This window comes from Halichoerus grypus, chromosome 12 (genome assembly GCF_964656455.1).
Source record: "Halichoerus grypus chromosome 12, mHalGry1.hap1.1, whole genome shotgun sequence".
Lineage (NCBI taxonomy): Eukaryota > Metazoa > Chordata > Mammalia > Carnivora > Phocidae > Halichoerus > Halichoerus grypus.
This window is the reverse complement of record NC_135723.1, coordinates 84,395,217-84,539,395: the sequence shown is the minus strand read 5'-3', so window position 1 is coordinate 84,539,395 and position 144,179 is coordinate 84,395,217. Positions and strand designations below refer to the sequence as shown.

The 144,179-nt window shown below is 42.2% G+C and overlaps 1 protein-coding gene across 6 annotated transcripts; it reads left to right on the top strand.

Moving 5' to 3' along the window:
- Positions 1-36,615: 36,615 nt before the first annotated feature.
- UBE2H (ubiquitin conjugating enzyme E2 H) lies at positions 36,616-142,399 on the top strand. Of its 6 annotated transcripts, none has more exons than XM_036101277.2 (7): positions 36,616-37,113; positions 98,571-98,647; positions 99,256-99,330; positions 115,974-116,013; positions 117,538-117,590; positions 132,588-132,716; positions 138,093-142,399. In XM_036101277.2, exons 1-7 carry the CDS (start codon positions 37,061-37,063, stop codon positions 138,215-138,217), a joined length of 552 nt encoding a protein of 183 aa, XP_035957170.1. In that variant the 5' UTR covers positions 36,616-37,060; the 3' UTR covers positions 138,218-142,399. The 6 variants fall into 6 exon arrangements, with proteins under 6 accessions (XP_035957170.1, XP_035957173.1, XP_035957171.1 ...); XM_036101278.2 differs by lacking the exon at positions 36,616-37,113 and adding an exon at positions 37,130-37,587; XM_078059559.1 differs by lacking the exons at positions 36,616-37,113; positions 98,571-98,647 and adding an exon at positions 37,133-37,587.
- Positions 142,400-144,179: the final 1,780 nt, after the last annotated feature.

Sequence of the window (144,179 nt, the reverse complement as noted above, 5' to 3'; positions counted from 1 at the left end):
GCTGTCCAGATTGGCTCTGCCCCCAGACCTTGCCCGATCTAACCCATCCTGCACACGCTCATGCCAGATGAATCACTCCAAAATGTGCGTTCACACAGCCCCCGCCATTCTAAGAATCTTTCAACGATTCCGCATTACCTATGGAACTGGAGCTTTCCCAGTCTGATTTCAACAACCTTTGTAAATTTACATTCCACAAGAAGAGTCTGCCTAGCCAGGCTAGTCTACATATAAACTTCCTGAACAAAGCCGCCTCCATGCCCTTCCTCTCTCCCTATCCAGACTGTATCCACCCTTTAAGATTCAGCTTTACTCCTTAGGCATGCCTGGCTGGCTCAGTTGGGAGAGCATGCAACCTTTGATCATGAGTTCAAGCCCCATGTTGGGTGTAAAGCCTTCTTAAAATTGGAGAAAAAATAAAAGGACGCAGCATTAATCCCAACTTCACATCAGCTCACATGATTCTTTGCTCTGAAATCCTATAGTATCTGCTGCTTATAACACCCACATTTATTTCTTGCTTACTTTTTTTTTTTTTTTTTTAAAGATTTTATTTATTTATTTATTTGACAGAGAGACACACAGCGAGAGAGGGAACACAAGCAGGGGGAAGGTCAGAGGGAGAAGCAGGCTTCCCGCTGAGCAGGGAGCCCGATGCGGGGCTCGATCCCAGGACCCTGGGACCATGACCTGAGCCGAAGGCAGACGCTTAACGACTGAGCCACCCAGGCGCCCCTCTTGCTTACTTATTAACTTGCAACGTCTTTGCTCTACCACGGTGATTAAGAATGTGAGCTCTGGGGGCGCCTGGGTGGCTCAGTCAGTTAAGTGTCTGCCTTCAGCTCAGGTCGTGATCTCAGCGTCCTGGGATCGAGCCCCGCATCAAGCTCCCTGGTCAGCAGGGAGCCTGCTTCTCCCTCTCCCTCTGCTGCCCACCCCTACCCCCCGCTTGTGCTCTCTCTCTCTCTGTCAAATAAATAAAATGTTAAAAAAAAAAAAAGGTTTGATGTGACTACTAAATGACTTATTACACAAAAATACTTATAAACATAGAACTACCATATGATCCAGAAATTCTACTGCTAAGTATACGCCCCCAAAGAATTAAAAGCAGGGATTCAAACATGCTTGCACATTGATGTGCATAGCACTAGCCACGACGATCAAAAGTTGGGAACAGGGGCGCCTAGGTGGCTCAGTCGTTAAGCGTCTGCCTTCGGCTCAGGTCATGATCTCAGGTTCCTGGGATCGAGCCCCGCATCGGGCTCCCTGCTCCGCGGGAAGCCTGCTTCTCCCTCTCCCACTCCCCCTGCTTGTGTTCCTTCTCTTGCTGTGTCTCTCTCTGTCAAATAAATAAATAAAATCTTAAAAAAAAAAAAAAGTTGGGAACAACCCCAAATATCCATCAACAGATGGACAGATAAACCAAATGTGGTGTTACACACACTGGAATACTATCCAGCCTTTAAAAGGCCTGGAATTCTCACACCTGCTGTTAACGAGGATGAACCTTGAAAATATTATGCTACATGAACGAAGCCAGGCCTAAAAGCACAAGTATCGTATGATTCGTCTTATATGAGGTACCTAGAATGGTCCAGATCGTAGAGACAGAGAGGAGAATAGAGATTACAAGGGGCTGGGGGCAGGAGAAATGGGCAGTTACTGGGTTAGAGGTTTTGTTTGGGATGATGAAAAAGACTTCGGGAAATGAAGGGTGGTGATAGCTGCACAGCATTGTGAATGTACTTCATGCCATTAATCGCACACTTAAAAATGGTTAAAATGGTACATTTTATGTTATGTGTATTTTACCACAATTTAAACCCTCCTTCCGGAAAAGTGCTTAGAACAATACTCGGCATACAGTAAGCGCTCAATAGTTGCTGCTACTGTTATCATCTCTCAAATTAGCATCTTCACTAAAGCTTTACAGATGTTGAAGGCAGAATGTGGCAGTAATTTGGGGATCATTGTGGCTCTAGGCTGGACCACACAGATCTGGAAGCATGATTTGTCAGTGCATCTGGAGTTCACCAGGCTCAAGAGAACCCACTCATATTGACCTGTGCGAGTTAAATTCCCTGGAATTTGATCAACCAGGTCTCCAAACGCCCATTCTCAGAAAGCCTCCTGGAAAACAGACTGTTGTTGAAAGATTCCTTAGAGTGTGGAATCAGGCCAGGGGCCAGGGGATTTCAGCCACTGTTGGCGCTGGGGACTGGCCACTCAGGTTTCCCTCGCCTCTGTGGGGATGGCTTTTGCTGCCTGGCATACTGCTCAGGGCACCCTCTCCCTGGGAACTGTCACCAGAGGTCACGCCAACTAGCGCTTGCTCTTCAACTTGCTGGTTTCCAAATTGCAGGTGGATTCCTCCATGCCCACACTCGAAGAGGACATCCTGTCCTTAGCCAAGTTACAAAACCGTTAATTCACTGATACGCCCTTTTAGTTCTAGATCTGACTGTACACCTTTGAATGGTTTGGAGGGGTTCCTCAGTCTCCGATGGTGGCATATGACAAACCTACTTCAAGGGGGAATACTTTTACCTCTAGCTGAATGGGTTGATTTTCATTTCTTTGGGAAGTTAACCGTCTCTAAGTTCCGAGGGTACACCACGGGCTGCCTACCACCTTCCTTTACTGGTCATAGCTCCTATTATTACTTGGTGTGTCATTTCATTCGTTCATTCATTCAACAAGCTTTACTGAGCAGCTGCTGTGGGTCAGGCATTATGCTAGGCGTTGGGGATACAACAGTGGACAAAATGAACGGCTGCCCTCCAGAGTGTACAACCTAGTGGACAGAAGATGACCATAAGGCAGTGAGATTATTTTTGTTTTGAGACTGGTATTTCTGACAAACATGCAGAACTGAGATTTCTAAAGGAGTCCTTTAAAACGGTCATCACCACAGGAGATGGCCCCCCTTCCCACCCTTCTAACAAGGCTGCCACTGATCGGAAGGTTTTGTTTGGAGGCGCCTGGGTGGCTCAGTCGGTTAAGTGGCTGACTCTTGGTTTTGGCTCAGGTCATGATTGCAGGGTCCTGGGATTGAGCCCCGTGTAGGACTCTGTGCTCAGCGGGGAGTCTGCTTGAGATTCTCTCTCTCTCTCCGTCTGCCCTACCCCTGCTCAAGCTCTCTCTCTCTCTCTCTCTCAAATAAATAAATAAGTCTTTTTTTTTTTTTTTTCTAAAGAGGCTTTGTGTGGTTCGGCTTGGTTTTTCAGCTTTTCATAAGGAATAGCTTTTAGAGCCTTTGGAACATTCTTTGAATAACCTCAGTGGTGGCAAAGCTGTGAGTGATGTGCAGCGGATCTGACTTTCAGAAATAGTTAGAAGACATTCAGTGTGAAGTCTGGCAGATAATTGGTACGATGAAGCTGGATAATAACACTGTGGGTAGAAAAATAAAAAAATAAATGTGACTCTCTGGAGACTGCTTCTTGTCATGCTCAAAAACGGTCTCTGGAAGCCACTCCAAAACTGGAAAGCCAAGAACGTTTGGAACCACAACAGCATCACTATGTGGCCTTCAAGGGTGAAAAGGGCAACACTCACTCGGATGTGAAGTTGCAGAGAACGGCTGGGTTGTTGGATTCCACAACCTTTTTATTCCTTGTGAACTGGAGAGCTTCTGGTTTTTATTTTTGTATAAAATGCAGTCTTATTCGTAGTTTTGAACTCCCAGGAGGAGGAGGGGGCCTGAGGCAACATCTTGCCAACCCCCAGTCTGCAGGTCATGATCTCAGGGTCGTGAGATCGAGCCCTGTGTTAGGCTCCGAGCTCAGCATGGAGTCTGCTTGAGATTCTCTCTCTCCTTCTCCCTCTGCCCCTCCCCCTGCTCTCTCTCTCTCTCTCACCAACCCCCAGTCTGTGCCAACCACCAAGGACAGTTTAGCCCCACGATGATGGTCCAGCCTCCGGTACCCGCGTCTGGATTCAAACCCCAGCTCTGTCCCTCACTGGCTGTGACCTAGGTCTCTCTCTGCCTCAGTGTCTTCATCTTTAGAATAGGAATAATAATTATGATTATCTTGTAACTGCTGCAAAGGATAGCTGTGAAAATCAAATGAGTTAGGGCATTGGAAGGTCTTGAGAACAGGGCCCGGCACACGGTCAAGCTCAGTAAGTGAGTAACTTTCCCGTGACATGCCAGTTCTTCAGGAGCAGAGACCAGAGCTGCTCTTTTGTGCCTCACGGTTCCTAGCATGGATCTATCAACATGGTACATCCTCGTTTAGAATATTTGTTTTAGTGGCGCCTGGGTGGCTCAGTCGTTAAGCATCTGCCTTCATCTCAGGTCATTATCCCAGGGTCCTGGGATCGAGCCCCGCATCCGGCTCCCTGCTCAGTGGGAAGCCTGCTTCTCCCTCTCCCACTCCCCCCTGCTTGTGTTCCCTCTCTAGCTGTGTCTCTGTCAAATAAATAAATAAAATCTTTAAAAAAATATATTTGTTTTATTTAAAAAGCATGTTAAAAATTGTTTTTCATCTGTATTGCTATATATCTAAGATTTTATTGATGTAAAAATCAAATTGTGTGTAATAAAAATCTCTCTGGATTTAAAAACCTTTTTTAAATTCTAGGATAAAGCACACCCACATATACCTCTAAGAGCTCCATGTCCCAACACACAGATCTGCTTCAACAGATACCAGCCCCTTGCCCACTCCCTTCCTCCGGGTACTTTCATTGTGGTAAAATGTCTCCCCTTGGTTCCCTCTGGTATGAACAAATGAAGACTCAGAGGCCGCTCTCTGCTCTCTGGGAAGCAGGGTGAGCCAAGGCTGGAGTGGGAGCAGGGAACAGAGGGCCCTCGATTTTAAGTACTTGCTTCGGCCCTTCCATGGGGACCATCCTGCCACAATTTAAAACAGAGCCCCTCCTTGGGTGGCTCTGTTGGTTAAGGGTCCGCCTCTTCAGCTCAGGTCTTGATCTCAGGGTCATGAGTTCAAGCCCCACGTTGGGCTCCATGCTGGGTGTGGAGCCTGCTTATAAATAAGTAAATAAATAAAGATTAAATATTAAATAAAACAAAACAGAGTCCTCCTGGTGGCCAGGGCAGGCTCAAAAGGCCCACTGGGACCCAGCTGACCCAACACGGCAGTGGAGCTCCAGAGAAGAGTGGATTTGTTTCGGGGTCAAGTGGTAGCTACCTGTCACAGTGGAAGCTGCCAGGGGCCGTGCTGAAAAGAAGGTCATGCCTTCCAGAGGGCTGCAATGCCTCAGAGGCCTCTCCATCACCCAAGAAGGCCTCAGGATCCCTAACCAGCTGGCTTCTTGCTGGCTTAGTTCTATTTTTAGACACCTGTGGCAGGTTGCATTCTCTCCAGTCCTCGAAAACTCCCAAGCTTACCAGCAGCATTTTCAGCACCTCAGGCCAGCTCTGTTCCCTCCTTAGAACTGACCAGAAAGCAGAAAATGTGAAGGTCAACGTAAAGGGTAGAAGGTCAAAGGTCCAGCTGCCTGTTGGAGGGGCTAGGTCCGGGCCTGAGGTGATCACCTGCTCTTCAGGCTCCATGTGGTCTGCACACCTCCAGGCCTGACTGCACCTAAACAGAAAGGTGGCCACCGTCTCAAAGCCGTCTGCCCCTCACAGGCCTGACTCGAGCTTCCCTCGTAGCCTGAGGCCTTAGAGCCCCTGAATCCCGTCCCTTCCTAGCCCTCCTCAGTTCAGACTCCTTCCTGGTCAGGCGGGTCTCAAAACATAGGTGGCTTGTTAAAATCACCTGCATGGCTTGTTAAAAATACAGATGCCTGGGCCCCACTTTAAACTCATTAAATCAGAGTCCATGTGGCAGAGCCAGGCGTCTGAATTATTTAAACAAGTGTCCAGGTGATTCTGATTCACGCCAACCTCAGAGTCAATGCCCTGACCAATCACATTCTCTTTGAAGCTCACTTCCTTGTTGGATTGAAACTGGAAATCCCCAAAGCTCAGATTGGAGCCAGACACCATTTCTGCCCCCTCTAAAAAGTAAGGTTTCTGTTGAAATTATGCAGACACCAGATCTCCAAAATAAAGAATTCCCTATTTGCCTAGGAAATCATGACCCGATCCGACATCGGACGCGTAACCAGCTGAGCCAGCCAGGCGCCCCTGTAAGTCGGCTCTTGAAGGTCCAGTCATCCCACTCAGGACAAAATTCTCTGGAAGGAAAGAGGGACTGTTTCATGCCACGTTTCTCCTTTTCGGAAAATAAAAGAGGATTTCCCGGGAGCCCCTCCCCCACCCATAGATTTCCCTCATATTTCATTGGTCAGGACGTCATCCCATACCCAATCCCAAACTGGGCACTGGCAAAGGGACTGGGAGCATCATAATTGGCTTAGACGGATTAGGATTCACTCCTGAGATGAGGCGGGGTGGGCACAGTCACCTGAACAAAGTCGGAGTTCTCTCAGCAAGGCAGAAGGGGAATGGCCTTCAAGGGGGCTGGAAACAGTGTCTGCTGTGAAGTGCTCTGCAGAAAATAAAAGCACGTGGTAAAGAGTGATGGAGGTGGGGGTGAAGGCAACCGTGTTAGACCAGGAGGTTGGGAAGGCCTCTCTGAGAAGGTGCCATGTCAGTCTGATGCCTGATTGACAGCAAGGAGACCAGGCACAAAGCCTTCTGGCAGTGGTACCGCCGGGGGCGGGAACAAGTCGGCCATATTCCAGCATCGGGAAGGTCTCGAGCTGCACTACGTCTAGCCAAACCTGCCCTTAGCTCCTCTCTTTTCTCCTTTCTTCCTCTCTGCCCTCTCTGCCTCAGTCTACCTACCTGGAAAATAAGGCTTAATGACAACCCAGTCACCTCCATGGGTGGACACCAGGCTGGCTAGTCACAAGAGCAGAAATCCCTAGAACAATCATATACCTGAGGCATATGCCTTCTTTGTAGCCTCCTCTTCTTCAGACTGTAAATTCTTCCCCAGCAGGAAAGTGTGAAGCTCCATGGTACCTGCTCACCAGGACACCTGGACGGGCTTCCATCTGGAGTTTTCCCAGCCCTCTGGGTACTTTGAGAAACGGGTGCCTGGTCCTCCGGGGAAGGTAGGTTTCACCTGTCAGCTGTCCACACCTCTTGCCATCTCATTCCCATCACTTCTGTCTGGGCAGGGAGGCAGGGGGAGTGTAGGGAGCAGACCCCGGTCTCTCAGGAGAACTCAGGAGTATGTGTCCGGCACCAAGGAAGAGGCATGGCCTCAATAAATGTCAGGCTGGAAAGTCGTCTGTCCCCCTGCTTCATCTATCATTTTTCTTTTTTCATTTAAAAATATTTCTTGAGGGGCACCTGGGTGGCTCAGTCATTAGGCGTCTGCCTTCAGCTCAGGTCATGATCCCAGGGTCCTGCTCCGCGGGAAGCCTGCTTCTCCCTCTCCCACTCCCCCTGCTTATGTTCCCTCTCTCGCTGTGTCTCTCTCTGTCAAATAAATAAATAAGATCTTTAAAAAAAAAATTTCTTGATAGTCTCCTTATTAATATGTGAGCAGAGAGCCATCATGAATAGAGCTGAAAAGGTGAAGTCCCATTGGTCACATTGGTACAGCCACTTTGGAAGGTAACCCTACCTCATCAAGGTGAACACGTCCGTAGCCCATGGCCGGGCAACCCCACTCTGAGGTGTGTACCCAGAGAAAGCTGTACGCACTTGCAGCAGAAGATGCACGCAAGAATACTCATGGCAGCATTGTTCCAGGAGCATGAAACTGGCGACCATGAGAACACCATCAAAGATAGAGCACCTATGTGAGTTGTCGTATATTCGTACAACGGATTCCTATACAGCAATGAAGAAATTAATGATAGCCGCACTCACCAGCATTGGTGAACTTTACAATACACTACTGAGTGAGGAAGGCTGGCCAGAGAATACAGCACGATCCCAGTGATATAAGGTTTAAAAAATAATCACATATCAGTTAAGCACACATGCACAGGTGGGCAACTCTAAAGAACGCGGAGGGAAGAGTTTCCCACTGGAACCCACCTGAGAAGGGGCAGCCAGAGACACTGATGTGCTCTTTCTTAGGCTAAGCGGAAGGTAATTGGTAGTCATTTTGTAAAATTGCTCTTTGAAGGACTCCTGCTTCTCAGAAGATGTAGTAGACAAATTTTTCCCTGTTCTTCCCACTGCTGTAACTAAAAGCCCAGGCCATTAAACATGAAATAAATATAAGAAGACTTTGAAAGGTGGGCAGAAGTCAAGCCAGGAAGGGCCTTCAGGTCCCAAAGAACGACACTCTGGTGAGTTCCCTGGATCTTCTTTTTCCTCATGTATCCCAGAGGCGGGGCTGAAGGAGCCAGAAACCAGAAAGGTGACTGGGCACAGATGAAAAATAAAAGTCCTCCCAAAAAGCCTGCTCTTTCTGACCAAAAGACCAGAAAAGGGACCACCTCGTAAGACAGAAAACTTTCAGACCATAAGCTCTAACTCCAGCACAACACTGCGGGGAAAAGCTGAAGTTCTCACACTCCGGGGGAGAGTATTTCAGGCTCTTTTGGTTACAAGCGACCAAGAGAAAGGAAGGAGGAGCGTTGCGGGAAGAGGAACCTAGGAGAAGCCCAACAGAGGACAGAAGAAAGCCAAAAACTGGCTTTCCCAGTTTGCCATCTCATTCCCATCATTTCTCATTTCAAATTCCCAACAAAGATATCTGATGGCCTTGGTTTATCTTCTTGAGGTGGCTGCAAGTCACAGGTTGATGGGCAGCCTATAGATTGCCGTACTTGGCTCGGGATCCGGCTCTGGCCCCGTTAACACTGTGGACACGGGCAGCAGAGTCTTGTCCGAAACATGGCTCCTTCAGTGCCACTAAGAGCCCATGTTGTTCCAAAAGGGGGCACAGAAGGGTGTGTCCTTAAAACATACCAACTTTAGAGGGAAACAAGCAAACACATAAATTATGGTAGATATGATTGGTGCCAAGGAGTCAAGGTCTAAGTGTGTCCAGCTCTGGGGGCTAGGGAAAGCTTCACAGAGGAGAAGGTCATTTGAAGGAGAAGCAGGTGTTTGCCCAGGAAATACAGAAAGGAGGGCATTCCAGGGGGAGGAACATATGGGTAAACGGAAGTTGTCATAGAAAGTCATGGGCTGTTCAGAGCACAGAGAGAAGTTCAGGGAGGCTGGGGTGAGACCGTTTGGGTGGCAGAGAGGAGGGCAAGCAGGGAAGAGAAAGTGAGATCAGATTGCAAATGACTGGTTTTTTTTCTGTTTGTTTGTTTTAAGATTTTTAAAAAATTTATTTATTTGAGAGAGAGAGAGATTGCAAATGACTTTGGTTTTGTTTTTTTTTTTAAGATTTTTAAAAAATTTCTTTATTTGGGAGAGAGCTAGAGAGCACAAGCAGGGTGAGGGGCAGAGGGAGAAGCAGACTCCCCACCGAGCAGGGAGCCCAATGCGGGACTCGATCCTGGGACTCCGGGATCATGACCTGAGCTAAAGGCAGATGCTCAGCTGACTGAGCCACCCAGGTGCCCCTGCAAATGACTTGGTATACTGAGCAAGGGAGTTGGGGTCTTACCCCATAGGCAGTGGAGGCCAGCCTATGTTTATTAAGCAAGGAGGTGACGTAATAGTTTTCTAGAACCAGCCTCCACACTGCACTTCCTGCCACAGCTGGGCTTTGCTACTATTATCACGGCTACCGCACTGGGCTTTTTATCCTATCAGGGAATGGTCTTTCTTTTGGGATGGGGCCCTCCCTCCTCCTCCCCCCAAGCCCATCAGAAATGCCCATCTATGTCTTCAATTGTGGACAAGGTTCTGGTAGATGCCCAGAAGGAGAGTTTCACAGGCCTTTAGACCCAAGGGCTAGGCACCCATCCTTAGGAAGCCAGGGAGCTTGGCAGCATGCAAAGGGTGAATCAGAAGGGAGTGTGGCAGAAGAGGGGTCAGGCAGCTGCTATAACGGGTGAGCTCGGGGCGGGAGGTAAAGACTTGACTCAGGCCAGCAGGAGAGAGAGCTAGAAGACCTTCTCCAGGTGGAATCCATGGCACTTGATAACGGATGGGGTGAGGGTGAAGCAGGGGGAGGAGGCCTCTAAGCCGGGTGAGTAGGAAGATAAGAGTGCTGTGAATACACATCCGGGGCACTAGAGAAGGAGCAGGATTGGGGCGCCTGGGTGGCTCAGTCGTTAAGCGTCTGCCTTTGGCTCGGGTCATGATCCCGGGGTCCTGGGATCGAGCCCCGCATCAGGCTCCCTGCTCGGGGGGAAGCCTGCTTCTCCCTCTCCCATTCCCCCTGCTTGTGTTCCCTCTCTCGCTGTGTCTCTCTGTCAAATAAATAAAAACATAAACAAACAAGGAGCAGGATTGAGAGAAAGACATTGGATAGGGTTTTGAGCATGTTGTTTGGAGATTTCCAACAGGCAGTTGAAAATGTGCAGCTGGGGCTCGTGAGACAAGCCTCCTCTTTCACCTCCATTTCAATCTACTCTACATGGTCAGCAAAGATGTTATCGTTCATGTGCTCTGTGTGGATAACCCGGGCTAGCCACCGCAATGCCTTCCAGGCTTTGACATTGCTTTAGATCATTCACTCAAGCTGATGTCTGGTCCTGGAACTGTGGTCTCTGCCCAGGCTGGTGGCAGTTCTGTATTTTTTTTTAAATTTGGGGTGCATGGGTGGTGCAGATGGTTAAGCATCTGCCTTCCACTCAGGTCATCATCTCTGGGTCCTGGGATCCATATATTGACTTGCTTTTGTTTTTTCATTACTAGATTGAAAAGTCTTTAAGCACAGGTAATATATCTAAATTAAATACATTTGAAGAGGCTGGCACATAGTCATCTCTCTATGGGAATCTCAACATCTAAGTGGATGGAGATCTGGGCCGTGACCTTGCTTGCCCTTGCAGCACCAGGTGTGGCCTAGAGAAGGTCAAGGCTCAGCCCCGAGCAGCATTGCCACCCACAGGATGTGGTGGGCAATCCAATGTCTCTCCTCATCTAAAAAATTAGGATAAATAACACCTGTACTGCCTTTTTCACAGGGTTCCTGTGAAAATTAAATATGGAAACATTTGTAAAAACCCTTTGTAAAGTGTGTAAAATTATATACAATGTGAGACACTGTGATCATTATCTGGGGCACCAGCCTTGGAAGGTAAGGGTTCTACGGTCTCTTATCTATTTAGGATTGTATGCCTGCTCTGTGTGACTTAGCTCCTGAATATGTCCAGAGTGTCCATTTTTTCAGCTTGCTAATGAGTCCAAAGCAGTACCAGCTGAAGCCTGAGAGAGTCAGAGACAGACAGAGAGACAGGGAGAATAAGAGACAGAAATAAAAATAAAAGGACAGATTCCACCTAACTTCAGGGCTGACATTTTGCAGGGTGGATATCAGCATGCTCTGGGACTTGCTTATTCTTTGTTCAACAAAGAACAACCATCATGGTTTGGGTCTGAGCTCATAGAGAGAGCACATAGTTAACTCTAAGATACTCATTAGAAATCCATGGCAAGGTATCACAAAAGCACTTAGGACCATGGGGTTCATCATTCTATTCTCTTGATTTTCTATAGATTTGAAAGAAAGAAAGGAAGAAAGAATTATGGTATATGAGCCTGGAACCCCAGGAAGAGGCTGGGTTTGAGGTGTAAACTTGGAGGCGGTCTGAGTACACTTGGGGTTAAAGTCATGGGCCTGGACGAAGGCCCCTGGGAGAATCAAGGAACCACGCTCTGGGAACCCTGATATTTAAAAGCCAAGAAGATGAGAGGTAGAGGGACATAGGACATGAAAGGATGTGTCCTGAAAGACAGGTGATGAAGCATTTTTAAGGAGGGGATGATCAATGGCATCCTTTGACTAAGATGAGGGCTGGGGATTGACAGTGACCTTGGTAAGCTGGAGGCTGTGGTTTCAGTGCAGTGGTGGGGGCAAAGTCTGGATTGGATGGGGGTAAAGAGACCAATGTGTGTGTGTGTGTGTGTGTGTGTGTGTGTGTGTGTGAAATGAAGAAGACAGACACAGATAACACCATTGATGGGCTTTTGCTCTGAAGAGAATGGGAGTGGTAGGTAGGAAAGCACTTTGCTTGTTTGTGTTCCAAGAGAAAAGATATTACTGAGTGTCTTTATGCTGATGGGAATGTTGGGGGGGGCAAACAGATGAACAGCACTGATAGGAGAAAGAGGGTTAACTGCAGGGACAACGTGTTTGAGTAGAAAGAGGGGGAATGATATCAAGGGCAAAGATGTTGGCGATGGTCCTAGGAACAAAGGTAATTCATCCGTCGTTCAGGAGGGAAGACAAAATACATGTATCAGTCAGGGTTTAGTTTCAGGAAACAGAAGTCACTAAAGCAGTTTTCAGCAGAATATGATTTAGCATGGAGACCTGAAGGCTTATAAACTCATTGACATGTTTCTGAACGGCTTCCAGGTAGATATCAAAGAAATGATCTGCCAGGGTGGCTTCGGCCTCTGCTATGATCAGGAGAAGTGGGAGACATGTGAGTTCAACAATATACCATGTAGTTAGGCAAAGATGTCTTACATATTAGATCAAAAGCACAATCCACAGAAGAAAAAATGAATAATCCCATCAAGAGGCCATGTGTAGGCACTCTGGTGGCAGTCCTCATTTCTGAGTCATTGTCCTCCTAGGCCTTGCTCAGACATGCAAGGCAAGGGAAGGATTCCAGCTCCTAATAAGTTGTCAATTCACTCCTAACCTCTGGGTCTTCCTAGCTCAGTCTCCAGACATCATGGAGCAGAGACAACCATCCTCACCTGGCCTGAACTCCCAACCCATCGAATCCATCCGCACAAGAAAATGTTGGAAGGAAGGAAGGAAGGAAATTAGTTCAGTATATGAGTCTGTACTTCCAGGGAGGAAGAGCTTGGGTCAGAGATACCAACCTGAAGTTTGTCTGAGTACATTGGATGGTTTTAAACCACTAAATTTTAGGTTAATTAGTTATGCAGCACTAGGGACCATGACAGAACATGATCAACGTTCTCAGACGGAGTGGGAGGGTAAACATACCGCCTGGGTAATACTGATGGCACACTGAAATTGTCAAAAATTTAAAATGAATCTGGGGCGCCTGGGTGGCTCAGTCGTTAAGCGTCTGCCTTCGGCTCAGGTCATGATCCCAGGGTCCTGGGATCGAGCCCCGCATCGGGCTCCCTGCTCTGTGGGAAGCCTGTTTCTCCCTCTCCCACTCTCCCTGCTTGTGTTCCCTCTCTCACTGTTTCTCTCTCTGTTAAAAAAAAAAAAAAAAAAAAAAATTTAAAATGAATCTAATGAGCATGATTTTGTGTTTTGCTTCAATGACACTAGACTGAGCATATGCAGAGTCACTGGACAGTCGGTGTGCTCATTTCCTAGAACTGCTCTAACGAGTTATCGCAAACCAACTGGCTTAAAATAACAGAAATGTATTCCCTCATAGTGCTAGAAGCTAGAGGTCTGAAAAGGTATCGGCAGGGCTCTGCTCTCTCAAAGGCTCCAGGGGAGAATACTTGCTTGCTTCTCCCTAGCTTCTGGCGGTTGCTGGCCATCCTTGGCATTGCTTGGCTGGGAAGCACATCACTCCAGTCTCTGTCACTGTGGTCACATGGCATTCTCCCCTCCTGTGTCTGTGTCCAAATTTCCCTGTTTTTATCAGGATATCGGTCATTGGATTAGGACCCATACTAATCTAGTATCACCTCTTAATTTGAATATACGTACAAAGACCCTATTTTCAAATAAGGTCACATCCATGAATTCACTTCAATATATCTTTTAGTGGGACACAGTTCAGCCCATGACAATTGGATTCGAACCAGAGATGGGTTTTGCCAGGTGAAGCCAAAAGAGAGGCCTCAGAAGAAGCCAACCATGCTGACACCTTGATCGTGGCCTTCTAGCCTCCAGAACCATGGTGGAAAAGACAGCAAGGGCGTGTGTTGTGTGGTGCATATAAGAGTCCGTACAGGGGCACCTGGGTGGCTCAGTCATTAAGCATCGGCTCAGGTCATGATCCCAGGGTCCTGGGATCGAGCCCCGCATCGGGCTCCCTGCTCAGCAAGAAGCCTGCTTCTCCCTCTCCCACTCCCCCTGCTTGTGTTCCCTCTCTCGCTGCGTCTCTGTCAAATAAATAAGTAAAATCTAAAAAAAAGAGTCCCTATAGTGATTGCTATGGGATGAATTATGTTCCCCAAATCCATATTTTAAAAAAACTATTTATTTATTTAAGTAATTTCTACACCCAGTATAGGGCTGGGACTCAGAACCCTGATACCTTTTCAGACCTCTAGCTTCTAGCACTATGAGGGAATACATTTCTGTTATTTTAAGCCAGTTGGTTTGCGATAACTCGTTATAGCAGTTCTAGGAAATGAGCACACCGACTGTCCAGTGACTCTGCATATGCTCAGTCTAGTGTCATTGAAGCAAAACACAAGGATCAAGGATCAAGTTACATGCTTTTCTGACTGAGCTAGCCAGGCACCATGCCCCCGAAATCCATATTTTGAAGTCCCAATCCCCAGTCCCTCAAAATGTAACTGTATTTGGGGCTAACATCTTTAAAGAGGTGATTAAGTTAACATGAGACCATTAGGATGGAGCCCTAATCCAATCCCACTGGTGTTTGTATAAGAGGAAAACACACAAAGGCCACAGAGAGATGACTATGAAGAAGTAGCAAGAGGGTGACCCTCTACAAGCCAAAAAGAGAGGCCTCAGAAGAAGCCAACCATGCTGACACCTTGATCGTGGCCTTCTAGCCTCCAGAACTATGAGAAAATAAATGTCTGTTGTTTACGCTACCCAGTCTATGATATTTTGTTATGGTGGCCCTAGCAAGCAAATACAGCGATGGACCATGGAATCTAAGTGGCTAAGAAGACAGAAAGACCCAAAGAGGGTGTGGACGGTGACACTGTAGTGTTGTTCTGATGAGGGTGAACAATCAGTGGAGTGGAAGGTCCCCGGGCGAGTGAGGTAGCAGAGTAAGAAGTGATGGTAAGAGTGACAGAATCTTGGATCCACAATGTGTCAAGCCACCTCAAAGGGTGCCTTGGCTGGCTTCTCAAAGGGCCCCGAAGATGGCTGACCCAGCTCCAGAGTCACATGCAGACCAGCCAACATTTCACAAAAGAGGAGGCACTATTTCTTCCACTGCGTTTTAGGAACCAAGAAATCTTTCCTAGAAGGCCTGTACTTGTCTCCCCTTCATGTCTCAGAGGCCAGAAATTGTATCACATTCCATTCTGAAATCTCTAGCATGGGAAGAAGATGATTATTGTTGGTTTGGTGAAGCACATATCTGTGTGAAGGAAGGTGGAGTTCCCAAAAAAATTGGAGTTACCCTAGCTAGAAGGAAAGGGAGACTGCATGCTCAGTACTTTCTGCTGCCAAGGGATAGCGGCTCTCATTGGCTGTTGTTGGCTTATGCTTTGAGGACACGGGGTTTCTGAGCAAGGAGAGAGAAGTGGTTTGGGAGCAATCCTGAGGTTACCTGGCCTACTTCTAGACCCTGTGGTATAGAGTATATGGAACCTCTTTCTCTTTCTCCTCTCTCCCTGCTCTCCAGCCACCCTGAATCACAGGAGCCCATCTCACACGTCTCTAAGAACACTATTGTGTCCCCTCGTGCCCTTTCATTGTGCTTCTTCTTCTTCCCTAAATATCTCTTTTTCCCCTACCCCAAATCCCTCCTTAGCCTAGCTCATTTAGATGTTCTGGCTCTCAGCTAAAGGATCACCTCCTCCAGGAAGCCCTCCCTGAATTCCTCACTTTGGGCTACATGTCCAGACTGAGCATCCCACACATGTAGCAGGTATGAACTGTTCAGTAACAGTGAGGGTGTCAGTTATGTTGTTTTTTTAAAAATGGTTTTGGCATTAATTAGAACCACCCCCAGCCCATCCACTTGGATTGAAGTCTGATATCACTTGTTCCAGAGATGGGTTCCACTCTTTTGGATCATCATTCAACCCTGGAATGCTTAGGAGTCCTCCAGACTTCTGGTCCTCCAGCAGAAAGAGGCCCTGGTGTTTCTGCTGAAGTGCTCTGCTGTTTCTGTTATGTTTGTCATTGATCTTCCATGGGATTCTGCTGCGTCCTGGTTCAGCTCCCTGCTCAGAGTTTGAGCATCTCCACCCCTCCTCCAGGCCCCACAGCCTTAATCAACCTAATTCTTCATCCCAGTCCTTAAGACTCTCCTGGAATCTAGCCTCAGCCCTTTTCCAACTCCCTGAATATCCCACCCCTTTCTTAGACAATAAATTCTAATCTCACTGATAGGAGATTACACCACCTCCCATTATTACTTCCTGAAGGTAAAGATTTCCCATGAATCGCAATAGAGGCCTGCTTTGCCATACTGGGAGGGGTAAATGCCTTTCATTCCCTCTAAGGCATCCAGAGCAGCAAAAGGAAACACAAGCCGACTTGTAGTAGATGAGTCTGCTCCATATATCATGCATTTACATCTCATCCTAACCAAAAAAGAGAAAAAAAAAAAAGAAAAAGATTTACCTGTACTCTAATTATGTATGTTCCAGTCTTCCTAATAGCCTTAGAAATATCTTTTTTTTTTTAAAGATTTTATTTATTTATTTGAGAGAGAATGAGATAGAGCATGAGAGGAGGAAGGGTCAGAGGGAGAAGCAGACTCCCTGCTGAGCAGGGAGCCCGATGCGGGACTCGATCCTGGGACTCCAGGATCATGACCTGAGCTGAAGGCAGTCGCCTAACCAACTGAGCCACCCAGGCGCCCCTAGCCTTAGAAATATCTTGAGGACAGATATCTCATATTACAAATCTTTGAACTCCCCAAACGAGTGCTTAATAAATTTTGGATGAATGAATACATTGTCTGTGGAATTCAGGACTCTCAGGACAATATTGTACTTACTGGCCGTGTTGCAAGGCATAATTACCAAGGTTTCTGTTTGGCATTCTCTTTTACCAACAGAGAGCTCCTGATTTTCACAGCGTGATAGCCGCTTATCTTCCTAGACTGGGGACGGGTTTGTATAAGGCTGCAAGTTTGTCCTGGAATTTTCTATCATATCTGGCCAAATCTTTGCCAGCTTATGAAGATCAGTTCCATGTTTAGTCGATAGACTTGATGTTCCTGATTCCAGGCAGTTAACAGTCAATGTGTTAATAATTTAGCAAATACAGTCTCATTTGAGGAAGTTTTCACCCAAGGAAAACACTGGAAGACCATTTACGTGATTGGACAGGTTTTTTTGTTTGTTTCCTTGTGTATATGGAGAATAATTGTTTTGTTTTTGTTTTGTCTGGGGCTTGTTCCATCAAAACCTTGGCTTCGAGGTATTAATAAAACTGACCAAATAATAAACAGCTGAATCAGCACTGCCCCAGAAACCAAGGTACCATGGGATGAAGTGTTTCCACCCGTGCTGAAAATGAATATTATTAGTACAACTGACCACTGCAAGTAGGGTTATTTCATTGCAGAAGGCAGCCAGCCAAAGGAGAGCTCCTTGGCATAATCTTCTGACTCAGTATCTCCTTCCTTTCCCCTAGAAACAGAGGAGGGCTTGGAAATGCACTCAGTTATCTCAAGAGCAGACACATTGTTATCCCTCAGTGAGAGAGATTTAATTCCAGGGATCTGTGTGTGGGAGCTCAAGGGACACTGATCAAAACCCAGCAGGGTTTGAGAGAAAAGTATCTAATAACCAACAAACACTTATTTCTCCAAAACAAGTCGTACCAAGCACATTTATAGATTCTTTTCTTTTCTGTCCCTGACTGAATTGCTGATCTGGTAGATAGCTGGAATGCAGTGGGAAGCAAACTCAAGCACTGGTATTCTCCTCCCCATGACAGCACGCTCACGCTCAGGTTAGATGTGAGGTCATCCTACTTGGGTGACGGGGGAGGGTGAGCTCCGGTGGGCCTGGCAGCAGAGGCCTCCTCATGGAAGGATGTGATGTGAGAAATTGGTGCCTGGTGGGGACACTGTGTGTCTGGCACAGAGAGAAGGCAGCGGTGAGGGAAGGGAGCAGAATAGGGAAAGGAGAGAGGCTGGGAACAATATTGTTGGATCGGATGCCTCTGTGCCACGGAAATTCTCAGGGCCTTCTTCCTTAGATGGCAAGGAAGTTCTGGCAGAGAAATTCTCCACAGAAATGGGCCATGGCCACCTGAGATAGAAATCTAGAAAGGGGCTTTAGTGGAATGAAAAGGGAGGTGAGGAACTCCATCTAAGTGTTTATGTAGTAAGTCCTTATTGAGCACTTGACTATATACACCAGTTGACTCTGCTGGGCACTGGGAATCTATCAGAGGAGAGACTGGTTTTCACCCTCGTGGAGCTTCTAGCATTGTGAGAGAAATGGAGATAATCAATCAGGTCCACAAAAACAATAACGACCATTGATATTCCACAAATATTCTGGCCATGGCCATGCCTCAGGCACAGAGTGTGGCCTCCAGCTGTGGCCAAAGACAAATTCAGCTCTGACACAACATTCTGAAGATTTCAGAGGACAGCTCCTTTTCCTCCCTCAGCATCCCAGAAAGGCTAACTTGTTAATGAACCAAGTTAAGTTCATTTTGAAGGGGAAGGGAGTGTCCATGATTTATAACTGACGGGGGCTGTACAACCTTCCGAAAAATCCAGTTCACGCCTTGCGCCCAGGAGTTCCACTTTATTTGCAATCTATCCTACAAATATATTTTTTAAAGATTTTATTTATTTATTTGAGAGGGAGAGCCGAGCAGGGGGGAGGGGCAGAGGCAGAGGGAGAAGGAGACTCCCCGATGAGTTGGGAGCCTGGATCGTGACCTGAGCTGAAGGCAGATGCTTAACCGACTGAGCCACCCAGGTGCCCTATCCTATGAAATTTTTAAAAATTAGAATGTGGGGGCGCCTGGGTGGCTCAGTCGTTAAGCGTCTGCCTTCGGCTCAGGTCATGGTCCTGGTGTCCTGGGATCGAGCCCCGCATCGGGCTCCCTGCTCAGCAGGGAGCCTGCTTCTCCCTCTCCAGCTCCCCCAGCTTGTGTTCCCTCTCTCAGTCTGTCTCTGTCAAATAAATAAATAAAAAATCTTTAAAAAAAAAATTAGAATGTGAAATACAAGCACACAGTATTAATTATAACAAGAAAAAAAGGGAGGCAGCAAGTATCCATAGATCAATCAACAGTTAAATACATGATGGTACATCCACATGATGGAATAATTTGCAACAGCTAAACACAATGATAGGAGCAGGCGCACATGATTTAGTAAGTGAGAAAAATTGATACAAACTCATATATACAGTATACTTCAATTATGTAAAATCATGTAAACATAAAAATGAAAATATGCCAAATATCGAGGCATTTTTCTCTGGGATGTGGAATCATGGATGACTGTTACTTTCTTTAAATGTTGTAAGTTTTCCCTGCTGGGAAGATATTACATTTATCTATCTATCATCTATCTATCTACTTTTATTTTTTAAAAGTTTTTTAAAGATTTTGTCAGAGAAAAAAAAAAAAGATTTTGTCAGAGAGAGAGAGAGAGAGAGCACAAGCAGGGGGAGCGGCAGACACAGGGAGAAGCAGGCTCCCTGCTGAGCAAGGAGCCCCATGTGGGACTCGATCCCAGGACCCTGGGATCATGACCTGAGCCGAAGGCAGACGCTTAACCAACTGAGCCGCCCAGGTGTCCCTCTATCTATTTTTATTTTTATTTTATTTTAAAAATTTTTAAAGATTTTATTTATTTGACAGAGAGACACAGCGAGAGAGGGAACACAAGCAGGGGGAGTGGGAGAGGGAGAAGCAGGCTTCTTGCTGAGCAGGGAGCCCGATGTACATCCAACATTGGGCTAGAACTCATGACCCCGAGATCAAGAGTCACATGCTCTCCCAACTGAGCCAACCAGGCACCCCAGAAGATATTACTTTTAAAATCAGAAAAGGGGGCGCCTGGGTGGCTCTGTCATTAAGCGTCTGCCTTCGGCTCAGGTCATGATCTCAGGGTCCTGGGATCGAGCCCCGCATCGGGCTCCCTGCTCAGCGGGAAGCCTGCTTCTCCCTCTCCCACTCCCCCTGCTTGTGTTCCCTCTCTAGCTGTGTCTCTCTCTGTCAAATAAATAAATAAATAAATAAATAAATAAATAAATAAATAAAAATCAGAAAAGGATAATTACAAATAAAAATAATAATTTCAGGTGTCTGAGTAGCTATGGCTGAGTTTTGAATTCTAAATTTTTCTTCCATTTTCCTGCCTGGCTCCTTTTCTCTTTGTTCCCATTTGAGGAACTGTGGGCCTGCAAGGTAGGGGTGGGTATTTGGTTAACTAAGCTTTGAGGGGCCTCCTGGCACCCGCTGAAAATTAACTGCTCCCCTAGCCTTGGTCTCCCTCGCCCTCCCTCTGAGGGTTAGGGCAGGCGCCAGGTGAACACACACCGCGCAGACCTAGCAGGAGGCCTTGTTTGGGGCCTCAGAAGGAAGCAAATAGCTCTGAGACGAGCTGGGAAGTGGGGGAGGGAGGCTGCGCTGGGCCAGAGCAAGCAGAGAGGCCTCTGGGGACTTTGTCTGGCAACTTCCCTGTGCTAAAGATGGGCATTCCCGGCAGCTGCTGCACACCTTTCCTCCTTGTCAAGGTGAGGGAGGAATATTTGAGATATATGGGATAACCTAGATGTCAGGAGTATAAAAAAGGAATGCGGATGGTAGACCGGTCCTGGCTAGGTCTGGACTGGGCGACGTGTTGTACCCAGCTGGTAACCCGTCTTGTTTGTAGGAAGAGGCCAGGCCAGTGGGTCTGAGCCTCTTAGTGGGTTTCAGAAGCTCGGGGGGGGGGGGGGGCGGGGGCGGGGGTATAGAGGATGTTAGAGGTTTATCCCCTCTTTGTGCACTGGTCAAAAATCCTGGGCAAGGAGGTAGTTTGGACAATGTGACAATGTATCACATACTGGGATGCTTGCTCCGCTGCAAGAGTGTTTCCTGCCTTTATTCAGTGACAATGAATACCCAAAAGAGTTTCCTTTTCAGGAGTTCAAAATTCAGACAGCCCAGAGGTGAACACAGCGGCAAACAAAGGCATAGGCCCCCGTGTGCCCTGTGCAGCCTCTATTTGAGGGGAGGAGGAGAGGGGTTCTGGGGGCCTCCTGGGGAAGCCAGGGTAATCTATTTAGAGGTGGGAGGAGAAGGAAAATGGCCTCACGGGACCAGAAAGTCTACCACGAACTTCAGAGGAGGCAAAGCCAGAGCCTATGTGTTACTTCTGGGGCAGGAAATACAAGTGATGAAGGAAAGGAGGAAAGATCTTTTAGGGACTGGAGTGGGAAGGTCTGAGGGAAAAACTCAGGATATTCGGTTGTCCTTCCTCTGGTGTGTCCTCTCATTCTCCCTTGTCACCCCGTTCCAAATGATCTCTCTACTCAGATAAATCAGATTTATTTCCCACCTATTTCTCCACTAAGAGAGCACAGGAAGACACAGGTTGTCTTCAGTTCCTTTCATTGATTCACTAATTCATTCAACAAATATTCCTCTGACCTGCTTCTTACATCAGTAAGTCCCAAACATTTTCGATTAGTGGGCCACTTCAGGGGGAGCAAAATATCCCTTATTAAAAGCATGATTTAGGGACACCTGGGTGGCTCAGTTGGTTAAGCGACTGCCTGCAGCTCAGGTCATGATCCCAGCATCCTGGGATCAAGTCCTGCATCGGGTTCCTTGCTCAGCAGGAGCCCTGCTTCTCCCTCTCTCACTCCCCCTGCTTGTGCTCTCTCTCCCTCTCCCTCTCTCTCTGACAAATAAATAAAATATACATATATTTTTTTAAGATTTTATTTATTTATTTGACAGAGAGAGACACAGTGAGAGAGGGACGCAGTCACCAGGATCCTGCTTCTCCAGGGCTGTGGGGGGCCAGCTTTCCTCCACACACCTATAACCCACATCTTGGCACACCATTGGGGATCTCCAATCTGACGCTCAGAGCCTAGCCACTAAAAAATTACAATAATAGGGCCGCCTGGGTGGCTCAGTCGTTAAGCGTCTGCCTTCAGCTCAGGTCATGATCCCAGGGTCCTGGGATCGAGCCCCGCATCGGGCTCCCTGCTCGGCAGGAAGCCTGCTTCTCCCTCTCCCACTCCCCCTGCTTGTATTCCCTCTCTCGCTGTGTCTCTCTCTCTGTGTCAAATAAATAAATAAATCTAAATAAATAAACAAACAAATAAATAATTACAATAATAATAATAAAAAAAATCCCTAGAACTAATCAATGGAAGGCATGCCTGTCAGTGACACAATGATGACTCAAACTATGTATCTTAAATACTGGGAACACATTTTAAATTTATGCCCCAGGGCGCCTGGGTGGCTCAGATGGTTGAGCGTCTGCCTTCGGCTCAGGTCATGATCCCGGGGTCTTGGGATCGAGCCCCGCATCGGGCTCCATGCTCCTTGGGAGCCTGCTTCTCCCTCTGCCTCTCTCTCTCTCATAATAAATAAAATCTTTAAAAAAAATAAAAAATAAATACATTTATGCCCCAAACAAAATATGGACATTTTATTTAGTTTTAAAGATTTTATTTATTTGAGAGAGAGAGTGTGCATGTGGGTGAGCACAAGCAGGGTGAGGGGCAGAGGGAGAAGCCGACTCCCCGCTGAGCAAGGAGCCCGATGTGGGGCTCCATTCCAGGACCCTGGGATCGTGACCTGAGCCTAAGGCAGACACTTAACCAACTGGGCCACCCAGGCGCCCCAAATGTGGACATTTTAATATGACACTATCGTCCCTATTACCAGTGTCATTCCTACGAAAGTCCCTGCCTGCCTGCTAAAATTGGACTACACTGGGAGAGCCATTGGCTAGAGGCAGCCTGCTTGGGGGCCATAGAAGACTTGGTGTTCTTTAGATACCGATTCTTGCCAGTGAGGGGTATGAGGGTTCTTTGTCATTATTGTAATACTCCTAACAATAGCCTCCCCAGCTACCACAGGTTCTGAACCAAATGAGAACAGGGCGTGGGAATCAGATAAATTGAGATGAAAATACAGCTTTAGGGGCAGATGGGTGGCTCCGTCTGTTGAGTGACTGACCCTTGATCTCAGCTCAGGTCTTGATCTCAGGGTCTTGAGTTCAAGCCCCATGTTGGGCTCCATGATGAGCATGGAGCCTACTAAAAGAGAGAGAGAGAGAGAGAGAGAGAGAGAGAAAGAAAGAAAGAAAGAAAGAAAGAAAGAAAGAAAGAAAGAAAGGTAGCTGGTATCTATATCCAAACAGGCTTCCTATTTTTAATTCCCTGAACTAAGCTGACACAGTCTTTAGCAAAGCAGCTGGATAACTACAGGGCACCCCCATCCTTCCTGCCAAGGACTGGTGGCTCATCCCATGGAGTGCCAGAGATCAAGAGAAGGATTAATGTTATTTTCCCAGTACCATTCCCTCCCAGAGAAGCAACCAAAAGTCTCCCTTTAATGGGGCAAGGTAGGATGCAGAGTGATGAAAATAGCCTTTATAAACCCTTTACTCTCAAGTAAATGCATAGTTTATCTGTTTTGGCTTTCCGGAAAACAGAGCTTGAGGCAAAGCTTAAGGGCTAATGTTTCACTAGGGAGATTGCAAGCCCAGGGCAGCAAGAGTGAGGAAGAGAGACGAAGTAAGGAAAGAAGGGAAGCAAATAATAAGGTCATGCGTTATCAAGTGGCTAGGGCCTCCCAAGAAAATACACGTGGTTGTCGCTTAGTCACTTGGGATATCTCCAAAGACTGGAAGAGTCCGCTGGGGAGAAAGAAGCAAGCAACCAATGGGCGGTGTCTCCCGGTCTCCCCTCCCTTTTTGGTCAAAGTTTTCTCCCTAGGGGTTAATTTGCTGTGTCTGGGTTGTGTGGGCCCTTCTGAGCAGCTGCTGGGAAACCAGAAGCTCCTTGAGTCCAGCTGGGTTAGCCTGGGGTGCTGGAACTGCTGTGCCCTCGCTCCCTCGGGGCGCGGGGGGGGGGACTGACACAACGCCCCGAGCCAAATAGAGCAATGGCAGTGGCTGGGACTCTAGAGCCACGGAGAGCAGTCTACAGTCTCTCCAGCTGGGAAGCGGAGCAAGATGTGGCAAGACGGCTTGGGAAGGGGTGGGGCTTGGCCCATCTAGGAAGATGTATAAACTGGGCCCAGAACATGAACTTACAAAAAAAACCCACCTTTGTTCTGAATTTGCTTAGGACCGTGATGCGCAGAGCGGTCAGATGTCTCGTAACTGCAACTTTGATAAGCCCTGGTTAAGGTAAAAAAAAAAAAAAAAAAAAAAAGGATGTGCATTGAGAGATTTCTTGTGCTCTCTCCTCATGATGAAATAATCCAACTGTCTGCAAGGGCCCGGAGGCCTTGCCAGTCCGAGCGGGGCCGGCAAAGGTACAGAAGGCCTGGGTCACTGGACCTACCACTAGCCAGGTAGCCCCAAAACATGGCAGTGGAAGGGCATCATTTTCATGTTTTTTTCAAGCTGTATATGATATTTTTATTTGTTGAGATCTATTTCACGTATCCCGAGATTCACTCTTCTAAAATGTACAACTCGGGCGCCTGGGTGGCTCAGTTGGTTAAGCGACTGCCTTCGGCTCAGGTCATGATCCTGGAGTCCCGGGATCGAGTCCCACATCGGGCTCCCTGCTCAGCAGGGAGTCTGCTTCTCCCTCTGACCCTCCTCCCTCTCATGCTCTCTGTCTCTCATTCTCTCCCTCGCAAATAAATAAAATCTTAAAAAAAAAAAAAAATAAAATAAAATGTACAACTCAGTGGTTTTAGAATATTCACAAGGTTATGCAACCAGCAGCACAATAAATTTTATTTATTTACTTATTTATTTATTTATTTTTAAGATTTTATCTATCCATTTGACACACAGAGAGGGAGAGAGTGCACAAACAGGGGGAGTGGCAGAGAGAGAGGGAGAAGTAGGCTCCCCGCTGAGCAGGGAGCCCCACGCGGGACTCGATCCCAGGACCCTGGGATCATGACCTGAGCCGAAGGCAGACACTTAACCGACTGAGCCACCCAGGTGCCTCAGCACAATAAATTTTAGAACATCATTACCCCCAAAAGAAATCCCATTACCCATTAGCAATCACTTCCCATTTCCCCCTCCCGCAGCCCAGGAAACAATGAATCCACTTTCTGTCTCTATAAATTTGCCTATTCTGGACCTTTCAGATAAGTAGAATCAGACAATATGTGGCACAGTGTGGCTGGCTTCTTTCACTTAGCCTGTGTTCAGGGCTCATCCAGGTTGTTGCACGTGTTAGAATTTCATTCCTTTTTATGGCTGATTAATATTCCATTGTATGGATATAGCACATTAATTTTTCCATTCATCAGTTAATGGACATTTGGGTTGTTTCAACTTTTTGGCTATTAGGAATAATGCTCCTATGAACATGTATGTACAAGTTTTATGTTTTCATTTCTCCTGGATACATATCTAGGAATAGAACTGCTGTGTCATACGTTAACTCTATGTTTAACATTTTGAGGAATTGCCCGACTGTTTTCCGAAGTGGCTGCACCATTTACTTTCCCACCAGCTATGAAAGAGGATTCTCATTTCTACATATCCTCACCAACCCTTATTGTCTGTCTTTTTGATTATAGCCAACTTAGTGGGTAAGAAGTGATAGGTACCTCAGCATGACTTTGATGCGCATTTCCCTTATGACAAATGATGTTGAGCATCTTTTCATGGGCTTATTGGTCATGGCGAAATTTCTCTTCAAATCCTCTGCCCATTTTTAAAATTGGGTTATTTCTCTCTTTATTACTGAATTTTAAGAATTCTTTACATATTCTGGGTAGTAGAACCATAATCAGATATATGTTTGCAAATATTTTCTGCGTTCTGCACCTTGTCTTTTCACTTTCTTGCTGTGTCCTTTCAAGTACAAAGCTTTTCAATTAAAAAAAATTTTTTTTAACTTTTCAACTTTTTAAAAAGATTTATTTATTTATTTCAGAGAGAGAGAGAGCACAAGTGGGAGGGGCAGGAGGGAGAGGGAGAGAGAGAATCTCAAGAAGACTGCGCTGAGTGCAGCGCCCTCCTCAGGCCTCGATCTCACCACCATGAGATCATGACCTGAGCCAAAACCAAGAGTTGGACGCTCAACCGACTGCGCCACCCAGGTGCCCCTAAACTTCTCAATTTTTAAAAAAATATGTATCTGATGCATATCTTTTTATCATTTTATGCATGCATGTATTGATGTGTACTTTTTTGAGATATAATTAATGTATATAACATTATATCAATTTCAGATGTACAACATAGTGATATATGTACAAACTGATTTTTAACCAAGTAGAAGGTGATTGAATCACACCTATCATGGTATAGCTTTTTTTTTACATATTTATTTATTTATTTTAGAGAGAGGGAGAGCACACATGGTGGGGGAGAAGGAGCAGGAGAGAATCTTGAGCAAATTCCCTGCTGAGTGTAGACCTACCACAGGGCCGACAGGGGGCCAACAAAGGACTAGATCCTACAACCCTGAGATCATGACCCAAAATCAAAAGTTGGACGCTTAACTGACTGAGCCACCCAGGCGCCCCAATCGTGGTATAGTTTGGTGACAATCCTCTCTCCTTCCCCTGCCTGCCATCACGGGCCAGTCAGCTGAGGGCACATTTCCTGGACCCTTTGCCCTGTGACCACTGGAGGAAGGCCAGGGTAGCCAATATGCCCTGAGGGAAACCTAACTGCCTCATAAAACATTGGGAGAAGTTAGAGAAGACAAATTCAGGGAGGAAAAGGGACCAGGAGTCCCAGTTTCTCATGTTAGCTTTCTTTTTCTTTGGGCAACTGAGCAAATTCATACATCTCACTTTCCCCCAGTGCAACTCCACTTCTCCTCCAGCAAAATTAGCAGAAGATACCTGGCCAGCATTGAGAGGACTAAGAAGAATTTGGTTAAGTGCCTTAACCAAAAATTTCTTTTAAGTTCCTGGTTCAATGTAAACTATTGTAAGTGTAACCTTCCTGGTATTAGCCAGTTCCCTCTGCCCTCCCCCCTCCCCAGTCTCTCAGGGGTAAGCAGATGAATTCCCCAGGTGCCTGTGACAGCTGGGATTGGAATTCAGAACCCCAGATTTGGAGGCCATTTCCTTCAGGGCCAGTGCCTCCCCATTCCTTCCCATAGAGGCAGATTGGAGCAGTGGGTGTGGAAACCCTGACTCCACACTTCTGCCTTTTAAATGCAAACGTCTGTTTTAGGCACAGAAAATACAAAGATGAACAAGACCGTTCCTGTGCACAGTGCAGTAGGGAACTGGACTGGAAATGAATAGCCACTCCAACCACATGACACCCACAAAATAGAAGTGCTATGTAACATGGAACCTGGCGAGGGTGACCTGGACTCCAGTACATGGTCTCAGGTGGGCAGCTATGTTTGCCCTTGACCTGCAATAGCCAAACAGGCTGGAGGAAGGGGCTAGTCCCACATCTGGTGGGACAAAAAGGGACTCTCTCTCTCTTTCTCATAGCACCTTTAGTGTAAAGAAAAGTTGAAGTTCTTCTCAGTCAACAGACTAGAAGATAAAGGACCCTTCCACCAAAGCAGGTGACGCTTCCATTTCTCCATTCCTCCACACTTCTGCCATGTTCAAAGGGAAGGAGAGTCCAGAGGAGCGGAGATGGGAGAGGAGGAAAGAGGATGTTTGGTCAACATCTGTTCCTGCGGTGATCTGGAGCAACATTGAAGAATAGGACTGATTTGTTTTGTTTTTATTTTTTAGATATACTTTTATTTTTAGATTTTATTTATTTATTTATTTTGAGAGAGAGGTGGGGAGCATGAGCAGGGGGTGGGGCAGAGGAAGAGGGAGAGAATCCAAGCAGACTCCGCGCCAAGGGCAGAGCCTGACACGGGGCTCAATCCCACAACCCTGAGATCGTGACCTGAGCTGAAATCAAAAGTAGGATGCTTAACTGACCAAACCCCCCAGGTGCCCCTAAATAATACCTTTACTGAGCTAATTCACTTACCATACAATTCACTCAAAGTGTATAATTTAATGGTTTTTAGTATAGTCACAGAGTTGTGCAATCATCACCACAATCAATTTTAGAACATTTTCATCGCCTCAAAAAGAAACGCTTGCAAAAAAAAAAAAAAAAAGAAACGCTTGCACCCCTTAGCTGTCACCCTCATTCTTCTATCCTCCCCAGCCCTAGGCAACTATCAATGTATTTTCTTTCTCTACAGATAGGCCTATTCTAGACATTTGGTGTAAAAGGAATCATACAACGTGGGATCCTTTGTGACTGGCTTCTCTTTGCAAAATATCTTCCAGGCTTATCCATGGCAGAGCGTGTAGCAGGTTTAATTTCGCTTTATGGCCAAATAATATTCCATATTCCATTGTATAGACAGATCCCATTTTGTTTATCCATTTATCAGCTGATGGACATTTGGGTTGTTTCCACTTCTTGGTATTATGAATAATGCTGCTTATACACATGCACACACAAGTTTTTGTATGGAGGAGTAGGACTCTTCAGCTAATCATTATCAATCATTTATTAACTGCCTGTTGTGTACATAACATGGAGATGGGAGTAGGAATGAGAGAGGGGATAGAGGAAGGCTGAGGCCCAAAAGAGCTAAAATGTAAAATATGATTCCCCAACTATCCTCTGACTAAAGAGATATAAAATCAAAATATATTATATGAATCTTCAAGGATTCCAGCTCAAAAAGAACTGGCATAGAGGGGGCAGTGAAGAACATCTGATTATCAGATGGTCATTACCTTAGTCATGGTGAGCATTTCATAATGTATGTAATTGTTGAATCACTATGTTGCATACTTTTTTTTAAAAAGATTTTATTTATTTATTTGACAGAGAGAGACACAGCAAGAGAGGGAACACAAGCAGGGGGAGTGGGAGAGGGAGAAGCAGGCTTCCCACTGAGCAGGGAGCCTGATGCAGGGCTCGATCCCAGGACCCTGGGATCATGACCTGAGCCGAAGGTCAGACGCTTAACAACTGAGCCACCCAGGCGCCCCCATGTTGCATACTTGAAACTAATATAATACTGTATGTCAACTATACTTCAATAAAAAAAGATTTATTTTTAAAAATCTGATTATGGACTGGAAACTAGATGATATTAGGGAATCACTGTTCATTTTCTTTTTTTTTTTTTAATTTTTATTTATTTATTTGAGAGAGAGAGAGAGAGAGAACAAGCAGGGGGAGCGGCAGGCAGAAGAAGCAGGCTCCCTGCTGAGCAAGAAGCCCAAGTGGGGCTCGATCCCTGGACCCCGAGATCATGACCCAAGCCGAAGGCAGCCACTTAACCAACTGAGCCACCCAGGCGCCCCTCACTGCTCATTTTCTTAATGTGTGATAATGATATGGTTATCAAGGAAAATGTCCTTATTTGTAGGGTATGCATGTTGAAGTATGTAGGGCTGAAGTGTCATAGTGTCTGAAGGTTATTTTCAGAAGGTTTAGCAAAAAAAAAAAGTAGACACATTTCACACACACATGCCTATAGGCAGATAAAGCAAATATAGCAAAATGTGAACAGTTGTTAAATCTGGATGGTGGGTATTTGGGTGATCATTGTATTATTCCCTCACATTTTCAGCATCTTTGAACATTTTGCAAACTGCAAACTGTAAAAAAAAAAAAAAAAAAAAAAAGATTACCAAAAAACTAAAGCAAGGTAAGGAGATAAAAGTAAGGGGTGTACCTTTTAACACAGGGTGGTCAGGGAAGGGCTTCTTTTGAAGACAGGGCTTCCGAATAAAGACCTCATGCAGAAAGGAGGGAGTTGGCCCTGAGGATGTAGGGGAGAGCATTCCAGGAAATGGGAATAGCAGGTCGGAGGCCCTGAAGTGGGAATGAGCTTGGTGTGTCCACGAATTCAAGCAACTGGAATGTCTGAGGGGATGTGGGGGAGGTAGGGAATGAGGTTGAGAACGTAGCCTAAGCCTAGATTATATAGCGTCACAGAGGCTACAGAATTGAGATTTTATTCTGAGTTTAAGGATGACCTACTGAAGGACTTCAGTGAGTGGGGAGCGATTTGGGCTGAATTATATATATATATATTTTTAATAAAGATTTTATTTATTTATTTGACAGAGAGACACAGCGAGAGAGGGAACACAAAGAGGGGGAGTGGGAGAAGCAGGCCTCCCACGGAGCAGGGAGCCGGATGCGGGGCTTGATCCCAGGACCCTGGGGTCATGACCTGAGCCGAAGGCAGACGCTTAACGACTGAGCCACCCAGGTGCCCTCTGAATTATATTTTAAAACCCCTGTCTGGCTCCTGGGTGGAGGATAGACTGTGATGTGAGGGTGGGGGTCCTGGGGGGGTAAGAGTGGCCAATAAATGGATTTATTGCAGGGAAGGTGGTACCTTCGATGAGGTGATGTACACAGGGAGAAGGGGTGGGGTTTGGCAGACATGTGGAAGTGAGCTCTCATGGAGTTTCCTCACGGACTGGGTGTGAGCATGAGGAAAAAAACAGTCAAGGGACACTCCAAGGACAGTCAGCAACTGGCCGAATGGTAGTACCATCTGCTGAAATGGGGGACACTGGAGACTTTTTCTTTTCAGAGGAACATTAATTTGGTTTAGAATGGCCTGGAGGTCTTCGCGGTCACAAAGGAGGTGGAATTTGGGTTGGGCCTTCAAAGGAATGAGTTCATCAATGTCAACAAATTACATTTTTCATTTGAATTAACTAACAGGGTGGCAGGGCCAATTGCAAATGTCATGGGCTTTGAAGTTGAGGAACTGGATTTGAATCCCAATGCTGTCATTTACTGGCTAGGTGACCGTAGGCAAAGTACTCAACTTCCTTGAGCCTGAGGTTCTTCTTTGGTAAAATAGGCAAATACCATCAGTCTTGCCAGGTTGTTAGGTTCTAAGTAACATACGTTGGCGCAGTGCCTGGCACACAGTAGGGCTTCTCCTTTCCCTCTGCACCCCCCACCTGGTCTTCTCTCTCTCTCAAATAAATAAAATCTTTTTTTTTTTTTTAAAGGAGAACTTTGTGAGCTTCCAAGGGACTGCGTTAAGCTGTTAATGTTCTGTTGCCTTCTCAGCCACAGCCTTCCTTTTTTCCTTTTATTCATTCCACATTTGAGCATTCACTGTGTACCACATGCTCTTGTCGGCATTGGCCGTAGAGCCGTACGCGCAACAGACGAAATCCTTGTCTTCACAGAGCTTACATTCCGGTGGGGAGAGAAGACACACCACGAGCTAAGTAAAATACAGTAGGTAGTATGTGAGATATCGGTAAGTCCTAGGGAGAAAAGCTAAACAGAGAGGGAGAAGAGGTGCTGGGATGGCGTTGGGACTGCAGTTTGAAATAGGGTGCTCAGGGAAGGCTCTACAGAGAAGGTGACATTTCTGCAGAGACCTAAAGGGGATGAGGGAGTAAGCCCCGTGTTTATCTAAGTGGAGACTTTTAGATTTAGATTAGAAGACTGGCAAGGGCAAAGGCCCTGGGGCAGGAGCATGCTTGATGTATTTGAGGAACAGCAAGAAAGCCATTGTGGCTAGACAGAAGTGAGGGAAAAAGGTAGGGGCAGCTTCTGTCAGGCCTGGGAAGCCTGTGATGGCTTTGTCTTTGACACAGAGTGAAATGGGAGTCTCTGAACAGTGAGGAGACAAGATTTGATTTATGGTTTAAAAGGATCACTGGCTTCTGTATAAATGAATTCGGGGGTTGAAGAGAGGAGGTCAGCTGGGAAACGATTATAGTAATGATGATGACTTGGTAGAGATGGTGGGAAAAAGATTCTGGATATACTTCATAGTAGAGCCAACAGGATTTCCTGATAGTTTGGATGTAGGGTGTTAGAGAAAGAGAGGGGTCGAGAATGGTAGCCCCAACTCTGACCTGAGCAACTGGCAGGATGTATTAGGTCGAACCAAAGTGGCCAATATTTGACTGTTCTTAACTTTAGAAATGGCAGTTTCTTATATTTCAACTTAATAGTTGCCATTTACTGACTGGGGAAAACTATATGAGGAAGAGGTGGGGATGGTGTCAGAAGTTTATTTTGGGACTTCGGGAGATGTCGAAGAGGTAACTGTATGTATGTGTCTGGAGTTAGGGGCAAGGCTCCAATCAGAAGTGTACATTGGGGAGTCAGAGTATGCATGGCAATTTAAGCTGAGACTGGATGAGGTCACCCAGGGATTAAAAGTAGATAAAGAAGAACAGACACTGAGGGCTGAGTCTGGGGCCTCCAGCATTTCCAGATCAGGGAGATTCGGAAGCAGCAAAGGAAGCACAGGAGGCTACGGGTGGCAAAACAAAGGCTCCCCACAGGACGGCTGGCCCAGGTGAGCGTTCCCTGGATGGAGCTGTCAATAGTTTGAATCTTGCTCCCTCCTTGAGCCTTGGCATTGGGGTGTGCGTGCGTGCGTGCGTGCGTGTATGGGGGGGCATGATAATATTTTATATACGACTGGCACTTTAGAGGATGCAACATCTCTTGCATTTGATCTAGGCAAGGGTAGTGCCAGTATTCTCGTCCCATTTTACAGATGAGTAAACTGAAGCGCAGAGGTTAGGTTACTTGCCCAAATGATATCAATAATAGGCAGCAGGCCTGGGACTGGAAGGGGTTGTCTGTCCCTAAGTTCCATGCTCTCTCTGAATCATGCCGCTTTTGGGGGATTGCTGTTTGTCCAAGGAGCCCGTTGCCACAGGTAGTAAGCACAACAACCTGTGCAGGAGATGAAATCTTTCTGTCCTTGCTGCCGTCTGAGCTGCATGTGCCTGAGCTCCCCCTGACTGCTTCTGTGGGGACAAACTGTAACAGGGTTACACGGAGATGGCTTGAAATGATTACATTTCTTTCTTTCTTTCTTTTTAAGTTATCTCTACACCCAGTGTGGGGCTCGAACTCACAATCCTGAGATCAAGAGGCTGAGCCAGCCAGGTGCCCCTTGAAGTGATTTCTAAGCTTTTATTTCCATAGCAGCAAAGAAACGGCTGTTATTTTGCTGTCTAGAGGGGTCTGGACCTGTGATCTCAGATGCCGAGAGTGCCCGCTCAAAATGAACCCATTTCCCAATAGAAATGGTCAAATGGAATCAGGAGGCTTTATTTGAGGGATCTTCACATTTGGTGGGGACAGTGATAAATTCATTTTGGCTTTAGAGCTCTTGTGTTAACAGGTGCCTTCAGCAAGAGAGAGAGAGAGAGAGAGAGCAGTTTTTGGGCTGTGTGGGCTGGGGTCCTCCACTCACTCCATCAAATGATGGCTTTCCTCTTGTTCCCTCTTAGTGTATTGCTCAAAGCATTATATTCTCTCCAAACTTGTTTGCTTGCCTTTGGGAAGCAGCTCCTGAGATCGGAGGCTCCATTGGTCAAGCTTGGCCCTGCCCTGGGGAGAGATAAACAGGCCCAAATACATTTCCCAGATTGCAACACTGGTGACTCAGGCAGGGTGGACAGCTGTTCCTTCACGGCACCCTGCTTGTACCTGATAAGGAAAAACATGGTTCATTCCAGCACATTGCCGTGTGCGTGCACACATACAAACAGACACTCCCGGGCCCCAGTGTTGTCTTAAATTATTGACATTCTGAATAGCTAAAACATTGGATAAAAAAGGTGAATGCAAAAAAAGAAAAAAAGTAAAGGAAAAGGTGAGCACATACTTACATTGTTCAAGAGGAACTCCAGGTTTTGTAAGCCAAAAAACTAAGTCAAACAAAGGCTGTCATTTGGCACCACTTTGGGGCCACCTTTTGAACCTACCTGGTCAAGGGCAGATTCAGGAGTCCCCTGAGGCTCTGGAGAGATGAGGGGAGGGGTTGCAATGGAGGAAAGGGGATGAAGTCAGAACAGAGGAAATGGATTTACGAAGGAGCAAATGGCAAAGCACCCAGAGAGAAAAGGCATGTCATAAAAATGTGAACATACTTTTACCACAAAGAGAAAGAATTGACACTATGACATCTTAAAACAAAAACAAAAACATAAAAACCCCACCGGAAGGCCTTTCTCCTTCAATGATAGAGAGTGCATAAGGAGTGGGGCAAATGGGGGTTTGAGATTAATAATATAATAATACCACGACCAATAATATATTTATTTCATCTTGTAATCAACACTTCATGTTACCTTTATGAAAAGCAATTTATAATTTACAAGGGGCTTTCACATTAATCCTTTCCATTTATTCCATCAACCCACTCAAGTGGGTAGGGCATTATGTGCCCCATTTTACAGATGAGAACACTGAGGCTCTGGGAGGCTATCTGCAATTAGCTGAGGCATAATTAAGGGCTGGGGAAGGGCAGGTTTGTCCTGAGTAACCCAGAGCTAAGATACGTACTAGACAATAACTCTTCTCTAGGTGATTGCTTTTCAGTGACTTCTCAGAGGGCTAAATCTCCATTGCGTTTCTAGGTAGAGCAGCCCCACCTTCTTGTCTGGAATAAGTGTCTCTAGACACGTCTCTGAAATTTTTGCTTAGTGCTTAGATCACAGCAGCATAGCATCTGTAAAAATTAAAGCCCACCAGGGATAATTTCTAGATCCACCCCATGCCCTTTTTTTCTCAAGAGTCCCATCCTTGACTTGTTCTTTCTGTTCTGGAAGAAAACACCTTTGGGTCCTCTGAGCTTGCCACCTTGCTCTCAGGTTGGGAGGAAACATCCTTATTTGCATAGGATATTATGGAAGCACAGGACTCACCTGGAGGGGTCAGGCAGATGTTTGGAAAGTGCTGATGTCTATTGGAATCTTCAAACAATGGTTCTCAAACTATGGCCTGCATCAGAATCATCTGGGGAACATGTTAAAGACATGGACGTCCAAGCCTCACCCCAGACCTTCTGAATCAAAATTCCCAGTGGCAGGGCCTGGACATTTGTGAGCTTAACAAGCTCCCCAGATGATTCTGAAGTACACCAAAGGTTGAGAATCACTGTCTTAGTACGTGAATGTGGGTTACTCAGGTGAAGGAGAGTGAGGAGCTGTGCTGGGAGAGGACAACAGGAGCCTGGAGAGCCTAGGGGAGACAGTCAGGAACGATTTTCTGCTCTATCCTTATCTCCCTTTAACAAAGTGGTCACATAAAAGGGGTTAGAAATCTCCTCAAGTCCTCCTTCTGACAGAATTGCTATGTGCAATAGGAAAGACCAATGTACCCCTTTTAGAAGCAGTTAAAATAGTCTGTCCTTCTCAGAAAGTGGAGTAGAGGTTATCAGGGACTTGGGGGGCGGGAGTGGAGAATGAATGAGGAATTATTGTCTAATGGGTATGGAGTTTCTGCTTGGGATGATGAAAAAGTTCTGGAAATGGAGGGTAGTGATGGTTGTACAACATTGTGAACGTATTTAATACAGTGAATTGTGCACTTAAAGTGGTTGAAATGGCAGATTTTATTTTATGTATATTAATCACACACACAATTAACTAGTCCTTTGGAGGGATGGAATGATAGGAGTAAAGAATGCTCAATTTTAGTCGATAGCTGCTGCCCCAGGTGTGTGTGTGTGTGTGTGTGTGTGTGTGTGTGTGTGTGTGTCTACGGGAGGTTATATAAGGGGACCCATCTCACAGCACATGGTCTGACAAAGTACAAGTGTATTCATAGGAAAGAGGGAATAGATAAAAATTTTGGCAGCAAAAGTGTGATATAAACATCAGGAGATGCCTAGATCACTCTTTCCTGCCCCCTTTGCCTGGTTGACTCCTGGGTCCTAAGCCACTTCTTATGGGGTGCTTTGTAGAGCAGTGACTCTCAAACTTCACATAAGAACCACCTGGGGACCTTGTTAAACTGCAAATTCTGATGCAATAGGGCTGTGGTGAAGCTCTAGCCTGCATTTCTAACAAGTTCTCAGGTGATGCTGACACTCTATATCTACAGACCACATTGGGAGGGCTGTGTAAATTTAAAGTCTTTCTTAGTTCACCATAGCCTCATGTCCAGCAGAGTGATTTGCACACAGTGGGCGCTCAATAATTATTTATGGAGTTAATGATGGAGTATATAGCATTGGTACAGGAGTGTGGAGGGCAGAACAATCTTTGTCCTTTGAACTACAGCATATTTTGGGTGTTTCTGCTTCTATCAGTCATTCCCTTTTTGAAATTACCTCATACTCTGTGGGATAAGGATGCTAGTACCAAATTATTTCTGGTCTTGCCAACTTGCTGCCTCAAGTCTAATCCTTGAAATCGTGGCCCTCTCTACATGGAGGGTAATGAACCCTGGTTTGCAAGCTCTGGGGAAGCCTTGCTGTAGTCTACAATCGCTGCAAACAGATTCTCTCCATCCAAGGAGGGGGCAGGATGCAGAGAACCTGCTGGTGTGGGAATTTCCAGATTTTGGTGCCTATCCTAGTAATTGCCACCTCAAATCAAATGAACAGCATTTTTAACAGTGTATATGAGAAGGAGGTTCATCACCCTAAAACACACAAATGTCATAATATTGCCATTATTTACTATTATCATTTATGATGATGATAACGACACTGGCAGTTGAGCGATTAAGTGTGTGGGGGAGTTGGGGGAGGGGGCACAGGGCTCTGAGGGCAAGAGAAAAAGGAACTACATCTCCCAGAACCACCCGGGAAAGTCCACGCCGCGGCGGCGGCGCCCCACCCCTTTCGCCTGCTGGGCCCGCCCGCCGATGACGTCACAGAGGTGACGTCACGGCGCCCAGAGCGAGGCTGGGGTAGAGAGGCCGACTGAGCAGGAGTCGTCCGCTTGTCGTGGAGGCTGCTAGGGAGCCGGCGAGAGGGTGAGCGGGCGAGCAGACGAGCGAGCCAGAGCAGGCAGGAGGGAGCGACGCGCGGCGCAGAGTAGCGCCGGGACCAGGCCGCGGAGGAACCCACAGCCGGAGAGGGGCAGCCCGAGCCGGGCGCCGCGGGGTCCCCACCCCCACTCGGCCGGACAGTGCCCGGTGTTCCCCCGTGCGGGGGGCGGCGGCGGCGGCGGCGGCTGACGGGACCGGACAGGACCGCGGGGGTGTTGCCACCTCCACCGAGAAGCCGGCGCGGCCGCGGGCTCCTCAGAGCCGGGGCCCGGGGCCCGTGATAGACGGGCCGAGGAAAGGAGAGAGGCGGCGGCGCAGGCGACGGGGAGGCAGCGGCGACACCATGTCATCCCCCAGTCCGGGCAAGAGGCGGATGGACACGGACGTGGTCAAGCTGTATCCTTCGTGGAGGGGGGATTCGGGCTGTCGAGTGGGGGCGGTGTGGGGATGCCCAGGGCACCCCTGAAACCCAAGCAGGGGCCCTGGGGCACTCCAGGCCACTGTCCGAGGCTCCCTTCCTCCACTCCCTCCCCCCAGTGCCTACGGCGGCTCCTTGGCACCTCCCAGGAGCCAAGAGCCTTTTCAGCTCCCCCCTTTATCTGCAGCACCCCGAAATGTGCGTTGTTCCTCGCTCTTCTGCACCCCCATTGCCCGTGACTTTCCTCCACGACGTTTTGGATTCCCAAGACGGCCTTTTTTTTTTTTTTGCAGGACCATCCACCTCTCTTGACCACCGTGCCCACCTCAGGGTCTCTCCTGTTTGCTCGCCCTGGATTTAGGGACTCGTGATAGAAATTCTCGAGAGTGAAGCCTTTCTTCCTTTCTTGAGATGCCTCCATTCCCTACATTCACTATGCTTCTTGAACTGGGGTAACTCAAGTGACCTCCTTTATCCCTAATTCCTTTCTATATTAGGAAGAGTAGTCTGCTCAGTGCCCCCTGTTGTAATAAAGAGCTCTGAGTGTTTTAAATCGGAGACCCTTGTTAAGCTTTCTGGTCCCTAGAAGAACCCCACCGTTTTTCTTTTCAGTGACAAAGCCTGTCCCACCCATAGTTGGATGTGGTGAGGACCCCCAGGCCCTCCAGTCAAGCCACCCTCCATATTGTGGATATGACAGCTGGGGGAGGGAGAGAAAGAGGATCTCTCCTTGACAAAATAGCCCCTGTACTAGCCACTTAAGCAAACTCCCTCTCTGAGGGTAAGGTTCTTGGGGGAATAACTGCCCTGATTTTACCAAGTGACACCCTTTATTTCCACCCCCCCCCAACTTTATGTACTCTGGAGGTAGCAGTGGGAAAGCTGTAACTGATAAGGGGCCTTCAGGCAGTGGTTTTGGTTGGAGTCCAGACTGATTATTTCATGACCAGCTAGAGAAATTCGCGAAGGTTCCTGTGACAAATCTAGAAAATTTTTGAGGGGTAATTTAGAGGGTTGGGCTGGGGGAGAGGAAATGAGCCCAGTGTTCTGAACAACTAATCCCTGGGGAGAAGGGGAACCGGGGATGGGGAGTGGTGGTGTGTGAAACGCAGTTAAAAAGTCCTGTCTCCTGCTTCTCTTTCTCCCTCACCCCCATCCCCCCACCATTTCCCCCTGTTGCAGGGTTTTGTTTATATAACTCAAGTTGTTTGGCTAGATTCTTCAGGTGAATTCCTTCTTTCTTCCTTTTATTTGTTACTCTTTTTGATTGGGCATTTTTCTCCTTTTTAGAGATTGATGATTATTGTTAAATACTCAGTTATGGAATTCTCCGAAGTTTTAAAAAAAGTAGTGTTTGTATTTGGTTTGGAAGTGGGGGATGGGATGGAAGTTGCCTGGGCAAGAGATTTTTTTTTTTTCCATAATCTTTTCAGGAATAAGGTGTTTTTCTCCTCACTCAGGAAAACTTAGCTAGAAATTAGGAACAGTAGATAGACTTCTAAGTTTTAGGGTTTGAAGTTTACAATTTTTGGGAGGTGGAAGGGGGGGATTACAGAGAGGAGCAAATAATGAAATACATGTTCCAAATATATGTCTAGGCACAAGCGAAATTGACTGAGCTGTTTGTGACTGTGATTGAGTTTTGTAAATGTGTGAATGATACCAGTAATGTTGGATTTTCATAAGGTTGCCGGAAAACTTGTGGCTATGGCTGTGTGTACATTTTACACAAAGCAGTTTCGGGTTTTATTTTTGTTTAGAAACTAGGAAATGACATGGTGGCAGAATCTGAGTTATTTTTATCCTGAATTAAGAGTTACTGTCACACCTAATGCAATTTTCTGCCTAATGTTTAATTGGGATGGAGGTGGAGAGAGAATTCCAGCTGTTTTTGATCAATGTCAGAGTCTTGAATTATATACATGCATATTTTTTAGAAGATTGAGGATAAAGGGTGAGGCCTAACTTGACCTGATGCCTGTTCCATATAGTGCCTTTTGTTCATTTAGTAGTTGTGGCATCTAGAATGATTACCGCATTTAGGAGTCGGGGTGTGGGGGGTGGAGAGGGAGAGGAAAACAGACAAAGAACAGCAGGGTGTCTTTCTCTTTTTTCTTCCCCTAAGTGGCTTATTTCATAGCTTATTTTTAGTAGAAGATGAAGAAAGGCAAAGATGCATTGGCCTTCTGTTCTTTCCCCACCTTCCTCCTTTCTGACAAAAGAAAGCAGAGGCGCTTTAAAATCATAGATCTCTGAGATAGGAGGACAACAGTCTCGGGACTTAAAAGCCAGAGGTTATCTTTGTTTCATATTTGTTATTTTCGGGTCTCACGTAGTTTGGAAGTTAAAATTTTTCTATTTCCTTTTGTGTGTGCATGTGTGTTGTGGGGATGAGAGATTTTGTGGCCTCTTTTCTCTGTTGAATTCGTATTAGTAGGCCCAGATGGAGCCACTAATTTTTGAGCAAGGTATATTTAGCAAAAAATTGAAGGAAAAATTTTCCAACCCACTATTAAAATTAGTACAATTGTGTGAAAGGGCCGGGGGTTGAAAATGAAAGATGGTGGAGAGGAAGTAGAGAAGGTCTGAAGGAATGTACTTGCTTTTTGCCCCTCAGTGCCCCTTGATGATTTCTTTGGTTTGGAGGCCGATAGCTGGTTTCATTGCAATCTCCTGTTTCAGCCCATTTTTGGTTGTCTCCTGAGTGTAATTATGCCACCACGATTTACAGCTTGGCAGGGAACCTATATAGTAGGAAAGTAGCGGTGTGGGGGTAGGGAGAGAAGGGGATGTGTAACTAATTGGCCACTGCTTTCCACCAGCTCGCGAGATTCTTTCGGAGACACTGTCTCTGGTTGTTGTTTGGAGTCGGTGATATTTCTTTTGTGACGGGTTGGTAGGAGGAGAGCTGACTCTCAAGTTATGCAGGGAGTGAGTGTTTTGCACCGATGCACTTAATAATCTGCTGGGCGATTATGTTCTGAAACTCTGACTCATTCATTGTTTCTGTTCTGATCCTTTCCTGAGGGTTGTGCAAACCTCTCCAGGAGCCTAGAGACTGATGTACTGACTTTTGGGCCCTGTAGGAATGTGTCCCAGTCAAAAAACTTACAGTCAGCCCAAATCCTGTGCAATGGTCGTGAATAGTGTGGCCATTTGTTTGCAAAGTCAGGTAGATTGGTTATACTGTGCTGTTCCCAGCCTGGCAAGCATTGAGGTTTCCATCTCTGATTATTTAGATCGTCTGAGAACTGGGACTCTGGTGACCTTAAAGCGTGATTTGCCCTAAAGGAATATCGGTTTAAATTCTCCCTGGTGGAGGAACAAACAGCTCAGATTACACGGGTTTCCTTGTTGGTGGGGGTTACTCGTCTCACCCTGTTGCACAGCCTGGTGATCCTTTTATCTGTGAACCAGTGGCCCCTGCTGAAGGCTGGAGCTGCTTGTTTTGGAAAAGCGTATGCAGGCAAAAGGCCTCAGGCACAGCTCCTCCCAGCTCATTGGCTGCTCTGTTACTACCCGGAAAAGGAGGAGGGGCGGAGCTACCAAACAGCTGATGGAGTGTGTGACCAGAGTGTGTTTATATACAAAAGAAGTAGGGGCTGGGGAGGCCTTGTGAGTAGTGTTACAGGATGAAGTGTATTTTCAAGGGATAAAAAGAGGAAAACCTGACCTTTTAGAGTACAAGAAATAAATGTTCAAGGTTAAATCAGAAACGTGAACCTGGTAATAATGGGGACTTGGCATACGCTGTATTTGTTATTGGTGAGATTTTGGAACTTTATAATAACTAAGTCTTCAGAGGGAGTTGCAGTAACTTAAAATAGGATATGCCACCACTTTAAATGTACTTATATGACTCACGCAGGGATTCAAAAGGATGGTAGAAATGTAAATTTTCCCTGCAAAAGCTTGAAGAGTGCTAGAAAGGGGCAGTGACTTTTACTAAATTCATTAACGGCATTAGTGAAGTCTTAGAGAATCCTGGGTGTCTGCTTTAGGGTTTCAGACGCTTTCAATAACAAGTTCATCCCCCTAAAACATTTGAGCACCGTCTTTATGCCAGGCTTGGTGCTAGGTGCTGGGGGTTTAGTAGTGAAAAATTTCAGTGTGGGTGGTCATGATGCTTATGTAACCAGTTAAAACAAAACAAAAAAAGTAGAAGCTGTTTATAGTAGGTCAACAGTCTATGTAGCAGCTTTTTGAATAACTTGTATTTACTTCAGAGTTGACTTTTCAAGGAGTAAAAAGGTTAAAAAGTGAATTTTATGCCATGGGATGTATGGGGGATATGTATTCCTAGTATTTTAAAGATAGATGTTAAAAAATGGAAACAAAAACGTTAAAACGCTTAGCTGTTTCTTTCACATCAACTTTGGTATTTTGTTGTTAATCAGTAGTTATTCTATCCCTAAATCAGTAGTCTTTGTTACTCTTTAATTTGTGCTCAAAGTGTAGATAATTCTGTAATCTTTTAACTAGCTCCAGTGTCAGAGAACCTGTGTTTTGCTTTTATTTCCTGTGGCCTCTGTTTTTGTGAGATGATGAGGTGGAAGGTGGAACAGTTTTATGGTCTTCAAGCTAAAAGTTAAAGCTTTGGCAGCTCCCAGTGTTCTGAATTTGTCTTCTCTGCATAGATTTTGGTGACAAATATAACGCACTGGTACTTATTTTTGTTAAGCAGGAACCTACATGAGTAAGCATTCACAGCTTCAGAACATCAGAGTCCTGCAGTGCAGTTCTAGTAAATTACACACACACAAGCCTAAAAATTCATCTTTTGGGGGAAAAAATCTTTTGCAAATGTGACCCTTAAAAGTCACTTAACACTGTTTGTGTGCATGTATTAGAAAAACCTGGATTTGTTGGTTTCCTAGTGTGCAATTTCCCTAGCACCTTGACCAGCATGTTTTATATGTGTGTGTACACATGGACTTATGTGCATGTATACACACACAAATATGTAATAGTATCTTGTTCACTTTTTTTTTTAAGATTTTATTTATTTGAGAGAGAACCAGAGAGCACAAGCAGGGGGAGTGGGAGCAGGAGAAGCAGGCTCCCCGCTGAGCAGGGAGCCCGACAGGAGGCCGGATAGGAGGCCGGATAGGAGGCCGGATAGGAGGCCATTCCCAGGGTCCTAGGATCATGAACTGAGCGGAAGGCAGATGCTTAACCGACTGAGCCATCCAGGTGCCCCTATCTTGTTCACTCTTAATAGATTTGATGATTCCAAGAATCGTTGCATTTTTAGGCATGCAGTTCAGACTGGTAAAAGTGCTTATGGTATAATAGCTTCTTGACTATAGACCCACAACATACGTTTTAGTAAAATACTTTAATGAAAAAACTTAATTGGATTATGCAAGTAGTAAGATAATTGAGGAAAGTATAGGTTACAAAAAGGGAAAGAAAAGAGTCACCCATAATCCTATCCTTTAAACAGTGGTTCTCAAACTTCAGTGTGATCTTAATTACCTGGAGGGTTTGTTAAAACAGGTTGCTGGGGTACCAGCTCTGGAGTTGTCTGATTCAGTGGGTCTAGAGAGCTTTTTTTTTTTTTAACAGGTTCCCAGATGATACTGGAAGGTTTGTCCAGGGACTACAGTTTAAGAACCACTGTCCTCAAATATTAACGTTACAGTGTTTTTTCTTATCAGTCTCCTACCCCCCATATATTATTTTCATACTATATGTTGATCATACTGTATGTGCCCTGTTTTTGCTGACTACTTCTTACAGCTTATTTTCCTGATTAAAAGTCTGAAACATAATGAAGAGGTCATGTAATATGTCATTCTATGCCCATGCCATTGATTTAATTCTTGGCCATTTTTCTGTGATAAGATTGAAATTAACATCTTGCGCATAAGGCTTTTTTTGTCTTTTTGGATTATTTCTGTTTTTTACTAGATCAAAGAAAATAACCATTTGAATTAAAATATTTAATTTCTTTTTTCTGTTTTCTTCTCGAGCAAAGAAAGTAACCATTTGAATTAAAATATTTAAAAATCGTGGGGCCCCATACTCTGTGCTCTCATTTTGTTCTGTTGTGTTTTAGTTGGTGTGATTTCAGCAGTGAAGCAATCAACCTGTCATAGTGATGACAAATGAGTTCTGATCTCTCTGTTTTAAACTGTGTGTGTGTGTGTGTGTGAGAGAGAGAGAGAGAGAGAGAGAGATAATGGTGATCCTTAAATTAAGGACACTTTTGTACTTCTCAAAGTGCCTACTGTGAGTTGGTAGGTTAAATATATTACATTTGTGATTAGATCTGACTGGCAAGAGCTATAGAATTAGTTTTGGTATCTGGAATTTTTTTTCCGTTTGTTTTTTTACTGAGGTATAATTGACATAACTATATATACTTAAAGTGATAAATTAGATAAGTTTTGACATAAATATCACCCATGAAGTCTATCAACATAACCATTGATCTGATTTCTGTCACTATAGATTATTTTGCATTTTCTAGAATTTTATATAAATGTAATTATACAGTATGTACTTTTAGGTGAATTCTTTCATCATATTTTGAGGTTCACCCTGTTCTTTTTACTGCTGAGTAATATGTCATTGTATAGCTATACCACAATTTGTTTATGCATTTACTTCTTTATGGGCGTTTGGGTTATTTCTAGTTTGGAGCTATTACAAATGAAGCTGCTTGGATGGATATTTTCTTTCTCTTGGGTAAATATATAGGGATGGAATAGCTGAATCATGGGGTTGGTATAAGTTTAACTTTTTAACAGGTGGCCTGAATTTAATTTTGACTGATGATTGTATTTCACACACAATTAAATTGTGACATTGAACTATTGTTTGTTTTGTATTTTAAGGGAATCCCATTAAATAATATTCTAAAGCACTGATTTCTAATCCACTCTGTCAAAGCTAGTTTTGTAACTGTTTTTCTCTCTCCTCCATTCAAAATTAGTGAACGAAATTTTCATTGTAAAATATTTTTGTTTTATGGCCCTTTGACATGATACTTTCAGGAATTATGGTCACAAAAAACTTTTATTTTTGCATTTGTTAGTAAGACTATCCTTTTCTGAAAAGATAAACACACCTTTTGTTGATGGTTCCCTTTCTTTTTGATATTGATAAGAATTTTTTTATGTTAGTTTTACTTAGCACCTCCAATTACATTTATAGCAGTTTATAAATATTGATGTAGAACTCTGTTGAGGTCTGAATAGTATCTTAATTTTCATATGGACTAAATTCAGGAACCAATGGCAACTCAGGCAGAACCGGAAACAGATCATATGTTTCCTTAATATGTTTCCTTAACGTGTTTCCTTGATAGTTTCCTTAATATGTTTCCCTGGAATTTTTTTAAAGTTAATTTTTAACAAAATAGGATTTTTTTTTTTTTTTTTTTGCTTTTTTACTTTTTGGCGTTACACGATGTAATTTATTTGATAGGTTGATAGACATTGCTGTAAGAAAAAAAAGACATTGCTTTGTAGTAGTTGCTATTGTCACATTCTTATAAATGACAAGCATTTGAATTTATATGCAGGTGTTTGCGTGCATGTTGCTTTAACAATTAACATACTACTGGCAGCTGGAGCTTTTAACTTGGCTAACAAGAAAGAAGACAGCTTCCTGGTTTATGCCTGTTTCAGGTTGCAATCAATGACTATTTGGTGGGGAGACTTTGGGTTCAGTCATCAGACGCAAGGATGGTGCTCTGAGCATGTTTATTAAGAGAGTGTTATTTTCAGATTGCCAAAATGTAATTAAAGTGCAGTATAGGAACCTCTTGAAAATACAGAAGAGTCTGTGTACTTTTGAGAGACTGTTGTTACATTAGTGATTCTCAGGTGGGGTGGGGGTATGGTGATTCAGTAGAACTGTCTTTCTGTGTAGGTACTATTGTAGTTTCTTCTCTGTACCTCACCAGATGCTTGCAGAGGGTGTCTGGCTGTTTGCAGGCTGGTGCTCGTGTTGGCTGCTACGCCTGGCGGAACCCAGATCCTCAAGAGCCAGGTGGTGGAAAGCCCCACAGGGCAGCTGTATGTGGGCGAAGGATCCTTTTGCCTTCCCCCACTTTTTAGGCATCCAGGGCATAAGATAGGAGGTGTATACAGGTGCTGCTGATCTTTTGACCTGGCCCTGCTGAGAAGTCAGGGAGGAGCAGGAAACCCATGTGAAGGGGAGAGGCTTGGCTGAACTTTGTCATGCTCTGGAAGACAGTCATGGCCGGTGGGTCTGCTTCTGGGCCCACAACAGGTACCACTTGGAGGGGCCATATTTAGGGTTATAGAGTATTACTTAATTGGGAATGGAATCTTATCTCTTCAACTTCTCAGTCTCTAACTTTTAGACATTTTTAGGGAGGCATTATGTATAAAAGAGATATTCCCTATGTGTGAAATTGTTACTAATATTGTAAGTTATGAGTTTTCTGTTTAACATTAAGCAAAATGTTTCTTTTTCCATGTATCATGTTTTTATCATGTACACTTCTCAAGGTTTCTTGGATTCTAAAATCTTAGCTGAGGTAATATAAATAGAGTGCGCCTGGTTCGTGTTACCTCAGAAGCAATTGGGTTACTGCTCAGCTTAGTGAAAATAAATTTAGTTGTTTTGTCCAAATGGTGCCATTATAACTCTGGTTACCTGGATATTGCTTTTCAATCAGTTGACTTTATGTTGCTTAGTTTCAGAAATGTTGATTAATTTAAAAATTAAAAAATGGGGGTAAACCTTTCCATTGTGGTTACCTATAGGAAGTTGATTCAGTTAGAATTGTGTTCGTAAGAGATCACTGGGTGTAATATAGTTGATTATATTGTTTTATGATCTTACAGACTACTGAATGTTTAGTACCCTTTTGCTAATCTATGTAAATCTGTATATAAATTAGTAAGTCTCCTTGGGAACACAGCCTGAAACTACATAACCCTTTTTGTTTCACTCCAGAGGAAAGAAACAATTTACTTTTTTTTCATTAACACTCACTTTTGTGTGGCCTTTATATATGGTCCCACAGCTGTGAATTAGTACTTGGTCAGACCGCTGATTTAAACTAAGGCTTTTATAATGAAATCATCCCATGATGTAGATCTTGGAGGTTTGGGGTTTTTACTGCACAGTATATTCACATTCACATATTCAAAGCACATTAAAATGTAGAACATGATACATGTTTGATAACAGAAATCACCGATCTTGGCAACAGCATTTGACATTATTAACATCTGTTAATTTTACGAACTAATTCAGTCAATTCGCTATAGCCACCATCTTCATAATGAATAAAGGGGGAAAAAACTGTTTCTTGCCCCTTTATTCATTTGTATCCTTAGAGATTAGAAACAAAAACAAAAACAAAATACTTTTAAGTCAGATTTGTTTTATGGGTGGAAGAAAGAGAGGAAGTAGACCTTTGAGTGTGTTCTTTAGTCTGATTGTCTGGATTGCTGCCCATTTCTCCTGGCAGTTAAGAAAAGCAGGTCTTGAGTGCTGTCATTGATGATCAAATGACATATATTTGAGTATACCTGTATTGAATCATTTATATACTTGAGAACACTTACTTTGCTTCTGTCTTGTCATTCTATAGGCTCCTGGGTTAGAATAGTTAGGTACCAGATTCTATCTTTGAGTAATCAGTGTGGCATTTCCTTTGAGATTTAGCTGAGTTTTATAACCTATGAACCATGATATATCAAGAAGACTATTGGTGGCTCATCAAGACTATCATTTCATTTCATATATTTCCATTTGTATGTCTTTTCTTTTTCTGTTGGTGTTCCTAACTTACACTTTGACTAATTTCTCAAAATCGAGCAAAAGTTAAATACACTGGCAGGAAAGTACACAAATAAACCTTTGAAGATAAGGTATTTCCAGATCTTTCACATTATCTTACATTCAAGCTTAACCAGAAGTAGTAGTGAAGCCAGATCCTTTTTTCTAGGAGTTTGGAAATCAGTATACTTGGCCTAGTTCACTTTGTGCGGTTTGGCAATTATTTATCAAACTAGAACTTATGCTAAAAATACATAGTAGTATACAACTTTGCTATGTGTCCTCTGAATGTAAAAACAGGCTATGCCTTAGGTTTGCCTTAACTCTGTTCAGTGAAGTCAGACATAATGGAATGTGACACCTGAATTTTGTGTTCTTATACTTTAAAGGTCCTGGTCTCTCCTTGCCTCTGAAGAATTTGGTGTTTCTAAGCTAGTTTTATATTATCTGGTCAGTGTTTCTGAGATTCAGAAACTGCTGATTCTGCTTTCTTTGAATAAGTCTCAGGGTAGGAAGTCTAGAGGTCTTTATCATCCAGCATCCATCTGCCTGTGTTCTTAAGGCAGGGTAAACGGGAACAGTCCCCTACTCATGTGGGAGCTTATTCCCAGGATTAAGTTCTAGCCCCTTTGCATCTTGTAATTCAAAGAATGACAAATGAAATTCCATGTTTACTTGTGCTTGTTTTCCATTTTTGGGGGTGATCTGGTATGTATGCACAAGCCTTTGAACTGGATTATCTTAATTGACACAGATACATGTCTTACCTTTCCATTTGCTTAATGGGTAATAGAATTAGAAATTCTGTCTTTTATAGAATCAGAAATTAGTGTATGATTTGTATGCTTTTAAATTGGGGCTTATTGAATTGGATAAAACATAAGGATTTTAGTCTGTCAGTTCTGGTTGTTTTATTTCTTAAATGTCATTCCTACAGTGTTTTGTCAGCTCTGATGAAGTTCTGATGACATTTTAGTAGATATTACACTTAATTTTAGCATGGTTTTCTACTTGGAGAAAACCTGGAATGCAAATAATAGTATTACAAAGCAATGGTTGCTTTCTGAACATAATGGCTCTTTGAGTTGAGATTAATAATTGTATTATTTCTGGGCAATATCCTTTGTGCCTTTAAAAAAAAGATTGTATTTATTTGAGAGAGAGAGAGTGCATGAGCAGGGGGAAGGGGGAGGGAGAGGGAGAAGCAGACTCCCTGCTGAGCAGGGAGCCCAATGGGGGACTCAGTCCCAGGACCCTGGGATCAGGACCTGAGCCGAAGGCAGATGAAGGCAGATGTTTACCCGACTGAGCCACCCAGGCACGCTGCCCCCCCCTTTATGGCTTTAAGTAATAGTTTGAGAAATACTAATTCTTGGTTGTATTGCTTCAGATTAGGAGAGTAAACTCTGGTAACTTTAATTATTGATACCAAAAATAGAAGCCAAAGTTGAAATAAGGAGTCTATTTTTCATTCCTGACTTACAGAATCAGTTTTACTATTTAGTAGTCACATTTGTTATATGAAAAATAGAATTAAAAATAGTAGAGCCTAATGCCTTTGTTAATCTTATTTATGAATGTAAGAGTCAGAGAATGAAGAATGACACTAAGTAGGTCTTAATATAAATGTTCTGGTGTCTCTTTGTAGATTAGATGGCATTGCGTTTGTATTTTTGAGGTGTCTGAATTGTATGTGACCTGTCAATAATTTAAAAAAATAATATAAGCCCTGTAATAGTGCCTGACTTGAAGTTTTTATCTGCATAGAATGACATCATGCTATTCCTTTCAAAAACTTTGTATTTAATTACCTAAATCATATTTTGGTTTTTAAAAGGTAAATTTAGGGAATGGGAATACAGGTGAGTAAAAGGTATGTCCAGAGCCCGAATAGGATCCCATCAGAGTTTAAAACAGTTCAGTACTTAATATTTTACATATTTTATAATATGTCTTTTAATACTCTCCAGGTATTTTGAAGATATCTTCTGTAGAAAATTTAATTGCTAACTTTTTTTTAAGTAATCTCTACATCCAACATGGGGCTCAAATTCATGACCCTGAGGTTCATGCTCTATGGACGGAGCCAGCCAGGCGCCCCAGTTGCCAACATTTTCATTGATATTTAAACTCTGGGTGTCTTTAATGGATCAGTTTTGCTCCATGTTACAGTAATTTCAGTTACTAGTCTTAAGACAGCTAAGCGTGTATAAAGACTTTGGATGCTTTTTTATTTTATTTTATTTATTTTTAAAATTTTTTATTTTTTTAAGTAGGCTTCACACCCAGTGTGGGGCCTGAAGTCATGACCTTGAGATCGAGTCGCATGCTCTACTATCTGAGCCAGCCAGGCACCCCTGGATGCTTAATTTTTTATAAAAGTTGAGATGAAGGCTTGGGAAGTAACCAGCCTTTCTCATTTTCTACTGTTTTTGCCTTAATGTTTGATAACTTTTTACTTTTTTTAGATAAGCTTTTAATTTTGGATTTACAGAAAAGTTGCAAAGATCGTACAGAGAGTTCCTGTACCTCACTCAGTTCTGGTTACCCCCATGTTACGTTACAGAGACACATTGGTCAAAACTAAGAACAACCAACAATGGTTGTTTGGTATGTTACCGTAAACTAAACTTCAGGCTTTATTCATATTTTGCCAGTTTTTCCATGAATGTTCTTTTTGGTTCCAGGATTAAATCCAGGATACCACATTGCAGGTAGTGGTCATGTCTCAGTATTCTCTAGTCTGTGACAGTTGCTCACTTCTTTCTTGTTTGACAGAACATTGACAGTTTTGAAGTACTGGTAGGGTGTTTTTTGGAGTATTCCTCAATTTTGGTTTATCTGATTTTTTTTTTTTACTACTCATGATTAGACCTCATAATAGTAAAGGTATTAAAATTGGCCAAACTCATTGTGGGGTTTTGGGAAGAATACCACAGAGGTGAAGTGCCCTTCTCATCACAAATGGACGGTATGAGGGGCATACCTGTGTCCTTAGGACATCACAGGTGATGTTAACCTTGATCCACTGGGCCTTAGTGGTGCTTGCCAGGTTTTTCCTGTGACGTTACTATTTTTCCTTCAGTATTCAATTCTTTGGAAGATAGTCACTAAGTGTAGCTGACACTCAAGAAGCCCGGGGGACTTTGGTTCTACTCCTGGAAGGAGTTACTGTTTTTTGACTTTTGGGTGTGTGTCTGTTTTGTTGTTGCTTCTGTTTTTGACTTTAAAAAATTTTTTTAATTTAAATTCCTTCTTTGATGTGGCCTCTTCTCTCCCTTTAGTTGTAGAGTTTGTTCGTCAGTCTTCAGGTTGATTTCTGGGGATATTTAGGATGATTTGAGAAGTTATCTAATTGTGTTCATGGGCTGAGGTGAACTTGTGGTCTTCTTACTATGCCACCATCTTCCTGCTCCTTGCTTTTGACTCTTAATTGTAATGTATTAGTGCATTAATCTAAGTTGTTAGCTTTTGTTCAGAAGTTACACTTGAATGAAGTATAGATTGGTATGGCCTTTTGAATGGAGTGTAGATGGTACGGCCTTATGGAAACAAAATGGGATGTAAATATATGAGGATGTGGTCTGGGAGCACACAGATTGTTGGATATGTTTATTTAGCAATTTGCAAATGGCAAATTTAACTTTCTACATTTGGCTGGTTTTAGATATGTAATAACATATGTGAAAATGAAGATAAACTTAGAATGAGCTGCAAAGGTATTAGTTAAAAGCTTCATAAGTCAAGGAATTCTATAATCTTAGAGTTTTAGGGTGGGGTACCGATAAAATACTATTACATTCTGCATGGCTTCTTGTTATTAACCAGTTACATAATTAACTCAGAGAAGAATATATTCTTATCCACTAATTCGAGCAGAGGATCATTATTTTGGCCCATAGAAACATTTTATTCTAAAAGGAATGCATTTTTCACCATTTTGGTATCTTTTTTTTTTTTTTTAAGATTTTATTTTTTTATTTGACAGAGACAACACGAGAGAAGGAACACAAGCAGGGGGAGAGGGAGAGGGAGAAGCAGGCTTCCCACCGAGCAGGGAGCCCGATGTGGGGCTCGATCCCAGGACCCTGGGATCATGACCTGAGCCGAAGGCAGACGCTTAACGACTGAGCCACCCAGGCGCCCCCTGAAGCTTACTTCTTTAAATGAGAAAATTCATTTTACTTTGACAGTTTTTGGTGTATTTTTATTTTAGCTGATGTTTTTGCCATTTTCTCCTTTCTTCCTTGGAATAACACTAACTGATGATGAAAGTCATAAAAGTATATACAATACATTGTTTTCTTTTTAAGGTTTTATTTATTTTTAATTTTTTTAAAGATTTATCTGTCAGAGAGAGGGGGAGAGAGAGCACAAGCAGGGGGAGTGGCAGGCAGAGGGAGAAGCAGGCTCCCTGCTGAGCAGGGAGCCCGATGCGGGACTCGATCCCAGGACCCTGTGATCATGACCTGAGCCAAAGACAGACGCTTAACTGACTGAGCCACCCAGGTGCCCCAATACATTGTTTTCTTGAACAGAGTATATTTATAGTTGAGGCTATTAGGTAAGCGACCTTTGGAAAAATAATAGATATTAAAATTTGGCCAAACCCATTTGGTTTCTAGGCTAAAATGTTAAGCTAAAGTATCTCTCCTAGGAGCTTCCTTGAAAATAGTGAGGAAGAAAGGTAGAAATTGAGTATTAATGGTAATTTATCTTGCTGGTTATAAACATAGTAATAAATAGTAATACATTCTTTGAGGTTGTAGAAGATAGTTCAGAATCTGTGTATCAACTCATGGGGACACCTGGGCTTTTGTGTGATATAGGTCAGAAGTGTTTATAACTAGCTGTTTATTGGTTTAGTAACCCGAGTGGTGCACTTTTAGACCTTTGGCCTTAAATAATACTAACACCTGGATGTCATGTAGATGCTGAGAGTCAGGAGTGTGGCACTTAGAGCCATCTTACTGGCTTGATGACCCTGTCAGATGTTGAACTGGTTCTTTTGTGTTTGTTTCCTTTGCTCATTTTAAGTCCTTCAAAAGAAAAGAAACGACTTTTTTTTTTTTTAAAGATTTCATTTATTTATCTGACCGAGAGCGAGAGAGGGAACACAAGCAAGGGGAGTGGGAGAGGAAGAAGCAGGCTTCTCGCCGAGCAGGGAGCCCGATGCGGGGCTTGATCCCAGGACCCCGGGATCATGACCTGAGTTGAAGGCAGACGCTTAACCGACTGAGCCACCAAGGTGCCCCAAGACTTAATTTTTAAAGAGCAGATTTAGGCTTAAAGCAACATTGAGAGGGTACAGAGAATTTCCCATATCCTACTGGCCCCACTCATGCACAGCCTCCCCCATTGTCGGCATCCCTTACCAGAGTGGTGCATTTGTTACAACTGATGAATCTGCATTGACACATCATTATCACCCAAAGGCTGTACTTTGCATTAGAGTTCATTCTTAGTGTTGTAGATCTGTGTGTCCGGACATATATATAATGACATATGTCCGTCATTATGGTATCCTACATAGTATTTTCACTGCCCTAAAAATTCTCTGTACTCCACCTATTCGTTCCCCTCTCCCCCAACCCCTGGCAAAATTCTCTTTTTATGCCTTTATAATTTTGCCTTTTCCAGGATGTCCTATAGTTGGAATCCTATAGGATGTAGCCTTTTCAGATTGGCTTCTTTCATTTAGTAATAATGGACTTAAGTTTCCATTATGACATTTCATGGCTTGATAGCTCATTTCTTTTTTTTCTTTTTTTTTTTTTTAAAGATTTTATTTATTTATTTGACAGAGAGAGACGCAGCGAGAGAGGGAACACAGCAGGGGGAGTGTGAGAGGGAGAAGCAGGCTTCCCTCGGAGCAGAGAGCCCGATGTGGGGCTCGATCCCAGGACCCCGGGATCATGACCTGAGCCGAAGGCAGATGCCTAACGACTGAGCCACCCAGGTGCCCCGATAGCTCATTTCTTTTTAGTGCCGAATAATACTGCATTGCCTGGATGTACCACAGTTAGTTTGTCCATTCAGCTTGGTGAGCTGTTTTTAGTGAATAGAGCTAATATTTTTCTTATGGTTCCTCATTTTTCCAGATTTACCTTTGTACTTAAAAAAAAAAAAAAAGGTATCTCTTAGTAGCAAGTAATTACATTTTATACTGCTGGCTCATTCTGTGCTCAGTTCTACCTTTCTTGACCCTTAATACTTGGCCTATAATGTGCTGCTTCTCATTCTGGTATATTTCAGTTTATTCTTACGGCATCTTTGAGGTGTTATGGCCCACTTTTTATGGCTTAAAAACCTGGGTTGCACAGGTTGGCTGAATGTTCTGAGATTGTAGAGGAAGTCCTTCTAGAGAGGAGTCTGAAGCCAATGAGAGTTTGTCATGCTTTTGTCCCTTTGGCACACATTTAACTTTGCATATGAAGTAGGTGCTCAGAAAACATCTGTTAAGTGAATTTTGATCCTAATATCCTATAGGTTTTTGCCAAGTCCTTGGGTCAGTTTTAGACTAAACTTTGGCACCTGTATGGAAAATTAGAACCCTATATACAGAAATCATGCTGGGAGAGGCAAATCTTCCTCAAATGATGACTTCAGTTCCTTCTGTACAGATGCCATTTGCCATTTCACGTACACTGCTCTTTTTTCCACGCGTGATGTGAGCTATTTGTGTTCTGAAATTTCCCTAAATGCTAATACTTTATTTTATTTTTTAATATTTTATTTATTTGACAGAGCATACAAGCAGGGGGAGTGGCAGGCAGAGGGAGAGGAAGAAGCAGACTCCCCACTGAGCAAGGAGCCTGATGTGGGGCTCAGTCCCAGGACCCCGAGATCATTACCTGAGCCAAAGGCAGACGCTTAACCGATTTTGCCACCCAGGTGCCCCACTTTAGTTTATTAATAGTCATTTTCAGATGAGTTCCCTTTTAAGATTCTTTGCTGGTTTTATTTAAGATCAAAAAAGCTCCTAGGATTGTGGATTGGGGAAAGAAACAGTTGGAACTTCTGTTACTTTGTAAAATAGAATACCTTAAACTCATCAAATCATATAGCTTACTAATATCTCTGTACTTTGTGAAGTGTCTCAAGTTGCCCTTTTATAAAAATTATATGTGGCCTGTTTTTAGTTATTCAAAATAATGGGGAAAATAGCAAGATGTTTAAAATCTCATAGGTGCAAAACTTGAGGTTCAGTGATACATTTAATGTACATACACATAAATACAACTTTTTTCTTTGTGCATGGGCTGTTAGGAAAAGATTTTTACTCATATTATTGGTAAGTTCTTTAATCACTGGAGTTCTCAAAACAGATTCCAAAGTGTTGCCTGCAGACTCCTTGGGATCCTGGAGACACTTTCAGGGGGACTGTAAGGTCAAAACTTGTTTCATAGCTACGTTATTTCTTCTCCTCCTCCTCCTTTTTTTTTTTCGCCTTTTTTGCTGTATTGGCATTTGCTCTGATGGTGTAGATCCAATGGTGGATAAAACTGTTGATGCCTTACCACGCCAGAACTGTGGTCATACTCAACATACTCTTCACCAGCACATACCTACAGTTAAAAAAGGGCAGTTTCATTTGAACATGTCCTTGATGAGGAATAAAGATAATTAGTAAATTTTGGCCTTCAATTATGTGTCTTTTATTTATTTTTTAAAGATTTTATTTATTTATTTATTTGAGATAGAAACAGAATGAGAGGGGAGAGGGTCAGAGGGAGAAGTAGGCTCCCCGCTGAGCTGGGAGCCCAATGTGGGACTCGATCCCAGGACCCTGGGATCATGACCCGAGCCGAAGGCAGTTGCCCAACCAACTGAGCCACCCAGGCGCCCTTATGTGTCTTCTAATATTCTGTGTGATGAAATGGGAAAACCTTTCCTGCATGTCGAAAGTATGGTGATGTTTTCTAGAAGAAACAACTTAGCTGATTTTGAATTGCCAACTGAACTAGCTGTTTTTCTAGGGAATGCCATTTGTACTTGAAAGTATGTACTTGAAGCAATTGTATGTTGGAAGAGAAGTTGTCATGTTGTACAAAGGCTAGGACATACTTTATTTGTACCTAATGCATAGTGTTGGCAATATAGTAGTTTTTTTTTTTCCCAAATTTTTATTTAAATTCTAGTTAGTTGACATATAGTGTAATACTGGTTTCAGGAGTAGAATTCAGTGATTCATCACTTACATATAACACCCAGTGCTCATCATAATAAGTGCCCTCCTTAATACTCATCCCCCATCTAGCCCATCCCCCACCCCCTCCCTCCATCAGCCCTCAGTGCTCTATGGTTAGGAGTGATACTTTTTTTTTTTTTTTTAAAGATTTAAAGATTTTTTTAAAAAATAAATTTTTTATTTATTTTAGGAAGTGTGCATGAGTGGGGGAAGGGGCAGAGGGAGAGGGGGAGAGAGAATCTCAAGCAGATTCCTTGCTGAGTGTGGATCATGACCTGAGCTGAAATCAAGATTTGGATGCTTAAGTGACTGAGCCACCCAGGTGCCCCAAGAGTAGATTTTTTTTTTTTTAAGATTTTTTATTTATTTATTAGAGAGTGAGATAGCATGAGCAGGGGGAAGGGTAGAGAGAGAAGTGGACTCCCCGCTGAGCAGGGAGCCCAATGTGGGACTCAGTCCTAAGACCCTGGTATCATGACCTGAGCTGAAGGCAGACGCTTAACTGACTGAGCCACCCAGGCACCCAAGAGTAGATTCTTTAATAAAATATTCAAACCAAGTTGAATTGAATTATACAATAAACAAGGTAAATACACATTTAGCCGTGAAGGGAAATTGGTGTAATGTGAAGATGGGAAGTGTTTTCAGGTCAGTAAAGAGCGTTAGAGTTTATACTGTGTTTTATAGATTCTAACACCTTTTTTTCCATATCTCAACATCTTTGAAATTGAGATGTCTTACAGTTGGTGGTGAATCAGTTTGTCAGCTTCTTTGTTTCTTGATGTCATAAAATAATGTAGATACGATGAAATAAGGTGGCATTTTTTTTTTTTTCCATGTTTTTGTTTGAAGCTGAGGAGGAAACATTGAATAGCAGTTTACTTCTTGGGCTATAGGATATGTTACATTAAATTTTATTTTATCAGACCCTGAGTTGACTGGGCAGTTGACAGTGGGTCCATTGTTAGAATATTCCATTCATAAAGCATGTGTCTTCATTCCAAGGGAGAAGACTAGATTCTACTGCCAGAATTCAGGCTTTTAAAATAAAATGTAAAATGTGATGTAAAATTTTTTTATGTGCAAAACTTTATTTTTCTATTTAATCATCGTTGTTGCTGGGAACATAATGGTGAGTATTGAGTTATTCCCATTTCTGTTGTAAAGCAGGCCATGGGAGATTTTACTGTGTAGCTCTTACAAAATGAAGAATAGTGGGGTGCCTGGGTGGCTCAGTTGGTTAAACATCTGCCTTTGGCTCAGGTCATGATCTCAGGATTCTGGGATCGAGTCCCTTGTTCAGCTTCCTGCTCAGTGGGGAGTCTGCTTCCCCCCCCCCCCCCCGCTCGTGCACGTGCTTTCTCTCTCTCTCAAAGAAACACAATCTTTAAAAAAAATGAAGAGTAGCAGAATTGAAAGACTTAAAAAATTCTCTTTTAAAGATTTATTTTCAGGGGCACCTGGGTGGCTCAGTCGTTAAGCGTCTGCCTTCGGCTCAGGTCATGATCTCAGGGTCCTGGGATCGAGCCCCGCATCGGGCTCCCTGCTGGGCGGGAAGCCTGCTTCTCCCTCTCCCACTCCCCCTGCTTGTGTTCCTTCTCTAGCTGTGTCTATCTCTGTCAAATAAATAAATAAAACCTTTTTGAAAAAAAGATGTATTTTCGACAGAGCGTGCGCATGAGCTGGGGGAGGCGCAGAGGGAGAGGAAGAGAATCCTCAGACTCCCTGATTAAGCATGGAGCCCAATGCAGAGCTCCATCCCATGACTCTGAGATAATGACCTGAGCCACTCAGGTACCCCTAAAAATTTCTTTTAATTAAAAAAATTCAATATTTACTAATACTGCACCGGAGCTTGAAGAAGTTGTAAGTTTACTTTTGGCTTCTGTTATTCTGAACCTGAGTACTGTTAATATTTATTCTGTGTCGTCTTCAGAGGACCTGGGAGATACAGATGCTCATTTGTGTATCTTTAGAGCAATTTCTGTTCTCTTGAAAAGGTCTATTAAAAGATGAGTTATTGGATTCTATTATTAACCTTATGCCTCTGTTTCATTCTGTATAAAAACAAAAAGGACCATAACATGGAGCTACAAAGATACTGTACAAGTAAATAACATAAGCATCCTTAATAAAGTTAGAAAGAGGGTAGGACCTTGGAAAAAGTACTGAGTCAAGTCTATGAGAGAAGGCTTCCTGGAGGAAGATTGACTGTCCTAGAGATAGGAGGCAAATAAGCAAGAGGGCACATGTGGGGATGTGAGGTGGTTGGTGGCTTAACTCGGTTAGATCAGAGGTTGTAAACTAGTCACTGTAAGTATGTACGTGCTAGAGCACGTTACGTGTGACCAAGATATGTGGGTTGCTATAAAAGGAATAGGCTGAGCTTTTTGCTTTTTATGATCTAATAGACACTGGAACCAGTAGAACCACACCTGATACTTTGCTGGAGGTATGATTTCTCATCTGTCAACTAAAAGAGGATTCTTGGTGAATAATTTACCCATAGAAATTGAAATCTGATACGGGTTGGCAGGGTTCTACCGATGTTAATAGAAGAGAATGCGTGGGTTTGTGGCACATTATATGAGAATGATTAAGGTAACATTTTGAAATGTGTATACCTTTTCAGGTGTATACTGCATTAGAAAAATAAGATATAGTGGAATGACCGTAGGCTTTGGATTTGCAGCTGCATTTGGTTTCTTCAACCAAAAAATGAAGAAAATACCACATTATAGGATTGTTGGAAGGATGATATGAAATAATGTGACTGCATTTAGTACATAGTTGCTTATTGAATAACTGAGGAATTGTAGTTGGCTGTTAGTACTAAGATGTGAAATAATGTAGCTGGTATGTGGAGTTAGCAGGTAAGCAGATAAGGGCAAGATTGAGGTTGTCAAGGACCCAGATTCCTTCTGTTTTCTTCTACCCAGCCACCTTTACTGTCCTAAAAGGGTTGCTCCTACCATCACATTAATGTTATATGCAGGAGGAGGAAGAAAGGGGTGATTAAGACAAACTTAAAATAACTAGCTAAGACTGCCTCCCCCCACCCCCAACTTTTAAGGAGCTTTTTTGAGTGTCCCTCCCTACAAATGGCACTTACATTCTGGGCCAGAAGTGTCAGCTGACCAACCCTAACTGCAAGAGAGGCTGGGAAACGTCACTTTTTTGACTGCCCTTAATAAAATTAGTTTTATTAGTAAGGGGAGGGGTGCCTGACTGACTCAATTGGAAGAGCATGCGACTCTTCATCTCAGGGTCATGAGTTTGAGCCCCACGTTGGGTGTAGAAATTACTAAAAAAATGGAAAGGGAAGAATAGATACTGGGTTGGGTAAGCAGCAGTGTTTGCCACAATGAATGTTTGGTTTTTTTTTCTTTCTTTTACATATTTGGGGGTATTATCATTCAGGCTTGGCTTCCCATGCCTTGAATTTTGGTTTATAAATTTTATTTATTTATTTATTTATTTATTTATTTATTTATTTATTACGATTTTATTTTTTTGACAAAGAGAGACACAGCGAGAGAGGGAACACAAGCAGGGGGAGTGGGAGAGGGAGAAGCAGGCTTCCCGCTGAGCAGGGAGCCCAATGCAGGGCTCGAACCTAGGACCCTGGGATCATGACCTGAGCTGAAGGCAGACACTTAGACTGAGCCACCCAGGTGCCCCTATAAATTTTATTTCTTGCCTTTATCCCATGTCTTCTAGATTCTGCTTTGCTGGAGGACTGGGTTTACCCGATAAGATTATTTACTCTGGGGCATTAAGGGAGAAGACAAACCATTACCTTGTCTCTTTTCACTTCTAGTTTATCTTCAAACTTTTAACTCAGGACCTAATTTGGGAGGTTGGGAGAAGAGGGGCAGCATGTCAGTATGAAAGAAGACTGCCTGGCAGACCATCCAGTGTTCTTGCCCTTAACTCTGCCGCTCAGTGCTGCGAGACCTTGTGCCTTTTCACTTCCTTCTTGGTTATCCCTTTCCTTACATATCGAATAAGGAGGTGGCTTAAATGATCCTAAGTCTTTGCAACTTGAATACTATGATTTTTATCTGCAGACAGTTTGCATATAACTCTTAACTGTGTATGTATATGTACGTAAAATGTGAAAGATCTTCAAAGCCATGTGTATACCTGGCATTGCCTTCTAGGGAATAGAGAATTGAAAATAGCTTTATGACAAATTTTTTTTAGATTTTATTATGTTAGTCACCATACATTACATCATTAGTTTTTGATATAGTGTTCCATGATTCATTGTTTGCATCTAACACCCAGTGCTCCATTCAGTATGTGCCCTCCTTAATACCCATCACCGGGCTAACCCATCCCCCCACCCCCCTCCCCTCTTAAACCCTCAGTTTGTTTCTCAGAGTCTATAGTCTCTTCATGGTTCATCTCCCCCTCCGATTCCCCCCCTTCATTTTTCCCTTCCTACTATCTTTTTGTTTTGTTTTTTCTTTTTAACATATATAATGTATTATTTTTGTTTCAGAGGTACAGTTCTGTGATTCATCAGTCTTAACACAATTCACAGCGCTCACCATAGCACATACCCTCCCCAATCACCCAGCCACCCCATCCCTCCCAGCCCCCCCACCACTTCAGCAACCCTCAGTTTGTTTCCTGAGATTAAGAATTCCTCATATCAGTGAGATCATATGATACTTGTCTTTCTCTGATTATTTCGCTTAGCATAATACCCTCTAGTTCCATCCATGTTGTTGCAAATGGCAAGATTTTTTTTTTTTGATGGCTGCATAATATTCCATTGTATATATACACCACATCTTTATCAATTCATCTGTTGATGGACATCTTGGCTCTTTTCATAGTTTGGCTATTGTGGACGTTGCTGCTATAAACATTGGGGTGCACGTACCCTTTCGGATCACTACATTTGTATCTTTGGGGTAAATACCCAGTAGTGTAATTGCTGGGTCATAGGGTAGCTCTATTTTCCTCCGTACTGTTCTCCAGAGTGGCTGCACCAGCTTGCATTCCCACCAACAGTGTAGGAGGGTTCCCCTTTCTCCGCATCCTTGCCAACATCTGTTGTTTCCTGACTTGTTAATTTTAGCCATTCTGACTGGTGTGAGGTGGTATCTCATTGAAGTTTTGATTTGGATTTCCCTGTTGCCGAGTGATGTTGAGCACTTCTTCATGTGTCTGTTGGCCATTTGGATGTCTTCTTTGGAAAGATGTCTGTTCGTGTCTTCTGCCCATTTCTTGATTGGATTATTTGTTCTTTGGGGGGGCTGAGTTTGAAAAGTTCTTTATAGATTTTGGATACTAGCCCTTTATCTGATACGTCATTTGCAGATACCTTCTCCCATTCTGTGGGTGTCTTATGGTTTTGTTGACTGTTCCCTTTGCTGTGCAAAAGCTTTTTATCTTGATGAAGTCCCAATAGTTCATTTTTGCCTTTGTTTCCCTTGCCTTTGGCGATGTTTCTAGGAAGAAGTTGCTGCCTGTGTTCTCCTCTAGGATTTTGACGGATTCCTGTCTCAAATTTAGATCTTTAATCCATTTTGAGGCTTTATGACAAATTTTAAATTTTACTTTGAATCTTACTATCTTTGCAGATATGTATTGTAAAAATAAGTTCTGAAACTTATGACTTTCTTGGTTTGAATTTTTCCTAAGGCTTTTAGAAGCCCTGGACATCTTTATTTCTGATTTCCTGAGATAAAATTTTGCTTCATGTTTAGAAACCTGTGTTAATGTTAAGTTTGAGTAGGAAAAGCCTCTGTCTTAGGCCAGTAACAGTTGTTGCACTTTCATTTCTAGAAATGGATCCCTGGAGGGCATCTGGGTGGTTTAGTAGGCTAGGTGTCAGATTCTTGGTTTTGGTTCAGGTCATGATGTCAGGCTCCATGCTCGGCCCTTCCCTCTGCCTCTCCCTCTGCTCTCTTTGTCTCTCAAATAAATAAAATCTTTTTTAAAAAATGAAGGGACGGCTGGATGGCTCAGTTGGTTGGGCAGCTGCCTTCGGTTCAGGTCATGATCCCAGTGTCCTGGGATCGAGTCCTGCATTGGGTTCCCTGCTCAGCGGGAAGCCTGCTTCTCCCTCTGCCTGCCAATCCTCCTGCTTGTGCTCTCTCTCTCTCTGACAAATAAATAAAATCTTTTTTTTTTTTTAAGATTTTATTTATTTATTTGAGAGAGAGAGAGAATGAGAGAGAGAGCCTGAGAGGGGGGAGGGTCAGAGGGAGAAGCAGACTGCCTGCTGAGCAGGGAGCCCGATGCGAGACTCGATCCCCGGACTCGATCCCAGGACTCCAGGATAATGATCTGAGCCGAAAGCAGTCACTTAACCAACTGAGCCACCCAGGCACCCATAAATAAAATCTAAATAAATAAGTAAGTAAGTAAGTGTAATTTAAAAAAAATAAACAGATCCCTGGAATTAGTTGAAGTATTATGAAAGTACAGTTATTAAAACACTATTCAGTGTTTTGTTTTGTTTTGTTTTAAAAGATTTTATTTATTTGACAGAGACAGTGAGAGAGGGAACACAAGCAGGGGGAGTGGGAGAGGGAGAAGCAGGCCTCCCGCAGAGCAGGGAGCCCGATGGCGGGGCTTAATCCCAGGACCCTGGGATCACAACCCGAGCCGAAGGCAGATGCCTAATGACTGAGCCACCCAGGCGCCCCAAAACACTATTCAGTGTCAACTGATCACCTGCTTACCTGAGAATTCAAATGCTTTGTTTACCATGTTTAAGTCAAACTTTGGCTAACTATGAATAAATCGGTTGTTACCATTATTACAGATGGTGGAATTAAAGCAAGATGTTACAGTCCTTGTCTGGTAATGGGGAGCTGCCAAGTTAAGAATGCCTTCTGATTTTGTCCGGTGGGGTGAGTGTATCTGTTCCTTGTATGTTTTAGGAGAGGGGGACTTAAGGTTCACCCATGTCATGTTTCAGTTTTGTTTTTCTTGTAGAGTATGTCCTGAGAGGCAGTATGGTTTAGTAATTGGGACAAGGCCCGTGCGAGAATTCTCTGAAACGGGCCCCCGGGTGGCTCAGTCGGTTGAGCATCCGACATTTGATTTCAACTCAGGTCATGGTCTCGGGGTCCTGAGATGGAGCCCTGCATGGGGCTCCCCACTCAGTGGGGAGTCTGCTTCTTTCCTTCTCCCTCTCCCCCTCTCCCTCTCTCTCAAAATATAAATACATCCTTAAAAAAAGAAAAAGGAATTCTCTGAAACAATGTAATTTCAAGCTAGTATATTTCTCTTTCATCTTTGTTCCTTGATCTCTGGTGTTATGAACAATCGATTTCAGATTGCTTCCGTGTTTTATTTAATTAATTAATTTTTAAGAGTTTTTAAAATTTATTTATTTGAGAGAGCAGAGTGAGCAAGAGAGAACAGGACGGCAGGGAGGGGCAGAGGGAGAGGGAGAAGCATGCTCCCCACTGAGCAGAGAGCCCGATGTGGGATGCGATCCCAGGACCTCCATATGTATGTATGTATGTATTTATATTTATATTTATTTAATTTTAAAGATTTTGAGAGCACGAGTCAGAGAGAACATGGGGAGGAGGGGCAGACGGAGAAGCAGACTTCCTGCTGAGCAGGGAGCCCAACGGAAGGCTGGATCCCAGGACCCCAGGATCCCAGGATCATGACCTGCACTGAAGGCACATGCTTAACCGACTGAGCCACCCAGGTGCCCCAGTTATAGATCCTTTTACTGAAGGTTGGTTTATTAGTTAGAAATGCTATGATTCAGGAAATTGGTATCAGTTTTATGATTTTTCTAAATTACTGCATAACTTCTAATCACATAAAAAGAGTCTAAGCTTGTCCAAGCTACTTTAAATTATGATTAATAATGCAGAACCGATTTTAGGTTGGCAGTAATATTTACTGGTTAAAATGTAGTGGTAGGCCTTTAACTTGGACGTATTATAGATCTTTTTCTTTTCAGCTACCACATTTTTATGAATAAAACTACAAAAGCAGAGAAAAGTTCATTTTCTGGAAATTGGTTGATGAGGGTAATTTAGATAGAATTGCATAATGTTGGCATTAAGTTTTTGTTCAACAGATACTGACTGGAAAATTTTCTTCATAGTTTATGAAAAATCTCAGATACATAAAAGTGGAAAGAATAAAATAAAGGAATACTTACCTATCTTCTCACCATGTAGACTCAATAAATATTTTGCTGTATTTGCTTTATCATATATATTTTTAGTTGAGCCTTTTCCAAGTAAGTTGCAAATATCATAATATTTCTGCGTAAATACTTCAACATACATCTACAAAGAGTCAGGGCTTTTCCTGGGTTAGCACGGTACCATTATCACAGTAGAGGATATCAACAGTAATTCCACTGGTATCATGTAATTTTTCCATAGAGGAAATATTCAAGTGATGAGATTAATTTATCCATTTTCAGTGTAAGTAAAGCATATACTTTTACTCTAAACTCTTAACTCTAAACAGTATTAGAAAGGCAAAGTTACGCTGAAAAGATTCCTTTAAAACTCATGTTATCCTAGTAGGGAAAATATTTTTCACACATTCTGGTAATTTATATAGTATGTGTGCACTCTGGTAATTTATAAACTACGCTTTTAGAGTTTAACTGTTAATAGCTGCCCATTTTATTTAAAGATTTTATTTATTAGCTCATGTGCACCTGCTCGGGCAGGCATGCCTGCGGGTGGGGTGGGGAGAGGGGGAGAGAATTTCAAGCAGACTCCCTGCTGAGCATTGAGCCTGAGAGCCCTCTGGGGCTTGATTTCACAACTCTGAGATCATGACCTGAGCTGAAATCAAAGAGTTGGATGCTTAACCAACTGAGCCACCCCAGTGCCCCAATAGCTTCCCCTTAAAAATAAAAAGGGCAATTTATGTAGATTGTATTTGGAGTGGACCCATATTCATTGAGTTGTTTTTTTTGTTTTTTTTTTTTTAAAGCAAAGTGGAGGCTAGATTAGCTTTTGTTGTATATGTATAAATTTTACACAAACTGTGAAGGGTAGGGTACATTTAGTAAAATTTCATTTGTGTGAAACTTTGGAATAGATTCTTCAGATTCACAGAGGTCAGCAGAAGAAACTCTTGATTTGAATCCATATTAAAATCTTTTGGAAAGGGGCGCCTGGGTGGCTTAGTCGTTAAGCGTCTGCCTTCGGCTCAGGTCATGATCCCAGGGTCCTAGGATCGAGCCCCGCATCGGGCTCCCTGCTGGGCGGGAAGCCTGCTTCTCTCTCTCCCACTCCCCCTGCTTGTGTTCCTGCTCTTGCTCGCTCTCTCTCTGTCAAATAAATAAATAAAATCTTAAAAAAAAAAAATCTTTTGGAAATAGATTAACCCATTTTTCTGCCCTCAGAAAATGTGGAATGGTGAGTATAATTGGACCCTTAGGATTAAAGACCAGAGACAGTGATGCAGTAAGCCTAACAGAAAAATAGTAGTACACAGAGGGCGTGGTGCCAGTGAAGTGAGATTATGTACTTAGGGCTTAGCACAAGGTCTACACATAAGCACTCAAATGCTAGCTCAAGAAAAAAGAAAATAATGTGGAATACATATTGATTTGGAACTGTAGACACCAGGACATTTTCAAGGTTGAGTTTTGTTTTATTTATTTATTTTTGATGTGTTCTAGTTATTTGCTCATTTAAAAATATTTTTTAAATGATGAAATATTTTGAGCACCACAACCAATATGATGTGGAAATAAGATGAGGATAATAGAAGAGGATCCATTATTCACTTCTGTCAGATCATAACATTTTCCCGTATCTGAAAGAGAGAAGACCTGTAGTTACATTGATGCCCCCTGTGTAGTCCTCTCTGATTCCACTCCTCTCCCTCTCTTCATGAAATAATAGTAGCCACTTTCTGGGATTCTCTTTCTGGTCATTTTTTTTTTTTTTTAACTTTATGTATATGTATGTAGCCATAAGTAACATGTATCATTGTTTTGCATGTTTATTTTTTTTTAATTTTTTTTTTTTTTTAAAGATTTTATTTATTTGACAGAGAGAGACACAGCGAGAGAGGGAACACAAGCAGGGGGAGTGTGAGAGGGAGAAGCAGGCTTCCCACTGAGCAGGGAGCCCGATGCGGGGCTTGATCCCAGGACCCCAGGATCATGACCTGAGCCGAAGGCAGACGCTTAACTGACTGAGCCACCCAGGCGCCCTTGTTTTGCATGTTTAAATAAATGGTATCCTACACTTTAGGTCAGTATTACTTCTGAGATTTATTGATACTGATAGAAGTAGCTCTACTTCATTTATACTCATTTATAAAAATTACATGCAGTACCATATTTTACTTACTCATCTTGTTAAGGTACATTTAGGTTACTTCCAGGTTTTCACCATTATGTATAGTACCATAAAGAACATTTATGAATGTCATTTTGAGCACGTGTGTTTCTGTAGGGCAGTGTTTTTCAGGCTTCTTTGTTCATTAGACACCATAAGAAATGTATTTTACGTTGAGACCCAGCATACATACAACGTGTGTGTGTGTGTGTGTGTGTATGCATAATGGAAACTATAGTTTCATAAAAACAAAATAATTAGCTGAAAAAATTAGCCATAAAATGTGAGAGATGCATCCTTGAGGTATATATCTATCCTCTCATTTTAAAAAAAGTGCTAATTGGGACCCACATTTGACAAATAATGACCTAATGTGGATACCCTGAAGCAGAATTGCTGGTCTTAATGGTGCACATCTTCAGCTTTGCTAGAGAAAAAAAAGTTACTCTTTAAAGTGGTTATACCAAAAAACTTAGGTTTCGTTGAGACCTCCTGTTTGTTCATATGCACACCAACCCTTGTCTATAGCTTTCTAATATTTGCTAATCTGATGGATGTGACATGGTATCCCAACGTTTTTTCAGTCTGTTTTCTAATCATATTTTGAGTGCCTTTTCTCTGTCGGACCCTTGCAAAGGAGTAAAGATGCTACCAAGAAAAGTAAGATATGGCTCTTGTATTCTAGGACAGAGAGGTGAACTTTGTCAGCCTATGAGTGGCAGAGGGACACAGAAGAGGGAGTAATGTGCAGTCCACTTGGAAATGTGGCTCTTGTGAAAGATGAAAGTTGACCTTGGTCCTGAAAGATGAGTAGGCATTTTCAGACATCACAGAAAGTTGAAGGACATTCCAGGTGGAGAGGAAGGAACTAGGCAAAGGCATAGAGCTGCAAAACCACATCATTCAAAAAATTTACTGAGTATTACTGAATGTACATGGAGTTCCTGGATTGGGAAGGCCAGGGGAGAAGCAGACGAGAGTCTGCAGATGTGTGGGCAGGCTGAGGGAGGTTTGTTCTGCATGCACTGAGAGTCATTGGTGAAGGTTTTAAGCAGGGTATTAACAGGAGATTTTTTTTTTTTAGTCTAGAAATGGATTTTGGTATTTTAAAGATTATGTTCAGTTAAGCTTTTGTTTTAATTTCAGTTTCAAATTCATTAGTTTTTCTCTTATTATTGCCCTTTTGAAACAATTAGATAATAGAAATTGCTGTTTTTCTTTTGAACTGGAATTGGTCATTTGCTTTCCAAAGTAGAAATAATTGTAGCCTAGCATGTGATGCATTTGCTCTCATCTATACTCCTTGATTTGAGGTGGGACAGCAGATGGTCTTCTCAGTATTTTCTATCATCAAATTGAGATAGGTGTGTGTAGGTTTGGTAATTTTTTTTTTTTTTTTTTAAGATTTTATTTGCTTATTTGACAGAGAGAGACATAGAGAGGGAACACAAGCAGGGAGTGGGAGAGGGAGAAGCAGGCTCTCCGCAGAGCAGGGAGCCCGATGCGGGACTCGATTCCAGGACCCTGGGATCATGACCTGGGCCAAAGGCAGATGCCCAACAGCTGAGCCACCCAGGCGCCCCTAGGTTTGGTAATTTTTAAAAAAAATTTATTTATTCATTTGAGACACAGAGATAGCATGAGTAGGGGTTGAGGCAGAGGGAGAGGGAGAAGCAGGCTCCCCGCTGAGCCAGGAGCCCGATGTGGGGCTGCATCCCAGGACCCTGGGATCACGACCTGAGCCAAAGGCACATGCTTAACCATCTGAGCCACCCAGGCGCCCTAGGTTTGGTAATTTTAAGAATTTGGTTTTTTGGACATCTTTCATGAGGGTATTTTTGATCTTTGCATCTCTTGCTATATCATAGCAAATATTAATATAGTTGTAAGAAATTCAAAGCTTGAGTGCCTGTTGTTTATCAACTGTGTGTGTGTATATAGATGATATGAGTCGTCTCTTTGGAGTCCTTGCCGCTTTTGGCATGCCTGAGTTGCCAGTCCTTTCTTTTTTTTTTTTTTTTTAAAGATTTTATTTATTTATTTGACAGAGAGAGACACAGTGAGAGAGGGAACACAAGCAAGGGGGAGTGGGAGAGGGAGAAGCAGGCTTCCCGCGGAGCAGAGAGCCCGATATGGGACTCGATCCCAGGACCCTGGGACCATGACCTGAGCCGAAGGCAGTTGCTTAACAAATGAGCCACCCAGGCGCCCAGTCCTTTCTTTTCTTAAAGTAATCTCTGTGCCCAGTGTGGGGCTTGCACTCACCACCCTGAGATCAAGAGTTGCATGGTCTACCAACTGAGCCAGCCAGGTGTCCTTCTGCCAGTCCTTTTTTTTTTTTTCTTTTAAGAGAATACTTTGTTTCTGTTATCAGACCCACGTAGATAAGACCTTACATATTTAATACAGTGCGTTACCCCTGTACAAATGGAAAAAATTATGTTTAACATTTCTAGACCAATAAGGCTGTTAATTTCTGTACAATGCCAACCCAACATAGTACAACTGGGATACTTTTTCCAAAGTTGACAGCACAGCTAAAGTTTCCAAAAATTCAAATTATACATATATATGTGTATATGTATGTGTGTGTATATATATATAAATTTATTATATAAAAACACCAATAGCAGTATGTTACGCATCAATAGCAGCAACAGCTTTTCCAGGTTCTGCAGTCATCTGAACAAAATTATGGAGTGCCAGTCCTTTTTAATAGGAGCATTTGTCTTGTTTTAAGGCATGAAAGTTGAGGCCTACCAGCACCTAATTTAAATAGAAGCTTTTTTTTTTTTTTAAGATTTTATTTATTTGACAGAGAGAGAGAGACAGCCAGAGAGGGAACACAAGCAGGGGGAGTGGGAGAGGGAGAAGCAGGCTTCCTGCCGAACAGGGAGCCCGATGTGGGGCTCGATCCCAGGACCCTGGGATCATGACCTGAGCCGAAGGCAGACGCTTAACCGACTGAGCCACCCAGGCGCCCTATGTAATTTTTAATTTAGGAGAATCATATGCAAGTAGATTTTAAGAACTCTAGATTCTGAACCTTACCGTTCAAAGTTGTAGTTGTCTTTCCTAGTTACTTGATGCTTTAAAAAATACCCACATCCCGGGGCGGCTGGGTGGCTCAGTGACAGAGCGCGCGCACAAGCAGGGGGAGCAGCAGGCAGAGGGAGAAGCAGACCTCCCGCTGAGCAGGGACCCCCCCCCCTCCCAACTGGGGGCTCCATCTGAGGACTCTGGGATCATGACCGGAGCCAAAGGCAGATGCTTAACCGACTGAGCCACCCAGGTGCCCCCTAAATAAAAAAATCTTAAAAAAAAAAAATACCCACATCCCTCCATGATAATCTCTAAAAGGCGTTTTTTAGTTTAGGACTTAATCCAGGGAGAACACTTTTTGAGAACACCATGCCTGGGATTAAGAGAATTGGACAAATTTGTATTTCCCAATATTCCTGCCTGTGGCCTTTCCTCTCCGAACTCCCTCTCCTCCCCAGTGTTGGTTCTCTCAGCCTTGTCTTCTGTCAGCCACCCAGCCTCCAGCGCACACGCAGTTCAGCAGTGGGGGAAGGATTAGGGATATGAAGGGTCTGTCCTCAGGGTAGGGGCTGGAACTGTTGTATTTACTTCCTGCTTTTAGCAAATGTAATACATGTTAACAACTTGGCAGCAGAAGTGGGCTGGATCAGTGGCTACAAGGTGACTGTTCTAAAATAAACAAAATGAAACAGCATAATCTTGAATTTGTGGGCAACGTGTGGGACTGAGCAAATGAGACTTGTGCAGGTGGTTTGGCCATTAGCTGTGAGTGTGCTAGCAGTGTACTAGGCAAGTGGACAGGATGTTCTCTCTGTGCGCTGTATAACCTTGAAGCCTTGCGTGTACTTCATTTCCCCAGGAATGAAAGCTGAAACAGAAAAGCTCCATTCCTGGGGTGCCTGGGTGGCTCATTCGTTAAAGCGTCTGCCTTCAGCTCAAGTCATGATCCCAGGGTCCTGGGATCGAGCCCCACATCGGGCTCCCTGCTCAGCGGGAAGCCTGCTTCTCCCTCTCCCACTCCCCCTGCTTGTGTTCCCTCTCTCGCTGTGTCTCTCTCTCTCAAATAAATAAATAAAATCTTTAAAAAAGAAAGAAAAGCAAAGCTCCATTCCTTCCCCTTAGCTTGCAAAACCAAAGTAAGGCTTGTAAATCTGAACCTGGACCGTTGCATGGTGCTGGAGAGGATAGGACGGTTCTTGTCCCGAATTTGATTTTCGGTGGGGCTTGCTTAGAAAAAAAAAAAAAAAAAATTCTGGGGGTGCATGGGTGGCTCAGTTGTTGAGCGTCTGCCTTTGGCTCAGGTCGTGATCTCAGGGTCCTGGGATCGAGCCCCGCATCGGGCTTCCTGCTTGGCGGGAAGCCTGCTTCTCCCTCTCCCACTCCCCCTGCTTATGTTCCTCTCTCGCTGTGTCTCTCTGTCAAATAAATAAATCTTAAAAAATTGTTAGAACTTGAGCATAAATGGTTTTTAAAAAGCGAGAAGCACAGAACATTAATCACTTGTGATTCTGTAGCAAATGACTGCGAAGTTCAAAGCAAATCTGTTAAACAGGTCTATATAAGCTAAGCATGTTGGTTTCTGTGGTAGGTAAAGCTAATTTTTCTTACATCCCCCTTGAACTGGATATGTTTAATGGCAGAGAACTTCCGTGTTAAGCCAGTTATAGTGCCCGTAAAAGTTTGTTTAGTCTTAGAGTCCTGGACTAAATAAATGTGATTATCTGCCTGTAAAGAAAAAAGAGAGATGAAGTCATTTGAAGAAAAATTAACAGGTGCAGGAATACAAACTGAAAACATGCATCAGAAAACCTTCTGCGAGTCAGAGGGTTTTACAAATTTTTTCTGTTATGACATTAGTAGTTGAACTTGGTGTGAAAGGCACATGTTACCTGGATGGACTTAGGAGGCTGGCAAAAGACAAGAATTTTTTTATTATAGATTGTCTTTGCATTGCCTTTGATCTGTTTCTAAATCCAGAACTAGTGATTGAAAGAAAACTCTGGAACTCAATATTTTTATGGCTTTGGAGGTGGTAGGTGAATTTGTGGGCAACATGTGGGACTGAGCAAATGAGGCTCAAAGGTGACTGTATGTTGGGGATTGGGGAGTTCTTTTGAAAGACAGGCAGACTGGGGTTTGGGCCTCTTAGCCTGTTGGCTTGGGCTTTGGCTACAGGTGCAGGCAGGCTGTTTTACAAAGAGTTAAAGTTCTGCTTCTCAGCAGATGCCTTTTCAGTGTTTCTCCCGGTGCTCTGACAACCATATGTGGGGAAAAATAGTCTTGTTCTGTTTGGAGGTTAAGGGCATTGCCTGCCTGAAAGCACCAGTAGTAGTATTTAATACTTCTTTTAAAGTTAGATGAAGAAAACTTCCCACCATTTAACAAAATAGAGCCAAGCCGCCTTTTTTTTTGTTTTGTTTTGTTTTTGGAAATGTGTTTCTACCACTCCTTTAAAGCTATAAAAATTAAACTATTTCATAGCCTCAGGGAAAGATGCTGCTTCCCCTAAAAATCAGTTTTAGGAGAGCTGGAAGTTGAGTTGTCAGTGGTCTATAACTTAAACTGATGATAAGCCTCTGAGTGCTTACTGTGTGTGCCAGGCACTGTGCTTTTAGCACTTAAGATACCTTCTCAGTCCTCAAAATAACCCCCAGAGGTAGATCCTGTTGTCATTTTTCCTGTTTTATAGACAAGAAACCTGAGGCTTAGGCCCCGGTCCCATGCCAAGTAAGTTGCAGGGCTGGGTGATAAACTTGGGCTTTTTGACTCTGAACCCACTAAAGTACACAGTAGTACTGATACTTCGCCAGACTATGTGGAAAGGAGGGTGGTCTTATTTGCCCAAGGGAGAGGTCTCCCAGAAGATAAGTTACTGCCTTAGGCTGGTGTTGAAACCAGAATTCAAACCTGGGTCAGTTTGAAGTGAAAGCCTGTGTTCTTTCCACTGAGTGAGTTATTGTATTACCTCTTAGAGTACATTACTCTAATATCTGATTTACTAAGATCTTTTTATTTCTGGTGCTGGCTGCTCTCAGTTTATACATAGGGTTGTTTTTTTTTTTTTTTTTTAAGATTTTTATTTATTTGCGAGAGAGACAATGAGAGACAGAGCACGAGAGGGTCAGAGGGAGAAGCAGACTCCCCGCTGAGCAGGGAGCCCGATGCGGGACTCGATCCCGGGACTCCAGGATCATGACCTGAGCCAAAGGCAGTCGCTCAACCAACTGAGCCACCCAGGCGCCCTACATAGGGTTGTTTAAAAAGTTCATCTGTGAGGTAGTGGTTTGGAAACCAGAATACATCGTCTGCTGGCAACAGGTGCTTGTACCTACCCGCTGGTGGTTCTGAGGCCAGAGCCCATTGGGACATGATGCTTCCCCTTCTTGTGCCTGTGATACCAAAGCCAGTTCTTTTTTTTTTTTTTTTTTAAACCAAAGCCAGTTCTAAGGACCTACCCTTGAGTTCTGAGGAGGAAGAGAAGCAGATATGTGTTCCTAGTTGTTTCCAGATTCCATGTGTCTTTGCGGATGTTCTTTCCCTTGGTGCAAGTAACAACCAATAAATTATGGGGTTGAGGGTGAGCACAGAGCCTCTGAGGTCAGATTTGGTTCTGACTGTGGCTGGACCAGCTATCGGTTCTCCCTAGATGTGAGATAAAGCTCTTAACTTCTCGAAGGCTGTTTCCTCATCTGTAAAATGTATGGGTTCCCTCTTTGTAGGGCTTAAATAAGACAAACGGGTATTAGGTGCTCAGCATAGTTATCTGGACGTCAAGAAATGATGGCAGTGATTTAAACTGCTTTATGGTCCATCTCTTCTCAAAGTCTTTGTAGAGGTGAATGCTTACTGGAGTAGACTGGTGTAACATTCTGAATCGGATTTAAGGTTAAGATTGGGATTCCCTTTATTTTGTAGTCACATGTGAATCAGTAAATTGCCTTGTAATTTAAATAGTGTGTCTTCAAAGTATATGTTGTAAATTTTTATATACCTGAAAACCTTGACTTTAATTGGAAATACAGTTGGTTGTATCGCACAACATTTTTAAAGGGTTGAACCTAAATTTTGATAAATGACTTCGATATGAATAGTCTTCATGAGTCTTCTAAGTTCTCGCTGCATTTATTTTTGTTTGTTTTTAAAATATTTATTTGAGAGAGTGCGCACATGAGTGAGGGAAGAGGCAGAGAGAGAGAGAGGGAGAAGCAGGCTCCGCTGCTGAGCAGGGAGCCCAGTGCGGGGCTCGATCCCAGGACGGTGGGATCCTGACCTGAGCTGAAGGCAGATGCTTAACGACTGAGCCACCCAGGTGCCCCTTGCTGCATTTAAATATCATGTACTTTTTGTTTCTCAAATGAAGAAACTGAGGTAGGAATTGGGGATGGGCTTTGCCCAAGGGTTATTGATTAAAGGAGGGGTGGGCCAAAAATACTATATAAAGTAAATATTTTAGGCTTTGTGGCCATTACGGTCCTTTTTGCGACTACTCGACTCAGCTGTCGCAGCATAGGGGCAGCTGTCAATCATCATAAATGGATGGGCTTGGCACGGTACAGTACAACTCGATTTACAAAAGCCCACAGTGCCATAGTTGGGGGACCCATGGACTAAAGAAACATTTCGCTGGAAAGCCTTACCTTGGTCCCACATCTCTCTCTGTTCCTCATGAGGATCACCCAAGACTGACCTCTGGGATCCTTTCCTGAGACACTCAGTCCCTCCTGTGCATCCCTGTCACAGTCTTGAATCAGTGAGTAAAATGTCTGAATGCAATGTCCCATCTGTATGTTGATGTAGATTTATTAAAGGTTGGTTTTCCCACAGGCTTCATCCTCAGTCGTCTTTTCAGGTAACATGCTTTACCGTAAAATGATTCAGATGTTTACATCTTCAGTTGAGTTGTTTCCCAAACTCTAGATTGGTGTAGCTTCCTGTCTTTCAAACTTCTCTCCAGAAATATCCCAACTGGTTCCTAAAACTTTAACATGTCTGATGTTGATTTCTATATTATATCCTCCAAAGTCAGACTGTGATATGTATGTGTGTGTATGTGCGCGTGTGTGCGTGCACGCATATGCACTCACCTGTTAACCAGGTGGGAAACCTGAATGACCCCTTAACTCCTCCTTCATCCTGTTTGTTCTCCCTCCTTGAGATCTTTACTCTCCGCCCTTTTCTCCACCCCTAGCACTACTGCTTTATTCAGGCCCTTGTGATCTACCTGGACTGTTGCAAATCATCTCACAGCTTCAGGGCTCCCTGTGGTTAGTCTCTGTCTCCTTCCAGCCTACCTTTCATTTTGCTGCTAGACTGATCCTGTTTTTAGAATACATCTGATCATGCCACTTCCTGCTTAAAACCCCTTAGTTGCTCTTCAGTGCCTGTGGCTTAAAGCCCAACCTGGGTATAGACAGTCCTTTTCATAGAGAGGGGAGGGGTAGTGCCTTCCTATGGTGAAGGTCCAAGATAGGGAGCTGCACCCACCCTGCAGGTGACCAGCCTTCTCAGAGGACAGTGGCTGACTGTTTTGCATGGCCCCCTTTCTTCTTCTGGCTAACTTGCCTTTATTCTTTAGTATTCACCTCAAGCTTTGCATTTTCCTCAAGTCTTCTGGAACTGCCACGCCTATCTCCATATCTGCCACAGGTGCTCTTCCTCTCTTGTGTGTGCTCCAGTAGCATTCTTGGTTTCCCCCATGAGCAGTTACACTTTACAGTCAGCTGTGTCTTTGTGGCTTCAGCTCCCACCCCCCCTTGTCAGGCTGCTCCTTGGAGGGCAGATCCTGTGTCTTTTATACCTTTGTCCCCAGCTCTTAGAACTGTACGTTGTACACGAGCGTGGACATTTTGAAGATTTTATTTATTTATTTGACAGAGACACAGTGAGAGAGGGAACACAAGCAGGGGGAGTGGGAGAGGGAGAAGCAGACTTCCTGCTGAGCAGAGAGCCCGATGTGGGGCTCGATCCCAGGACCCTGAGGTCAAAACCTGAGCCGAAGGCAGACGCTTAACAACTGAGCCACCCAGGCGCCCCTGAGTTTGGACATTTTGAAGAATGGTAAATGAGTAAAGAGATAGGGCCACAGGTATACTTTTCTTTCCTTTTTTGGGGATTCTAATTTCTACTCTTCCAGGGGAATTAAAAGCCTAAGGAAAGTGGCAAAAGGAAAAGATCCTTGGGCCAGGGTCTGTGGTGCAAAACATGCTCAGTGGACAGGCCTGGGGCTTGGAACCTGTCCTTGTATGCTCTTCATGGCCTGGCAGCTCACTCCCTAAAGCTGCAGCTCTTCATTTGGAATGTTGGTTGGAACTCATGGGGTACTTCATCAAAGTGTACATGTCTGATGAATACCTACCACCCTCCCCACACCCCCAGTTCTCTGTGGGGCAGGGGATGTTAATACCCTGGTGATTCTTAGATACTTTTTCTCACAGTAACAGTCACTTCTTTCCTGCCCCATCCCCAACATTTTCTTCCTGCTCCTTATATTTCAGAATTCTTCATGATAATTCTTATGTCACCTTATTTCCCTTCTTCTGAGATAGGGGCTTTAGGTGCAGTGAAGTCCACAGGATGAAGATGTTGGCATCTCAGTTTAGAACCCTGAATGCAGGGACGCCTGGGTGGCTCAGCCGGTTGGGCCTCTGCCTTCCGCTCAGGTCATGATCTCAGGGTCCTGGGATTGAGCCCCACATCAGGCTCCCTGCTGAGTAGGGAGCCTGCTTCTCCCTCTTCCTCTGCTGCTCCCCTTGCTTGTGCTCCCCCACTCGCTCTCAAACAAACAAACAAACAAGTAAAATCTTAAAAAAAAAAAAAAGAACCCTGAATGCATTTGCATTTTCTAGTAGAAACTTGGTATAGGTAGGGATTAGTGTCCAAAGTAAAATAGTATACTTCAGATACAGGTGAGTTAAATTGGCTTTTATGCATGAGGAATTAAACTCTGAATTAAGTGATGGACTTAACTTTTGAAACAAAACTTAAGTCTGATAACTGAGTAAGGACTCACGGAATCAGACATGCTGCGATGATCAGCACACTGTACTTCTTGCTGTACCCGCCTCCTGTGCCCTGATTTCATACCTTTGCAGATAGACGCCAAGAGCTCTAAAAGGCAGCCTTTCTTGGGAGGAACCCCAGGTTGGCTCCTGGAAGGCAGGGTGGAAAATAGGAAGGAGGTGCATGTTTGTATTTCTCTGCAGTTAAGTCACAAAGGTTCAAACAGTTACTTGCTGTCATATTTAGAAGTATACTTGGCTGGTTTTGAGATTGAGTCTGTGCAGGCAGATAGCTGGAGCCTCTCTCTAAAGAAGAAACCTCTTTATTCTTAACTGATTGCTTAGTAATCTACATAACAAATGAGCCATTTTGCTTCAGAGATGTGAAATAGGCATCTATAAGTGAATAGTTTTTGAAACTAAAGTTGTTAAGACAAAAGTTCATCTTTTCACAGTAGGGTTTCTCTAGAAAATGCTCTTCACTCTATTGAAATGCAACTAGTTTAAATGAGGAAAGCATATTCCAATAATAGGCCCATGCAATTAGTCTTTCGTATAATGGAGTGAATGCTGGAATTTTTTGTGCATTATCATCATCAATTGGTGTTAGTCGCAGGGGAACCACATAATAGCTAGGAAACCTTGATTGAGAGATGCAAACAAAGGTTTCTGTCTTAATTCATAGGCATGCTTTAGTTCTTCAAACTAATAAAATGTTAGGCTCTTAAGCTAATACTTTTTGGTAAGCATCTGCTGAGGATAAAATTAAGAAATGGTTCTTCAGAACTATGTCATTATCTGCATTTAGTGCCGTATTCATCCTAGACCTTGTATAGAAATGACACAGTGGTGTGCTGGTGAATGTTGAACAACTGCCCTGGGGGAATTAAGCCTTGATTTGTAGCATTTGCTGATTTCTGAAGTGTAAATACACCACGGCTGGTTTCAGAGTACGGATGTGATGTCACTGAACTTGAGGTTGGGAAGAAATGTATAGAGTCAGCTGGCTTCAGCACACTGCTGAATTAACCTCAACTATCAAATACTCAGAATTTTAAAGCCTATATATTTTTTACAGCCTGTATTTTTTAATACTTAGTCTTATCCCTGTCTTTACCTTTGTTTGTTTTTTTAAATTGGCCTTACTGAGGGGCGCCTGGGTGGCTCAGTCGTTTGGTATCTGCCTTCGGCTCAGGTCATGATCTCAGGGTCCTGGGATCGAGCCCTGCATCGGGCTCCCTGCTCAGCGGGAAGCCTGCTTCTCCCTCTGCTTCTCCCTCTCTATCTGCTTGTGTTCCCTCTCTCACTGTGTCTCTGTCAAATAAATAAATAAAATCTTTTGTAAAAAAATAAATAAAAAATTGGCCTTACTGATGTATGATTTATGTGCAGTAAAATTCAGCAATTTCAAGTGTACAGTTTGATGAGTTTTGACATATGTGTACCCCCACCACAATCATATTACCTCTTCTGCACACTGTTGCCAGATTAATCTTTCCAAAATCTTGCTTTTCCAGAATCTTCCACACCCACCTGTGGGTAAAACCATCACTGGCTATATACTGTCCGTAAGATAAAGTACAAAACTTTGTGGCCTGGCTCTCTCTGGTCTTCTGCAGCCTGCTTCTCTGGCCTTAATTGACTATTGCCTGGCTACATGAATCTCTTATTCCAGAAAGTCTGATCCGCTGGTTCCTGCATCTGTGCCTTTGCTCATATCTCTATTTTGCTTGCAGTACTCCTGTTACCTCACATTGCTGCTTATCTTGACTGTTTTGCCTTTCTTTAAAAGTCCGGTTCCCACCCCATTTTCTTATGCAATCCAGTCTTTAGTAATGACTCACTCATTTGACCTATCTTACCGCTATTTTTATTTGCTTATTTATTTAAGACAGAGCAAGCATGCACGTGAGCAGGGGGAAGGGGCAGAAGCAGGCTCCCCGCTGAGCAGGGAGCATGTCTGGATCCCAGGACCCTGAGATCATGACCTGAGCCAAAGGCAGCTTCTTAACCCACTGAGCCACCTAGGCGCCTCCATATCCTACCACTATTTGGCACTTAACTTTGCAACTTGTATTGAAATCTCAGGTGTTATGTGGAGTAGTTTGGCCTTTTCCAGCAAAACTGTCAACTATGGTAGGTTAGGAAAAGTGTCACAGTTCAGTTTTTAGCCCTTGGCATTGCTATAAATAAATAAATAAATAGTTCTTGATGACAATGTTTTCAACTCAGTAAATCCAAACCCAGTGACACTGTTGGGGAGAATACTACTGTGCCATATCCTAGACCTCTTAGAGGATGAAGGTTTGGCTTGTTCTAGAATATAAGTGTGTAGTTATGTCTCTCAAAACCCATGTTAGTCCTTAAAATACACATTGGAACTTTTGTCTCTGCCTTGGAAATTCATCCAAAGGTGGTTGGTTAGCATCATGGACTTTGAAATCTTGGCAAGATTTAAACATTTTAAAAGTAGGTCCCAAAAGAACATTCTTTGTTCCTTTCAACAAGCTTTATTTCACTTTTTGAAGTACTGGTAAGTAGTCAGGAGGGTGTATCTCACTGATTTCCTTCCTGTCCCAGGAAGCCATATTATGGTATTCTGAAAGAACTTCTGTGTCTTTTTCAGTAACTTTAAGGAAATTGTTTTTGTTTTAAAACTTGTACTTTCTCTGTAAAAAAAAAAAAAATTTGCAGATGTATTGTTGAAATCTGACATTGAATCACCACCTAAGAAGTATTTAGAACAATTCTAGATGCCTGTCTCTGTTTCACAGACTACCCTGCGGGTTCCTCTTCTCTGTCCTTTAAATACTGGGTTTGCTCAGGTTCCACAGTTGGTCTTCATCTCTTGTTAGTTGATACACTTTTCTTGGGTGATTTCATCTATTACCCTAATAGAAGTGTCTCCAAAATTTAAAAATTCCTTATCTTTTGAGTTCCAGTCTTGGATGGCCAAATGGTTACTGGACATATCCACTAAGCTGTATTAGGAGACTGCAGATTTAACATGTCCTAAATAGCACATCTCTTTTAAGTCTTTGTGTCCCTCTGATTGTTCTTGCTCTCTTGCTGAATGGTATTGCCATCCCCAGATAACTCATTTCTAAAATATTAGAATTATCCTTGGCTCAGCCCTCTTCCTTCACCTTCTATATCTGTCAGATCCACCTCAAGTGTTTTTCTTAAATCCTAAACATTTTTCTTCTCTGTTTGAAATCAGGCTAACCTCTTCCTTTGTTGGGAGAGAAACTCCCCACCTCCAAGTATATAACTGGTGAAATAAGGGCAGACCCCCTCCCTGGCCTCAGATTAACCAAGCTCATGAGTCTGAAAGGTAAAATTGGAAAGCCTGTATTTTATGTACAGCATGCACCATTGTGCTGTCTCCTTATAGGCGGACATCTCAGGCAGCCCATACCATGACTAGAAGGTTATCTGAGAAGGAATCAGAACAAAAACAAAGAGATGAATTAAATGTTTAATGGCTTGTCATAATCTGATGATGCCATCTTCTTGTAATGGAGAGATCCCTTGTGACCGGAAAGCTGTTTTATGAGCAAAAGCTCCTTGTCCCCTGCTCAGTTTCTTCAGTGGCCCCTGCCAACCTTTTTCTCTAACTTTTCCTTCAGTGCTTGCAGGGCTGACCCTTTCTGTTGCTACCTTTTTCTTTACATATATAAGTACATTCAGTTTGGCTTCTTCAGATGGCTCGAACACTTTTCTTCTTGGTTATTATGTGCTGATACTGAGTTGAGCTTTGGGGGTCATCTTTGTGTATTTTATTAGAGATAGGTAGAGCATGAGCAGGGGGGAGGGGGAGAGGGAGAAGTGCCACAGGATGCAGGGCTCAATTCCAGGATCCCCCATCATGACCTGAGCCAAAGGCGGCCACACAACCCGACCGAGCCCCCCCAGGTACCCCCCTCTGGGTAACTCTTACCATAGCACTCACTGTTTGATAATTGTTTGCTTGCCATTTTCCCACTAGAACTTGAGCTGAGGGTGGGTACTCTCTTATTTACAGATCCCACTGTCTAACGGAGTGCCTGGCACCCATTCACATTATTAATTTTATTTTTTCACATTATTCATGTAGCAGTATTTGTTGAGCACTCATTGTAATCCAGGCAAAGAACAAGTCAGATAAGGTTCCTGTGCTCTTGGAACTTGAATTTTGTTGGAGGTGAAGGAGGATGTAAACAGACAAAATAGTACTTCTGGTAAGACCTACGTAGAAAGAAACGGATGTAGGTAGAGTAACTGGGGGTCGGTTGGGGTGTGTGCTTCAGGTGATCAGAAAGGTATCTGAGGAAGTGGCATTTGAGACACACCGTAAAGGATAAGAGGAAGCAAGTTCTCTGTAGAACAGGGAAGTCAGGGCTAGCCAGAAGAAGTAGCCCATTGCAAAGTCCCTGAGGAGGGTGAGAGCTGCTTGTGTTTCAGGAAATGAAAGACCAGTGTGGCTGGAAAGGCAGAGAAGAAGAACGTGGTATGAATCTGTCTTTGTAATAGTAAATTGTCTCCCTGGCTGATGTGAGGGTTCAGAGTTCGTCAAAAGGCTTAGAACAGTACTCATCCCATTTGAGTGCTAACAGGGGTAGCTGTTAATATTTGTGACTAAAAAGGGTAAGTAGCAATTTAAAAAATTGGAAAGGGACTTCACCAGCATAGAAGTTGGGCAGAATGCCATTTTGGGAACAAGTTATAGGTTAATAATCCCCTCATTAGTAATTGCTAACATCAATATAATAAGGATCTAAGCAGGGGTGCCTGGGTGGCTCAGTCGGTTAAGCATCCAACTCTTGATTTTGGTTTGGTTCATGATCTCAGGTTGTGGAATTGAGCCCCGCATTGGGCTCCACGCTGGGTGTGGAGCTTGCTTGGGATTCTCTCTGTCCCTCTTCCTCTGCACCCCCCCCTTTAAAAAAAAAATCTAAGCATATTAAAGGTAAAAAGTCACTCATATATATAACTCTTAACGATTTAAGAGATGTGATTTCAGTTTTGTGTGTTAGTAACCAAGGCAGACTAGAATGATAGATGTAACCTGTTAAAGCTGCAGATGCGGTTTTTGGAGTATTAATAATAGCGAATACTCAGCCTTTCCTTAATCTTGTATTTACTATATTCCTCCTTTATATTGAGAAAAACAAAGGCACACAGAGGTTCAAGTGACCTGCCCAAGACCATACGGCAAGTAAACGATCAAGCTGAGATTCACGTTAATGAGTCTACTCCTCTAACCACTAGAATTCTGAACTCATTTTCTTATAAACTCTGTGTTCTTGGAAAAAAGCTCCCTTCTTTTGAGGTAGGGAAACTTCAAAACCAGGTGATTTTGTGAAACCGAGTGGCAGAGAGGTGGCTGGGCACTACGTTGGTGTCCTGTCAGTCTCCAACATGTGACTCTGCAGTCCGAGATTTCATCGTCTCAAGAGTGGAGATGTTGAATATTTTCTATTTGTTTTAAAGTGATGTTAGTGGATCCTTTTTAACAGAAAAATTCTTTTTTTTTTTTTTTTTTTTAAAGATTTTATTTTTATTATTTATTTGACAGAGAGACACAGCGAGAGAGGGAACCACAAGCAGGGGGAGTGGGAGAGGGAGAAGCAGGCTCCCCGCAGAGCAGGGAGCCCGATGTGGGACTCGATCCCAGGACCCTGGGATCATGACCTGAGCCGAAGGCAGTCGCTTAACCAACTGAGCCACCCAGGCGCCCAACAGAAAAATTCTTAATTACTCTTGGGCACATTGCAGCCAGGGATCAATCCCTTTCTGGCTTCCTTCTGCTAGCATATTCGTGAGTCCCCTTCTTGGCCATCCAGCCAGCATATGCTTAAGGAGTGGAGTGCATGCTCCCTGATCAAGCAAAGAATGAGAAGGGTAAATTTGTGAGGGAAAACATTCAAATACAAATACTCGTCTCGATGTGTTAAACATGTTGAGACCGTTCTATCCGAGTTGAGGGACAGATTAATGATAGATACATTGGTTTCTTGTTTGCTTAGTTTAAGGCGGTGATTATTTCCTTGGGGGAAAAATACTGAAAAGAAAGACTTGGTCATATACTATATGTCTGTATGTCTCAACAGTGAGTAATATTTACATGGTCATTAGGAGTGTAATCTCTGAATATCAGTTTGATCAACAGTGGCGCAAAACCTGTGTTCCATGGATAGGGAGAGGGAATGTGGGGGTAAAGTGAAAATCCTGATATTCCATAATGAGAAAGTCAGTTGATAATATTTGTAACTAGAAAATCAAATAGTATATAAATAGATAATGGAAGGTAAGTACCTTTTTCTATGTTTGAATTATTTCCTACAAGATCTCTTGTTTTAAGTACTCAAGAGTAAACTATGGCTTTTAGTAAATTGGAGATTAACATTTCTTAAAATGTTAAATATCTGTTATTGAGATATTCTGTGTAAATCTGTGTAAATCTTTTGTGAGTATTCATTATTTTGAATGCTTTAATAGCAAAAGTAGTTTGGTATAAGGAGCTATTTAAAATACCAGGTCTACCCAAGAAATAAGAAATTAACCTCACATCCTCTTTGGGGCAGAGGTATAGAAGTGCAAATACTTTACGTATTTAGAGAGGTAGGTAAAATACAAGTCCTGTTATTTAATTAAATGATGCCATGTCAGACTAAACTCTTGCCTTTTTTTCACCGTTTTCTGCCCAGGTTCTGGAGTTAACCTATCTTATAGGTTACGTGAGATTTAATTGGCTAGTCTTGTCTTTGAAATAGCTAACGAAAGGTGCTTCATATCTTAGTGCGTTTTTGTTAATGAATCCCTAAGGGTCACCTTCACATGCAGGTGCTGTGTTAGAGAGGCAAGAGGAAGGTCAGTAGAGTGGATCCTTTTCCCTTGGGGGACCCAGCCAGGGCTGCAGTTGAATTGGTGAACAGCAATTTGAGGTGCAGATGGCAATTGCAGTGGTGTTTAAAGATGAACTTTGTTTCACTGTAAAAGCTTTAATACCAGTATTGGTGAGGGTGTGAGGAAAACAAGTTGGCTAATGTAATGGTGGTTAGAAAGTAACTGGATGGAGTCTTTTTGTTTGTTTTTTTGTTTGTTTTTTTAAAGATTTTATTTATTTGACAGAGAGAGACACAGCGAGAGAGGGAACACAAGCAGGGGGAGTGGGAGAGGGAGGAGCAGGCTTCCCGCTGAGCAGGGAGCCCGATGTGGGGCTCGATCCCAGGACCCTGGGATCATGACCTGAGCCGAAGGCAGACGCTTAACGACTGAGCCACCCAGGTGCCCCTGGATGGAGTCTTTTTGAAGGACATTTATCAGAATATATCCCTTTGACCCAGAAGTTCCATTTCTGGAAATTGCAAACATAAACTTGAAAAAGTATAGCAATAGAGATGTGCTGGAGTGTTCATTGTGACATTGCAGTAGCCAAAAAAAACTGACAATGAACTACCAGTTCACTAATGGCTGCTTAAGTTATGATTCTTTGATACTGTGCAAGCATTAAGGGGTGGGCACTCAGATCTGTATGTACTGATAAAGATGTCCTCCATGTGTTACTTGGAGAAAGGTGTTTACAGAATACTTTACACTTGTGTGTATGTGATGATGTGAATGTGTGTATGTATAAACATTTCTATATAAAATAAACTGGTGGTATCTGGGCAGTGAGACTAGAGGATTAGGGGATGGGAAGGCCGCTTTAGGCCGCACTCACATTTTAAAAGACAATTTAGGAAAAAAGCCTAAAACTCTACTTCACCAGTGGAGGTTATTTAATTGTATCGAACGGTGTTCTCAGAACAGCACTCTGCCCTGCGGTGGTGACACCAGCCAACTTTTGTCTCACTTAGTGGCATCTGAACCTATCAGTCCTATTTGACCCCGTGGTACAAACATGAGAGAAGGAAACCTAATAGTTTTGTCACCTTTTCAATGCCAAATTTTCTTACTATATATACACCCACTGTTGTATGTGTCTAGGTTTGTTTTCTCTTGTTTTGCTAAAAAAAAAAGAAAACAAACTTTTTTTCCCTCCACATTGTTTAATTATTCAGGAAGCACTCCTTGTGAGAAACTTGATTTTTAATTTCCTTCCTGTACCTCATAACAATACTGCCTTTATTTCTTACTGTTTGTGTACTTAAACCTCAGACTTTTTACTTTAAAGTATTAGGCGAGCTTCCCTATCACTATTTATCACTTGCATACTTATTTCTTTTTTTTTCAGATTTTATTTATTTAATAGAGAGAGACAGCGAGAGAGGTAACAACAAGCAGGGGGAGTGGGAGAGGGAGAAGCAGGCTTCCCGCTGAGCAGGGAGCCCGATGTGGGGCTTGATCCCAGGACCCTGGGATCATGACCTGAGCCGAAGGCAGTCGCTTAACCAACTGAGCCACCCAGGCGTCCCTCATTTGCATACTTCTTAATTGTACCTGACAGCCCATTTCTTACTGCATGTTAATCATTTCTGTGGGTCTTGACTGATCAGTCTTGCTAGCATGGCGAGAAAGCGTCCTCTCTCAGTGCTGTCACCTGTTAATTTGATGCTTAAAACAGCTCCGGCCACGCTCGCTATATCACATTGCACACCTAGTGTGCCGTCCCCTTTTCACCTCCCAACTCTTGGCTTTCAAGGGTTTTCTGCTTATCTAATCATTTTGGGGTTATTTTCTTATTATGGTAGGGTGTTTTCTTTAAAAGCACTTTTTTTTTTTCCATTTTAATATTTCATTTCTTTTGCTTATTTTCACTATGGACTCTTGAAAAAAGCAACATTCCAGTTTCTGTTGAAAGTTCTCATCCAAGTTCTTTCATCCTAATTACTCATGAAGATGATAAAGATAGCTTATAATAGCCACTTGAACATATCAAAAAGGGTATTTGCCCACTAACTACCCTTTCATAAAGTTTTTAGCAGAATTTCAATCAAGAAGACACTGCTATTTTCCATATTACATCAGATTACATTTTAATCCCCCCCCCCTTTTTTTTTTTTAACATTGTTAATCCTTTATTAAACTTCCAACACGGGGAGCCTGGGTGGTTTAGTCGGTTAAGCATGTGTCTTCAGCTCAGGTCATGATCCCAGGATCCTGGGCTCGATCCTGGGGTCGAGCCCTGCTTCTCCCTCTCACTCTGCTGCTCCCCCTGCTTGTGCTTGCTCTCTCTGTCAAATAAATAAGATCTTTAAAAAATAAACTTCCAACACATAATTGCTGCTACCTCTGATAAGTCTTCCAAATGGGTAATAGAAACTAAGCTCAGGTGAATACATATTCATTTGTTTTGGAATGCAGCATTTTCTGCATTGGTGGACCTTGCTTTAACTTAGCATTCTATCCCATATATGCATCTGTAGTTCTGCTTCATTCAGTATAAAATCATGACAATGATCTTGAACCTGTTACTTAGTCCTTTGCACATGTTGTGCTTTGAGAAGCCTGAGTCTGTGCTGCGCTCTTCCCTTGTTTAATTTTTATGAAATCGAGGTTAAGGTGTTACTAATATTTGGCATCTGCTATGCCTAATGAAGATGGAGTGGTAAAGGGAACAGCAGGTTTTTGTGCTTCATGTTCTGGAAAAAACTAGGGAATGAGGAGGTACTTGTGACCAGAGCTTTAGTGCAGTGATTTGTAAGGGCAAACTAATGGTTTGTATATGCATGTGTGTTCTCTTTTCCCTTTCCTCTGGGTTTACAGGCATTTATATTTGAATTTGAACGAACTTGCTTGCTTTAAGAAATTCTTGAGATTATTGGAGTTATAAAATTACTGTGGGGAATTCTTAGTGTCTAGAGACACAAACTCATAATTAGTATGGAGAAGGAAAGGAAAAAGAGTCATGCCCTGGGTTATGGACCTGAATCTCTCCGAGATTTGTTGACTATTTTATAAATAAAAAGAAACAGATAACCACATACCTAAGATCTCCTCTTGCTCATTTTCTGTGATCCATTGTTTTTCACTTTACCGTAATCTTCATCTGTAGAGTGGGTACCACTGCTTGTATTTATTAATTTTTACACAACACTTCGCAGTTATTAGTAATAATATATGTCACTTGGAGAGTGGCAAAGAAAATATTTCCTTTAAAAATGTTACTGCTGGGGCTCCTGGCTGGCTCAGTCAGCAGAGCATGGGACTCCTGATCTCAGGGTCATGTTGGGCATAGAGCTTACTTAGAAAGAAAGAAAAAAAAAAGTCACTGCTAACTGTAAATGATTCACATATGCCTTGATTAGAATGTGGGTAGGGATTATTAAACACTTCACTTAACTGTTTTCATTGAGTGACATTGCAATCTACATGTCAAGTGTTACGATGAGAACTGGTCTACTGTATTTAAAACAAAGGAAGTAAAGTTTTCAAAGATTATTAGAGAAGAGAAGAACATTGGAAGCATGGATACCAAATACACTGCATAGGTATTCCGTAAAGCCATATTAAATTTAGCTTGCTGAGGAGCTGCTTCGTGATGCACTTTGTCCTGGAACTGGATGGCACAGAGAAGAAGCATGCAGCCCAGAAGGGGAGATAGGGTCTATTTTAAATAGATGTTTCCATTAGGATTTTGCAGAGGGCCAGTGGGCTTATTTGTGTGTTTCTGTATCATTTATGGGGAAATTATATGTTGCCTTTGACTTCAAAGTTCTCAAGTTCAGGTGCAGTTGTCATCCTTATGGTTGTGATTCATTTGTTTTTCTTCTCCAGCCTACTGTGATTAGGTAGTCTGCCTCTGGAATGACAGGGTTCTTTCTGTTTATTTCTCTGACATGTGGACGGTGGTTTCATCTACCTCCATCTGAGAACAGGAAAACTGGAAGTGGTAATTAGGTACCAGTATCTTTTAATGTGTCCTACTTCTAAAAATTACGCTCCCCCAAATTTTATTTTTAGAGAGTAGGGAGGGGCAGAGGGAGAGGAATAGACAGAATCTTAAGTGGGCTCCACACCCAGCACAGAGCCCGATGTGGGGCTGGATCTCATGACCCTGAGATCGTGACCTGAGCTGAAATCAAGAGTCAGACGCTTAACCGACTGAGCCACCCATGTGGGCCCCAGCCCCCAAGTTTAAAAAAAAATTTTTTTCTAGATCATTTGTTTAGATTTTCGTTGTGAACTTGATGTCTCTGGGGTGTCTTGTGTCTTGAGAATCTTTTAAGTCTTTATTTTTTCTTTGCAGTTCAAAGCTGTATTCTAAATCTGTAGATTTTAAACTGGATGTCTGACTAGTTCCTTGACAATGAGGGTCACCTTCCATAGAAGCAGAGTGTAGTTGGATATATACAACCTTCTGATTTAAAAAAAAAAAGACGAGATGATAGGTATTGGAAATTAAATAAAAGTAAATAATTTATTTTTATTATGAAATTTTCCAACTGTACAATTAATCTCTGTCACTTAAAACTTTGCAATTATCAGGACTTTGCCACACATTTCTTTGTTTCCTCTCTGAAATATTTTAGGGCAAATCCCAGACATCATTTAACAACTACATAAATCAGTTGGCCCCTCTTAAAAATAAGGACATTTACATAAATAGCCATAATGTCATTATTAATTTCTACAACCAGTTTGGGGCTCGAACTTAACCCTGAGATCGAGTCACATGCTCTGACTGAGCCAGCAGCCACCCCTAAAATTAAGCTTTTGATTTACCTTTCATGAGTTATTGAAGACTAATTAAATGTAACATACTGTTAATTTATGTACATGGATTTGTACATTTTTAGTTAAAAGTAAATGCACAGTTGCCATAAAATAGCAAAGCAGTGAAGCTTATTAAAGAGCTATTTATGTTTAATTGATAATCTTCTAAATATTTTGAGGTGCTTAACTGGAATATGAACTTAAATTTTCTGTTTGACTGTTTTTTTGGTCTCAAAATGGCATCATTTTCCCATATTTCCCTTCGCTTTTCTCTCACTATTTTTTTCTGCAACTGGGTCATCTCTGACTATTGGACTTTCTAAGTCTGCTTTATAAAACATTTTGTTGGGGGGCGCCTGGGTGGCTCAGTCGTTAAGCGTCTGCCTTTGGCTCAGGTCATGATTCCAGGTCCTGGGATCGAGCCCCCCATCGGGCTCCCTGCTCCGCGGGAGGCCTGCTTCTCCCTCTCCCACTCCCCTGCTTGTGTTCCCTCTCTCGCTGTCTCTCTCTCTCTCTGTCAAATAAATAAATAAAATCTTTAAAAAAAAAAAAAACATTTTGTTGGGCATGGAGTGGGGCTTAGATTTCCTATATATCTTTCTGATATACTTTTTCTAAAATTATTTGAAAAAATTATTTTGTGACTTATGACTTAATTTTTCTTTTGAATTTTTTACTTTATTATTTGGGAATCTGGTAGCAGAATAATGCATCTGAGAAGAGCAAAGTTATGATGATTTTCCCATTTAAAAAAAATTTACTTAGATCTTGCCAGTGTTAGTTTTATTTATAACATGGAAGCTTTAAATGAAAACACTTTAGGGGAAAAAGATCTCTTCTGGGCTAGTGTGATTTATAGCCTGTTAGGTGGTAATGACCATGCTTGCTGTTTAACCTTATTCTTCCCTGTTTAAATTTTTTGACTATGTAAAACTTTACATGCTACCTAAGAAAATAATAACACATGCTACCTTTTATCCCTTAGATAATGAGTCTTTAAGTGTTCAGTATATTGGACAATACACAGTTATTTTGAAAAGGCCATTTTTATTTTATTTTTTTATTTCTATTTTTTTAAAGATTTTATTTATTTATTTGAGAGAGAGAGGGAACACAAGCAGGGGGAGTGGGAGAGGGAGAAGCAGGCTTCCTGCTGAGCAGGGAGCCCGATGCGGGGCTCGATCCCAGGACCCTGGGATCATGACCTTAGCCGAAGGCAGACATTTAACGACTGAGCCACCGCGCCCCTGAAAAGACCATTTTTAAATAAGTGATACCTCCATCACTCAGGTTATTGGCAGCTATAGCCAACTAATTTAGTTGTAAAACTGCGAACAGCTAAAAAGAAAAAAGTTTTATTTATTGGAGAATGTCTTTTTTAGAATGTATTTTTTTAATTAATGAACTTCGGTTACCTGATTTTTATAACCTACCACGGATAACATTTTATTTTTAAAGATTTTATTTATTTATTAGAGAGCAGGGAGAGGGGCAGAGGGAGAGAATCCCCAAGCAGACTCCGCACTGAGTGTGGAGTCCCATGCAGGGCTCGACCTCACAACCCATGAGATCATGACCTGAGCTGAAACCCAAGAGTTGGATTCTTAACCAACTGAGCCCCCCACAGATAACATTTTAAAGGATGGTAGACCAGTGACAGCTCTCAAATCTAGCTTAAAAAAAACTAGGGGCGCCTAGGTGGCTCAGTTGGTTGGGCGACTGCCTTCGGCTAAGGTCATGATCTCCAGGGTCCTGGGATCGAGCCCCGCATCGGGCTCCCTGCTTGGCGGGAAGCCTGCTTCTCCCTCGCCCACTCCCCCTGCTTGTGCTCCCTCTCTTGCTGTCTCTGTCAATTAAATAAATAAATAAAATCTTTAAAAACAAAACAAACAAACAAATAGGGGGGTGCCTGGCTGTCTCAGTCAACGGAGCATGGGACTCTTGATCTTGGGGTCATGAGTTCGAGCCCCATGTTAGGTGTAGAGATTATTTTAAAAATAATAATAATAAAAAACAACAACAACTAGGAAAAGAACCTGCCAGTGCCTTCAGCATACAGTATGGGAAGTTTTATTTCAGAAAATAAGTGTAGGCCTTGTTAGTTCCTCATGGCATCATTGTATTTTGTGGTTCTGTACAGCTACCATTATTCATAATAACACTAAGAAAGGTGGTTTTTTTGGAGGGAGAGTCTCAAGAATGTAGAAGAAAACAATTTTTTAGATATTAAAAATTGTTGCTTAAGTCAATTTTAGTCCTGTGGAAACTAGTCAGTTTTGTATATTTTTTACATTAAAAATATTGAATTCCTGTTGTGTCCGATGCTGGGCCAGGTACCTTTCTTTGCTGGTGTTTCATCTTCAGCATCTGTGGGAATGAGGTGGTAATCCTTCCTCAGTCCCCTCCCCCCTCCTTTTTAGAGATTGGGAAACAAGCTGAGAGTTACGTGATTTACAAGGTGACTCCTTTTAAATCACCAGTTTTCCAGCTGCTTGTATTATATCGCCACTTGGTTTATCCATTTATACTTTACATGTTTTTGTGTTCAAAGCCAAACTTAGCATCTTCCATAAAAAACTTGTTCCTTCTGTCCTGTGTTCCTCTTTGCTGTTAATAGTATCACCTTCCCTGTCTGACAAGGCTAAAACTATACTTAGATCTCAGACTGGGTTTCAGGCCATGCCTGTCTTGCAGCTTCATTCATGTGTTCATTTAATGTGGTATTAATTGAGTGCCTACTATGTGCCAGGTACTCTTCTAGGCTCCAGGAACGCAGCAGTGAACAAACCTGACGATCCTTGCCCTTAGGAAGCTTGCACTGTAGTAGCAGGAGGCAAGTGATAAAGTAAAATACATAGTGTATTAGTTGGTGACAATGTAGCAGTATGTGGTTGTAAGTGGAAGTAGGCTGGTCCCAGAAGGCTTCACTGAGAGACATTGGAGCACGTGTGCTCTGTTTGCATTTAGAAATTAGGATATTGGCTTAGAAATCTAGTTTTTTGATCTCTCATGAAAATGAGGTATTCTAGCAACACTGGAGCTGGAGTTTTCTACTAGCTGTGCTGTATCTAGTCAGTTGCAAAGCCTGTGAAGTCTCTAATCTCTCCCATCATTCCCATGGCTGTTACCTTAGTTGAGGCCTTGAACATTTCGTTTCGTTTCGTTTCTTTTTTTTAAGATTTTATTTATTTTTCAGCGTGCGCGCGTGCGAGAGAGAGAGAGAGAGAGAGAGCGCACAAGCAGGAGGAGTGGCAGGTAGAGGGAGAAGCAGGCTCCCAACTGAGCGGGGAGCCTGATGCAGGACTCAATCCCAGGACCCAGGGATCATGACCCAAGCTGAAGGCAGGCGCTTAACCTACTGAACCACCCAGGCGTCCTTTGGCCTTGAACATTTCTTTTCTGCTCTTTTGCTTTAACTGTTCAGTCACACCTTCAGCTGGTTGTATACACCATGGCTCAGTTATATTTGTGTAAAGCCCAGTTGTATATGCTGTGCCTAGAAATAACCAACTAGCTCTGTTCACCAGATAAAATCCATGCTTTGGGGCAGTTGGTAATCTGGTCTTGGCCTACTTTCTAACACTCCCTGTGGTCCACTCATCAAAATAAAAATGTAGTGGTCTTCATTTTGTGGACATATCCCATGCTTTTCTGGTTTTGTTGTAAATGCCTCTCCCACCTCCACATATCCAAATCCTATGCTGGTTTTTTTTGTTTTTTGTTTTTTTTTTTTTTTTAAGATTTTATTTGAGAGAGAGAACAAGCATGAGCAGAGAGAGGGGGAAGCAGACTCCCCACTGAGCAGGTAGCCGGATGCGGGGCTCGATCCCAGGAATCTGAGATCATGACCTGAGCCAAAGGTAGACACTTAACCAACTGAGCCACCCAGGCGCCCCTCCCCTGCTGTTCTTAAGCACAGACTGAAAGAAATCTATTCCTACTCTAAACCCTAGTAGCAAACTGTTTTTGCATTTACTTTTTAATGTACAGATGTCATGTTCCCTTGCTCAACTTTAAGCTTCTTAGAGGCGGGCATTTAAGAGTAGTGTTTGTTTGCCTTATGGCTCTTGTGTGGGGGAGGTTTGTAGAATATTTAGTAAACCAACTATTAATAAAGACTGTGATCTTTCGTGGATTTAATAGATGCTAAAACTATATTCTCTGTAGCTCAGCTTAATATTAATAGATTTCTGTCACTTCATGTGGAAAGCTTAAAATATTTTGTGGGGGGATATAGGTAATAAAATTGCTTGAGTTTAGGAGATATGACACCTGTATATTGTTTTGTTGATTGCTCTTGACATTGTATTATTGACACCCAGATTGAGATAAATGATAAAAATATGCTCTTACTTATTTTATCACTAGTAGAAGGCTTTTTCCTTCCCTCTTACTGCTTTGCATCCTTTTCCCCATGCTTATTTTCTTGGTAGCTTTTATTTCTGCTGTTTTCATTATTTTTTGTCTTTTGTGTAACAGTCTTCCCCTCTCCTAATATAAAGAATACAAACCTTTCAAAACCTTATTTATTTATTTATTTATTTATTTATTTATTTATTTATTTATTTATTTTTTAAAGATTTTATTTATTTGACAGAGAGACAGCGAGAGAGGGAACACAAGCAGGGGGAGTGGGAGAGGGGAGAAGCAGGCTTCCTGCCAAGCAGGGAGCCTGATACGGGGCTTGATCCCAGGACCCTGGGATCCTGACCTGAGCCGAAGGCAGACGCTTAACGACTGAGCCACCCAGGTGCCCCAAAACCTTTTTTTTTTTTTTTATAATTTAAACTTTCCTCTCACTCAGGAGCCTCTGTTATTGTACATGACCATTTTTCTTTACAGATGTACTTTTGTTTAAATTACAATTATTGGGGCACCTGGCTGGCTCAGTCGGTAGAGTGTGCAACTCTTTTTTTTTTTTTTTAAAGATATTTTTTATTTATTTATTTGACAGAGAGAGAGCACAAGTAGGCAGACCGGCAGGCAGAGGGAAAGGGAAAAGCAGGCTCTCCGCTGAGCAGGGAGCCTGACGCAGGGCTCGATCCCAGGACCCCGGGATCACGACTTGAGCCAAAGGCAGCTGCCCAACCAACTGAGCCACCCAGGTGCCCCAGAGTGTGCAATTCTTGATCTTGGGGTGATGAGTTATGTTGGGTGTATTATTTTGCCCAGAGGCTATTTTGCCCAGAGGCTATTTGTTATAGATATACAAAAGCCATGCTCATCTTCTTTCAGGGTGGTTGGATTTTTCTTAGTTATCCTTTTGAATCCAATTTGACTCATTTAGAATGTCACTTGTTGATTTGCTGTCTTGGCAGAGTATTCTTCTCTTTCAGTAAAAGTCTTTGTTCTCTTACATACTGAATCACTTGCTATTTTTTTTCTTCCTCAGACTAAGTATTGGACCTCAGGAAAAAAATGTTGGATCATTTTATAAGTTTTTATTTTTTTTTTTAAATTTTATTCATTTGTTTGAGAGAGTGTACGAGTCGGGGGAAAGTACAGAGGCAGAGGGAGAAGCAGAGGGGCACCTGGGTGGCTCCAGTTAAGTGTCTGCCTTCGGCTCAGGTCATGATCCCAGGGTCCTGGGATCGAGCCCAGCATTGGGCTCCCTGCTCAGTGGGGAGTCTGCTCTCTGCTCCTCTTCCCCTCTCCCGCTCGTGCTCTCCCTCAAATAAATAAATAAATCTTTAAAAAAAAACAAAACAAAACAGCTGTGGGGCGCCTGGGTGGCTCGCTCAGTTGGGTGTCTGACTCTTGGTTTCAGCTCAGGTCATGATCTCATGGGTTGTGCGGTCGAGCCTTGTGTGGGGCTCCACACTCAGTGGGGAGTCTGCTTGAGTTTCTCTCCCTCTGCCCCTCCCCACATGCATGTGCGCTCTCTCTCTCTAAATAAACCTATAAAAAAGAGAGCTATAGCAGTTTAGTTCTGCACTGTTAATGCTTGTTGAATGCTAAAGTTCCAGTAACTGACTACATTCTTAATTTTTTTTTTTTTTTTTTTAGAACTTTTCCTATGGAAAATTTCAAACGTAAAAGAACAATGTGATGTGATGACCCCCCCCCCCCACCAGGCACCCATCATTCAGATTCAGTAATTCCCACCTCAAAGCTTACACCATTTCTTCTATACCTCTCTTTTAACCCCTCCCACACTGGTTTATTTTGAGGCAAATTCTAGACATCATATAGTTTAATTAGTAAATATTTCAATGTATGTCTCTAAAGCAGAAGGATTCCTTATAAACGTAATCCCAAAAGTATTATTTTTGTGATATTTTGCACATTAATGGGTTTATAGACATGCCACGTTTTTATCAAGAATACCAGGTAGTAAATAAAGGTTGGCAAGTTTCTTCAACGTTTGTAGTATGATTCATCTCAAGGAGAGTTGGAAACAGACTGGTTTGAACGTATATAGAGAGAGCCACGCGAATTGCTTCTACCTTCTGCACAGAAGTGCATTCCTCACGCCCAGTCCCTTACTTCCATGGACACAGCTCAGGGAGGCCACCCTTCATTTATTTTATAAGCTCATTATCAGTAAATTTAGGAAACAATGCTGTCTGATTCCTAGGTCTTTGACCTGTTAACGTCAATCCTGTGGCACAGGCTTTTAGCCCTTGGCTCCCTTTCTGGAAAATTCCAGAACTATATAAAAATCATTTCTAAAATCCCGATAGACACGTTTTGCCAAGAATGTCAGTTATCTCTTGACAGTTTGGCATTAACCTTTAAATATTAGATTGTGTAATCATAATGCCACTCAGGGAAAATAAGGTGGTGGGTGGCTGGCATTTTAAAAATGAAATGAACTTGGGCTCTTGGGAATGTTAATCATTATTCTACTGAAAATGCTGATAGTCCTTAATAGTGAAATGCTAAAAAGGTAAAAAGCAGTATTTTGGGAATAACTTAGATCACAGGTGAGTAAAATGTGGTTTTATGAGTTTATTTAACATATGTTTACCAGAACAGTATCTGAAGGATATTTTCTGTGTCCAAGCTTTGAAACTGAGAAAGTAATCAAGACACCTTCTAGTGAGTTCCCGCCAGTCTACTAGCCTGACCAGCACGTCTCAGAAATAGATCATTATTTTTGTCATTGTAACCTGCCTTCTCATTTGCCTTCCTTCCTCATTTGCCCTTGACTTTGCAGCAGAGAGGAGAAAGAAACTCGTGGCCTCTACCATAAATACACATGGTAACAACAGTCAAGTAATTTTATATTTTTTGTGGGCAAGTCATTCATTCGTGGTGATGAAATGGCTTATTTTTAATGCAGTGTTTTTCTTTCAACTAAACTTAAATTCTTTTTTTCCATCTGATTTAGTTGTCTGTACCATTCTAAGGCAGCATAAATTTAGCACAGCTTCTTCATTTTACCAACTTGGTAGGAGTTTTAAAGGTTTCATTCAGTTTACTTTTAGTTTTTCATATGAAACGGGCTATAAGAACTCTTTAATTTACAGTATAATGTGTAATTGAAGACAGACCCAGTGTATCTGACAGGAGGGTTGTACCAGGGATCGTGGGAAAGGGGAGGTTTGGAGCATTGACTTCTAATCTCATTTGAACATGACTGTTGGGAAAGGAGAATTTTCTTTGGAAAGTAGATAAAAGCATGGACTAACTCTCAGATCACAAAATGGAAGAAACCCAGATTTATTGCATCCATGTAAAGGATAGAAATATCTTCAGTTTTCTGGAAAAGATATCCATGTGGATAACTCATAATTTTAAATGATTGATTAAGAGTAATTGCTATCCATCAATGCTATTCATAGCGAATTAGTTCTCACTAATGGGGAATGCTGCTTCTACAGAATTTTAGATTATAAAATGAGTTTATGACTTCTTTTTATTAAACTCTTTGAATCCTCTACCTTACACTCTCTTTTCATTATCCTTGTGAATTTATTTGGTTTTGTCTAATGACTGGGGTGTGTTTACCTGTATTACTTTATTCAGTTGCCTGCTTCTGGATACCTCAAGTTGAGCAGAAACGTACATTGGAGGAGCTCTGGGTGCGGAGAGGGCACCAGAAAACACTAGCAGACGTAGTGGCAGCCTGTTGTATAAAATGGCTTATAACCCATTTAATCAGTTCCTTTTGATAAATACTTAATTTTCATTTTTAAATTTCACCGATTCCAGTAAACATATTTGCACATTTCAGATACACTTTGTCTTTTTTGTTAAACAAGAGCATGTATGTGAAAAGTCCACAAATCTTTGTGCTCCGTGATTAAATGGAACAGTAAATGTTTAATCAGCACCTAGAAGTCCCCCTCCAACTGCTTCGCAATGATCACAGTCCCCACTAGGGTAACTCCTATCCTAATTTCTAACACCATTGATTCCTTTAGCCTGTTTGAAATGTGTATAGATGGAATCATATCATGTGTGCTCTTTGGTACCTGGTTTCTTTCACTACAATAGCTGGGAGACTCATACACCTAAGTGTTGCAATTCAGTTTTTATTGCTGTGCAATATTCTGTAGGGTGACAACCATAGTTTATCCTTTTCATTGGTGATGAGCCTTTGGGTTGTAACCTAAGTTTTGGATATTATAAATAGTGCTATGAGCATTCTTAAACCTGTGTTTTGGTGATCATAGCTATGCCTGTCTAGTGGGAGGAGTGCTCTTGGGCATCGGGTATGCATGTGTGTAGCTTTCCACATCAGCACTTTTCCAAAGTGGTTGAAACTGTATCACACTCCCACCAGCAGTGGCTGGTTATCTTTTTTAAAAATAACTTCATAAAAGTGAAATTTGAATAAAAGAATAAATTTATTTTGAGTTTTGGAACACAGTGCTAAATTTATCCTCAGGAATAGGAATTTATACTCCACTGAACATTAGGTTTTCATCAGCTCTTTCATCTTTATCAATTTTTAGTGAACAATGTCTTATTTTTAAACTAATGAGTTAAACTTCAGCTTAATTTTGTTCATTTCGTTTTGTTGGCTCTTCTGGTCTTTTCTTTGTCAAGGTGTTTCTAATTTTTCTTTTTTCTTTCTTTTTTTCCAAGGAGGGGAGGAGCAGAGCAGGGAGAGAAAAGGGGTGGCGGGGGAGAGATTCTTAAGCAGGCTCCCTGCCCAGTGGGGAGCCCGACTTGGGGCTCCATCTCACAACCCTGAGTTCATGACCCGAGCTGAAATCAAGAGTCAGACACTTAACTGACTGAGCCACCCAGGTGCCCCTTTAATTTTTCTTACTGCTTTGTAATAACCTTTTATGTTTTAATTCACATTCTTTGGTCATATGCTATAATTTTATTCTTCTTAGTTTGTTTTAATTTTGTCTTTTACAATATAAAAGTGTTAAATGTGTGTGTGTGCTTGTATCTGCTCATCTTTTCCTCTCTGGTTTCTGGCTTTGGTATCACTCTTAGGAAAGGCTTTTCACCCCAGGATTATTTTTTAAAGTCTGTTTTCTTCAAGGGCTTTATTATTTATATTTAATTTTGTTCATTGTAACTAGATTTAACTTCTAACTCAAGGTGCTTTTTTTTGTTTTTTGTTTTAAAGCAAATTTTAACCTGTTGTACTTTTATTTATTTCATTAGCATTAGCTTTGGAATATTTTGCTGGGTGTGAGAGGGTGACCGGTCAAGAAGAATTTAGTATACCATGCATGTATGTGTCATTTGACCAAGTGAAAAAATGAAGCCTATTTTCCAGCATGGATACTATTTGAGTCCTTTCATTGTGTGTGCTATTAAAACAGTTTTCATTTAGAAAAGAATGAGATCAGATTAGCATAGACTAAATTGTCTTTTTTTTTAATTTTTTTATTGTTATGTTAATCCCCATACATTACATCATTAGTTTTAGATATAGTGTTCCATGATTCATTGTTTGTGCATAACACCCAGTGCTCCATGCAGAACGTGCCCTCCTTAATACCCATCACCAGGCTAACCCATCCCCCCACCCCCCAGCATAGACTAAATTGTCTTAATTAAATATCTCTAGTGGAGATTGTTCAAGGCTTTTTCTCTTTTTTTTTTTTTTTTAAGATTTTACTTATTCATTTGAGACACAGAGAGAGAACATGAGCAGGGGGAGAGGCAGAGGGAGAAGCAGGCTCCCTGCTCAGCCTGGAGCCTGATGGTGGGGCTCAGTCCCAGGACCCTGGGATCACGACCTGAGCCGAAGGCAGATGCTCAACCATCTGAGTCACCCAGGTGTCCCTGTTCAAGGCTTTTGAGTAAGGACTTTGCCAAAAGTACACCCAGCCCCTCTGTTCTGTGGCCTGTAAGACAGAGGATAGGAGAGCCAAATATGTAATTTCATATCTTTAAAAATATTATTTTTCTCTATGTAAGAGAACATCTTAAAATTTCTTTGGCTTCTTTGTTTTTGGTGTAATAGTACTTGTAGTTAAAATGAGATTTGCACTGCTGATGGAGAAAGGTGAGACCAGTTTATCATATCTGGTTGTTTGGGGTTTTCTTGTCTAATTTCATTGTGAGATTTGATGGCCCCCCAAAGCCCAGCACCTAAAATTCCCGGGTTATTTGTTTAGACCACAAAGAAGAAATCTAAAACAGGTACATATTAGACCAGTAGCCCTCTTCTCTACTGATATGCGTTGGTTTGGCTTTTAGAGTTGAATCTTAGTAGTTAAACATGTAAGAGTCTCAGGGACGGATAAGTTTCTGAGGAAGAGAACACACAAGTGTTACTTCTGTGATTAGAGCACCAGAACATGCCAGAAACTAGAGGCCAGTCTAAGTAGGGAGAGAGGTTTGGAAGGGAGGGAAAGAGAGGTGAAAATAAAGACTACAGACAAGATTGATTGATTGATTGGTTTTGCTGCTCTTTTGCATTTAACGGTACCTGTAGCAAGGTGGTATCACTAATTATTTGATTATTCTCTAAGCCAGGGGGAAAACACGTGGGGACTTGGCTTAAGTAAATCCATAATTTTAGGAGCATAGTATTTCTAATTTAGGAGAATCAGTATTTTGCTAAGTTTTTGAATTTGACTAAAGGGAATAATGGAGTTTATGTTAAAGGTTCACTAGGGGTAGATTGGGGAGGAGAGACTACAGAGGGGAGAAAAAACAGTGCCTATTTTTGATTTACAAAATGCAGTTTACGTGTTTTACATACTTAACCCATTTAATCCTCACAGAAATCCTATGAAGTGGTGTTTCCTGATGGACAAAGATAACAAAGGCTTGGGGAGTGAGCTTACATTATTATGTTGTGTAGGCTCACAAACCCAATACATCTTGCTGCTTGCTAAGTCCTAGGATTTGAACACCAGTCTCTGATTCTAAAGCTCATTCACATTCTTTTCATAAGAGTGTATATTCCCTTCTAAATGACCAGAATGACTATGTATATTTCATATTTTATCAGTTTCATATCAAATGTTGGTAACACTTTACATAGCATATCTTGGGGATATCATCTTTAGTTCTTCCAGGTAATATAGAGCCTGTGTACTTTCCTTTACCTTCCACCTTAGCATTGAGAGTAAGCATGAGGTTACGATCCTGGGAGGACTCAATGAATTTGTAGTGAAGTTTTATGGACCACAAGGAAGTAAGTACACGTTCATATGCGTTCTTCTTTTTCAGTTTCTTTTTTTCTCTACTCATTAATAGGTAATGAGAATATCAGTGGAGGTATGTGTAGTAATTGAACAGTAAATTTAATGGAACTCTAGAACCAGTAAGGAAATCTTGCTCTTACCATAATTACTTCATATGCTTTTCTCTTTTATCTCTGTGTGACAGTATTAAACACAAATTGTGAGTACTGTTTTTTTCTTTTTTGTTTTATTAATGAGTGGCAACATGGATGGTTTTGGGGAAATTTTTTTTGTTTTTGGTAGGGGGTGGGTCAACGGGGCAGATTGAAATAGGAGGCTGTTACTTACCAACTAATTGAGTAGTGTTTAATACTTAAAAAAATCAGTTAAACATAGGGGAGAAATGAATCTTTGCTTATTTTCGAACTCTACATCTTTTAAAGGAAAGTACTTTAATCTGAACATAGAATACCTACTGATTATGAGGTCCCTGACTCTGAAGGAATTAATTTGCAAGGTTTTCAAAAGATAGTAGGATTTAATAATTCACTTACGCTCGGGTTTATGTTTTAATGTGGAGGCACAGTTCTAATGTTTAACATTTTTACTTTTATTTCAGCACCATATGAAGGTGGAGTATGGAAAGTTAGAGTGGATCTTCCTGATAAATACCCTTTCAAATCTCCATCTATAGGTATGTAACTACTCAGTTTCTCTCATTAGAGAGTTTTGAAAGCAAAGAGAAAAGGGAAAAAAAAAATCCTACATTTTGTGGGAGATAATTCCAGAAATGGTTACTTAACCAAAGCCTAAAAAGGAAAAATTCAGTTAATTAATCAGTGACTTTTTGTGGGACTTCACGTTGTGACAGATGATGAAATATACCCTTTGCATGATTGTAATGATTATAACTAGATTTTCCTGTCAGGGTCAGATTAAACGATCTTAAGGCCCACTGTCTATTCAGGCTAAGCAGTAAAATAATAAACATATCATAAATCTCATTTTAATTTCTAGATTGTTGGAATTAATGTTACATAGTGTTTATTCTAATTCTGTCATTTAAAAATCCTCTCTAGATCCTCCTTTGCTTTTGTTCACTTCAACTGTGGGTACCTAGCAGTGAAATCACCCTTTTCCGCTCTCTCTACTCCTCATCCTTTTAGCCCCCTGAACAGCTGAAGAAAGTAGAGTAGGAGCCTCAGTGGGATTGTATAAAGAGGTACTTTTCTTTCCTCCTTCATCTTCTCTCTGCCCTAATTGGCGATATTATTAACGCATCACCCCCGTTAAGGCCCTGAGTGACAGTTTAGACGTTTCAGCATCAGATGCTGTAGAGGTACATCGGATTGAAGGTCGACACCTTTTTAAAGGTTTTGAGATGGTGGAATGGTAGTAACTCAGCTAACTTAAGCCAGGTTTTAAGATTTTCATTCTAAAAGATGAGTCTGAAATATAATAAAATACTGACCAGTTTTAAGAAAGAAGAAAAAAATAAAATTGGAATATGTTATGCCTTCTCAGACAGTCACACTGGACCTCGTGGTCAGAATTGCCAGGGTCCATACATCTTGCTGCTGCTCCGGGCTTGTCTTTGGAACTAACGCCAGGTCTCTTGGCGTTTAGATACCACCCACCCCACCCACCCTCCAACAAAAAGGTTTTTTGTTTCATTGTTTTGTTTTTTAAGGAGGTGGACCAAAGACGTCCTCCGCTTTATATTTTGATTGTAGGCCTCCACATTTCTGTCTAAGATCAGTAATGTGGAGAAGGTAGGATCATCCTCAAATGCCGCAGGTTCTCCCACTATCTGCTACCCTGCTGCTCTCAAGCTTTGCGCTGTACAGAGATTCCTTCTTACGCCAGGAACTCTTGGTGTTCATTTTAAGAATAAGTTGATTTCCTTTTAAGGTCCCTTGGATGATTTTTCTAAGCTCAGGAATGGAGAAGATTTCTTTCTGAATGATTGAATTGGAAATTTCCCCCTTGCTGCAAGGGTCTCTGAGGTGTAGGGTTATCAGCTGCTGCAATAGGAAGGGAGCTGTGAGATAATCCCTGAGTACATCTGACTTAATACCTGTAGGGTTGGGGCAGCGGTCCTTCCCAGTTCATTCCAGAGTGATGGAATGTGGTATTACTCAGCTGGGGGTGGGGGGGTGCTTTTCTGTTACGTTGTGGTTGCCTGTCCCCCGTTGATCCATTCTTTCTATACAGGCATTTGAACTTTTCTGTAGTTGAGTGGTATGATCTTTAAATCTTTACAAATGGAATGTGTAAACCATAAAATTCATTCAAATATATTTCTTATATGTCCATTTGATTAAAGACTAAAAATTGGCATGCTGAATCTAGCTTTAAGCCCTAAATTCCTAGTCAGAAAGAAAACAATATAGCTGTTTAACAGTGAACTATATAGAAAAGCAATTACATATCCTATAGAAATGGATTTATTTCTCAAGCCTTATTAACATATTTTTTTCCAGACAATGTAATTATTTCATCATAACTTTCAAAGTAAACATGTCTAAACTTCAGGCATTGTTTATTTATTCACTAATGACACAACAGAAGCCTATGTACTTTCTTAAATTAATGATGTAATATGAAATTGCTTCGGACAAATGACTAGGCTGATTTAACTTCTTCATAATTTTTCTCTTGCCTTTCTGTGTGCTTTCAGAACTTAGTTATACCTACAGATGTGTACCATCTTCTCTTAGGGAAGTAGATCTAGTTTGTACAAGCTGTGCTTGTTTCCTCCAAAGGAACATTGCGTAAGACAGTTATAATCAGTTGTGGGGGGTGACCCATTTTCAGGTCATCAACAATGTAATACTGTTGAATTTGCTTTAAACATTTTGAGAGATAGTGGCACATTTAGAATAGGCAAGGTTTCCTTTTTTGAGTTGTATGGGTAGTGGTAGAATTATATAGAAGGGCAAGGAGGTGAGATAAACCCAACGTTAAGATTCTTTTTAAATTCTGCCTCTGTAGTATCTAGGCATACCCTTCTTCCTGAGCCAAACTTTGAGCTCTTAAATATTAAGATGTGCAAATTTAGATTAAGCTTCCTTACTGCTTAGATCTTGGAACGTTAATATGTGTGTGTATATGTTTGATCTTTATTTATTGTATAAATGCTCCATATTCTTAGTAGGAATGTAAGAAGGTCCAGGTGACCAAAAATAAAGAAAAATTAAAGTTGTCTCATAATCCTGTCCCTCAATGGATATCATCATTTACATTCTGGTATATGTACTTTAAAACAATTTTCTATGCATATTTCAGTATATATTCAATGCTATTTGACATGCTCGTCTTTTGGGGTATCCTCTAAATAAGCTTTAGAGAGTTTTCAGTAGTTACATGATTGCCTGAGTTATAACTAAAAATAATCCTTTAAAAACAATTTATATAATTATACAGGTTTTGTTTTTTTTTTCAAAATAGCAATAAAGCTATCTCAAATTATCTTTGGGAAGAGAAGGAATATAAACAGACTATTTGCAGAAGGAATACAAAGAGGTTATGAACTTTGTAAATGCCATCATTATTTCAAACATCTTAAGCTGATCTTTTGGCATGTTATATTCTCTTTGAGTATCGTTAGTGATAATGTTTATGAAATCATCTTGATGCTTTGAAGCTGGATATAAGTTTTTGAAATGGCTAAAGGTCATTTAATTTCACAGAATAAGATGAATGGAAAAACTGAGTGACATCAGTTGGAGTGTAAAATGATATATGATTATTAAATTGGCTTAAGTTTAAGGATTATGATTTTCTGGTGAACTGGCCCCAACGGCGCTTTCAAAAGAGAAATTATAAAGCTCCTCTAATCAGTTGTAACATCAGTGAGCTATTCGCATAGCTTCCAGAGAGACTGCTTTGAAATAAATCATATTTGAATCTTTAAGTTCTGATTTATTCAGAAGTTCAGACTTCTATCTTATTCAGAAGCATTCCTGGAATGCTAGTGCTGTGCTGCTGGTGTCCCCAGCTGGGTAGTTAGGAGGGTGTGCTTGATCAGTGGACTGGTGTCAGGAAGGAATGCTCTGGCCCTGGTTTTCCTTGACCAAGAAAATGATACTCACCTGAACCATTGTTTCCTTTTCTAGAAAATGAGATAGTAGAATTAAGTGAACTCTGCATGTTTGATATTGACCAATGTATTAGATACTCAGGATAGATGGCATTCTTCCTAGTAATTAGGAAGGTCACAGAAAGCTCTCACTAGTTAGGAGAGAAGACCAACATGAATAAAATACTGCGTGGGCTTTAGTGACAAGATTTCATTGCTTTTGAGGAGAGGTGTGAGTTAGTGCCTCAGTTGGTGAAGAGAGTGTATGGAAGGAGATGGGCTTTTACAAGAAAGATTTTGTTTCATGTTTTGAGAATATAGTTTTTAGAAAGCTTTCAGAGATGTGAAGATGCGCATAAGGACTTTAGAAATAACACTCTTTGAAAATCCCAAGTAATCCCCAGGCCGTGAAGATTCTGTTTTATGCAGCGAAGTTGCTCCAGAGACTGCCATATGCCATACTTCCCCAGGTTGTCTCCAGCATGTGCTCATCTATTAAGAGAATTCTTTTACCAGTCAGAGAAAACACAGACTTGCCGTTGATGCGGGGGTGAAATAAAGATGAGTGATCCCATATACGAAGAGGGTAAATTAGATCAGTTTTGAATAAAAACTTGAAAGTAACCAGTAAGCATAGGATACAGAATGGTTTTATGTCTATTCCAAAAAATGCATATTTTAAAAAGTGGGAGATAGAGGACTTGTCACATTGGCAGGGAAGATGTAGCCAACTTAGCAGTATATGTTGATTGGTGAAGATTTTATATCCTTTTAGTGACTTTACTTAAATTCTCTTAAGATTCAGAGATGTGCACTAGGATTAATGTACAAGAGTATGCAAATTGCAGTGTTATTCTTAAAACTTTTATTTTTAAAACTTTGAAACAAACTAAGTGACCCAATAGATAGTAAAGCAGTTAAATTATGGTGTATCTTAATGGAAAAAATGCCTTACAATCATTAAAGGAACACACAGGGATGCCTGGGTGGTTCAGTCAGTTGAGGGTCTGCCTTTGGCTCAGGTCATGATCCCAGGGTCCTGGGATCGAGTCCCGCCTTGGGCTCCTTGCTCAGCGGGGAGCCTGCTTCTCCCTCTGCCTGCCGCTCCCCCTGCTTGTGCTCTCTTTCTCTCTGACAAAATCTTTAAAACAAAATAAAATAAAATAAAGGAACACACAGGAAAATGGTAACCTTCTATAGTGTAACTTGTAATTTTTTCCATGAAATTCCAGGTGTGAATGCCAAAACATTGATACAGTTATCCATGGCTGTTAAGGGGATTAAAAACACTTTTCTATAATTTCTAAATACTCTACAATAAGTTTCTTTATAGAAGGATATATTTTTAAACATATGGCAAATGCATAACTTTCGAATGTCCCGTCTACATCTTTGTCTGGGTCGACCCTTTTCCTGTCCTTTGTTCTGGAAAGCCATTAAGCTTATCCTTGGCTAGGATTCTCACCTGGTAGCTTGCTAAGGGCCTGCTGGCCCTCGTGTTTCTCACCAGTTTCCTTTCTTTTTCCTTTCAGATTTAATGATGTGTGTGTGTAAGGGTACAGACTGTTCTCTTTCCTTTGTTTTTCTGCTTGCGATTTAGTTTATTCCATCTTGGGCACTATCTTTACACCTTTACATGTAACTGTTCTTCACTCCTTTTCTTCAGACCTCTTGTCCCTTCTCTTGGGTTGCTGCCTCTGGCAGTTCTTACCTACTCCTCTTTTTAGTCTGACTCTTCCACTCGTGTTCCCCCTTGCTCCATTTTCTCTTCATATGAACCAAAAAAGGTCCTTGTTCATAGCTAATAAGTAATAATAATACTTTCAATAAACCTAAGCCCAGGGGGAAAATTATGTCTTCTAATAAAATACAGACATAAAATACTAGATTTAAGGCTTCCAGCCTCTAAAGGCCTTGAAAATTCCTTGAAGTCTCCCTTCGGGATCTACAATAGTCTCCATCACACCATAGCTACTTTACTTAAACACTAGCGTTCAAGAGAAAATTAAGGATTTGTCATTTTATCTTATTTTAAATGATTACTGGGTAGTATATTAATAGAACTGCATTTGACTAATTTCAGATAGAACTATAGAGTATTTTAGAATCTTTTGTAAATAACCTTAACCTTTCCTTAGTGTGGGAACTCTGTCACCACTTATACTTTTTTTCATTTATACTTCTTAAAAATAGAAAACTATGTTGTAAGATCCAGCTAACAAGTCTCGAAACTAACTTTTGAAATACTGCCTATGTACATCTCCACGTTAACAGTGAGGAAGACTCTCTCCCAGGAGAAGGCTGCATGCATTGTGCATCTGGATTGAAATTTGATGATACGGCAGAGTGAGAGGAATGGTTCGTTGCGAACAAGATTCTGGAGGGACTGTTTAATAGTTTGCTTAATGTTGATAAAATGGCCAGGGGAAAAAACCACACTCATTCTGCAATGGAATTTGCTGCCAATGGCATGTAGCAAGAGCTACCAAACCATATGAGTAGATGGAGACAAAATGGAAAGGTCATGGACAATAGCAATAGCTGGAATGCTATGCTGAGCTCTACCAGTGGCCCTTACGGTTAGGTCAGCTATCCTCTAAATAGAATAGTTTAGATCTTCCTGTTTCAAGGAAACTAGATTAGATAACTTGTCAGAGTACCTTCGAAGTCTCGCAGTCTGTCAGAGGTTCGTAATTAGAAGATACTCTGATATCTTGTGCCAGCAATTGAGGAAGGTGATTTAACCTTTTTCATTGTCAGAATAGCAGACACTTCTAGCATTATAAATTTTTAATTCACTATTGCCAGAAATTACCTCACAATATTTTTGGAATGGAATTTTATGGTATGACTAAACTATAGAGTATAGAATGTTTACCATTTTACTTTGTGTCTACCTAGATGGAAACATTGTACAATTACCTCCTCAGGGGTGTTGTCGGGGTGGACCAGGATTTGGGGTAGGGTATGTCATTTCTGAAAGGTTTGGGGTTAGTCATTTAAGAGAGGCCTGTTTGGACCATTATATTTCCACAAATAGAATGAATTCTTAGACTGAGGAAGCAAAATTCCATTCAGATCACCTCTATATTTCTCTAGTTTCATGACTTCGGTTTTGAATTTAGTTTCTGTCTCAGTTATATAATTGCTACTTTGTAGTGATCTATAGCTTTTGAATTCCAGTAGAGAGAAACAAGGTTCTAGTAGGAAAGTTTTGTAAAAGTTTTTTTGTTGTTGTTTAGATAATGCTATGAGAATGTAAGCCATTGTTAAAAGTTCCCTTTTTACTGCTGTTCTGAAAATGAAATTTTTCAGGATAGTTTTTTTTTTAGAGTGTATCTGGCAGCTGAAGCAGAACCTACTTTCTCAGAATATGGATACATTTTATACCGTTTCTTCTAATCAGCCTCACAAATTTATTAGGTACCAGCTGTGTGCAGGACATTATTCTAGGTGCTAGAGATACAGAGGTGAACAGATTGCTCTCTTGACCCTTACATTCTTTGAGGAAAAAAGATAAAGCAAAAATTTAAAATATCTGATAGCTTTATAGAGAATTGATGTGATGAAATTGACATAATAGCTACTTTAGATAAGGTGTTCAGGAAGGGCTTCTCTGACAAAGTAAATTTAAGCTTGAGGTTTAAGTGAAAAGGGAATAAGCCAGCCCTCTTCTTTAAGATCAGGGAGGAGAGCATTGCAAGCAGAAGAAATTGTGAGGACAAAGGCCCTGAGGCAGATAGGAGCTTAGCATGCACAAGGAAGAAAGAAGGACGGGTAAACAGTGAAATAGGAGATAGGGTCCAAGTGGCAGGCAGGGTGAGCTCCTGTAGGGCTTTGTAGGCCAGGTTAAAGGCTTGAATTTGATTTTTAATGCAATGGAAAAATCATTGAAAGGTTTTAAGCAGGTTTTAATGATCACTCTATTATTGTGGGAGAAGAGTAGAAATACTGGTGGTTTGGATCAGGGTGCCAACATTGAGAAACTCTGGTGTCTGGAATACATTGCTTTGAAGAAGTTTGGCTGTATGAAGGAAAGCACACAAATGGGGGGAGATAAAAGGAAGGTTTTATTTTTTACCTCTGAAATGGGAAACTCTGAAGGATGTTGATGTGCTTGTTGTAGGGAGTTGTCTAGAAAAGAGGGAAATCTTGGTGATGCTGGGGATCAGGAGGAAGATTGAAGGCACAGTGCCTTTGAGATGTTAGAGAGGACAAGATCAGAACACAAATGGAGGACTTGTGTTGGGAAGACCTTAAGCATTTGAGTGAACTGTTGAGGCAGGAAAAGTGAGCACGTGTGCTGGGAGGATTTTGATGGGAAAAAGGAGGAATCCTGTCCATTGGCTCCTGTTTTCTCAAAGAAAATGGGCAGGGTTTTTAAGTCAGAGTGAGAAATGGAGGAGCAAAGGGAACGGGAGATTTGCAGAATAATGGTAAAATGCACAAGTCATGGGAGAACGGGGACCAGGCCACTAGTGAAGGGAGAAAGGAGAATTACCGGTGATGTTGAATCCACAAAAGGTAATTGAGCATACTTTTTAAAGTTGGTGCGTACACTGTGTCTCTCCTCCCTGCTAGCCCAGTAGATACAAACTCCATGAAGGCAGTCCCTGGGTCTGTTCTACTGATACTCTTTCTCCCCACCTCAGGGTCTGATAACATTGCCTGCTCTGTATTGAGGTGAGGGTGTGAGCAAGTGAATGAAGGAGTGTTCAGTGGCGCCTTCAAGTCCAAGGACAGCGGATGTGAATGATGGGTTTCCTCCTGTTGTAGATGGGCGTTTTGGAGGGGAGAGGGCACAGGATTTGCAGAGGGTTGTTAAAAAGCGATGATGGCGATAGCTCTTAAATCTTAAACTAAGCAAGGAGAGGGGTGAAGATAGGAGGACTGGTAGGCGGGAAGAAAAGGGAGGGTCAGGAGTGTGGTGGGCAGAAGGTGCTGTGATTTTGGAGGTGAAGCTGTTTGTAAGATGACAACGTTCAAGGCATGTCCTGGCAGTGTGAATGAGATGTGATAGAGGAAAGGTACACTGAGGAGAAGCTTCGGGAGCTGAGAGGACAGGGTGTGAGGAGTGTGGTCTGTATGGGTGATAGCTCTTAAAATGACGAGAGAGAGACTTGGGGGCCAGGTGCTGAAGTTTCAGTGATGGAAGAAGCTAGTGGTTAAACTGGCCCTATTAACGGAAAAACCCCTGTTCACGTCTGTAATATATAAATTCATTCACCTTCATCTTGCTATTAGCCAGAATAAAAATAGTAGTGCGCTTTCCCTCCCCCAGGCCACCTCTAAGGAGAGCCTTGCCCCTGTACCATCTTGCTTCTGTCAGAAGATTTGTCCATTTCCTTCTTGAAGCTGGCTTATGTCAGTTTTAATTCTGCCTTTGGCGATTCATTATTATATAATCTTTCCATTTGCTATATAAAAATTCCACCTAACTTGCTCTTTAGATTAGTTCCTACTTTAATTATAGTAGGTGACCTCTAGCTTTTGAGCTGGTTATTAATTTTGACATCTTTTTGGCATTAACTCCATTCCTTCTTTTTTTGGATGGTTATAATGAAAACGTGTTCTTGGCTTCCTCTTTCTTTAGTTAAACTGTGATTCTTCTAAAAACAAATAAGAGTGATGTCTTAGTTCCCTTTGAAAAGCTTGTTCACCACAATTTAAGATTTGTTTCATATTTCTGGTGTTGTGAAAACCATATTGCTAGAAGGAATGTCACAGATTATATCACCCAGTTGCCTTATTTTAAGGATAGTAAAAATGAGGCTCAGGAAGGTGGAGATAAATCACTACTAACTAGTTGCAGAATCTGCCTTCTGGTTTCCAGTCTAGTGTTTTGCCCCCATCCCAAATGCAATTAGAACGGTCTTTTTAGTACTAAATGTTACAGTAACTGTATTTGCTATTTCCAGTGTGATGGGGTTGTAGGAAGCCTAATATCCAGTAATCAACACAGCCTCTAATGCTCTGGACAGTTGGCTAAAGGGTTCAGAGAGGAGTAGGCAGGGGCAGATATTTTCATTCTTAGGATGAGGAAAGTGAGATGAAGTTGCTTACCTGAGCTCATGAAGCTAATGGTAACCTTGAGTGCTTACTGTGGGCCGGTTGCCGGTCAATTGCAGTACATAGATTCATTTACTCTTCATAACAGCCCTGTGATGTGTAGATACCAGTATTAACCTAAATTGATCTAGCTTTATGAAGAAAGAAGCAAAGGCAAAGAGATTCAGTAACTCTTAACTTTCCCAAGGCTCACAGAGTAGATCTTAGGCAGTCTGACTGGAGCCTGATCTTCTAACCACGACTTTGTTTACTAAGAGTGGCCACGTGTGTTCTATACTTTACTGCCTCTGACCATGAGAATAAATACTGCCTGATTCAGACAGTGGTTTTAAGAATGATCAGAAGAGTGAAAGATAAATTGTGGAGAAAGGACAGAGATTAAATATCTGTCAAAAATGAAACTACAGGAGAGTAGATTTAAGGCTGCAGGTTTTGGTAATCTGCTAGGTTGGTAGCAGGGTTAGGCTGTTGAAGGATAACACTTCACCTTTTCTTAGTTATAAATGAACTTTTCTTATCCATCCAGCCCATTCCTCAGATTCCATATTATCAGAGAGAAAGGAAGAAACAGAAAAGAAGGACCCCTTGTTGAGTTTAGATCTCCTGAACACACACAGGATCAGTTCAGAAGTTCCCATGACACAGGGCATTGAGAGTGAGCTCCTTGCTTGGTTCCTCACCCAAGAAGAGACCGGCCCAGGTCCATCTCTCCTGAGTAGGAAAGGCTCAGCTCTCTGAAGAGACTTCTGCCCGGGTGCAGGCTGCCACGGGCTGGGCCTAGCTGTCTGAGGTAAGATGAAAATCTCTCTGAGCATGTGCTCATGCACAAAGCTGACAGGATGGCTGTCGCTGGTGAAGCTGGCGGCATCCCCACCCCCTTTTTAGCCGAAACATCCCAACCCTGGTCACCTCCTGCATGCTAGGAATGGAGATTCAAGTTATTACCCTTAAAAAACGTATAGTCTGAGATACTACTGCTAGGGGCGATAAGATTCGATCTTTAATAAATATATTTTGAACAATTATATCTACTTTAAAAAATAGAATTAATGAGTTTGCTTCTGAATAGTCTACTTTATATGGGCATCTATTGTGAAGATGGAATATCAGAATAATTGAATGTATTCACTTACCATTTTCTCAAAGGAATTCATAAACTTTTAATTAAATTGCATCAGCCACAACTGCCTCAACCATCTTCAGTCCAAGCTCATTTTACCCCTGGGATAGAGCTAACCATTTTTGCCTTTGGTGCTTTTCATCTACTTACCTTAGGGTAGATTTACCTTGTTTCATGAGTCGCTTGTTTAACTTTTCATTTCACAAGATTATTCTGAAGGAAATTTCTGTATTGATAACTGGCCCTAGGTATTTCATTCTGTCCACAAATTTGATCATTAAAAATATCCTGACAAGTAAAACAAAGGTGATGATTTTTTGCCCCTTTTATTTACATATTGACCCCAATATCAGAAGTTACTCGAAAGTGGGTACAACTTTGTACAGATCTCTTCCTGGGATTAGACACAGAAACAGGCTGAAATAAAAACCAGTTTTCTGCATGACTCGGCATGATGTTACTTTTCTCTATTAGCCTATGGGTCAAAAGATTTGTTATTCTAGAACAGTTGAGTATTGGAGTGTAACAAGCAAAAGCATGGCACATTTTTCTATTTTTAATAATCTGTTCTTTTATTTTTTAAAATAAGTAGTTTTTTTAAACCTCAACTAAGCATGATTTGGATTCCTCCTCCAGGGTTATGTATCACCTGATCCCCTTCTGCTGAAAGATAGAGAACAGAGGTGGTGAACTTATTAGCTAAACCTTTGTTCCTAATGTCCTCCCTTTTATAAGTGCCTGAGTCATGCCAGAGAATAATTGTCTAAAAGAGTCGAAGGAGTTCTGAATTTTATCTGGTCAAATCACTGAAATATATATATGATTAGAAAATGTCTGGTAGTGAATAAAATCTTAAATCATGTAGATTAAAAATGACTTGCTGCTTCCACTTATCGTGTTTTCATAAAAGCAGTTTTCAAAATATGTTTTCTTAAAATAGCTTCAAAATAGTTCGTGGTTGAATGGAAACGAGTGTTGGGAAAATTCTCTTGTTGCAGACGTATTCATTAGTGTGGTGATAGCATTGCCAAAAGGAAGGAAAACATGCCAGGGCAAACACGCTCAGTCCTGAGAATGTTCCCTCTCTGAATTCCTAGCCTGTTCTTTCTCCGTCTCCTCCCGTCCTTGTCCAAAGTGCCATTGTTGCCATCGTTATCCAGAATGTAAGTGGCTTTGCCAGAAATGCTCCCCACAGCTTGCTCAAGAGCAAATGTAAAGGAGATACACTCTTTCTGTTTATTTGCTTTGGGTATTTTTCTAACAGTTGAAAAAGCCTGGTATAGGAAGAGATCATTGTCGTTTGGAGATTGTTTTTTGGGTAGAATTGGTCTGGCTGAATTTGTTCCTCAAAGGCAAGGTTATAAACTCTGTCTCTGCCAACTCTGGAATAGTCTGTGGATTTTGTGTCTCGTCGTGGTACTTTAGCATGTTGTTAGCTTTGTATTATATGCTCCAGAATATTTCTGTGCCTAAAAATATGCCTTGCAGAATTAATTTCCTTTATGGACTTAACTATTGGGCATTTCCCCCAAAGTCCTCTGTTGTCAGAGCTCTGGCCATTGTTATTAAATCCTGGATTGTTAGAGCTAATAGTCCCTTTATTAACAGAATAAGAGTGGAGATTTTGGAGATCATACAGTCCAGCTATTTTCATGTAAAGACATAGGCCCACAGAAGTGAAGCGATCTAGCCAAGGCCTGCAGTTAATAGCAGGGTTGGGACCAAAACTCAAGTCCCTTTTAATACTTTTCTCTTTCCAGTTTGATTTTGCCCTCTGTCTCAGAGCTCAGATGATGTTTTATACTTAGCAGGGGCACTGGGGACTGGGCTCCAACCCATTTGTTACTAAGACTGTGTTTACCAAGTTCTTTTTGGCGCTCTCTGTTATGTACTCTTGGATTCAACCAAGCCAAAATCTTGACTTAATTGAAAACAGTGTGGAAACTGTATTGATTCCAAATGTAATCTCCAGGCCTTGTACCAGGAGGGAGGCACCTTAATATTTCAGAGACCGTTTTGGTAAACATTTAAAGCTCTTCTGACCCTAGCTGTATTCTTGACTTAACACCTTTGAGGTTCCCTGCGACATCAGATTGTTGAAGCTTCATTCTTACCGTAGGAGAGACAGCCCACTTCATTTTGCTCCAGACCTTCGTTTTTTCCCCAGCACTGAGGTGCTGTGACCCGATTGAGCTGTTTCCATCTTCACCTTTTTTTTTTTTTTTTTTTTTTAAGGAGATAAGGCTTTTGTTAAAACAAAAATCTTAAAGAGGGATTGTATGTATCATTGCTCTAGCTAAGTCTCTGGCTTCCCACCTCAGAATGATTCAAAATCCATAGCCTTAGAAGGGCCCACAAATGCTCATCACCTCTCTGACCTCACTTCTAGGCTTCTCCTTACTCACTGCGCTTCAGCCTCACCAGGCTCTCTGCTGGTCTTCAAACATTTCAAGCAAACTCCTGATACATTTTGAACTTGGCTGTTCATGTTGTATAGACACTCTTCCCCTAGATACTGAATGATTCCTCCCTTGCCTCCTTAGAATCGACACCTTCTCCATAAGGCCCTCCCTGACCATCCCATTTAAAACTGCAGCCCCCACCCCAGCATTCCTATCCAGAGTCCCCTTCACTGGGTTTTTCTCCGTAACACTTGGCACCTTCTAGCATAGCACTTCTGTCTTCAAAGAGCTCTCAAAGAGCTCTCCAGGTGCTTCTTAACCTTTAGCATTGGGGACCTCTGCCATAGATGTTGCTTGACTAGGTGTTAACGCTTGAGACATCTAGCAGAAGCAGGATTTTAAGCATCAAGAATGAATTTTAAGTTCTTGTGTCCTCAAGCCAAAGTACTTTCTGTATAATAGAATGAGTCTCTTGAATTAAACCATCTAGTGGCTAAACATTAGTGTTTCCCACTCATCAGGAAGTTTCTTGGCAGTTGTGATTAGCAATATATTCCTATATGTAACTGATCTTGAAGATCACATGCCTTAAAACCTGAAGATCTTTCGTGTTTGTTTGTTCGTTTGTTTTGGTAATGAATTTACTTAAACAGGAGTGAGATTTGAGATCAGATAAAATAGTTGATTTTCCTTAAAATGGTTCAGCATTAGATAACCTATGTATAATTAGGTCTGTTCTAGAATGTTTGCTACTGTTTATAATTTTTTAACTTACACAATGTAGAAATTTTGGAAAGTCAGAGTAATATTAATGCGGGAGTCTCTCAGAGTTGACTACTGTTGACACTTGGTTGTTTCCTTCTAGCTTTTTTACATTGCTGTGATCCCACTTCTGGTATGGGATTGGCGAGTGGGGTGGTGATGTGATTTGAAAAGAGTAATGGAGAAAATATTCCCACCATGAAGAACTAACCACTGTTAACAGTTGTATATGTTTGCTTCTAGTACACACTTAAAAAGAGCAAATAATATACAAGCACATTACCTCTTTTTAAAAGGAATATAGTGTTATAGATTCTTCTTTAATCACCATTCCCATTCTGTTCCCCATTCCCACCATGACCTTGACCCTGCACCCTCACTGAAATAATTAATTACTTCGGTAAGTTTGGTATATGTTGGTCCAGTACAGTTTTCTGTACTTTTGTTACCATAGAGATAGGTAGTGTTGCTTTTAGTTTATCTAAATGGTATCATACTGTAAATATCATTCTGCAACTTTTTTTTTTCTCCCCTCAGCTATGGGTCTATCCAAATTGATACTTACCTAGTTCATTACTTTGGCTGTATAGGACTCCCAGTATATGGATGTACTATAGTTTCTCCAGTCCCTTTTGATAGGATTGCATTTGGTTCTTGGCTTTTAAAAATAATGCTGGAACAAATATCCTCATGGTTCTTCCTGGATACATTTATTAGTGTTTTTCTAAAGTCATATAGAATTGTTATCCTCTTAACATTTATATTGGCTTAGTTTAATCTCTTCAATAAGCACTATACTTCCTAAATCTAGACTTGGAAGCATCTTATTTCCTTAATGAAAAATTAATATGAAATAGTAATTAGACACAAGGCATTTCTTTTTGCATCAGAGTAATTTAAACATTGCATGGGCTCTCTTGATAGTAGAGAAAACATGAAGCTATTTCAACACAAAAGATTAAAAAACAAAAATTAGAAGCATAGTTAGTATTGGAGTGACTAGAGCAAGCAAAGACTAGAATACCCGGGATTTTGTATTCTTGTATCTGTTTCCTAAGTGTAGAGAAGTTTCTTAGATTGTCCGAGATGACCTTTGTCGAAACTCATCCTTGAGGATCCTCCTCCAGTGCCCCTTCTCTGCATTTTTCCTGATACCTTCCTCTTTCCCTTCTCATGCCCTCCATTATGTCAGTTCTTTGTGCTCACTGTACTTACTGCCTTGTGTCTTGTCCTGCTGCCGCAGTGACCTCCTAGAGAATAACGTACTGCCTGACTTACCTAGTGCCCTGAGCAAGCACAGTGCCTGGCAAACAGGTGTGGACCAAGTATATTTTGAGTGAAGGAAAGAGAAACGTGAGGTGGGGGCGGGGGGTAAGAGAGGGTGGGATTGGGAGGGACATAGTGATGGTCACTTTAGTAGGGAACTTTATTGAAAGTGTGAAACAGAATAAGGAAGTCTTGAAATGAGATAAGGATGATAAAATGACATCTCTGACAGCGGACCTCTGCTTTAGCATATTGTCATTTGCATAAATACAAACTGATTAAATCACTGATTCTAATTAAAGAAAAAATTATTTTCTCCTTGGAATTTAAGTGTCAGTATGTTTGTTAAAGTCTAGGGATGCCTGGCTGGCTCAGTCAGTAGAGCATGCGACCCTTGATCTCAGGGTTGTGAGTTCAAGCACCATGTTGGGCATGGAGATTATACTTAAAAATAAAATCTTTAGGGGCGCCTGGGCGGCTCAGTCGTTAAGCGTCTGCCTTTGGCTCAGGTCATGATCCCAGGGTCCTGGGATCGAGCCCCGCATCGGGCTCCCTGCTCGGTGGGAAGCCTGCTTCTCCCTCTCCCACTCCCCCTGCTTGTGTTCCCTCTCTCGCTGTGTCTCTCTCTGTCAAATAAATAAAATCTTCAAAAATAAATAAAATCTTGGGGCGCCTGGGTGGCTCAGTCGTTAGGCGTCTGCCTTCGGCTCGGGTCATGGTCCCAGGGTCCTGGGATCGAGCCCCTCATTGGGCTCCCTGCTCAGCGGGAAGCCTGCTTCTCCCTCTCCCACTCCCCCTGCTTGTGTTCCCTCTCTTGCTGTGTCTCTCTCTGTCAAACAAATAAATAAAATCTTTAAAAATAAATAAATAAAATAAATAAATAAAATCTTTAAAATATATATATATATTTGTTAAAGTCTCTTTATTTTTCTAGGAATAAATCAAAAAACTTGAATCCCTGACAGATATAGCCATCTGACAGATTTTTTTTTTTTAACTCCTTGCCTCATTTCTTGGTTGCCCCAATTTTAATCAAAACTGGGTTTCCTGGAATGAGTAGACTAAAGTTAAAGGAAATATTTTGGTCACTGTTCTTATGAAATCCTTTGTGGTTTGGAAGCGGTGCTCCTTTAGTGTTTCAACAGCTTCATTCATGTTCCGCACGCAGTGTAGCAGTGTGATACCAGTAACTGAGCTTCAGAAGGAGAAGTTCAAATGCAGAACCTCTAAATTTAGAGATTGAACAATAAAACCTTTAGGAGGGAAGTCAGAGTAGCCTTCTTAACTTTCTGATAAAAGTAATCGGCACTAGCTATAACCCATTTAGTACTACAAATTTTCTTGGCAAGTACCTTCATAGCTCAGAAAAGATTCTCTTGATTATTTTGTATATAAGAAGCTGCGTTGCTCTCAAAGTTTGCTCATTTTTCAAATAGAACTCTGATGTGTTTTAAGTAATTAACACTGTCAGGAGAATATATAGTCTTACCAGTAACCAAACATCTAAGTTAAAAATAATGAGTTATGGGTATCATCAACTTTTTCCAATACTGAAATTGTTTCCACTACTGAAATACTTAAAAAACGAATTGTTCTCTGGACACTTTTTTGCTGCTAATTAACATTTCTTTTTACAGGATTCATGAATAAAATTTTCCATCCCAACATTGATGAAGCGTAAGTAACTATTTAAAAATGTTAAATCTTAGCAGCAACTGCTCTTATTAGCGTTCATCTCTCTCTCTCTCCATTATTAAAAAAAGTCTCAATTATCTTTTTGGATTTTATCAACAGAGAGGACTGTATGGTCACTTAAACTATGGAGTTCCAGGGTTATTGATACTCTACCACTTAGTGCAAACCCTGCTGTTGGGTTGCTTAGTTTTTCCACTGCCGTGAGTGGGTCCTTCATTTCCTGCGATACCTAGCTAGCGTTTGTAATATTCCACATCTCCGTTCTCTTTGTATGGACACAATTCAGAGACCAGTTTTCTGTATACAGAATTACTATTTTCAGCCCTTAAAGTGTTTCTTAGTTCTTGAGAGTAAAGCAAACATGAATGGCTGTAGTTTTATTTCAGTTAATGAATCTACCCTTTCTTTCCTTCTAATATTTTATTAGTGATACTTTAAGATGTGCCTCCTATCACATACTTCCGATGTTGTTTGCAATACATGATTTTTTTCTGTGGTTTTTCCTTGTCACGGCACTAAATTCTGCTGTTACATACATACACATGAGGTATTCTGAACTCTTTGAGTGGGTTGTACACACATATCATGCCCCGTTGTCCTTTTATACTTCTGTGTATCAGTCATCCTAACAACAAGGATGTTTTGTTACGTAACTACAGTATAGTCGTCTGATTCAGGAACTGAATATCAATACAGTACTTTTTAGTCTACTGCCACATTACAGCAGTGTACCTTTTTGGCACTTTTTTTCCCCTGCTCAGTGAAGGATCAGCCCAGGACCATGTATTGCATTTACTTGTCACGTTTCTTTAAACTACTTTAATCTGGAATAGTTCCTCAGCTTTTTTAACGTTGACATTTTTAAAAGAATATGGATCAGTTATTTTAAAGACCGTCCCTCAGTTTGGGGTTGTCTGGTGTTTCCTCATTAGATCCAGAGGATGCACTTCAGGCCAGAAAACCACAAAGTGTGATTGTACCCTCGGGGTCCTGGGGAGACACACAGGTGTGTCTCCCACCCCACCCCCACCCCCCCGCCCCGGTCAGTGTGAATTCTCACGAAGGTGTTGTCTGGTCTCTCCATTGTGTAGTTGTGGGTTTTCCTTTCACTCTCTTAAGGAGGCACTAACGCTGTAAATATTCTGCTCCTCATACTTTTCCTTCCCTAACTGGGATTCTTTTTCTTTTCTTTTCTTTTCTTTTCCTTTCCTTTCCTTTCCTTTTTCCTTTTTCCTTTTTCCTTTTTCCTTTTTCCTTTTTCCTTTTTCCTTTTTCCTTTTTCCTTTTTCCTTTTCCCTTTTCCCTTTTCCCTTTTCCCTTCCTTTTCTTTCTTTCTTTCTTTCTTTCTTTCTTTCTTTCTTTCTTTCTTTCTTTCTTTCTTTCTTTTTCTTTCTTTCTTAATGATCTGTTAAAGGTACTTTTCTTGATAAATAAAATTAGTTGCCAGATACATGCGACTAGATTTCTTAATTTTTTAAAAAATGCCATTCTTTCCATCTGTTTCAGGTCAGGAACTGTGTGTCTAGATGTAATTAATCAAACTTGGACAGCTCTCTATGGTGAGTTTGGCCATGGAATATTTTTTAGAGATGTTGAGACACTGCCTAAAAAATGTTGTTTGGTTTTTCTTCTCTGGTTTAAGATTTTTTGTTGGGAATGGGAAGGGATGATGAGGGCCTGGATGGGAAAGTTTGATCAGTGAAAAAAGTATTTTCTCTCAAGTACAAACTTTGATTTAGCGGTGGAAGTTTAAAATAATCTTGTGAGATTCTGAACTTAAGGTATAGTGATATACAATACACATGTAAACATTGTATATGTGTATGTATTCAGAAGCACACTATATACCTGTTTACTTGTAATAACTTTGAATTTTGGAAAAACTCCTAGGAATGTCCCTGTGAAATGAGATGGTGTATTAAGAGGTTTGGGGAGTCTTCTGCTTTTGAAGCCCAAAGAATAATTTAGCCTTGCCTCAGTGCTGAAAACAACATCTCCTCTCTCATGATGAATCACAATACATCATGATACAATGCTAAGAATCACAGAGAAATGTAAGGAATATCAGGCCTTCTCTCCCTGAGCCTGTAACTTGGTTGGGGAGCTAAAAATATTTTGAGATATACTTAATTAGGGATACAACAAACCAATCTGTATTCCCCCACATGTCCAAGTTCTCAGGCATCACTGACTCTGCTCTCATGCCCCCACCCCATGAGGCTTCCCCTGATGCTCCAGCTGCAAGCGATCTCCACACACTCCTACATTTTATTTCCCTTTTTTGTGGCCCACTTTTACTTTGTACCTGTGTGTGTTGTTCATGCCTACCTTTTTGTGCCACTAGATGATTTCCTGCCTTAGAGGTCACCGGGGTGCATGTCTCTAGGTCCCAGCACTTCCTTATACAGCACCTTGTACCCATGTGTGGTGAAAGAATGGGAGGTGCACATAATAAACGGCTGCCAAGAGGTCCAAGAAGATCACTTTAGGCAGGGCTTAACCAGAGGTGACCTTTCTTACTGAACAATTGTGAGAAATCTTATTCCAGCCATAATCTGCAAGCCACCTTGCCAGACATGCCTGTACTAGGTGCAGGAGACACGGGGGAATGCTGGTCACCGGCAGTGCACGGTTAATCCTTTTTTTGCTTTGTTTTTTTCCTCCCGATTCTCCCATTCAAAAATTATTTCCTCTGCCTGGAGTTATCTTCCTTGGTCTTTGTATGGCTGGGCACCTTCTTTTCTCACCTCAGACATCTGTCAAAGAAGCCTCCTTTCCTAGATACTCCATGTAAAACAACATTCCTCCACAGCATAGCACCCTGTTTGAAAACCAGCATGTATTGTTTATCTTGTCTTACTAGATTGTAAGCTCCACCGGAGCAGGGAGTGAGTGAGTGAGTGTGTGTGTGTGTGTGTGTGTGTGTGTGTGTGTACACGTAGACAGGTAATGACTGAATTAATGATGCCTAGTATTGTTAAACATGAGAATTTTAGGGATATGACAGCTTATAAGGAGATGAGGCAACAAGAAGGAACATATACTCTGAGGCTGGTTAAATGGATTCCTTTTAAGATTTTTTTTGGTAAAAATGTCTCATGGCAGGCTGCCTGGAATAGCTGATGTAATGATGTATTTTCTTAAACTGCATTCACATTTTAGAAATGTACATAACAAAATACTGTGAGCTGGTTCCAGTTACAGTAAAGTAAATTGGACTTCAACTAATTCTTTTACTGTTGACCAGAAGAGCTTTGTGGAAGAGATTTTTGCTGATTCTCAAGTACTTCACATCTCAGAAACAGATTTTTAAAAATAACAGCTTATTGAATTATAATTCACATACATTAAATTCACCTATTTAAAGCATGTAATTTGATGGTTTTTAAAAGCAAACTCAGTTGTGTACAACTATTACCACATTTTCATCATAGAAGATTTTCTTCACCTTAAAAAAAATCCCTTAGCTATCACCCCCTCATCCCCAACCCTAGGCAATGACTGATCTACTTTTTGTCTCTATAGATTTGCCTATTCTGGAATTTTTCATGATGGAATATATAATATGTGGTCTATTGTGACTGGTTTTTTTCAGTTCCCGTCATGTTTTCAAGATTCATCACGTTGTAGCATGAATCAGTACTTCATACCTTGTATGGCCAGATAATAGTGCATTTTACAGCTATCACATTTTTATCCATTTGTCAGTTGATGGACAGTTAGGTTGTTTCTACCTTTTGGCTGTTTTGAATAGTTTCTATGTGGATGTACGTTTTCATTTCTCTTGGGTGTCTACCTAGGGGTAGAATTGCTGGATGACATGGTAACTCTCTGGTCAACCATTTGAGGAACTGACAGACTGTTTTCCAAAGTGGTTGTACCATTTTACTTTCCTGCCAGCGGGTATGTGAGGTTCAGAAGAGACTTGAAGGCAGAAGCCCACATGACTTAAGATTTCTTAATTTTTTATTTTTTTTATTTTTAAAAAAGATTTTATTTATTTATTTATTTGACAGAGACACATACAGCGAGAGAGGGAACAGAAGCAGGGGGAGTAGGAGAGGGAGAAGCAGGCTGCCCGCTGAGCAGGGAGCCCGATGCGGGGCTCGATCCCAGGACCCTGGGATCATGACCTGAGCCGAAGGCAGATGCTTAACGACTGAGCCACCCAGGCGCCCCGACTTAAGATTTCTTAAGATTTCTTAAGATTTCATCACATCTAGGGGCATCTGAGTGGCTCAGTCATTAAGCCTTTGGCTCAGGTCATGATCGCAGGGTCCTGGGATCAAGCCCCACATCGGGCTCCCTGCTCAGCGGGAAGCCTGCTTCTCCCTCTCCCACTCCCCCTGTTTCTGTTCCCTCTCTCATTGTCTTTCTCTCGGTCAAATAAATAAAAAATCTAAAAGATTTCATCAAATCAATAAAATGTTAGGAAAGCATTGCTTTGTAAAGCACTTAGTAACAAGGATTAAGTCACATTGGTCAAAGTGAACTTTTATTTCCCTATTACATGTGTAGGAGTTATCATTCAGTGTTCCGTAATATGTAAACATGGACAACACTAACATTGTAGGTAAGTGCAGGAACCCAAGGAGTATTTTGAGAGTGTAGTCAAAAATATACTCATGGGCCACCTGGGTGGCTCAGTCAGTTAAACGGCTGACTGTTGATCTCAGGGTCGTGAGTTCAAGCCCTATATCCACGCTGAGTGTGGAGCCTACTTAAAATATACTCAACATGGGAGAACTGTTTTTGACATTTTGCTCAAACCCAAACTCTACTACTGAAGAAAATTCATTTTTTTCATGGAAAGTTTTAGAACAGGTAATTGATACAAAAAGTACACAGAAATGGTTGGTACAGATGACCTTGAAGTTTGTTTGTTTAATATTTTTATTTATTTGAGAGAGAGAGAGAGAACAGAGGGAGAGTAGGAGGGAGAAGCAGACTCCCATGGAGCAGGGAGCCCGATGTGGGACTCGATCCCAGGACCCTGCGATCATGACCTGAGCCCAAAGGCAGCCTCTCAACAGATTGAGCCACTCAGGTGCCCCTGACATTGAAGTTTCTTCTGGACTTCCCTGATCCTGAGATCAAAACTGAATTTTTATTGCAAACTAGCCTCTGGCATTGAAGGTTAATCTATAATTGGTGAATTTATTGGAGTCATTCAGTTTCCTGCTGTGATTCTGAGAGAATCTTTTAGTTCAGAGGACAAAAAACCTAATTTAATATAAAACAACTAATAGGAGAAAGTTGACGTGTTAACACAAATACTCAACTGAAAACCAAAAGGCTTAGCCTGACAACCAAAACTTGTTTCAACACCTCTACTATATAATATAGTAAGGAGCAGGGAGTTACTTGTGAAATTTCCTGCAATTAACTTTGCCCCAAGGCATGTACTTTGCAGTGGATATACATAGTTTTAGTATAGCAGCAATTCCCAGTTGAAACTTCAGATTTATACTTACCATAACCTGCTATTAATCAGTGTTCCCGTTTGTAGCAGCTTTAGTCCTCTAGTCCCCCTGACTCATTGCTTCTATTCTCATTCTGTTTTCCTTTGCCAAGTGTCCATGTAGTTTGTTCATTCAGAAACTGAGAATTGGCATGATTGTAGTGTAGTCACCCAGTAATTTTCAATTTTATATTATTTAACCTTGCAAGAGAGCTAATTATAGTGGGTAATATGGTTAGTTTTATAAAGATGCTTGTCATATGAAATTGAGTATGAAGTTTGTTACTCTTGTGACATTAAAAGGAAAGTAGCAGATGCCATCTCGAAATTGATTTATTTTCATTTCCTGTATGATAGCATCTTTTTCTTTCTTTTCTCTTTTCTTCTCTTTTCTTTTCTTTCTTTTTTTAGCATCCCTTCCTGCTCTTCCCAGACAGCAATGATAAAAAGCTCTGGAAAACTTAAAATGCAGCCAAGGGGATTAGTTTCAGAAACAACTGTAATTTTAAAGATTGATGGAAGGAAAGTTCATTAATCCACAGGTAGCTTTTTAAGCACCCTTACTATTTTCCAGTTTCCCTTTTTACTTCCACATGTATTTTATCCACACTTGGCCTCTCTCCCTGCCCTCCTGGAGGCTCTGGTACTTGCACTGCAGTACAGCTTTCGTTTCTCTCCCACCGTTCTGGGCCATGCATCCTTGACCTTGACCCTGTAAATTGTTTTTTTCCAATTTAATTTTACTCATTTTTCAACTGACTTGGTAGATCACTTATTTTGTGAATTAAGTTGACAAGTAAGGTTGAAAACAATTTTCTTATAAAATTGGGCAGTTTACAATTTAATTCTTTCTCACCTTTAGGGTTGCTAGCCAATGGACTGGATACTCCTCTTATTTTGCTGGTGAGAAAAATCAACATTTGGGAAATTGCTTCCCCTAGAATGAAGTTGACTACAACAAAAGGAATGCTTCAGGGACTTGGACATTAAAATTAGAGAGGAGAAACAAATTTTCTTTTAGTAGGCATTTAGAAAAATTTTAAACCATAAATTTATTTAATAGTACTATATTGTGGGCCTAGTGAATTTAAGCTTTCTCATGTTGGAAATATTTACTCCATCCCTCTTTTCAGTCAGGTAGCCTGTGAATCTTTCCAAACAGTTGAAATTCTGGCTGAAGGTAACCCTGTCTTAAAATAATGCTCTATGTTCCCCTAGTGTTTGCTAACTATATTCCTAGCCATTTTAGTGTAGTTACACAGACAAGAGATGCATGTATCTGTCTGCATGGATGATTGATCAGCCAACAACTACCGTCTGAGAACAGGCTTGAGAATTCAGTATCGATCTGTGCATGTTGGAATCATAAACATCATCCTGCCTTTGGAACAGCTGGATGTCATTATGAGTCTCCTAGACAGAGGCCAGGTGGAGCAGTTTCTCTTCAGCACTGGGGGAAATGTCAGCTGTAGGAAATAAAGATAACATGCTGAGTTTGGGATTTGGTGGCTTCCACAGTATTTAGCTAGCTCCATGGTCCACCTCCTCTGTCCGTCGGCTTGGAGATACGCACATGTGGTGTTGGTATGTGGCCCAAGGGTTTAATTAACTGTACACAGAAAAACAGGGTCGTCTTAGGTTAAACAACTTAATGGAAACTCATTAGAAACACCACATTCATGTTCACTGGTGGTCAACATGAGGATCACGGAGCGGTCCGGGCTTTGTGGACAGTGGGATGTGAGCCAGGCTGTGGCCTGGAAAGACAGCCACAGCTGTGTTCTACCTTCTTTGCGCTGTAGTCTCAGGGCTCAGTTGTGAGGGTGTGGATGTGTTTTTCTCTTCACTTGCTTGTGATCACTGTGTATAGGCAAAGTCTTTGCCAGGTGTGGCCACTTACTTGTAATTGCATGAAGTATCTTTTCTAATGTTAAAGACAAACTAAATTATTGTCTAGTAATTAAAACTTTAGAGTACCAGCTAGCTCATTGTACATTAACTGCCCTTATTTCTGGAAAGTTAATAACAAATCCTATTCCTGTGTTTTAGCTGGCAGTCTTTGGAGGTAAGCAGGGTCATACCAGGTCTGAATTAGGATGAACGGCCTCTAAAGAGCATCTGAGTGAGGCAGGGGTGTGTGAGACCAGCAAGGCAACAAGGGAATGGCTTTGGGGGGAACAGGAGCCTGTTTTCTTCCTTCTCATCTCTGTGCAGCATTCATTCTGCTCTGCAGATCTCTACAGGTGAAGTACTTCAGGGGAGGGAGCTGCAGTGCATGGGAGAAGATTTTCTAAGTCTGGCGGAGTGCTTTAACATGTTCCATGTTCTGTAACTACACACCTCTGGTTGGTGGCCTGGTGATCTGGCACTTAGCGGAATGAATCTGGTATTCCTCCAGGTTTTAGTGCCCTATGTCTTTGACCTTGCCCTTTCTGACATAGAACAAAAATGCCTGTGTTTACCTTGGAATACTTAAAAATTGTAATGCTACCTCTAGTGAGATTTAAGTCTATCAGTCATATTGCAAAAATTCTTTGAGTGTTTACTAATTCTTTTTAATTCCTACTAATTGCAGTCCATTTTTTTTTTTTTGAAAGGTGTGAGGAGGGAGTTGTGTTTGTTTTTTGCTTGCACGACCCTCTTCGTAAGATCTTACTCTGTCTTTTAAAAGATACCCATGGGGATGCCTGGGTGTCTCAGTCAATTAAGCATTTGACTCTTGGTCTCGGCTCAGGTCTTGATTCAGGGTTGTGAGTTCAAGCCCCACGTTGGGCTCCACACTGGGCATGGAGCCTCTCATGGACTAACCTGAGAACATTTATGAATCTGATGAATTCAGACTTCTTATATATTTTATCCACACAGAAACACAGAAGACCCTCTCAGTTAAGCAATTGGATACATTCTTGAATTTATCCTCCAGCAGATTGGTGGCTTGATATATTATTCCATTAGCAGCGTGTCAGCCTTCAGTAAACTAAATATGGCGTGGCAAGCCTTGTGGCTAGCTGGTTCTGTGCCACAGGACCACAGGAAGTCTTTGTGGGGGTCTGCTTTGGGATTAGGCTTTCCTTATTGAAGTTGGATTCCAGTTAGTTATTTTAGAGAATGTTATTTTTAAATTTCAAAGCCATCTCTTCTTGTAAGTCCACCTACCTATATGAGGGCATTCCTCCTGACCAGCTCTTTTGAAGTTTTCCTCAAGATGTCTGTCACCTTTTAGGGCCCCTGCTTACCAAGTCCTTCACACAGAACAACTGCTTGGTCACATGAAATGCCATTCCTCAGGTTGAGGAAATAAAGGTTTCTGACTCCTCATTTGTGAGGGTAGAATTTCACTTTTTTTAGTGTTCACAGACTGTAAACAGGAGAAATTGAAAAATCCATTATTAATATTCCAACTTCTGAGAGAGCTAGTAGAAGAGTGGAAAAGTAAACATCTGTTAGTTAACCAAAATTATTAACTGAAGGAAATCTGGAAATTTATTTGCCATTTCAATCTTACAAAAATTTGACTACGTGTATATTCACATGTATTTTTTAATACATCTAATAGATACCTCCTCCCCCTCCTAAAAAGAAAAAAAAAAAGTTGAATGAATGAAATGGAATTTTATGGTTGGTTTTATTTTGAATACATATTGTAAATGTATGACTTTGCATTTCATGATGGATTAATTACAATTGCTTATAAGATGAGCAAAAGTCAATTAGTGGGGTTTTGAAAGGTCAGCAGCTGATTTTTCTCTGCTAAATCAAGGATATGAATAACATGGTTGAAATTCTCAAGTGATTCCAACTATTTAGCCATTAGCTTCAACCATAATGGCCGGAAGTCCACAGAGAAGATCTGTATAAGTCCTAGAGAATCATTAGGTCTAGACCACTAGAATCAAAAATTTGTGATTTTTTTTTTCTCTATCTTTTTACCTAATTATGAGTAGGACTTTTATTTTCTTCCTCTCAGCCCTGCTCCCTGTTGAATTATGGAACAGGTAAATACCTTGAGTTGTGGCTGGCAAAGTGAATCTCGACTTGAGAAGCCAGGGGTCCTCCATCATAGGGGAGGGGGCCAGTGAACTCTAAGTTTGTTTGGATAGCATGCTTCTGGAATATGAAGAGTTTTGAAGGAAAACAAGAGGAACTTGCTCTTGATGGGAAATGACCTGAGCAGTTGTTTTAAGGAAGCTTTCTCTGATTGCAGAGGCAAGAGTGTGGAGCCTGGAAGGCCAGGCCCTGATCTGAGGTGGAATGGTACGTTGGGCTTGGTGTAATTACATGCCAGGGAAAACAGAAAAGGAACTAGAGACATTTTGTTAGGACAAGTAGTGAGTCTGGGGGCGCCTGAGTGGCTCAGTCAGTTAGGTGGCTGCCTTCGGCTCAGGTCATGATCCCAGGGTCCTGGGATCGAGTCCCTCGTCGGCCTCCTGCTCGGCGGGGAGTCTGCTTCTCCCTCTCCCTCTGCTCCTCTCCCGACTTGTGCTCTCTCTCTCTGTCAAATAAATAAAATCTTTAAAAAACAAAAGAAAACCAAGTAGTGAGTCTAGAAAACCAACTGAGTACATGGAATAAAGGAGAAAGCCTAATCAAAGTCCTTCCAGAGGTTTGGAGCCTAGGGACAAGGGTGTTGGAGTCTACCTAGATATTAGGAGAAAAGATTAGGTTTTCAGGGAAATAATTTTAGGTATGTCAAATTCAATAAGACCAGAAATACAAAGGACCAATTAGAAAGATTTGGTAGTTATCAACATAGACTTGCTTCTTTAAAATTGTAAATGAGCTTCCCAGAGTAAGAGTAAATGAAGCTCCTGCTTACATTATGAACACCACAGAATTCACACTGCTGTGCAGGTGAATGTCTTGCCAAGCAAGTTTTTCTGTTTGTTTGGCTTTAAAAGGAAGGAACCCAGGGCATTGGGGCATCTCGGGGAGTGGGATAGGTGGCCTTTGAGGAGAGGGGCAGTGGCTTTGATGACTCAGCCCCTAGCCATGACTGTACTGTGTGATGGTGGTGGTTTCTAAGTTATAGCATTTTGGGTGTTAAATCTGAAAAACAGATAAATATTATGCAAGTTAAAGCCTCTGGGGTGACTGCCTGCCTGGTAATTACAGTTCCTGGTGGAACAGGCCACGTCAAGCTCTGGGCATCCATAGGGCTTTAACCTGAAGGTAACAGCATGCTTTACCAAAATTCCCACTTAAACGTTCACAGGAAATAGAGGAAGAAGAAATAACTTATGGTCAGTGGTTTATAAACAGCCAAGAATAAACCATGATCTGTGATTCATCCCCTCCTGTGTTTTTTCCTTTAAGCCATGTACCATCTTTTTGTGAGTCACCTGGAGTAGGGTGGCTTTACTTTAAGAATTGGTGCTTTTTTTTTTTTCAGTGTGACTCATTTTAATTAACATGTATTCTCTGAGGTATACAGGGAGCTGAAATTTCTACTCTTAAGAAGGTGGCATATTTTTTTTTGAATATTTGAGTCTAGTCCTTTGATGCCATATGAAGCCTATTTTATAGTCCTTTTTAGTAATGTGTAAATTCTTCCTTGTAAGGAACTGCAGTATTATACTTCTCTTTTTTGCAGATGAAGAAATTGAGATGCAGAGAGGAAGAGACCTGCCCAAGGTCAAAGAGCAAGTCAGTGGAAGGCCTGAGATTAGACTTGCGGTCTTCTAGGTTTCCCATCTGTTGTTTACCACTTTTGCTGGAAACAGTTCAGTCTAATGGAATTTGCTCTGCCCGATGTCTACAGTGTGTTAGGTGATATCTCACTGCCTCCTACACTCTAAAGCAGCCCGATAATGCCCCTTGAAAATGGATCCACTTTCTCCTACCTTTAGTTTGCAATACCTCCACCTGGAGGAAGTGAGGGTGACAGCAGAGTGCAGGAAGGCACGCGGAAGGGCTCGGGGAGTGGCTCCACTACACACTCCGGGCAGCTTAGTTGAGAGTCCTGAGCATTTTCAGAGAACCCGCAGGCAAATAGCCCTCTTCCCGTTTGTCCTGGGGGTAGAGTAGGGAGCATTTCCTGGCTGTGCAGTTCTACACACATGGATGCCAGTCTGTCCTAAGCCAGAGGCCATGGGGTAGGTAATGAGGCCTCAGCATGCAGGTTTTGAAAAAACTCCACAGGTAATTCTGATAGACAAACAGCGAGGATCTAGACTTACTAGGAACCATTGCTCTGGACTGAAGGGGGTAAATGGTGCTGCTTTTGATGAGAGATCAGTATGATTTGAGTGTTTTTAAAAATTAAATATGAATATAAATTATTAGTTGAAGTGCCTAAACTGAGGAATGAGTGTTGTAATATTGTTAATATTAATATTGTAAGATCAGGCTGAAGAATCAGGCTTAATGGACTGCATTTTTGTAAGTGCTGATTTAGTCCAAAGCAAAAAGTAAGAGCTGTTTGCTCATCATAAACCGTACTTCTCAGGGATCTTTGGATTTCCTTTAAAAACTAAGGCAGCCAGTAATGGAACCAGCTGACTATAATCTCGAGATTGGGTTATTCTGTGTGTCTGGTTCTCTCCCTTTCAAAAAGTGGAAGATTAATATTTTTTAAAAGACTTGAACTGAGAGATGTTGGTATTTTATTACTATTATTAATAATTCTAGGGGAAATTATACCATTTTATGATGGATTTTTCCAAAGGCGAGTATCTTTATTTCACTTCCGGTTTACAGTTTAGGTTTCTTCTTTTTTTGTTGTTTATTTATTTGAGAGAGAGAGTGTGGGAGCACGAGCAGGGGAAGGGGCACAGGGAGAGGGAAAAGCAGACTCCCCGCTGAGCAGTGAGCCCAACATGGGGCTCCAATCCCAGGACGCTGAGATCATGACGTGAGCCGAAGGCAGATGCTTAACTGAATGAGCCACCCAGGTGCGCAGTTTAAGTTTCTTCTGTCAACATTTATCTTGAAAGAAGATTTTTATCTGCCACTTTTTTTTTAAAGCATTTTTTTTTTTTAAGATTTTATTTATTTGACAGAAAGATAGCAGATAGAGCAGGAACACAAGCAGGGGGAGTGGGAGAGGGAGAAGCAGGCTTCCCGCTGAGCAGGGAGCCCGATGTGGGGCTCGATCCCAGGATCCTCGGATCATGACCCGAGCTGAAGGTGGACGCTTAACGACTGAGCCACCCAGGCGCCCCTTATCTGCAACTTTTGAGAGATGTTTCCTTGGAGAGGACCCTCTCAGTAGTAAACACTCTGTTAGCCACTCTCAGGGCTGTAAGTTAACTGCTTTACAGATGGCCATAGCAGGGGTACCTGGCTGGCTCAGTTAGTTAAGCGTCTGCCTTCTGCTCGGGTCATGATCTCAGGGTCCTGGGATCAAGCCCCACGTTGGGCTCCCTGCTCGGCGGGGCGTCTGCCTCTCCCTCCCCCACCCCCTGCTCCTTCTGTCTCTCTTTCAAATAAATAAAATCTAAAAATAAAAAATAAAATGGCCATAGCCACGACATCCTGGTCTTCAAATGCTACCTTCTTTGCCCAGAACTGGGCTGTGTACTTTTCCTTTACTGCTCTTCTGTTTTACAGGTGTGACTCCGCACATCCATAACATGGATCAGAAGAGAGACATAGGAAGGTAGAACAAATTATTAAGGTTCTTTTACTTGTTGGGAACAAATACCTAGACAGAGCCACTTATTGGCAGCTTAAAAACTTACAAGTAGTGAGGAAAGGGTATAAAAATCCCTCCTCGGAACACAGAAGACACCTACTTATAAAACACCTTGTCTGCCATATTTCTCAGGTCCTAAAGCACTTCTTCACATTACTTAAAGAAACTAAAACCTATACTTTGGCGGGTGTGTGTGTGTGTGTGTGTGTTTTAAAGGTTTTTGTTGTTGCTTGATAGGAATATTCCTCTGCTAATGTTTTTGAGTAGCACCTGGAATGCTGAAACGACAGGAGAACTCCCAGGTCACTACGTGTGGGTATCTGTGAACAGCCATGGGCTACTTCTCTGTGGTTTAGCTGCTTGAAAGCAACACATGGCCTCTGTGAAGTATCAGACAGTTCAGCCACAGAAATCCCTTAACATTCTCTGCTTAGAGATCATCCTGTTGGCCTTAAACTTGGGAGAAAGGAAGACTTTCCGGGGTGAGGGGGAGGGGGCCATCTCTGAGGATATGCAATTTCAGTGCCAAGATGTAAGTAGCTTGTGCCTTCATGAAAATTTAGACAGTGCTCATTTCATCTGTTGACAGAGGCAGCATGGTGGATAAGCCCAGGATTGAAACCCAGCTCCTTGGACGAGTTACCTAACCTCTCTGTGCCTCAGTTTCCCCCATATGCCAAATGGAGATGGTAATGGTACCTAGCTCGTTGGCTGTAGTGAAACTGAGTGTACATGTAAAGTGCTTACAGGGGCCTGGCTTGTAGCGAGGGCTTTGTAAGCACACAGCTGTCACTTCTGCCATTCCTGTTGCTGTAATTATTAGTGTTAATTAACTCTTGTTAACTCTTTCCTGCTCCCAGATCATGTTGAGTTTGTAAAACTTCCACACCCTTGTTTTTTTTCTTCTGAATTTATTTACCTTGATTTTTTTAGACTTATGTTTTATGTAAATATTTCAAACATGCGAAACTAGAAAGGACATATTCATAGGAAAATGCTATTTTTAAAGGTAAAAAAAAAGCAAAAGTGTCCCTTGATGTGTGAAAAGTAGAAATCGCAAGCATATTACCTTGACATATATGGATCATCTTATGTACATGTACTGTACATAGTAATTACCATTTTGTAGACTTTATCCCCCAACATTAGAGTATAAGTATTTTTTTAACTATTCTTTAGCCTTTGAGTAGTTTTAAGTGGTTTTGGACCATGAATAATTACTGGTTTGTTGAATATGTTGCTTCCTTCCTGGGATCGAGCCCCGCATCAGGCTCTCTGCTCGGCGGGAAGCCTGCTTCTCCCTCTCCCACTCCCCCTGCTTGTGTTCCCTCTCTCACTGTCTGTCAAATAAATGAATAAAATCTTTAAAAAAAAAAAAAAAATTGTAAGTAAAACGGCAGTGAAAATCTTACAACGTGATTGGGGTTATCTTGGAAGATTATTTTTGTTTTGCTTTTTTGATTAGGAATCTCTGCATTTATTTCCTGGTACATGGGAATCTTACTATAACATAGTTCTTTGGGAAGTTAGCCTTACAAAGGTGAAATGGCTCCTGTCCATGTAATGCCACCAAGTCTCCGTTACTTGGGGCTCAAGGTAGACCTGCTTTGCGTCAAGACCTGGTGCGTGGGAACAGGACGGAGCCGGCTGTCGTGTGATTCTCCGTGACATTACTGGCTAGACCTGAGCTGTCTAATATGAGATCTAGCCATGTGTCCTTATTTCAATGTAAATTAGAATTAAATAAAACAAAAAATTTCAGTTCTTCAGTCACACCAGCCCTCGTGTGTCTGTCCATAGCCACATGTGGCCAGCAGCTGCCATACTGGACAGTGCAGATATAGAACATTTTCATCATGCAGAAAGTTCTGTTAAACAGTGCAGCTCTGGCTTACTCTCCTGCTGCTCACCCCGACCATTAAGGAAGCCTTACACTGACAGGGAAGAGCTGACGGTTCCTCGTGGGGTTTTCCAAAGCAGAGGGTGACAAACATAGTTTGCCTGGTTTTGTATATAAAGTTTGATTGGAACACAGCCACACCCATTTGTTTACCCATTCTCTGTGAGTGCTTCTGTGCTAGGTGGCGGAGCTAAGGGTTGCATTGTTAGGCCAGGGTCCACACGTGGCCCACAAGGTTTAAAGTATTTATTCTGGTCCTTTATGAAAAAGTTTGTCAACCCCTTTTACCTAGACCAGGATTTCTCAACCTCAGCACTGTTGAATTTTGGCCCGGATAATTGTTGCAAAGGGCTGTCCTGTGCATGGTAGGATGTTTAGCAGCACCCCTGCCTCTATCCACCTGTCCCCCTCCCCCATCCAGGTGTGACAACCAAAAATTTCTCCAGACATCACAAGATGTCTGCTGGGGAACAAAATCACCCCTGGCTGAGAACCACTAATCTAAAGTGATGTGTCTTGACCAAACATTCATTTATAATACTGCCTAAGAGTGCTCACTCTTAACAGGGAAAAAATACATTAAAAGAGCAAAATAAATGAAAGAGTAGTTCTTATGCTGCTATACTTTAGCAGTCCCTCCAGAAACAGAAATTTTTCTATAAAACATGATAGAGTAACTGAAGTAAGGAGCCTGGAGGCACTAAGATTCCACAGTTGACTGCTGAGGAGCAAATAGAATGGAAGTTACCGCATCTCTGAAGTGATGGGAACACGTAGTTTATTTTACAGGTTTGCAGGGCCTGTTTCCTTTATAAAACACTACGTAACTGCAGAGTTCTTGTTGACTTTGCTGTGTGTGTGAATGTTATCTCTATACCCAGCACCTTGTGCTGCATCTGGCAAGAAGGGAGTTGATAAATGTGTATGAAAATGATTGTTAATAAATTCAGTAAATCTTAGGATTATCTGTGATTTTAAGTGGCCCGTGTAGGTTCCTACCTTCATTAGCCAGAAGAATTAAAAAACTGATTATATTTACCTCCATTAAAGGTGATGAGAATTGAATTAAGCATCAAGGCGTATAAAATTGTGTTCTTCTTGAGATCTGGCGCTTGAATACTTTTCGGAGTGGGCATTTTCAAAGCTGTAGAAAAAGGCAATACTAAGAGATAACTACTCGTAAGAATGTAGAGTGCTGTAAAGTTTGGGGGCATGCATTTTAATTCAACAATGTATGTACTATGTCTGAATTCTTGGTTTAGAACATGGAGTGAATTAGAATTGGGACAATTGCCTTTGAAAGCCAGTATCAGGTATACCTTTATCTGACTCTTCAAAGTAAAATTAAGTTTTAAATTTTATTTTATTTTTTAAGTTTTAAATTTTAAAATTGGTATTGAAAAGAATATGTAATAGAGATCACATTTAACGGAGCACTTTTATGGAAAACTTCATGTGGTTGATCATTTCGGAAGATAAGCAGTTTTGACTACTGAATTCAAGTGAATTTTAGGTGAATTTGTTTTTTTCCATGCATGACGTATTTCTGTTTGTTTTTTCAGATCTTACCAATATATTTGAGTCCTTCCTGCCCCAGTTGTTGGCCTATCCCAACCCCATAGATCCTCTCAATGGTGATGCTGCGGCCATGTACCTCCACCGACCAGAAGAATACAAGCAGAAAATTAAAGGTAAGAGGGCAAATAGTTTAACCTAGAGACAGAATATGTGTATTGGGCTTTGATCATTAAAAGCCGTTCTTAGTTAATAATTTTTCTCAGGCCTTAAAACAGACCGCTGTCTGTGGGCTGGAGCAGAACTCACTAGCCCCTGTAGTTCCAAGGGGTCATTGACACCTTGGGAAGGCTGAAGGTCCCAGCAAGGAAGACGAGAAGGAGTGAGAAAGAGCAAAAGGAAAGATGAGAAAGTGGGGGGCACCTGTTGAGTGGTGGTGGATGTGACCCTCCCGGAAATCCCTGTGGACCCCTGTCCGAAAGAACCTTAGCCTTCATTTGCTTCCTCTTGTCTTGTAAAACTAGAAAACTGGGGCTGGAGCGTGAGGTATTAAATGAAAGGCCTAATCTCCCATTGTTTACAGAGAGTACCATCCTGGCCCGTCAGGAAAGCTGTCAACTTTGGAAGTTGGGAAATGCCAAATTTATCCTTAAACTTTTTCTGTCATATCATTTTACCTGTTGAATTAAGAATACCCAACTGGCTCTTTTCTTGGCCCCATAGTGGTTTACTTTGGAAAGTTTACATCTGGGCACATTTCTTGTCTGCTGCAGATATCTGGCCCCAGGGCCCAGTTTTCTAGTAAAACTTGAAATGTGCTGTGCTAGGTAGAAATGTGCTTGTGGTAGGAGAGCTAGTTTTCTCATCCTTTACCATTTAGAAACCTCCTTTCTCACTCTGAAACCACTGACCTGCTAATGGGACATGAAGTTCATTAACATGAACTTGTGGTTTCAAAAGAACATCTATAACTTCACACCGGTTTACTGGTGTTCCTTTTTACCTCTCTGTGTGCTTGAGAACCTTCGTAGTGAAAAGTCTAGATAAAATTCCACCAGAAAGGAAAGGAATTCAAAGTCATGAAAGTAGGCCTACTCTCCTTACCAAATGGCAGGCATCCATATTTACCTAATTGTTAGCATGACTTACCCGTCTGTGTAGCAGTTCAGGTTGTCAACTTCTGCCTCAACTTCTGAGGTCCATCTGCTAGAGGTGGCAGTAGAAATAATTTACGAGAGCCTGGAATATATAGGTCTTCACTCTTAACTGTGCAAGTATGAGACAGGTGCATCTGAGGTTTTCCTTTGGTTTTCTCATTCTTCTCTGATCTCTGTAGGGTACTGTTTGGTACTTTTGTTGAGATAAAATAGAAATAAATCTACTCCAATTAATTTACTTAGGTCTCAGGTGTTTTTGCAAATTAATAATCTAATTTATGTAGCAGAATATCTGTATAGCCAAACATGTATTTCAAGGGGGAAAAAGAACAGTCCGTTTCAACCAGATAAAATTCTATTATGAGACTGTATTAAAATTGTGACACAGGAATCACTTAACAGTGTCTGCAGCCCACAGATAATCTCCGTGCGGAGCATATTTCTGTAGTTCTTAACATTCATTATGCCTCAGCAATTTAGCACTATTCCTGTTTTAGTACATATCTGCTATAGTACCAGTTACAAAAGGAATCCAATCTACATTTTTATTTTAGAATGGCAAGCTCTAGCTTAGGGAATTGAGCTTTCTGAAATGTCAATGTTGGCTATCATTTTGTCTTCCTGAGTAATGTGAAAATCAGGGCTGTAAGAACTATCCTGATGGTTTAGATGCGCTCCCCTGGCCCCCGGCCTGGGGGCTTGTTCTCCCAATTCTCCCCTGCCTCCCAGCACTGGGTTCTCCTCTGCACCCAGCCTGCCAGAGGCTTCCCCCTTTCAGAAGCCTCTGTCTGCTCCTGAGGACCTCTTTGTCCTGCTCTTGATTTCCTGTCATTTTCAAACTTCTCACTTCCTTGCCCTAAACCCCTGCTAGTTTGTTTTCCCCCTTCTACTGATAATCTGTGACCCCATTTCTTCCTAATCGCGTGCACCCTGCTCAAGACCCATTTTCCTGACTTCTTTGTGGCTCTCGTATTTTGCCCCTTCCTTTCCTGAAAACCTTTCTCATTCCATTCCCAAACGTGGTCATTCTCTCAAGAGTCTCAGTCATTCAGCCCTCCCTCACCCTCCCTCACCACTTGGGGAGCTGATTCGCCCCTCACTGCTTTAGATAATTCCCTGCAGGTAGGTGATGTCCAAAAACGTGTCTAGATGTGGGAACTCCCTCCCAAGCTGCTACCAGACATTTCTGTAGCTAGCCTCACAGGTCAGCGTATGTAACCTTTCTTACCATGGATTTTCATCAGCTTTCCCATTTTTTTGATGTTTTTTATCATGTAGATAGGAGCTGCCCGTGGGATGGGCACCAGTGAGCTGTCTAAAGATATTGTTGGGGCGGCATCGTACCTGCCGTTCACGGCTTTCTCTCACTTTGTGTGAGCTCCATCTTTGCCTTTACTCCTAGATGGAGCAATATGTGACCATCACATTGGATGAATTTCAGATACCCAACTATATTCCCTTCCTTAGGGAAAGTTTCAGCCTAGAGATTAACTTAACCGTATACTCACCATCAAACTACAGCAAGACCTATACATTTTGCTTTATTTGCTTCAGATATAAATGTAGTTCTGACATACTGGCCACGTCCTTCTCACCTGTGCTTTTTTTTTTTTTTTTAAAGATTTTTTTATTTATTTGAGAGAGAGCACAAGCAGGGGGAGCAGCAGGCAGAGGGAGAGGGAGAAGCAGACTCCGCCTGAGCAGGGAGCCCGATGTGGGACTCGATCCCAGGACCCTGGGATCATGACCTGAGCCGAAGGCAGATGCTTAACCAACTGAGCCCCCCCAGGCACCCCCTGCCATGTGCTTTTGGCGAGGCTGTGCCTTTCGCATGGAATGGCGTGTCCTGTGCTGCGGCTGAGACTTCCTTCAAGGGTCAGCGCAGATGTGCCTGCCTTCCCGGCTCTCAGAGGCCAGAGGCCCTTCCTCCATGCTTCCCTCCGATGGCACTGGGCAGCTAACTGCTTTTATCTGCATCTGTCTCCTGCTCATGAATGACCTTGTTCTTCCTTTTTCTGTCTCCTGAAAGGTCTTGTCCTAGTAAGCTAAGCAGTTAAAACTATTTATTTCCTCGAATATACTAAAGAGGACTAATAGTATCACCTTACAGTGTCAGAGAGAAGTGTCGAAGTGCAGCAACTTCTTTCTACAAATGCAGCAAAGTAGCTGACCCATTAGAGGGTAAAAATAGCATTTCTGGGACTGTAATAAACATTTCTCTCCAAAAGGTAAATTCAGGTAAGTTCTTATCTAATCAGGAGCTTTTGGAATCTCATCTCCGCCTAAAACTTCATTATAATGAATTTGTAGGATTCTAAGTCAGAAGTCTGTAAACTTTTTCTGTAAAGGGCCAGATTCGGCCACATGTAGTCTCCGTCACATATTCTTTCTCTTTGTTCCTTTTTTTTTTTTCTTTTAAAACAACCCTTTGGGGGAGCGCCTGGGTGGCTCAGTCGTTAAGCATCTGCCTTCAGCTCAGGTCATGATCCCAGGGTCCTGGGATCGAGCCCCTCGCATTGGGCTCCCTGCTCGGTGGGAAGCCTGCTTCTCCCTCTCCCACTCCCCCTGCTTGTGTTCCCTCTCTCGCTGTCTCTATCTCTCTGTCAAATAAATAAAATCTTTTTTTTTTTTTTTTTTAAAGATTTTATTTATTTATTTGAGAGAGAGAGAGCATGAGAGGGGGGAGGGTCAGAGGGAGAAGCAGACTCCCTGCCGAGCAGGGAGCCCAATGCGGGACTCGATCCTGTGACTCCAGGATCATGACCTGAGCCGAAGGCAGTCGCTTAACCAACTGAGCCACCCAGGCGCCCCTCAAATAAATAAAATCTTAAAAAAAAAAAAAAAAAAGAAAAGAAAAGCTGGACCTAAGAATGCCCCAAAAGACTTCAAAAAAAAAAAAAAAAAAACACCTTTAGGGGTGCCTGGGTAGCTCAGTCAGTTGAGCATCTGCCTTCAGCTCGGGTTGTGATCCCGGGGTCCTGGGATCGAGTCCCTCATCGGGCTCCCTGCTCAGTGGGGAGTCTGCTGCTCCCTCTGCCCCTCTCCTCCATTCGTGCTCCTCTCAAATAAAATCTTTTAAAATAAATAAATAAATAAACAGCCCTTTAAGTATATCAAAAATATTCTTTGCTAGGCCCCTGTGTTATATTATTCCAATTTGGCAGGCTCATTTGGCCATTTTCCTTCTCTTACTCTTGTATTCAGTCCCTGTGACTCCATAGGAGGAAAAACAAAGCATAAGGACGTGAGGATGTGTTTCTCTCCGGCTGGCACTCTGAATAGGTTTCTGTCTTGTCTCTTGGCTATTTACTGAAAAACAGTATGCACTTAGAGTTTTAGGAACAAGTTTGTTTGTTCAGCAGTTCTTAAAATTTTCTTCCAGCCAGCAGATCCAGCCTAGGCTGTAGCTGCATAAATCTTCAGGTAAATAATAGATGGTAAAGTGACTCAGGCTCACTGTGTCTCCAGATAGCAGCTCATTCCTGAGCAGATTGAGAGACTGTTTGCACCAGCTGCTTCAAAAACCTGACAGGCAGGATCTGTTTAGACTAAAATCTATTCCTAAAATAATAGATCTGGGCTGACTGTAATTACATAAATGCAAGTCTAAAAATGATGGGGGATTTCCTTATAAATTACTATGGAATCATAACTAGTCCTGTTCTACCTGGGAGGGTGAATAGTTTTATTAACATAGAGATAAGAAGAAAGTACAGGGGGGCGCCTGGGTGGCTCAGTCGGTTAAGCATCTGCCTTCGGCTCAGGTCATGATCTCAGGGTCCTGGGATCGAGCCCCGCATCGGGCTCCCTGCTCCGCGGGGAGTCTGCTTCTCCCTCTCCCTCTGCCTGCCGCTCTGCCTACTTGTGCTCTCTATCTCTCTGTCAAATAAATAAATAAAATCTTTAAAAAAAGAAGAAGAAGAAGAAAGTACAGGGTTCACACTTACCCAGTCCTGTGAGTTTGGAGGAGCGCGGCCATACCACCAAGGCAAGAGTGAGGGTGGCTTGGCGGCTGAACTGGAGGCTGGTTCACGCCAGACACTGTCCTGGACGCCTGCTGGCTTCCCCGTGCCTCGAAGCCAAGGCCCAGGGTGGCCGGCTGCCTCGTACACATCCACCTGGGAGGTGATGGCCCAGGGGAGTTCTGGGCTAGAGGTGCAATATGTATCTGCTCCCCTGCAAATCAGATGTTCTGCTTTGCCTCTTACTAAGGGGGCAAAATGCATGAACTCCAGAGACGTCTTCCATGGGGTTTTCCCCTTAGCTTCTGGGACCATCCCCGTCAGGTAAGGAAGGCTCGAGCTTGCCTGGGCCTTTGCCAGCTTTGGGGGTCACTGAAGCCCATGCCTGCCTGCTCACAGCCTCTGGTTTTTTTTACCCCTGCCCCCTGTGCAGAGTACATCCAGAAATACGCAACGGAGGAGGCGCTGAAAGAGCAGGAGGAGGGCACCGGCGACAGCTCGTCGGAGAGTTCTATGTCTGACTTTTCGGAAGACGAGGCCCAGGATATGGAGTTGTAGTAGAAAAAGCACCTGCTTTTCAGAAAGACTATTATTTCCTAACCATGAGAAGCAGACTATAATATTCATATTTAAACAAAGCAATTTTTTTTATTACTAAACAAGGTTTTTATGAATAATAGCATTGATATATATATATTATATATCACCCTTTAGATCTTGATTTCTTGGTCATTTCTCAACCTGAGGTGCATAGCATATTCCCACATTCCATTTTGGTAGCAATATGCGGTCGGAATGCATGCATTCATAAGTCCATTTGGCCAAGTCAGCCTGTGTGCTACTGAACTGTCAAAAGAAATAGGCGCTCTGATAGATAGACATGAGTAAAAATAACAGGAAAAAAGTTGCTTCTTTTATTGATGGTTCCAAAGAAACAAACCAAACCAACCAGCTCTTGGATGTGATGCTAGAATAGTGCTTTTTCAAAATGGACGGGAGGAGCTGGGGGAGGACCAGGCCTGCTGTGGGAGCGTGTAGAGCCAGCCACGTCAGAGCCCAAGCCGCTCCTCCCTGTGAATCCCAGGTGGCCCCGTGTCTGGAGTAACAGGATCAAGCAGGGAGCTAATTGGAGTATTGAAACATAAAACAATTTTTGACTCTGGATTTTAAGTACTTTTATATGTAGATTCCTGCCTGTCTCACTACCAGGCCCTGCAGCCACAAGTGTTCTGCTTTGGAGAACCATTTGGAAGTGTTTTCTGAACCTGATTCTTTTTCTTGGGCTAGAGCTTGTAATCCATACCTTTTTGAGGGGAAGGACAGGACAGGAGGAGTAAAGTGACTGGAAGGTGTTCATCTCATCCAGCACGTGCAGAATCACATCCCCATCCTATTGGCCACTTTGAGACTGCTACCCTGGACTAAGAGCTTTAAATTTGAGGGTGGTTGTGGGTGTTTTTGTTCGGGTTGGAGCTTTTCCCCCCGCCCCCTCCTTTCCTTTCCAGTTTTGTTGTTGTTGTTGTTCTGTTTTTTTTTTTTTTAAATGGTGTGTGTGTGTGTGAATTGTGCTTAGGTTGCAAATTTAATCTTCACCTCCCAAGAGATGGCCTCCTTGGACAGCCGCTCAGTGGACCATTAGACTCGGCAAGAAGACCCGACTGGTGGCCCGGGTACTCTCATTCATGTTTTTGGTTTTGTTTTCCCTTCTCCTGCTCTTGGCAGGCAGCAGCCTGGTCATCATCTGCTTGTGGGAGTGGGAAATGGGTATTTTAGACCCAACACACATTCTAAATTTAAAATGAGTAATAATTGGAACAAATAAAGGTCCTTGTACCCAAAGGGACTGTACGCGGGAAAAACAAACCACTTTTTTCAGAGCGTGACTGAATAGGAGGAAAGAGTTCAGAAATACGATGCAGTAGAACAGGTGTTGAAGGAAAAATATATTCTCTCCTGTATGTGTTAAAGAGGAAATCAGACAGTTTAAAATGCCTGCTAATCAAATGTTTACTCAGCTCACCATATGTCCAGGTTGCCGGCAGAGTTTCTTTTCAGATATGAGTGTGTTACCTACTGAATTTGGAGAACCTTAGACAGCAAGTCTGTATCCCTTTTTTGCCACAACCAATAGGACAATAGCAGAATTAGCCAATTCTGAAACCTTCTAAAAGACAATTCTTGAACGTCCCACTGGGATAATTGAATTTTTCTTTCTGGTGTGTGTTTTTAGTTTAGAAGTGCTATCTATTCTACAAGATTGGAGTCAATGAGGTTGGAAGATATCCTATCTTTTTTTATTCAAAAAGCACAATCAATCTTTTCTTTGAAAATCTATATAAAGTACAACTTGCTTTTAGCATGATTATTTTCCTAAATAAGAGACAAAGAATTTACTTATTTTATGTTAATTACGGGCATGAAGCAAAAAGGTTTTCTTTAAAAAAAAAAAATTTAAAGTGCAGTTAGTAGGGCTGTGGTTAGTTAACCGTACTGAGTTATCTATCTAGCATTTGTGGCTTGTTGGAGGGGTAGTGTTAACTATTTAACATGGAATGGTGTGCTTTAACTTCTCTAGCGCGTTGTCTTCTCATTACTTTGGGGGAGGGAGGGTCTCTGCTGGCCTTGTCCGACCTGCTTACCTGCCCAAGTAGCAGTTGCTTGTGCTATAACCGTTTAAATTGTAGGTGCGACTTAGGGTAGGCTTTAAAGTGCTGGGTGGTGGTTTGAGTTCAAACAATAAAAAATTGTATTTTTTCAATATTGTATAAACAATAGTGTTCTAATTACCTTTCAAAAAAAAATAATGTCCAAATAATAATTGCTTTTAATCTTGACAAAACCAACAAAACAAGTAGAGCCAAGTTTTGGGGAATGTATGTGAACCATGGCTCTGCTCCCCGACTAAATACCTTTTTCTCGAAAAAGACATTGGCTCGCCGCGGAGTGAACGCCCTGGCACTGGGAGTCTGGTGGTGCGGAATTTCCAAATGAAGACGTGTCGGGCGAGGTCACGGGGGTTAAGAAGCGGATCTGAGTATGGCTGCAGCATGTGTGCGTGTGTGTCTGTCCATCCAAGTCTGTCTGATGAAGGTGTAATGAGGCTTCCCTGTTAGCACAGGAAGCTCCTGGAATTGCTACCCAGATCACTCTGTACCCTCTCATTCTGTGCAAATCTATCCTTTCTGGGCACTAACCTTGGTCCCATGCATGCTCTCGGCTGTGTGTGGGGCTTTTCCTCTCCTCTGAGAAATTGGTTTTTGATAAGTTGAACAGAATCCCTTTTTATGCTAACTTTTTGTCCCTTCCTGTACCTGGGAGAGGTAGGTAGGAGAAGGAGACCATGCTTCTAGGTACAGAGGGAGCTGGCAGAAAGCCTGGCTGTGAATCAGAGGACTCTGGCCCCCAGTGATCGATGATCCAGTACTAGAAGGCACCAAAAGCTTTTCCAGGTTTCCCATCATAACCCTCAGAAAAGCTTGCTTTTAAAGGTGGTGGTAGCAGGTCAGAGTTGCTTCTGGCAGTTTCCCTCCCTTTCTTAGTGTACCATCGTTTTTGAAGTTTTTGTGGTTGACCAGCGCAAGCCATCCTTTGCCCCTGTTCAAATGACCGAGCTCAAGCTCTCGCCAAAACCGAGAAGCGAGGCGGCCGCAGCCCGCAGCCTGGAGCCCGCTGCCCTCCGGCAGCCCCAGCACCGGGGCCTGGGGGGTTGCATTTCGTGGTAGCCAAGCGAGACGATGGCATTTTGCTCTTTTGTCTTCGATCTTGTCGCCCTCCTTGAGGTGACTGTGCAGTTTCAACCAGCATTTTATACTAGTAAGGTCGTTCTCAGAAGTTGCCATATGTCTCTCCAGGACCTAACGCCGTTCTTCCACTTCAGAAGCTGTTCTCGTTGCCAACTGGCTGATCTAAGCTCCTGAGGAGTGTCTCCCCTCGAAGGAATTTTTTTTCTCCTCAGAATGCTCCCTGAAGCCCTCGTTGGCCTTGGCCTGACACTTGCTTTTCATTAGGCCTCCTGTTATGGCTGAGAATCATGAAAGACAGATCCTCTGCTAGCCTTCATGGGTGAAGTTTCTAGACACCAAGTTTCTGGGAACTGGTGTTTGATTTTAAATGGCGCGTGGCCCTTCTACGTTCTAGGGACTCAATCAGAAAAAGTGAAAGCCATTAACAAGAGTTAGAGTTCCATTTCCTTTTACCAACTTCCTAACCGGGTTCATGGCCTTCTTGACTAAAATCACATCATTTCTGATTGAGCGCAAAGACCTGCGTTTTCTCTGGACTTCTGAATCCATGTTCATATTTTCTCTGGCCACTGAACACCTTGGCAGTTCCATCCGGGATTGGGGTGGAGGCCCCTGGGGGAAGGGGGAGCTCACCGTCGTTGGGCGGGCAGGGTCTCCACCCACCTGAGGAAGGGCCACGACTTCACTTCAGCAAATACTCGTCTTGGCTGTGGGCTTGGGAAGAAATGGCCATAATTTACTGATTGTATTTGGTACATATTGTGTGATACTTGAAGAGAAAAGGGACTTACCAGCCCTTAATTGAAATCTAAGCTTTTTATCGCTTATTTTTTCCTTGCCCTATCTCCTCCCTTCCACCACTTTCCTTGCATTGTGATGATCTAGTGGGCACTTCTGTCAACAGGACAAATGCCTCCTCTGACTATAACCTCTTAATAGTTGTGTATAATGAAAACTGTAAACTTTTTTAAATAAAATGTGTATATACCTTGGCAAATGGCTGGACCTTGATCAATAAGATGATAGCCTCAATGATTACTTAGCCCTTTCTTAAAAACAACTTCCTCCTTACTCATCTGACTCCTCAGCAGCAGACGTTGGCTTATTTTTGTTTCTGAGTGAGAAGCTCTTACAGAGGCAGGTGACTGGGTTAGTGTGGGAAGGGTGACACTCCCTTTAGACGGTCGTAACTAAGAGGCCCCACCTCCAGAGTCCTGTCTCTGCAGCTGGAATGGCTGGTGACTGCTGACTGTAAACAAGGCTGGCTGTGAGGCTTCTCCACAACCTTGAAGGCCTTGAAAGGCCGCCTCTTCTGTGAAGTCCTGTAGCTTGAAGGACCCCACCTGCCTTCATGTGGATCAGCAGGAATGGCTTACATGTTGCAGGTCAGCCCAAATCTTCTAGACCCTGTCAGCTAATGCCGAGCGAAGGATACCCGCTTGGCCTGGAGTTCACAGGCGGCGCAGCTTCCTACCGGGCCTCACTGCGCCAAATGCCAGCCTCAGCCGGGAGGGTCGGGGAACCGTGGGTTTTAAACAGCAGAAGGGTATCACTGGGTTGATGAGCTCAGCATTTCAGTTCCTTTCTAAAGCATGTGCCCGCGATGGCCACCAGATGGCGGTGTTGCCTCATCTGGAAAATCCCACTTGGGTTCGATTTTGTGAGAAGACCCTTAAGACAAAGGGAAGACTTGGTCACATGCTTTCATTCCCCCAAACACTCTTCCACTGTTTTCTTCTCCTTACTCACTTTTCCCAAACTTCTTTTATTCCTCACTGCATCCTAACGTATTCTCCGGTAAGGCCCAGCTTTGTTATCTATCGGGGAGAGGGAGAGTAAGGCCACCTAGGAGCGGTGCTCTGCTGGGAATGAGCACCTTCAGGTGTTCCTGGGGCAAGAGAGCCCTCGGCCACCCGGGCTCCCTCCAGTGCTCAGAAGCAGAACATTCATCAGGTTCTTTGCAAGTGGTGCTCACTGACCACTCAACCTGGAATAGTGGGTCAACCAGCACTGTCAGTTCCAGTCCCATCTCTTTGTTAGCTGTGTGGCCTCGGGTTCATTTTTTAAATGAGGTCCCTCAACTGGTAGGTTCTGACTGTGACACCCTGTGACTCAGAACTCCATCCAGTCTCCAAAACAATACCGTATCACGGGATATAGTATTCTGAGAGGATATTCCAGCAACCTGTGAAACTGCGGTTTCGAGATCAGACGTTTAGAGTTTTGGGACCCAAACAGCTTCGGGACTTCAGAGCATCCACTTTCCAGCTGAAAGGAGAACTGAGAGATGTATGGGTCATAGGAGTCTATCCTACCGATCTCACACGAAGGAGCTGCTTTTAAAACTCCATGAGTCTTCGGGGCACTCATTGGGGCTTGGGTCCCCCCCCCCAGTAATCTTACCCAGTGTCACTCTTGCCTCAGCCTCAGTCCAGCTGCTTCCCAGGTGGCAGGTGACTTTCCACTGCCTGCCTAAGGCAGGAGGTACCCCTTTCCTATGAAGGGACCCAGGGTTTCTGAGCTATATTGTCCTGGAAAGACTTGAGGACCCTGGAACTTTTGTCACCTTAAATTCTCTTGCCATCTCTGAAGCCTGCTCTCTATCTCAGGGGATGGGTTCCTGTGACACTAGACCCTGGTGTTTCCTGCTCCCCACCTGGAACCAGGGCAAAGAGGGTTTCAGGGCTCCCACAATCCCTGGCTCTGCAGAGGTCCTGGAGCCACCTGACAGATGGAGCAGCCTCGTTTATGAGGAGCCCACAGGCTTCTCAGAGACC

Coding starts and splice junctions, on each gene's coding strand:
- UBE2H (XM_036101277.2), top strand. CDS start 37,061: ATGTCATCCCCCAGTCCGGGCAAGAGGCGGATGGACACGGACGTGGTC. Junction 99,331..115,973: donor TTTCAAATCTCCATCTATAG/GTATGTAACTAC, acceptor TTCTTTTTACAG/GATTCATGAATAAAATTTTC. Junction 132,717..138,092: donor ATACAAGCAGAAAATTAAAG/GTAAGAGGGCAA, acceptor CCCCCTGTGCAG/AGTACATCCAGAAATACGCA.